Source organism: Tachyglossus aculeatus, chromosome 22, assembly GCF_015852505.1.
Source record: "Tachyglossus aculeatus isolate mTacAcu1 chromosome 22, mTacAcu1.pri, whole genome shotgun sequence".
Classification (NCBI taxonomy): domain Eukaryota; kingdom Metazoa; phylum Chordata; class Mammalia; order Monotremata; family Tachyglossidae; genus Tachyglossus; species Tachyglossus aculeatus.
The window spans coordinates 47,488,450-47,632,628 of record NC_052087.1 but is presented as its reverse complement, the minus strand read 5'-3'; the positions used below and the strand labels follow the sequence as shown (position 1 = coordinate 47,632,628).

Genomic DNA, 144,179 nt, shown 5'->3' with positions numbered 1-144,179 from the left:
GGACGTCGGGAAGTTTGTCCGCCAGCGGGCGCTGTAGCGCGGAGCGGGGACGTCGGGAGGTTTGTCCGCCAGCGGGCGCTGTAGCGCGGAGCGGGGACGTCGGGAGGTTTGTCCGCCAGCGGGCGCTGTAGCGCGGAGCGGGGACGTCGGGAGGTTTGTCCGCCAGCGGGCGCTGTAGCGCGGAGCGGGAACGTCGGGAAGTTTGTCCGCCAGCGGGCGCTGTAGCGCGGAGCGGGAACGTCGGGAAGTTTGTCCGCCAGCGGGCGCTGTAGCGCGGAGCGGGGCACGTCGGGAGGTTTGTCCGCCAGCGGGCGCTGTAGCGCGGAGCGGGGACGTCGGGAGGTTTGTCCGCCAGCGGGCGCTGTAGCGCGGAGCGGGAACGTCGGGAAGTTTGTCCGCCAGCGGGCGCTGTAGCGCGGAGCGGGGACGTCGGGAAGTTTGTCCGCCAGCGGGCGCTGTAGCGCGGAGCGGGGACGTCGGGAGGTTTGTCCGCCAGCGGGCGCTGTAGCGCGGAGCGGGGACGTCGGGAAGTTTGTCCGCCAGCGGGCGCTGTAGCGCGGAGCGGGAACGTCAGGAAATTTGTCCGCCAGCGGGCGCTGTAGCGCGGAGCGGGGACGTCAGGAGGTTTGTCCACCAGCGGGCGCTGTAGCGCGGAGCGGGAACGTCAGGAAGTTTGTCCACCAGCGGGCGCTGTAGCGCGGAGCGGGGACGTCGGGAAGTTTGTCCGCCAGCGGGCGCTGTAGCGCGGAGCGGGAACGTCGGGAAGTTTGTCCGCCAGCGGGCGCTGTAGCGCGGAGCGGGGACGTCGGGAAGTTTGTCCGCCAGCGGGCGCTGTAGCGCGGAGCGGGAACGTCAGGAAGTTTGCCTAGCGGCGGGCGCCGTAGCGCGGAGCGGAAGTGGGAACGTCAAGAAGTTTGACCGCCGGCGGGCGCCGTAGCGCGCAGCGCGAATGGGAATATTAGGAAGTTTGTCCGCCGGCGGGCGCCGTAGCGCGCAGCGGGAACGGGAATGTCAGGAAGTTTGTCCTCCGGCGGGCGCCGTAGGGCGGAGTGACCCTACCCGGAAGTTTGGGAGAGTGGCGGAACCGGCGGCCCCCGATGGAGTTCGATGGCGACACCGTCCGCGGGCTGCTCGGAAAAGTAAGAGGAAAGATCACGATCATCAATCAATCAATCAATCAATCGTATTTATTGAGCGCTTACTGTGTGCAGAGCACTGGACTAAGCGCTTGGGAAGTACAAGTTGGCAACATCTAGAGACGGTCCCTACCCAACAGTGGGCTCACAGTCTAGAAGGGGGAGACAGAGAACAAAACCAAACATATTAACAAAATAAAATAAATAATCAATCAATCAATCAATCAATCGTATTTATTGAGCGCTTACTATGTGCAGAGCACTGTACTGTAAATAGAATAGATATGTACAAGCAAAATAAATAGAGTAATAAATATGTACAAACATATATCCATATATGCAGGTGCTGTGGGGAATAATCAGTCAATCAATCAATCGTATTTATTGAGCGCTTACTATGTGCAGAGCACTGTACTGTAAATAGAATAGATATGTACAAGCAAAATAAATAGAGTAATAAATATGTACAAACATATATCCATATATACAGGTGCTGTGGGGAATAATCAATCAATCAATCGTATTTATTGAGCGCTTACTATGTGCAGAGCACTGTACTAAGCGCTTGGGAAGTACAAACTGGCAACAACTAGAGACGGTCCCTACCCAGCAGTGGGCTCCCAGTCTAAAAGGGGGAGACGGAGAACAAAACCAAACGTACCAACAAAATAAAATAAGTAGGATAGAAATGTACGAGTAAAATAAATAAATAAATAGAGTAATAAATATGTCAGAGTAATCAGAGTAATCAGAATAATAGTTTTTGTTAAGCGCTTAGAGAAGCAGCGTGGCTCAGTGGAAAGAGCCCGGGCTTTAGAGTCAGAGGTCGTGGGTTCAAATCCCGCCTCCGCCACTTGCCAGCTGGGTGACTTTGGGCAAGTCGCTTCCCTTCTCTGGGCCTCAGTGACCTCATCTGGAAAACGGGGATTATCCACTTCATTCATTCATTCGATCGTATTTATTGATCCTTCCCCTTCCTTCCTCTCCCCCTCGCCCCCCTCTCCATCCCCCCCATCTTACCTCCTTCCCTTCCCCACAGCACCTGGATATATGTATATATGGTTGTACATATTCATTACTCTATTTATTCATTTATTTACTTATTTTACTTGTACATTTCTATCCTATTTATTTTATTTTGTTGGTATGTTTGGTTCTGTTCTCTGTCTCCCCCTTTTAGACTGGGAGCCCACTGTTGGGTGGGGACTGTCTCTAGATGTTGCCAACTTGGACTTCCCAAGCGCTTAGTCCAGTGCTCTGCACACAGTAAGCGCTCAATAAATACGATTGATTGATTGATTGAGCGCTTACTGTGTGCGGAGCACTGGGCTAAGCACTTGGGAAGTGCAAGTTGGCAACATAGAGAATCAATCAATCAGTCGTATTTATTGAGCACTTACTGTGTGCAGAGCACTGGACTAAGCGCTTGGGAAGTCCAAGTTGGCAATATAGAGAATCAATCAATCGTATTTATTGAGTGTTTACCGTATGCAGAGCACTGGACTAAGCGCTTGGGAAGTCCAAGTTGGCAACATAGAGAATAAATCAATTAGTCAATCGTATTTATTGAGCGCTTACTGTGTGCAGAGCACTGGACTAAGCGCTTGGGAAGGACAAGATGGCAACATATAGAGACGGTCCCCACCCAACAGCGGGCTCATAGTCATTCATTCATTCAATTCAGTCGTATTTATTGAGCGCTTACTGTGTGCAGAGCACTGGACTAAGCACTTGGGAAGTACAAGTCGGCAACATCTAGAGACGGTCCCTACCCAACAGCGGGCTCACAGTCTAGAAGGGGGAGACACAGAACACAACAAAACATATTAACAAAGTAAAGTAAATAGAATAAATATGTACAAATAAAGTAAATGAATAGAATAATAAATCTGTACAAACATATATACCTTTTAGACTGTGGGTCTAAAAGGTATATATGTTGGGTAGGGGCCATCTCTATATGCTGCCAACTTGTACTTCCCAAGCGCTTAGTACAGTGCTCTATACACAGTAAGTGCTCAATAAATACGATTGATTGATTTAATCTCCATTTTCCAGGTGAGGGAACTGAAGCACAGAGAAGTGAAGTGACTTGCCTAAAGTCACACAGTTGACAAGCGGCAGAGTCGGCATTCGAACCCATGACCTCTGACTCCCAAGCCCGGGCTCTTTCCACTGAGCACCATGCTAATAATGGTGTTTGTTCAGCGCTTACTATGTGCCAAGCACTGTTCTAAGCACTTGGGGGGGATACAAGGTGATCAGGTTGTCCCACGTGGGGCCCACAGTCTTTAATCTCCATTTTACAGATGAGGGAACTGAGGCCCAGAGAAGTCAAGTGACTTGCCCACGGTCACACAGCTGACAAGTGGCAGAGCTGGGATTAGAACTCACAACCTCTGACTCCCAAACCCGGACTCTTACCACTAAGCCACGCTGCTTCTCGTGGTATTGGTATTGGTATGGTATTTTTTGAGCGCTTATTGTGTGCAGAGCACTGCACTAAGCGTCTGGGAGAGTACAGTAATTATAATAATAATAATAATGGTATTTGTTAAGCGCTTACTATGTGCCAAGCACTGTTCTAAGCGCTGGGGGGGATACAGGGTAATCAGATTGTGCCCCGTGGGGCTCACGGTCGTCATCCCCATTTTACAGGTGAGGAAACTGAGTCACAGAGAAGTGACTTGCCCAAAGTCACACAGCTGACGGAATGGGGATTTGAACCCATGACCTCTGACTCCAGTAAATCCAATTGGACCATGAGCCCCATTTTCTTTTTCTTTATGATGCTACTGATGCCTGTTTACGTGTTATGGTGTCTGCCTCTTCTAGACTGTGAGCCCGTTGTGGGCAGGGATTGTGGCTATTTCATCATCATCAATCGTATTTATTGAGCACTTACTGTGTGCAGAGCACTGTACTAAGCGCTTGGGAAATCCAATCAGCAACACATAGAGACGGTCCCTACCCAACAGTGGGCTCACAGTCTAAAAGGGGGAGACAGAGAACAAAACCAAACATACTAACAAAATAAAATAGATAGAATAGATAGGTACAAGTAAAATAAATAAATAAATAAATAGAGTAATCATCATCATCAATCGTATTTATTGAGCGCTTACTATGTGCAGAGCACTGTACTAAGCGCTTGGGAAGTACAAATTGGCAACATATAGAGACGGTCCCTACCCAACAGTGGGCTCACAGTCTAAAAGGGGGAGACAGAGAACGAAACCAAACATACTAACAAAATAAAATAAATAGAATAGATATGTACAAGTAAAATAAATAAATAAATAGAGTAATAAATATGTGCAAACGTATATACATATATACAGGTGCTGTGGGGAAGAGAAGGAGGTAAGATGGGGGAGATGGAGAGGGGGACGAGGCTATTTGTTGCCGAATTGCACTTCCCAAGCGTTTAGTCCAGTGCTCTGCACACCGTAAGCGCTCAATAAATACGACTGAATGAATGAACGAATAATAGGTATTTTCATTATGATTGCATTTTCTTCTCCCTGGATGTATTCTGCTTTGGTGGGTGGTGGTATCGTACAGCCCGTGGGTGCTCAGTAAATGTTTGTTGAGGATATCGAGGGCGGCAACTCTTTTCTAATTCGATACCATCATTTTCCTTTGTTTCCAGTATAAATTCAGAGATCTGACCATGGAAGAACTGAAGAACGTAAATACGGCCTACCCAAATTTCAAATTCTCCATGGACACCTATGGTAAGGGCCTCCCCTGTTAATTTGGGTGGAATTTTTAAAGTGATTTTATTTTTGACGGTATTTGTTAAACACTTACCACGTGCCAGGCACTGTACTAAGCGCCGGGATAGATAAGAGAATCAGATCAGACATGGTCTACGTCCCCGTAGGGCTCAGAGTCCGTAAAACCCCCACTTTGTGGATGAGGGTAACTGAGTTCCAGAAAAATGAAGTTAAACTATTAGAGTGGATGATTTATTTTGAGCGCAGGGATCATGTCTACTTGCTCTGTTTTACTCTCCCAAGTGTGCGGTACAGTGTGGCAGAGAACATGTCTACCATTCCTTTTATATTATTATATTATATTATATTATATTATATTATATTATATTATATTATATATTATATATCATTATATTATATTTTGTATTGTATTATATCATATTACATTATATTATATTGCATTATATTATATATCATTATATTATATTTTGTATTGTATTGTATTATATCATATTACATTATATTATATTGCATTATATTATATTATATATCATTATATTATATTTTGTATTGTATTGTATTATATCATATTACATTATATTATATTCCATTATATTATATTATATATCATTATATTATATTTTGTATTGTATTATATTGTATCATATTACATTATATTATATTGCATTATATTATATTATATGATAATAATAGTAATGATGGCATTTATTAAGCGCTTACTATGTGCAAAGCACTGTTCTAAGCGCTGGGGAGGTGACAAGGTGATCAGGCTGTCCCACGGGGGGCTCACAGTCTTCATCCCCATTTTACAGATGAGGTAACTGAGGCCCAGAGAAGTTAAGCGACTTGCCCAAAGTCACACAGCTGGCAATTGGCAGAGCCGGGATTTGAACCCATGACCTCTGACTCCAAAGCCCGGGCTCTTTCCCACCGAGCCACACTGCTTCTCTATATCATAGAGAATATAATATATCATATTATATCATATCATATTACATTATATTATGTTATATTGCACTCTCCCAAGTGCTTAGTACACTGTTCTGCACACACAGTGAGTACTCAATAAATACGATTGATTGATTGCACACAGCGGCGGTATGGTGAGGCGCTCACTATGTGTCAAGCAGCGAAATAAACCCTGGGGTTGACGCAAGCCGAACGCAGGCTCCCTGTCCCTCGTCAGGCTCACAGTCTGAGAGAGAGGGAGGACTGGTTTTAACGGGCCCGTTCTGCAGATGAGGAAACTGAGGCACAGCGAAGTGACATTCCCAAGGACACACAGCAGATCAGGGGCGGAGTGGGATTAGAACCCAGGACCCCTGCCCCCCCACAGGCCCGGGTTCTTTTCTTTAAGCCACGTGGCTGAGCTTGGGCTCTATCAGGACCGTCAGCAGAGGCCCAGAGAGGTTAAGTGACTTGCCCAAGGCCACCCAGCAGACAAGTGGAGGAACCGGGATTAGAACCCACGACTTCTGAATCCCAAGATGCTTCCCAGAGATGGAGAGGGAAGGAGGGAGAGTTTCTAGGCGGGTCGGTCCTCAGCTCGTTGTGCCTCCGGGAGGAGGGAGACGGAAAACGGGGGACGAGGAGAGGGAGCAGGAGGAAAAAGGAGGAGGGAGAAGAGGGAGAGGGAAAGAAAAGCCCGTTGTGGGCAGGGATTATCTCTCTTTGTTGCTGAATTGTCCTTTCCAAGCGCTTAGTACAGTGCTCTGCGCACCGTAAGCGCTCAATAAATGCAATTAAATGAATGAATGGAGTGCCGGGATCTTTCCGACCGTGTAGTCGGCAGGCCACCGGAACGGTTGCGTCGAAGCGACTGGGAAAGGCCAGGGACTCGGGATTGTACTTCCCAATCGCTTAGTACAGTGCTCTGCACACCGTAAGCGCTCAATAAATACAATTCAATGAATGAATGGAGTGTCGGGATCTTTCCGACCGTGTAGTCGGCAGGCCGCCGGAATGGTTGCGTTGAAGCGACTGGGAAAGGCCAGGGACTGGGGACTGTACTTCCCAAGCGCTTAGTCCAGTGCTGTGCACACTGTAAGCGCTCAATAAATGCAGTTAAATGAATGAATGGAGTGCCGGGATCTTTCCGACCGTGTAGTCGGCAGGCTGCCGGGACGGTTGTGTCGAAGCGACTGGGAAAGGCCAGGGACTGGGGACTGTACTTCCCAAGCGCTTAGTCCAGTGTTCTGCACATCGTAAGCGCTCAATAAATACAATTAAATGAATTATTGGAGTGCTGGGATCTTTCCGACCGCGTAGTCGGCAGGCCGCCGGAAAGGTTGTGTCGAAGCGACTGGGAAAGGCCAGGGACTAGGGACTGTACTTCCCAAGCGCTTAGTCCAGTGCTCTGCACACCGTAAGCGCTCAATAAATACAATTCAATGAATGAATGGAGTGTCGGGATCTTTCCGACCGTGTAGTCGGCAGGCCGCCGGAACGGTTGCGTCGAAGCGACTGGGAAAGGCCAGGGACTGGGGACTGTACTTCCCAAGCGCTTAGTCCAGTGCTCTGCACACCATAAGCGCTCAATAAATGCAGTTAAATGAATGAATGGAGTGCCGGGATCTTTCCGACCGTGTAGTCGGCAGGCCGCCGGAATGGTTACGTCGAAGTGACTGGGAAAGGCCAGGGACTTGGGACTGTACTTCCCAAGCGCTTAGTACAGTGCCCTGCACACCGTAAGTGCTCAATAAATACAATTCAATGAATGAATGGAGTGCCGGGATCTTTCCGACCGTGTAGTCGGCAGGCCGCCGGAACGGTTGCGTCGAAGCGACTGGGAGAGGCCAGGGACTCGGGACTGTTTTTCCCAAGCGCTTAGTCCAGTGCTCTGCACACCGTAAGCACTCAATAAATTCATTCATTCATTCAGTCGTATTTATTGAGCGCTTACTGCGTGCAGAGCACTGGACTAAGCGCTTGGCAAGTACAAGTTGGCAACACACAGAGACGGTCCCTACCCAACAGCGGGCTCACAGACTAGAAGGGGGAGACAGATGACAAAACAGAACATATTAACAAAGTAAAACAGAATAAATATGTACAAGTAAAATAAATACAATTAAATGAATGAATGGAGTGCCGGGATCTTTCCGACCGTGTAGTCGGCAGGCCACCGGAACGGTTGCGTCGAAGCAACAGGGAAAGGCAAGGGACTGGGGACTGTACTTCCCAAGCGCTTAGTCCAGTGCTCTGCACACAGTAAGCGCTCAATAAATACGATTGAATGAATGAATGAATGGCTGGCCGCGTTAAGAGTTAACTGCTCTGACGACTGTGCCCTCTCAGTTGTCAACAAGTTGTTGCCACCTTGTACTTCCCAAGCGCTTAGTCCAGTGCTCTGCACACAGTAAGCGCTCAATAAATGCGATTGATTGATTGATTGCTTCTCTAACCATCTGTCTCCTCTGAAATCATGGTTTTGCCTACGTTTAGCTTTCCTCATCAGCAGAAAATCTGACACATTTTTAAATCACTTCATTCCTCTGGGCCTCAGTTCCTTCATCTGTCAAATGGAGGTTCAATACCTGTTGTCCCTCCTCCTTAAACTGTGAACCCTCCTTCTTCTCCCCCTCCTCCCCCTCACCTTACCTCCTTCCCCTCCCCACACCACCTGTATATATGTATATACATGTTTATTACTCTATTTATTTTACTTGTACATATTTATTCCATTTATTTTATTTTGTTAATATGTTTTGTTTTGTTGTCTGTGTCCCCCTTCTAGCCTGTTAGCCCACTGTTGGGTAGGGACTGTCTCTAGATGTTGCCAACTTGGACTTCCCAAGCGCTTAGTCCAGTGCTCTGCACACAGTAAGCGCTCAGTAAATGTGATTGAATGAATGAATGAATGAATGAATGAGTGAATGAATGAATGAACAGGGACTCTTGATTTCACTGATTCAGGACCAGGGTAGACAGGGGCAGGACCTAGTGAAGCCCGTTCCCCCGCCCCACAGAAGATTAGTCATCCCCTTCTCGGTGTGGGATGGGGAAACTGAGGGAAACCGTCTACCCTTCCTACATCCTCCTTTACCCTTCAAGATCCTGGAAGTTTCCCATTCCACAGCTTCCAGAAGCGGCTCTCCGGCTGTTTGAAGCATCCAGGGAAGGACAACTGAGGGCCAAAAAAGACAGCAATAATAATAACATTTGTGGATTTGTATAGCGCTTACTATGTGCCAGGCATTATACTAAGCGCTGGGGTAGATACAAGCTAATCAGGTTGGACATAGTCTCTGTCTCACATGGGGCTCACAGTCTCAATCCCCATTTTCCAGATGAGATAACTGAGGCCCAGAGAAGTGAAGCGACTTGCCCAAGGTCACCCAGCAGGCAAGTGGCCGAGCTGGGATTAGAGCCCACGTCCTCAGAGTCCCCAGCCCGCGCCCTTGTCACTAAGGCCGTGCTGCTTCTCTAATAGTAATAATAATAACGATGGTGTTTGTTAAGCGCTTACTATGTGCCAAGCACTGGTCTAAGCGCTGGGGTAGATACGAGGTAATCAGGTTGTCCCACGTGGCACTTACAGTCTTCATCCCCATTTTACAGATGAGGGGAACTGAGGCCCAGAGAAGTAAAGTTATGTTGCCAGTTTGTACTTCCCAAGCGCTTAGTACAGTGCTCTGCACATAGTAAGCGCTCAATAAATACGATTGATGATGATGATAAAGTGACAAAGTCACACAGTTGACAGAGAAGCAGCGTGGCTCAGCGGAAAGAGCCCGGGCTTTGGAGTCAGAGGTCATGGGTTCAAATCCCGGCTCCACCACTTATCAGCTGGGTGACTTTGGGCAAGTCACTTCACTTCTCTGGGCCTCAGTGACCTCATCTGGAAAATGGTGATGAAGACTGTGAGCCCCCCCCCCATGGGACAACCTGATCACCTTGTTAACCTCCCCAGCGCTTAGAACAGTGCTTGGCATGTAGTAAGTGCTTAATAAATGCCATCATTATTATTATTATTATTTTTCCAGACACCCTGAAGCTCTTGTGATGACTCATCTTTTAGACTGTGAGCCCACTGTTGGGTAGGGACTGTCTCTATATGTTGCCAGTTTGTACTTCCCAAGCGCTTAGTCCAGTGCTCTGCACATAGTAAGCGCTCAATAAATACGATTGATGATGATGATTTTCAATAGATTTGCATCTCTTGCTTCTGCTGAATATCAAAAATATGGAATATGCCTGGTGAGCTGAAAACGAGGCAGGTTTTCCGAACAAAGCACCAAGCAAGCAGACTGTCACAGGGTAGGGCCACGGCGACCTTGGACGCTAACTGTCGCTCTCTAAGCAGGCGTAATTACAGTCCAACTAATCTTGGTGTCTTGCATCATCATCATCAGTCGTATTTATTGAGCGCTTACTGTGTGCAGAGCACTGGACTAAGCGCTTGGGAAGTACAAGTTGGCAACATATAGAGATGGTCCCTACCCAACAGTGGGCTCACAGTCTTGCATGACCTGGAAGGGAAATGCGTTCCCAGACAGCTTGGTCTTAGAGGCTCCTTCATTCCGTCATATTTATTGAGCGCTTACTGTGTGCAGAGCACTGTACTAAGCGCCTGGGAAGTACAAGTCGGCAACGTATAGAGACGGTCCCTACCCAACAACGGGTTCACAGTCTAGAGCTCCAGTGACAATGTGTGGATCCGAAAAACAGTGGGCCGTGAAAAAACAGGATAGAAGGGACATCGATTCTTTTGAAATGTGGTGTTGGAGAAGGCTTTGGCGGATACCACGGACGGCCCGAAAGACAAACAAATGGATTTTAGAGCACATTAAACCAAAGTGGCCTTTGGAAAGCCAAATGACTCGACTTAAGTTAGCATATTTTGGACACATCACCAGAAGGATTAATTCTCTATTAATGCTAGGAAATGTCCAGGGAAAGCGTGGAGTGATAATAATAATGATGATAGTATTTGTTTAGTAAATGATGATAGTGAATTGGGGTGAAGAAGACTGTGAGACCCAGGTGGGACAACCTGATCTCTTTCAGCGCTTAGAACAGTGCTTTGCACATAGTTAGCGCTTAATAAATGCCATTATCATTATTATTATTATTGTTATTGTTAAGCAGTTACTATGTGCCAAGCGGCAGACCAGCAGCTGGATGGATAGAGACCATAATGATAACGGAAGAACTGTTGGAAAAGTTGGGGATTATGGCAGAGGACGGGACGTTCTGGAGAAAGTATATCCACGGAGTCGCTGTGAATCGGACTCCGATGGCAGTAATAATAATAAGTCTGGGAAGGCCTCTTGTAGGAGATATGCTTTTAGTAAGGCTTTGAAGCGGGGGAGAGTAATTGTCCGTGGGATTTGAGGAGGGACGGCGTTCCAGGCCGGAGGCCGGGGGTCGGCGGCCGGACCGAGGCCCAGTGAGAAGGTGAGCGGCACCAGAGGAGCGAAGTACGAGGGCTTAGAAGGAGAGAAGCAAGCGAGGTAGGAGCGGGCAAATTAATGGAGTGCTCTAAAGCCAATGGTGAGGAGTTTTTGTTTGCTACAGAGGTGGGTGGGCAACCACTGGAGATTTTTGAGGAACTCATTCGTTCATTCATTCATTCATTCAGTCGTATTTATTGAGCGCTTACTGTGTGCAGAGCACTGGACTAAGCACTTGGGAAGTCCAGGTCGGCAACATCTAGAGATGGTCCCTACCCAACAGCGGGCTCACAGTCTTGAAGGGGGAGACAGGGAACCAAACCAAACACGTTAACAGAATAAAATAAATAGAATAAATATGTACACATAAAATATATAGAGTAATAAATGCATAGAAACATATATACATGTATACAGGGGCTGTGGGGAGGGGAAGGAGGTAAGGCGGCGGGGGGATGAAGAGGGGGAGATCAAACCAAAGACAAAATTTAGGCTCCAGGCCCGGATCTGGCCGAATTGAGGCATTTTATTTGCTTGGCCCTGCCTTGTTCTCCTCATTAACTCTGAGGCGTGGGCGGATACCCCTTCCTCGTCCCCGGCCCGTTCAGGGTCAGCAGCTGTGGACATCAACATTCATTAATTCAATCATATTTATTATTAATAATAATAATAATAATGATGGCATTTATTAAGCACTTACTATTCTAAGCGCCACAGTTCTAAGCGCCGGTGAGGTTACAAGGTGATCAGGTTGTCCCACGGGGGGCTCACAGTCTTCATCCCCATTTTACAGATGAGGTAACTGAGGCTCAGACAAGTGAAGTGACTTGCCCAAAGTCACACAGCTGACAATCGGCGGAGCCGGGATTTGAACCCCTGACCTCTGACTCCAAAGCCTGGGCTCTTTCCACTGAGCCACACTGCTTCCCCTTTATTGAGCGCTTACTGTGTGCAGAGCACTGTACTACTACGACTAGTACTACTACTTTCCCCCTCGTCCCCCTCTCCATCCCCCCATCTTACCTCCTTCCCTTCCCCACAACACCTGTATATATGTATATATGGTTGTACATATTTATTACTCTATTACTCTATTTATTTTACTTGTACATATCTATCCTATTTATTTTATTTTGTTGGTATGTTTGGTTTTGTTCTCTGTCTCCCCCTTTTAGACTGTGAGCCCACTGTTGGGTAGGGACTGTCTCTATGTGTTGCCAATTTGTACTTCCCAAGCGCTTAGTACAGTGCTCTGCACATAGTAAGCGCTCAATAAATACGATTGATGATGATGATGACTACTACTACTACTACTAATAATAATGGCATTTGTTAAGCGCTTACTATGTGCAAAGCACTGTTCTAAGCGCTGGGGGGATACAAGGTGATCAGGTTGTCCCATGTGGGGCTCACAGTCTTAATCCCCATTTTACAGATGAGGTCACTGAGGCTCAGAGAAGTTAAGTGACTTGCCCAGTGTCACACAGCAGACAGGTGGCGAAGCTGGGATACGAACCCATGACCTCTGACTCCAAAGCCTGGGCTCTTTCCACTGAGCCACGCTGCTTCCCTTTTATTGAGCGCTTACTGTGTGCAGAGCACTGTACTAAGCACTTAGCATTGAACTAAACGCTTATCAGCAGCACCCGCGGACCGAGGGAGAGCGGCGTACCTGCCCTGCCCGCTTGGAGCTAAGGGTGGCTTGGCCAAACGAGATATGGCGTCACGGGATCCGATCCCCATTTTACAGATTAGGAAACAGAGGCTCAGAGAGGTTAGGAATGTGACTGTGTACTGTTGTTTTGTACTCTCCCAAGTACAGGGCTCTGCACACAGTAAGCGCTCAATAAGTACGAATGAATGAATGACTTGCTACTCCAGGGGAAATTCTGGAAGGTTTGGAGAAAGTAAATCAAAAATGTCCTCTCTCTAACCCTGTTTCAAACTGGCTCCCTCATTCTTCATTCATTCAATCATATTTATTGAGCATTTACCGTGTGCAGAGCACTGTACTAAGCGCTTGGGAAGTACAAGTCAGAGAAGCAGTGTGGCTCAGTAGGAAAGAGCCCGGGCTTTGCAGTCAGAGGTCATGGGTTCAAATCCCGGCTCCGCCAATTGTCAGCTGTGTGACTTTGGGCAAGTCACTTCACTTCTCTGTGCCTCAGTTACCTCATCTGTAAAATGGGGATTGAGACTGTGAGCCCCATGAGGGACAACCTGATAATCTTGTAGCCTCCCCAGCGCTTAGAACAGTGCTTTGCACATAGTAAGCGCTTAATAAATGCCATTATTATTATTACAAGTCGGCAACATATAGAGACGGCCCCTACCCAACAACGGGCTCACAGTCTAGAAGGGGGAGACAGACAACAAAACAAAACATGGAGACAGGTGTTAAAATCGTCAGAACAAATAGAATTAAAGCTGTATCAGTAATCCATTATCGTGACCTGTGGAACTAATGCTGCCCAATTAAATAATAATAATAATGAAGATGGTATTTGTTAAGCGCTTACTATGTGCAAAGCACTGTTCTAAGCGCTGGGGGGGATACAAGGTGATCAGGTTGTCCCACGTGGGGCTCAAAGTGGAAAGGAGCATGGGCTTTGGAGCCAGAGGTCATGGGTTCGAATCCCAGCTCCGCCACATGTCTGCTGTGTGACCTTGGGCAAGTCACTTCACTTCTCGGAGCCTCAGTTCCCTCATCTGTAAAATGGGGATTAAGACTGTGAGCCCCACGTGGGACAGCCTGATCACCTTGTATCCCCCTCAGCGCTTAGAACAGTGCTTTGCACGTAGTAAGTGCTTAGCAAATGCCATCATCATTATTATTATTATTCATCCCCATTTTACAGATGAGGGAACTGAGGCACAGAAAAGTTGCGACTTGCCCACAGTCACGCAGCTGACGATTGGCGGAGCCGGGATTTGAACCCATGACCTCTGACTCCAAAGCCCGGGCTCTTTCCACCGAGCCACGCTGCTTCTTATAAAATAAATTGAAATTAAAGTTTAAAGAAGCAGCGTAGCCTCGTGGATAGAGCCCGGGAGTTGGGAGGACCCGGGTTCTAATCCCTGCTCTGCCTCTTGCCTGCTGTGTGTCCTGGGCAACTCACTTCACTCTCTGGGCTTCAGTTAACTCACCTGGAAAATGGGGATTAAGACTGTGAGCCCCATGTGGGACGGGGACTGTGTCCAACCTGATTAGCTTCCATCTGCCCCAGCGCTTAGCACAGTGCCTGGCACCTAGTAGGTGCTTAACAGATACCATTAAAAACCAAAAGTTCAGGGGAACAGTACATTTTAACATGGATACTCAAAACCTAGGATGGGAAAACTGATTGGCCAAGGAAAAACTCAATCAATCAAGCGTATTGAGTGCTTACTGCGTGTGCAGAGCATTGTACTAAGCGCTTGGGAAAGTGCAATATAACAGTATACCAGCGTTGGCAAGCACATTCCCTGCCCTCAGTGAGCTGCCAGTCTAAGAGGAAGCATTGAGCAACTGGTTCTTGGGTACAAGAGGAAATAGCATCATCATCATCAATCGTATTTATTGAGCGCTTCCTATGTGCAGAGCACTGTACTAAATATAATATTCTTCGTAAAGAGGAGGGAGGGAGGAAACATCAATCTTTTTTAAGGAGGAAGTACTTTGATGTGGAACTTTTCTTGTTGTAAATAATGGCCTATTTTTGATTTCAGTGTTCAAAGACAGCTCCCAAAAAGATCTGCTGAATTTTACTGGCACTATTCCCGTGAAATATCAGGGTAAGTTTGTCACCGGAATGGATGGGACTTTTCTGGACTGATTAGGGGATACCTAATAATAATAATAATGGCATTTATTAAGCGCTTACTATGTACATATTTATTCTATTTATTTTATTTTGTTAATATGTTTTGTTCTCTGTCTCCCCCTTCTAGACTGTGAGCCCACTGTTGGGTAGGGACCGTCTCTATATGTGGCCAACTTGTACGTCCCAAGCGCTTAGTACAGTGCTTTGCACACAGTAAGCGCTCAATAAATACGATTGAATGAATGAATGAATGCAAAGCACTATTCTAAGCGCTGGGGAGGAGACAAGGTGATCAAGTTGTCCCCCGGGGGCCTCAGAGTCTTCATCCCCATTTTACAGATGAGGGAACTGAGGGCCAGAGAAGTGAAGTGACTTGGCCAAAGTCACCCAGCTGACAAGTGGCGGAGCCGGGATTAGAACCCATGACCTCTGACTCCAAAGCCCGGGCTTTTTTCCACTGAGCTACGCTCCTTCTCTACGAGCCCTGGCTGTAGAACTGTTAGCCAAGTAAATAGACCTTTTAATAAACTGTTAGAAACCGGGAATATTAAATGGAGAAGCAGCATGGTCTAGTGGAAAGAGCCCAAGCCTGGGATTCAGAGGACCTGGGTCTTAATCCTGGCTCCTCCATTTGTCTGCTGGGTGACTTCGGGCAAGTCACTTCACTTCTCTGGGCCTCAGTTTCCTCACCTCTAAAATGGGGATGATGACTTTGAGCTCAGTGTGAAACATGGACTGTGCCCAACCTGATTGCTTCGTATTTACCCCAGCGCTTAGAACAATGACTGGCACACAGTCAGTGCTTAACAAGTACCATGAAAAGAAAGGAGGATTTAATCTTCATTTTACAGATGAGGTAGCCGGAACACAGAGAAGTTAAGTTTTGGGTTTTTTTTTTTTATTTGTTGAACCCTTACTATGTGCCAGGCACTATTCTAAGCACTTGGTAATAATAATAATACTATTATTATTATTATTTTTAAAGTGCTTACCATGTGCCAAGCACCGTTCTAAGCGCTGGGGTAGATACAACGTAATCAGTTTGAACAAATCCCTGTCCCACGTGGGGCTCACAGTCTCAATCTCTCTATATGTTGCCATCTTGTACTTCCCAAGCACTTAATACAGTGCTCTGCACACAGTAAGCGCTCAATAAATACGATTGATTGATTTTACAGATGAGGTAGCTGGAACACAGAAGTTAAGTTTTGGGGGGTTTTTTTGGATTTGTTGAGCTCTTACTATGTGCCAGGCACTATTCTAAGCACTTGGTAATAATAATAATACTATTATTATTATTTTTAAAGTGCTTACTATGTGCCAAGCACCGTTCTAAGCGCTGGGGGAGATACAGCGTAATCAGGTTGAACAAATCCCTGTCCCACGTGGGGCTCACAGTCTCAATCCCCATTTTACAGATGAGGTAGCTGGAACACAGAGAAGTTAAGTTTTGCGGGTTTTTTTTTTAATTTATTGAGCCCTTACTATGTGCCAGGCACTATTCTAAGCACTTGGTAATAATAATAATACCATTATTATTATTTTTAAAGTGCTTACCATGTGTCAAGCACCGTTCTAAGCGCTGGGGTAGATACAACGTAATCAGGTTGAACAAATCCCTGTCCCACGTGGGGCTCACAGTCTCAATCTCTCTATATGTTGCCATCTTGTACTTCCCAAGCGCTTAGTACAGTGCTCTGCACACAGTAAGCGCTCAATAAATACGATTGATTGATTTTACAGATGAGGTAGCTGGAACACAGAGAAGTTAAGTTTCGGGGGTTTTTTTGGATTTGTTGAGCTCTTACTATGTGCCAGGCACTATTCTAAGCACTTGGTAATAATAATAATACTATTATTATTATTTTTAAAGTGCTTACTATGTGCCAAGCACCGTTCTAAGCGCTGGGGTAGATACAGCGTAATCAGGTTGAACAAATCCCTGTCCCACGTGGGGCTCACAGTCTCAATCCCCATTTTACAGATGAGGTAGCTGGAACACAGAGAAGTTAAGTTTTGCGGGTTTTTTTTTTAATTTATTGAGCCCTTACTATGTGCCAGGCACTATTCTAAGCACTTGGTAATAATAATAATACCATTATTATTATTTTTAAAGTGCTTACCATGTGTCAAGCACCGTTCTAAGCGCTGGGGTAGATACAACGTAATCAGGTTGAACAAATCCCTGTCCCACGTGGGGCTCACAAGTCTCAATCCCCATTTTACAGATGAGGTAGCTGGAACACAGAGAAGTTAAGTTTTGGGTTTTTTTAAAAATTTGTTGAGCCCTTACTATGTGCCAGGCACTATTCTAAGCACTGGGTAATAATACTAATTCTATTATAATTATTTTTATAGTGCTTACTATGTGCCAAGCACCGTTCTAAGCGCTGGGGTAGATACAACATAATCAGGTTGAACAAATCCCTGTCCCACGTGGGGCTCACACGTCTCAATCCCCATTTTACAGATGAGGTAGCTGGAACATAGAGAAGTTAAGTTTGGGGTTTTTTTTTTTTAATTTGTTGAGCCCTTACTATGTGCCAGGCACTATTCTAAGCACTGGGTAATAGTAATAATGTCATTATTACTATTTTTAAAGTGCTGACTATGTGCCAAGCATCACTGGGGAAGATACAACGTAATCAGGTTGAACAAATCCCTGTCCCACATGAGGCTCACAGCCTCCCCATTTTATAGATGAGGTAACTGAGGCCCAGAGAAGTGAAGTGACTTGCCCACGGTCACACAAGCAGGCAAGTGGCGGAGGCTGAATTAGACCCCAGGCTCTTTCCACTCCATCACGCCGCCTTCCTGTCTGTTAATTATATTGTTTCCGACTCCCCTACTAGACTGCAAACTTCTAAGGCTGGGATCGCGCCTTCTAACTCCTCCGCACTCTCCTGAGCACTTAGTACAGTGCTCTGCACAGGCACTGTGTAATTACTATTGTTTGATGGACAGCCTGATTTTTTTGTTTTTTTAATCACTGGAGGTCTTTTGAGTTACACAAAGTTTCCAGTCTTTGGAAACTAGTCTGTAGGAAGTAGTAAAAATGAACTGATAATACGCTTTTTGGTCATCATCATCATCAGTCGTATTTATTGAGCGCTTACTGTGTGCAGAGCACTGTACTAAGCGCTTGGGAAGTACAAATTGGCAACATATAGAGACAGTCCCTACCCAACAGTGGGGTCACAGTCTAAAAGGGGAGAGTGGTCAGAGTGTGTCTCGTTATAGGCAGGGACTGGTTCTGCTAATTCTGTTGTACTTATCCTAAGCGCTTAGTGTAGTGCTCTGCACATAGTAAGTGCTCATTCATTCGATAGTATTTATTAAGCGCTTACACTGTGCAGAGCACTGTACTAAGCGCTTGGAAAGTGCAATTCAACAACAGAGACAATCCCTGCCCACAACGGGCTCACAGTCTAGATGGGGGAAGGCAGGTGTCAAAACAGTTAAACAGGCATCAGTATTAATAAATAGAATTGTAGATCTATGCACATCATTAATGTAAATAAATGGAATTATAGATATGTACATATATGCACAAGTGCTGTGGGATGGGGAGGGGGAGTAGAGAAGCAGCGTGGCTCCGTGGAAAGAGCCCGGGCTTTGGAGCCAGAGGTCATGGGTTCAAATCCCGGCTCTGCCAGTTGTCAGCTGTGTGACTTTGGGCAAGTCACTTATCTGTGCCTCAGTTACCTCATCTGTAAAACGGGGATGAAGACTGTGAGCCCCATGTGGAACAACCTGATCACCTTGTATCCTTCCCAGCGCTTAGAACAGTGCTTTGAACATAGTAAGCGCTTAATAAATGCCATCATTATCATTATTATTATTAGAGCAGAGAGAGCGAGTTGGGGTGACGGGGAGGGAAGGGGGAGCTGAGGAAAAGGGGGGCTTAATTTGGGATAAATACCATTGATTGATTGGCTCACTGTGAGCCCACTGTTGGGTAGGGACTGTCTCTATATGTTGCCAACTTGGACTTCCCAAGCGCTTAGTACAGTGCTCTGCACACAGTAAGCGCTCAATAAATACGATTGATGATGATGATGATGGGCAGGGAATGCATCTGTTATACTGTTAAATTGTGCTCTCCCAAGCACTTAGTACAGCTCTCTGCACGCAATCAGTGCTCAATAAATACGATTGACTGGCTGGCAGTGAGCCAGCTTTGTTTGCCGGATACAGATCTTTTCGCTATAAAGCATTTTTTGAGTGAATGGAATGGGGGGGCTAGCAAGCATATCCACTCTGAGTGGTGGATTCATTCATTCATTAAATCGTATTTATTGAGCGCTTACTCTGTGCAGAGCACTGTACTAAGTGCTTGGGCAGTACAAGTCGGCAACATATAGAGACGGTCCCTACCCAACAACGGGCTCACAGTCTAGAACGGGGAGGAGGGGGTATATGAACTCATCCTGGTCCCGGACTCTCGATCACCTTTTTTTTTTTTTACCCCCAAAATAAAACCAAACCAAAGAAAACTAAGTTTAACAGTTTTGCAAGGTATTTGCATATCGGGTCCCGTCTCTCCTTTGTGGTTAGTAAATATTTTTCTAAGCGAAGGCTGCTTTTAAAAGGGCAGCCAGTAGTATAACACATGTTTCTTTATGCTTTGAAGAACTCTTAATATCCGTCTCCTGCTGTAAGCTAAGATTGTAAGCTCACTGTGGGCAGGGATCCGTCAACTCTGTTTTATTGTACCCTCCCAAGCACTTATAGGGTGCTCAGCACACAGTAAGCGCTCAATAAATACCATTGTGTGATTGAAGGATTAGCAGCGTGGCTCAGTGGAAAGAGCCCAGGCTTTGGAGTCAGAGGTCATGGGTTCAAATTCCCGCTCCGCCACTTGTCAGCTGTGTGACTTTGGGCAAAGCACTTCACTTCTCTGGGCCTCAGTTCCCTCATCTGGAAAATGGGGATTAAAACTGGGAGCCCCCCGTGGGACAACCTGATCACCTTGTAACCTCCCCAGTGCTCAGAACAGTGCTTTGCACATAGTAAGCGCTTAATAAATGTCATTATCATTGTTATTATTAGATTTTATTTTGTCTCAACCAGGTAACACGTATAACATGCCGATTCGTTTTTGGATTTTGGATTCTCACCCTTTTGCTCCCCCCATTTGCTTCTTGAAGCCAACTCCAAACATGGGAATCTCCGTGGGGAAGCATGTCGATGCTCAGGGCAGAATATACCTGCCTTACCTTCAAAACTGGAGTCACGTAAGAGCTGTTTGCTTTTAAATTAACGTTATTTCCTCCCGACGGGGCGGAGGCTACGAAGGAGCGATTTTCTTTAGTCTTCAAGGTGCCTTCACGGAAGTCGTCGCAGATGGGAGTGATTGGAAGCGAAAGAGGGGAGAGATGGGTGTTAGTTCCATGAACTGGAATTGGGAAGCAGTGTGGCTCAGTAGATAGAGCCCGGGCCTTGAAATAGTAAGCGCTCAATAAATACGATTGATTGATTGATTCATTCATTCAGTCATATTTATTGAGCGCTTACTGTGTGCAGAACACTGTTCTAAGCGCTTGGAAAGTACAGTTCGGCAACAGATAGAGACGGTCCCTACACAACAACGGGCTCACAGTCTAGAAGGGGGAGATAATCAATCAATCAATCAATCAGTCGTATTTATTGAGCGCTTACTGTGTGCAGAGCACTGGACTAAGCGCTTGGGAAGTCCAAGTTGGCAACATATAGAGACGGTCCCTACCCAGCAGTGGGCTCACAGTCTAAAAGACAACACGACAAGGCTCCCCCACTTGTCTGCTGGGCAACTCTCTTCACTTTTCTGTGCCTTATTTACCTCATCTGTATTTATTTATTTATATTAATGTCGCTCTCCCCCCCAGACTGTAAGATCACTGTGGGCAGGGAATATCTGTTTTACTGGCATACTATACTCTTCCAAGCACTTAATAGAGTAGTCTGCACACAGGAAGAGCTCAATAAATACGACTGACTGTGTGCAGAGCACTTGGTCAGAGGGGTTGGGAAAGTACAAAAGCAATAATAATAATAATAATAATTTTGGTACATATTTTATTAAGCACTTAGTGTGTTGCAAGCACTGTCCTAAGTGCTGGGGGTGATACGAGTTAATCAGGTTTAACAAAGTCCCTATCCCTCCTGAGGCTCACACTCTTATCCCACTGTTGGGTAGGGACCGTCTCTATGTGTTGCCAACTTGTACTTCCCAAGCGCTTAGTACAGTGCTCTGCACACAGTAAGCGCTCAATAAATACGATTGATTGATTGATTATCCTCACAGTCTTATCCCAGACTGAGCCCCCTCCTTCCTCTCCCCCTTCCCATCCCCCCCACCCTACCTCCTTCCCCTCCCCACAGCAGCTGTATATATGTTTGTACAGATTTATTACTCTATTTTCCTTGGACATATTTACTATTCTGTTTATTTTATTTTGTTAATGATGTGCATCTAGCTTTACTTCTATTTATTCTGATGACTTGGCACCTGTTCACATGTTTTGTTTTGTTGTCTGCCTCTTCCCCTTCTAGACTGTGAGCCCGTTGTTGGGTAGGGACCGTCTCTATATGCTGCCAACTTGTACTTCCCAAGCGCTTAGTCCAGTGCTCTGCACACAGTAAGCGCTCAATAAATACGATTGAATGAATGCATCCGTAAAATGGGGTTCAAGATTGGGAGCCCCGTGTGAGACGTGAACTGTGTCCAACCTTTCCCTTCTCCTTCCCTCCTCCTTCCCCATCTCCTTCCCTCCTCCTTTCCCTTCTCCTTCCCGACACTACTCATTCATTCAGTCGTATTTATTGAGCGCTCACTGTGTGCAGAGCACTGCCCGAAGCGCTTGGGAATTTTTATTTCCCAATATAGGAGATATTTATTTTATTTGGACATATTTATTCTATTTATTTTATTTTGTTTAGGTGTTTTGTCTTGTCTGTCTCCCCCTTCTAGACTGTGAGCCCGCTGTTGGGTAGGGACCGTCTCAAGATGTTGCCAACTTGCACTTCCCAAGCGCTTGGTACAGTGCTCTGCACACAGTAAGCGCTCAATAAATATGATTGAATGAATGAATGAATACGATTGACTGATTCCCCCTTCTAGACTGTGAGCCCGCTGTTGGGTAGGGACCGTCTCTGGATGTTGCCGACTTGTACTTCCCAAGCGCTTAGTACAGTGCTCTGCTCACAGTAAGCGCTCAATAAATACGATTGAATGAATGAACCTGATTAGCGTGTATCTACCCCAGAGTTTTGGCACCGAGTAGGCGCTTAACAAATATCACTTTTTAAGAAAAAAGAGGATTAAGGATTGCAAATTCTTGAAACAGTTTCTTATGACTGATGGTAAATTGATATCAGTGAAGGTTCTTGAGCCGGTGGTCATTATCCTGGTCAAATGGTATTTATGAAGTGATGAAAAGAAAATCATTTGCACTCAGAACCCCAACAGTGCTTCTCTTCAATTATTTTTTTTAGTGGTATTTGTTAAGTGCCAACTATGTGCCAGGCACTGTACTGAGCAAGGGGGTAGATACAGTATAATCAGATTGGACCCAATCCACATCTTTCATGGGGCTCCTGGTCCGAATTCCCGTTTTGCAGCTGAGGGAACTGAGGCACAGAGAAGGGAAGTGACTTGCCCAAAGTCACCCAGCTGGCAAGTGGCAAAGCCGGGATTAATAATAATAATAATAATAATAATAATAATAATGGCATTTATTAAGCGCTTACTATGTGCAAAGCACTGTTCTAAGCGCTGGGGAGGTTACAAGGTGATCAGGTTGTCCCACGTGGGGCTCACAGTCTTCATCCCCATTTTCCAGATGAGGGAACTGAGGCCCAGAGAAGGGAAGTGACTTGCCCAAAGTCACACAGCTGGCAAGTGGCAGAGCCGGGATTAATAATAATAATAATAATGATGATGGCATTTATTAAGTGCTTACTATGTGCAAAGCACTGTTCTAAGCGCTGGGGAGGTTACAAGGTGATCAGGTTGTCCCACGTGGGGCTCACAGTCTTCATCCCCATTTTACAGATGAGGGAACTGAGGCCCAGAGAAGGGAAGTGACTTGCCCAAAGTCACACAGCTGGCAAGTGGCAGAGCCGGGATTAATAATAATAATAATGATGATGGCATTTATTAAGTACTTACTATGTGCAAAGCACTGTTCTAAGCGCTGGGGAGGTTACAAGGTGATCAGGTTGTCCCACGTGGGGCTCACAGTCTTCATCCCCAGTTTACAGATGCGGGAACTGAGGCCCAGAGAAGGGAAGTGACTTGTCCAAAGTCACACAGCTGGCAAGTGGCAGAGCCGGGATTAATAATAATAATAATAATGATGATGGCATTTATTAAGTACTTACTATGTGCAAAGCACTGTTTTAAGCGCTGGGGAGGTTACAAGGTGATCAGGTTGTCCCACGTGGGGCTCACAGTCGTCATCCCCATTTTACAGATGAGGGAACTGAGGCCCAGAGAAGTGAAGTGACTTGCCCAAAGTCACCCAGCTGACAAGTGGCGAAGCCGGGATTAGAACCCATGACCTGTGGCTCCTAAGCCCGGGCTCTTTCCACTGAGCCACGCTGCTTCCCTGCTTCTTTAATATCTAAGGTTTTTAGAAATGTATAGAATGGTAGGATTCCAGTTTTGGGGTCTGTCCAGCATGATTTAAAGCGCCAGTTAACTCCGCAGAAGAAGCCGGTGAAATTGCCAGCGTCCAGAGATGGTAACAAGTCTCTCCTTTGGTGTGTGTGTGTGTGTGTGTGTGTGTGTGTGTGTGTGTGTGTGTGTGTTTTAGAGAAGCTCAGTGGAAAGAGCCCGGGCTTTGGAGTCAGAGGTCATGGGTTCGAATCCCGGCTCCGCCACTTGTCAGCTGGGTGACTTTGGACAGGTCACTTCACTTCTCTGGGCCTCAGTGACCTCATCTGGAAAATGGGGATGAAGACTGTGAGCCCCCTGTGGGACAACCTGATCACCTTGTATCCCCACCAGCGCTTAGAACAGTGCCAGCTTGTACGTCCCAAGCGCTTGGTACAGCGCTCCGCACACAGTAAGCACTCAATAAATACGATTGAATGAATGAATGAATGCTTGGCACATAGAAAGCGCTTAATAAATGCCATTATTAAATTAAATTATGTGTGTGTTCCTCTAGCCGAAATCCGTCCTCCTTGGATTAATCAGTGAAATGATCGCCAAGTTTCAGGAAGAACTCCCCCTCTATTCCGCGACGCCATCGAGTGAGGGTCAGCGGGCAGAATTGCTGGCTTATATTGCCAAGATTACTCAAGGTTTGTGTGTTTGCAGAAGGGCAGTTTGGGTTGTTCTCCAAGAATTCCCAACCTTTTTTCCCGTTCGGAGGCGTCTACTGGACCTCCCTTCCCTCACTCACTCCCTTCTTCCCCCGCATCCCGTTTATCTTTGTCTATCTCTGTTTCACTCAGCTTTCTTTCCTGCTCCCTCTTCCCCTTTCCTGTCCTATACCCGCCAATATAGGTAACCTTCCCATTTAATCAATCAATCAATCGTATTTATTGAGCGCTTACTGTGTGCAGAGCACTGTACTAAGCGCTTGGGAAGCACAAGTTGGCAACAGTGGGCTCACAGTCTAGTCCAGTGCCAAGCACACAGTAAGTGCTTAACGAACACCACAATTATTATTACTATTCAATGGAAAGAGCCCGGGCTTGGGAGTCAGAGGTCATGGGTTCAAATCCCTGCTCCGCCTCTTGTTAGCTGTGTGACTTTGGGCAAGTCACTTAACTTCTCTGTGCCTCAGTTCCTTCATCTGTAAAATGTGGATTGTGACTGTGAGCCCCACGTGGGACAACCTCGTTTACCTTGTATCCCCCCCAGCGCTTAGAACAGTGCTTGGCACATAGTAAGCGCTTAACAAATGCTATCATTATCATTATTATAATAAAGAGGGAGGGAGTTTCGGGCCACAAGCCCTGAGAAGCCATGTAGCCTAGTGGAAAGAGTCTGAGCCTGGGAGGGTTCAGGGGGCTCACAGTCTAGAAGGGGGAGACAGAGAACAAAACCAAACATACTAACAAAATAAAATAAGTAGAATAGATAGGTACAAGTAAAATAAATAAATAAATAGAGTAATAAATACGTGCAGACATATATGCATATATACAGGATATATATATATATATATATATATATACATATATAAGACTTTTTGTGTTTTTGTTTAAAAAATAAAAAAGGCACCATGACTCTTAGAGAAACAGCGTGGCTCAGTGGCAAGAGCCCGGACTGGGGAATCAGAAGTCGCGGGTTCTAATCCCGGCCCTGCCACTTGTCAGCTGTGTGACTCTGGGCAAGTCACTTCACTTCTCTGAGCCTCAGTTACCTCATCTGTAAAATGAGGATAAAGACTGTGAGCCCCATGTGGGACAACCTGATCACCTTGTATCCCCCCCCCCCCAGCGCTTAGAACAGTGCTTTGCACATAGTAAGCGCTTAACAAATGCCATTATTATTATTATTATTATTATTGTTTTGGCTTTATAAATCATTAGAGGAGGTGCTCAGTAAATGCTGATGATCAGGAGCCGAGTGGCCTAGTGGTTAGAGCACAGGCTTGGGGGTCAGAAGGACCCGCGTCCTAATTCCACTCCATCGGTGGTCTGCTGTGTGACCTTGGGCCCGTCACTTAACTTCTCTGTGCCTCCACTTCCTCATCTGTAAAATGGGGATTAAGACTGTGAGCCCCAGGTAGGACGTTGCCTGGATCCAACCTGATTATCTTGTGTCTATCCCAGCGCTTAGTACAGCGCCTGGCACATAGTAAGTGCTTAATAAATACATTTAAAAAAAAAGAAGATGAAGGTGCTGGGGGGAGTGGGGGCCACCTTCTGCCCTCTTCCTCCCTTTCATGGAGGACTTTTTCTCCTCATGTTGGTGACTGGAAAGTGGGTTTGGCCTTCTGGTGTCCATGCTTATCCCCGTGGCTCCTCTTTTTCCAGGTGTATCAGACGTCAATTCGAAGAGCAGGGAAAATGAGGAGAAAAAAATCAACAAAATCACCGTGGTCGGAGGCGGGGAGCTGGGTATAGCCTGCGTGCTAGCGATTTCCGCAAAGGTTTGTGATTTTAGTAAAATCGCCGTTAATGTCGTCTTCAAGAGTGTTCCTTTCTCTGTGGAAAACTCCCGGAGCGTTTTATTCGGATTCTGATGTGTGACGGGCAGAATAAATAAGTGGTTTCACATGGCTTTGAGTCATCACCTCTTTCTCCCTTAAAATATTCTTAAGTAAATTGGTCAAATTTACTATCGTCAGTGATGGTGCTTCAGAATTACACAGACGTGGAATATGCTTCAAAATAGCAATTTGAGTAAAGTTTATAGTTGGAAGGAAAAACCCAAGTTGACGTCAGATGTAGACAAGTGGGTTATTTTGGTGTCTTTTTTTAGTCAGTGCGGATTTTCATTAATATGGCAATTGACTGCATCGTAGCCCCCTCGGTACTTTTTTCCCTGCAGCCTGTCAAAAATTGGTATTTCTGAAACCGCTTCATTTCTGGATCATTATTCATTCATTCAGTCTTATTTATTGAGCACCTACTGTGTTCGGAGCACTGTAATAATAAATAATTATTACTATTGTATTTGTTAAGTGCTTACTATATGCCAGGCACTGTACTAAGCACCGGGGTGGATACAAGCAATCGGACTGGACGGAGCCCCTTGTCCCACATGGGGCTCACAGTCTTATTCCCCATTTTACAGATGAGGTAACTGAGGGACAGAGAAGTGAACTGACTCATCTAAGGTCACACAGCAGACAATAATAATAATAATAATGACATTTATTAAGTGCTTACTATGTACAAAGCGCTGTTCTAAGCACTGGGGAGGTTACAAGGTGATCAGGTTGTCCCAAGTGGGGCTCACAGTCTTAATCCCCATTTTACAGATGAGGTTACTGAGGCACAGAGAAGTGAACTGACTCATCTGAGGTCACACAGCAGACAAGTGGCAAATTATCTGTAATTTATTTTATATTATTGTCTGTTTCCTCCCCTCTAGTCTGTAACAGCTCCTTGTGAGCAGGGAAAGTCTGTGTTTATTGTTGTATCGTCCTCTCCCAAGTGCGTAGTACAGTGCTCTGCATACAGGAAATGATTTATTAAGCGCTTACTATGTGCAAAGCGCTGTTCTAAGTGCTGGGGAAGTTACAAGGTGATCAGGTTGTCCCACGTGGGGCTCACAGTCTTAATCCCCATTTTACAGATGAGGCAACTGAGGCACAGAGAAGGGAACTGACTCATCTGAGGTCACACAGCAGACAAGTGGCAAATTATCTGTAATTTATTTATTTTATATTATTGTCTATTTCCTCCCCTCTAGTCTGTAAGCTCCTTGTGAGCAGGGAAAGTCTGTGTTTATTGTTGTATCATCCTCTCTCAAGTGTGTAGTACAGTGCTCTGCATACAGGAAACAATTTATTAAGCGCTTACTTTGTGCAAAGCGCTGTTCTAAGCGCTGGGGAAGTTACAAGGTGATCAGGTTGTCCCACGGGGGGCTCACAGTCTTAATCCCCATTTTACAGATGAGGCAACTGAGGCACAGAGAAAGGAACTGACTCGTCTAAGGTCACACAGCAGACAATAATAATAATAATGACATTTATTAAGCGCTTACTCTGCAAAGCGCTGTTCTAAGCACTGGAGAGGTTACAAGGTGATCAGGTTGTCCCACGTGGGGCTCACAATCTTAATCCCCATTTTACAGATGAGGTTACTGAGGCCAGAGAAGGGAACTGACTCATCTGAGGTCACACAGCAGACAAGTGGCAAATTATCTGTAATTTATTTATTTTATATTATTGTCTATTTCCTCCCCTCTAGTCTGTAAGCTCATTGTGAGCAGGGAAAGTGTGTGTTTATTGTTGTATCGTCCTCTCCCAAGTGTGTAGTACAGTGCTCTGCATACAGGAAACGCTCAGTAAATATGATCAGATGAATAAACAATAAACGGGCACATTGCCCACAGTGAGCTCATGGTCTAGTGGGGGAGACAGACATTAATATAAATAGATGGATATGGGCAGAAGTGCTGCGGGGCTGGGAGGGGAAATCATCAATCGTATTTATTGAGCGCTTACTGCGTGCAGAGCACTGTACTAAGCACTTGGGAAGTACAAATTGGCAACATATAGAGACAGTCCCTACCCAACAGTGGGCTCCCAGTCTAAAAATGAAGGAAGGAAGCAAGTCAGGGTGACACAGAAGGGAGTGGGAGAAGAGGAAACGGGGGGCTTCGTCGGGGAAGGCCCCTTGGAGGAGATGATGATGATGATGATGGCGGCATTTGTTAAGCGCTTACTACGTGCAAAGCACTGTTCTAAGCGCTGGGGAGGATACAAGGTGATCAGTTTGTCCCCCGTGGGGCTCACAGTCTTCATCCCCATTTTACAGATGAGGGAACTGAGGCCCAGAGAAGTTAAGTGACGTGCCCTCAGTAAGGCTTTAAAGGCGAGGAGAGTCATTACTCCTTTTTGTCTTTGAAAATCTTAGCCTTGGTCTCTCTGAGGTTTTGACGGCTGCAGTCTGCTCTTTGAGAAGCCTCGTGGCTTAACGGAAAAAGCCCGGGCCCCTTAATAATAATAATAATAATAATGATGGTATTTGTTAAGCACTTACTATGTGCGAAGCACTGTTCTAAGCGCTGGGAGGGATACAAGGTGATCAGGTTGTCCCACTTGGGGCTCACAGTCTTAATCCCCATTTCCCAGGTGAGGGAACCGAGGCCCAGAGAAGTGAAGTGACTTGCCCAAGGTCACACAGCTGACAAGCGGTGGAGCCGGGATTCGACCCCATGGCCTCTGATTCCCAAGCCCGCGCTCTTTCCACTGAGCCACGCTGCTTCTGACAATAATAATAATGGCATTTATTTAGCACTTACTATGTTCTAAGCACTGGGGAGGTTACAAGGTGATCAGCTTGTCCCACGGGGGGCTCACAGTCAATCCCCATTCTACAGGTGAGGTAAACGGAGGCACAGAGAAGTGAAGTGGCTGGCCCAAAGTCACACAGCTGAGAGTTGGCAGAGCTGGGATTTGAACCCATGACCTCTGACTCCAAAGCCCGCCCTCTTCCTATAGGGACAAGGCTACAGATCTGGCTCTCTCCGAGGCCCTGAGGTGAACACTGTCCAGATTGCAGTTTTCAATCAATCAATCAATCAATCGTATTTATTGAGCGCTTACTGTGTGCAGAGCACTGTACTAAGCGCTTGGGAAGTACAAGTCGGCAACACGTAGAGACAGTCCCTACCCAACAGCGGGCTCACAGTCGAGAGTGTGAGGCCTCAGAATGGTCAGCCGGTCCTAGCCATCAGCCCCTTGGTAATAACGATGGCATTTGTTAAGCGCTTACTATGTGCAAAGCACTGTTCTAAGCGCTGGGGGGGATACAAGGTGATCAGGTTGTCCCATGTGGGGCTCACAGTCTTCATCCCCATTTTACAGATGAGGGAACTGAGGCCCAGAGAAGAGAGGTGACTTGCCCAAAGTCACCCAGCTGACAATTGGCGGAGCCGGGATTTGAACCCGTGACCTCTGACTCCAAAGCCCGGGCTCTTTGTACTGAGCCACGCTGCTTCTCGTCTGTACACCAGGGCTTAGAACAGGGCTTGGCACATAGTAATAATAATAATAATTGGCATTTGCTAAGCACTTACTATGTGCTGAGCCGTATTGTAAGCGCAGGGGGGGATGCAAGGTGATCAGGTTGTCCCATGTGGGGCTCACAGTCTTCATCCCCATTTTACAGATGAGGGAACTGAGGCCCAGAGAAGTGAAGTGACTTGCCCAAAGTCACCCAGCTGACAATTGGCGGAGCCGGGATTTGAACCCCTGACCTCTGACTCCAAAGCCCGGGCTCTTTCTACTGAGCCACGCTGCTTCTCGTGTCTACACCAGGGCTTAGAACAGGGCTTGGCACTTAGTAATAATAATAATAGTTGGCATTTGTTAAGCACTTACTATGTGCCGAGCCCTGTTCTAAGCGCTGGGGGGGATACAAGGTGATCAGGTTGTCCCACGGGGGGCTCACAGTCTTCATCCCCATATTACAGATGAGGAAACTGAGGCCCAGAGAAGTGAAGTGACTTGCCCAAAGTCACCCAGCTGACAATTGGCGGAGCCGGGATTTGAACCCCTGACCTCTGACTCCAAAGCCCGGGCTCTTTCCACTGAGCCACGCTGCTTCTCGTCTCTACACCAGGGCTTAGAACAGGGCTTGGCACATAGTAATGATAATAATACTTGGCATTTGTTAAGCACTTACTATGTGCCGAGCCCTGTTCTAAGCGCTGGGGGGGATACAAGGTGATCAGATTGTCCCATGTGGGGCTCACAGCCTTCATCCCCATTTTACAGATGAGGGAACTGAGGCCCAGGGAAGGGAAGTGACTTGCCCAAAGTCACCCAGCTGACAATTGGCGGAGCCGGGATTTGAACCCATGACCTCTGACTCCAAAGCCCGGGCTCTTTGTACTGAGCCACGCTGCTTCTCGTCTCTACACCAGGGCTTAGAACAGGGCTTGGCACATCATCATCATCAATCGTATTTATTGAGCGCTTACTATGTGCAGAGCACTGTACTAAGCACTTGGGAAGTACAAATTGGCAGCATATAGAGACAGTCCCTACCCAACAGCGGGCTCACAGTCTAAAATAGTAATAATAAAAATACTTGGCATTTGTTAAACACTTACTATGTGCCGAGCCCTGTTCTAAGCGCTGGGGGGGGATACAAGGTGATCAGGTTGTCCCACGGGGGGCTCACAGTCTTCATCCCCATTTTACAGATGAGGAAACTGAGGCCCAGAGAAGTGAAGTGACTTGCCCAACGTCACCCAGCTGACAGCTGGCAGAGCTGGGATTAAAATTCATGAGCTCTGGCTCCCAAGCCTGAGCTCTTTCTACTGAGCCACACTGCTTCTCTCTGTAGCTCCACGTCACTCAGGGATCAGGCCTCCGTCATAATAATAATATTAATGATGGTATTTGTTAAGCGCTTACCATGTGCCAGGCACTGTACTAAGTGCTGGAATCTGGTTGGACACAGTCCCTGTCCCTCACAATAACAATAATAATAATAATAATAACGATGATGGCATTTGTTAAGCGCTTACTACGTGTAAAGCACTGTTCTAAGCGCTGGGGGGGATGCAAGGTGATCAGGTTGTCCCACGTGGGGATCACAGTCTTCACCCCCATTTTACATCATCATCATCATGATCAATCGTATTTATTGAGCGCTTACTGTGTGCAGAGCACTGTACTAAGCGCTAGATGAGGTAACTGAGGCGCAGAGAAGTTAAGTGACTTGCCCAAGACAAGAGCTCATAGTCTTCACATGGGGCTCATAGTCTCAATCCCCATTTTACAAATAATAATGATGGCATTTGTTAAGCGCTTACTATGTGCAAAGCACTTTTCTAAGCGCTGGGGAGGTTACAAGGTGATCAGGTTGCCCCAAGGGGGGTTTACAGTCTTTATCCCCATTTTACACATGAGGTAACTGAGGCCCAGAGAAGTGAAGTGACTTGCCCCAAGTCACCCAGCTGACAGTTGCCGGGGCCGGGATTTGAACCCACGACCTCTGACTCCAAAGCCCGGGCTCTTTCCACTGAGCCACGCTGCAGATGAGGTAACTGAGGCCCAGGGAAGTGAAGCGACTTGCCCAAGGTCTCACAACAGACAAGTGGCAGAGCCAGAAGTAGAACCCATGACCTACCGACCTCCTCCAGGAGGCCTTCCCAGACTGAGCCCCTTCCTTCCTCTCCCCCTCGTCCCCCTCTCCATCCCCTCATCTTACCTCCTTCCCTTCCCCACAGCACCTGTATATATGTATATATGTTTGTACATATTTATTACTCTATTTATTTATTTTACTTGTACCTATCTATTCTATTTATTTTATTTTGTTAGTATGTTTGGTTTTGTTGTCTGTCTCCCCCTTTTAGACTGTGAGCCCACTGTTGGGTAGGGACCGTCTCTATATGTTGCCAACTTGTACTTCCCAAGCGCTTAGTACAGTGCTCTGCACACGGTAAGCACTCAATAAATGCGATTGATTGATTGATTGAAAGAGACAGCAAAACAAAACATGAAGACAGGTGTCAAAATCGTCAGAACAAATAGAATTACAGCAATGTGCACATCATTAACAAAATAAATAGACTAGCAGCGTGGCTCAGTGGAAAGAGCCCGGGCTTTGGAGTCAGAGGTCATGGGTTCAAATCCCAGCTCTGCCACTTAGATGTGTGACTTTGGACGAGTAACTTCACATCTCTGTGCCTCAGTTCCCTCCTCTGGAAAATGGGGATGAAGACCGTGAGCCCCCCGTGGGACAACCTGATCACCTTGTAACCTCCCCAGCGCTTAGAGCAGTGCTTTGCACATAGTAAGCGCTTAATAAATGCCATCATTATTATTATTATTACTCTTGTCAGCCTGTGAGGAAACTGCAGTGATTCTGGAGCGGGTTTTTTGTGTGTGTGTTTGTTTTTTCTCCCAGGGTAAACGGTGCGTGTTCTGCTGCCGTCCTGAGAATTTCTTTTTCTGTCCAGGGTGTTGCGGACAAGGTGGTCCTTTTGGACCTCTCCGACGGCGGAATTAAAGGAGGAACCATGGACTTAGACATTTTTGGTTTACCGAATGTGGAGATCAGCAAAGGTCTGATGGGTTCTGCCCTAGGGGGACTTGTCCCGGCGGGTTTTCTTTGTTTTACAAGCTACTCCTGCCTGCATTTGGCTTTAATTTGTGGTGATAATAATACTAATAACATTTGTCAAGCACCTACCATGTGCCAACCACCGTACTGAGCGCTGGGGTACATTCAGAGAAGCAGCGTGGCTCAGTGGAAAGAGCCCGGGCTTTGGAGTCCGAGGTCATCAATCAATCAATCAATCAGTCGTATTTATTGAGCGCTTACTGTGTGCAGAGCACTGGACTAAGCGCTTGGGAACTACAAGTTGGCAACATATAGAGACGATCCCTACCCAGCGGTGGGCTCACAGTCTAGAATGTGTTCAAATCCCATGAACATGGGAACATTTGAACATGGGTTCAAATCCCGGCTCCGCCACTTGTCAGCTGCGTGGCTTTGGGCAAGTCACTTCACTTCTCTGGGCCTCAGTTCTCTCATCTGTAAAATGGGGATTGAGGCTGTGAGCCCACCGTGGGACAACCTCATCACCTTGTAACCTCCCCAGCGCTTAGAACAGTGATTTGCACGTAGTAAGTGCCTAATAAATGCTATCATTATTATTATTATTATTACTCAAGATCATCTAGTCGTCTAGACTGTGAGCCCACTGTTGGGTAGGGACCGTCTCTAGATGTTGCCAACTTGTACTTCCCAAGCGCTTAGTACAGTGCTCTGCACACAGTAAGCGCTCAATAAATACGATTGATGATATACCTTCGCACATGTTCTAAGAGACCGAGGCTCAGCTTCCATTTTTGATGGGAGACTTAATTCATCATCGTCGTCATCATAATTTCTTTAGTCCCGGCTCCGCCACTTGTCCGCTGTGTGACCCTGGGCAAGTCGCCTCACTGCTCTGGGCCTCAGTTACCTCATCTGTAAAATGGGGATTAAGACTGTGAGCCCCCAGTGGGACAGGGACTGGGTCCAACCTGATTAGCTGGTATCTACCCCGGCGCTTAGTACAGTGCCTGGCATGCAGAAAGTGCTTAACAAACACCAAAATAAAACCCCCCAAAAAACGAACAAAAAATATTTAATTTTTTCATCACTGACATCACTAATTCATTCAATCGTATTTATGGAGCGCTTACCGTGTGCGGAGCACTGCATAATTGACATCACTGCCATAGATTGAAATCGCATAGCCCTCTTTTCCTATTGTGTGATGTGACCTATTTCTAGTCTCTTTCAACCCTGTAAGCTCACCGTGGGCAGGGAATGTGTCTGCTTACCGTTGCACTGTACTCTCCGAAGGGCTTAATACAGTGCCCTGCACCCAGTAAGCGCTCAATAAATACGATCGTACGAACGCTTCTGAGCCAGTTGGCCTGGCCATGAATATTGTGTCTTTGTAGGCCCAATTCTGTGCGTATTGTATTAAGGGACAGGTAGCCATTCACAAAACGGGGGGGAAAAGAGAAAGCCCAAGCAAAGTTTCTTGGCCTCTTGGCCAAATTATGCCCCGATAACTCTAGAAGTCCTTGACCCTACTGAACGCTTGGTTTATTTTGCTACCGGAGAAGAAGCGCCTCGTAGATATCAGCCAAACGCAGCGGATCCCCCTTTGTAAGCCTGCTGAAACCCGTCCTCGGCGAAATGTATGGCGAAGCTCCCGGCCGTAGGTGATGACGTCCACACGCGATTCAGTCCTGCTCCGTGACCTCCGACCATTTCTGTTTCGTCCCTCAGATCCTGCCGCCTCGGCCCATTCGCAAGTGGTGGTCCTCACGGTGAACTCGTTAGGGGATTCTCAGTCCTACCTCGACGCGATCCAGGCCAATGTGGATCTGTTCAGAGGACTGGTCCCTGCCCTGGCCAACTTCAGCCAACAAAGCGTCCTGCTGGTCGCTTCTCAGCCGGGTAAAAGGCCGATTCCCGTCCGATTTTTTATTATTATTATCATCATCATCATCAATCGTATTTATTGAGCGCTTACTATGTGCAGAGCACTGTACTAAGCGCTTGGGAAGTACAAATTGGCAACATATAGAGACAGTCCCTACCCAACAGTGGGCTCACAGTCTAAAAGGGGGAGACAGAGAACAAAACCAAACATACTAACAAAATAAAATAAATAGAATAGATATGGACAAGTAAAATAAATAGAGTAATAAATATGTACAAACATATATACATATATACAGGTGCTGTGGGGAAGGGAAGGAGGTAAGATGGGGGGGATGGAGAGGGGGACGAGGGGGGAGAGGAAGGAAGGGGCTCAGTCTGGGAAGGCCTCCTGGAGGAGGTGAGCTCTCAGCAGGGCCTTGAAGGGAGGAAGAGAGCGAGCTTGGCGGATGGGCAGAGGGAGGGCATTCCAGGCCCGGGGGATGACGTGGGCCGGGGGTCGATGGTGGGACAGGCGAGAGCGAGGTACGGTGAGGAGATCAGCGGATTATTATTAGCAGCAATAATAATGGTGTAATGGTGTTAAGTGCTTGCTATGTGCCAGGCACTGTTCTAAGCGCTCGAGTTAGATAAAAGATAATCGGGTTCGTTCATTCATTCATTCAGTCGTATTTATTGAGCGCTTACTGTGTGCAGGGCACAGGTTGGCAACATCTAGAGACGGTCTCTACCCAACGACGGGCTCACAGCCTAGAAGGGGGAGACAGACAGCGAAACAAAACGTGTGGACAGGTGTCATCAGAATAAATAGAAGTAAAGCTAGATGCGCATCATTAACTAAATAAATGTTATGTTGCCAACTTGTACTTTCGAAGCGCTTACTACAGTGCTCTGCACACAGTAAGCACTCAATACGATTGAATGAATGAAAATAAATAGAATAGTAAATATGTACAAGTAAAATAGAGCAGTAAATCTGTACAAACATATATACAGGTGCTGTGAGGAGGGGAAGGAGGTAGGGTGGGGGGGGATGGGGAGGAGGAGAGGGAAAAGGGGGCTCAGTTTGGGAAGGCCTCCTGGAGGAGGTGAGCTCTCAGTAGGGCTTTGAAGGGAGGAAGAGAGCTAGCTGGGCGGATGTGCGGAGGGAGGGCGCGGAGGACGTGGAGTTGGAACAGCAGCTCCGTTTCTGGAATTTCACCTGCCCATTTCTACTTTGCCCCCATCAGTGGAAATCATGGCTTATGTGGCTTGGAAACTGAGCTCATTTCCCGAAAACCAAGTGATCGGAATTGGATGCAATCTGGATTCGGAGCGGTTCCAATACATCGTTGCCAACGTCTTGAAAGCGCAGGCCCCAGGGAAGGGCGTGTGGATCATTGGCGAACAGGGGAACGACAAAGGTAACAGGTGGTTGAGCCTCTCCCCTTCCCCCGTCCGTCGTGCTTTCTCCACCGGCCAGCCCGGTCTGCGAAGACGGTCGGATCCCGTTCGGCAGATGCTGTGGAAGCGAAAGCGGTTTTCCAATCAATCAATCAATCAATCAATCAATCGTATTTATTGAGCGCTTACTGTGTGCAGAGCACAGTACTAAGCGCTTGGGAAGTACAAGTTGGCAACATCTGGAGACGGTCCCTACCCAACAGTGGGCTCACAGTCTAAAAGGGGGAGAAGAGAACAAAACCAAACATACTAACGAAATAAATAAATGGAAAAATATGGAACGGTTCACGAATTTCCAACTTCATTGCCGCTTTGCCCAGGCCTAGATGGAAGCGCTGAACCCTTACGACCCCTTTGTTCTTTTTCACTCGTTCTTTCATTCGGTCGTATTTATTGAGCGCTTACTATGTGCAGAGCACCACACTAAGTGCTTGGAAAGTACAATTCAGCAAAAGGGACAATCCCTGCCCTCACCGGGTTTATAGTATAGAAGGGGAGGAGACAGACATCAAAACAAGTAAACTGGCATCGATATAAATGAATAGAATTATAGATATGTACGTATAATAATAATAATGACATTTATTGAGCGCTTAAATAGATACATTCCCTGCCCACAACGACCATACAGTCTAGATGATTTCTAAGCAATATCATGGTGCAGTAGAGGAACAGCCTGGCCCCACTCTGAGTTAAGAAAGACGGAGACAGCTAACTGATCTGTCACACTAAGGAGGTTACCTGATAGATGCTACTTAACCAATGGTATTTAATAATGATAATAATAATGATGGCATTTATTAAGCGCTTACTATGTGCAAAGCACTGTTCTAATCAGAATACTGACATTTATTAAGCGCTTACTATGTGCAAAGCACTGTTCCAAGCGCTGGGGAGGTTACAAGGTGGTCAGGTTGTCCCATGGGGGGCTCACAGTCTTCATCCCCATTTTACAGATAAGGTAACTGAGGCCCAGAGAAGGGACGTGACTTGCCCAAAGTCACACAGTTGACAATTGGCGGAGCCGGGATTTGAACCCAGGACCTCTGACTCCAAAGCCCGGGCTCTTTCCACTGAGCCACACCGCTTCTCATTTCATTCATTCATTCAGTCGTATTTATTGAGCGCTTACTGTGTGCAGAGCACTGGACTAAGCGCTTGGGAAGTACAAGTTGGCAACATAGAGAGACGGTCCCTACCCAACAGCGGGCTCCCAGTCTAGAAGGGGGAGACAGACAACAAAACAACACATATTAATGACATAAAATAAATAGAATAGTAAATATGTACAAGCAAAATAAATAGAGTAATAAATCTGTCCAAACATATATACAGGGGCTGTGGGGAGGGGAAGGAGGTAGGGAAGGGGGGATGGGGAGGGGGAGAGGAAGGAGGGGGCTCAGTCTGGGAAGGCCTCCTGGAGGAGGTGAGCTCTCAGTAGGGCTTAGTCGTATTTATTGAGCGCTTACTATGTGCAGAATTGCCTGCTGGGTGACCCTGGGCCAGTCACTTCACTTCTCTGGACCTCAGTTCAGCGTCGTCTCAAGTCAGCATTGCCCTGACTTGCTCCCTGTATTCATCCCCACTCCCAGCCCCACAGCACTTCTGTACATTTCTGTCATTTATTTCTTTCTATTAATGTCCGTCTCCTCCTCTAGACTATAAGTTCATTGTGGACAGGGAGTTTGCCTGTTTAGTGTTACATTTTGCACTCCCAAGCGCTTAGCACAGTGCTCTGCGCACAGGAAGGGCTCAATAAATATGACTGACTTACTGATTCAGTCACCTCTTGGGTAAAATGGGGATTAAGACTGTGAGCCCCATGTGGGACGGGGACTACGTCCAACCTGAGTAACTTTTGTCTACCCCAGCACTTAGTATAATGCTTGGAACATAGTAAGAGCGTAGCAAATACCATATAATAATAATAATAATTGTGGTATTTGTTAATCAATCAATCATATTTATTGAGCGCTTGCTGTGTGCAGAGCACTGGACTAAGCGCTTGGGAAGTCCAAGTTGGCAACATATAGAGACAGTCCCTACCCAACAGTGGGCTCACAGTCGAAAAGGGGGAGACAGAGAACAAAACCAAACATACTAACAAAATAAAATAAATAGAATAGATATGGACAAGTAAAATAAATAAATAAATAAATAGAGTAATCAATATGTACAAACATCTATACATATATACAGGTGCTGTGGGGAAGGGAAGGAGGTAAGAAGGGGGGGATGGAGAGGGGGACGAGGGGGAGAGAGAGTTAAGCGCTTACTATGTGCTACGCTCTGGGGTAGGTGCAAGATATGTATAGATGTTTGTACGTATTTATTACTCTATTTTACTTGTACATATTTATTCTATTTATTTTATTTTGTTAATACGTTTTGCTTTGTTGTCTATCTCCCCCTTCTAGACTGTGAGCCCGCTGTTGGGTAGGGACCGTCTCTAGATGTTGCCAACTTGGACTTCCCAAGCGCTTAGTCCAGCGCTCAGTAAATACGATTGAATGAATCACCAGGCTCCAGGTGAGGCCCACTGTTCCAAGTAGTGGGGAGAACAAGTATTGAAGCCCCATTTTGCAGATGAGGGAACTGAGGCCCAGAGAAGTGAGGTGACTTGCCCAAGGTGACACAGCAGGTAAGTGGCGGAGTTGGGATTAGAACCCAGCTCCGCTGACTCCCACACTCATTCTCCTTCTACTAGGCCATGCTGCTTCTTTTAAATCCTGTATATATGTTTGTACATATTTATTACTCCATTTATTTTACTTGTACATATTTATTCTATTTATTTTATTTTGTTAATGTGTTTTGCTGTGTTGTCTGTCTCCCCCTTCTAGACTGTGAGCCCGCTGTTGGGTAGGGACGGTCTCTAGATGTTGCCAACCTGGACTTTCCAAGCGCTTAGTACAGTGCTCTGCGCACAGTAAGCGCTCAATAAATACGACTGAATGAATGAATGAATCACCAGGCTCCAGGTGAGGCCCACAGTTCTAAGTAGTGGGGAGAGCAAGTATTGAAGCCCCATTTTGCAGATGAGGGAACTGAGGTCCAGAGAAGTGAGGTGACTTGCCCAAGGTGACACAGCAGGTAAGTGGTGGAGTCGGGATTCGAACCCAGCTCCTCTGACTCCCACGCTCATTCTCTTTCCACTAGGCCATGCTGCTTCTCTTAAGTGCTCTGCACACAGTAAGCGCTCAATAAATACGATTGAATGAATGAATGAAATCCTGTATATATGTATATATGTTTGTACATATTTATTACTCTATTTTACTTGTACATATTCTATGTATTTTATTTTGTTTGTAAGTTTTGTTTTGTTGTCTCTCTCCCCCTTTTAGACTGTGAGCCCGCTGTTGGGTAGGGACCGTCTCTATATGCTGCCGACTTGGGCTTCCCAAGCGCTTAGTACACACAGTAAGCGCTCAATAAATACGATTGAATGAATGAATGAAATCCTGCTATCAAAGCTCTTTCCTTATTGTGAACGAGAGGCCTCGGTATAATCACAGATATGTTTCATTTCCTTCCTAGTGCCAGCCTGGGGTGGCCCTGAAGAAATCCTGCCTAATAGCTCCCAGGTGCAGTTAGCCAACAGGTAATGCTGAGATAATAATATCATCATCATCAATCGTATTTATTGAGCGCTTACTATGTGCAGAGCACTGTACTAAGCACTTGGGAAGTACAAATTGGCAACATATAGAGACAGTCCCTACCCAACAGTGGGCTCACAGTCTAAAAGGGGGAGACAGAGAACAAAACCAAACATACTAACAAAATAAAATAAATAGAATAGATATGTACAAATAAAATAATAATAATAATAATGGCATTTATTAAGCGCTTACTATGTACAAAGCACTGTTCTAAGTACTGGGGAGGTTACAAGGTGATCAGGTTGTCCCACGGGGGACTGACTGTCAATCCCCATTTTACAGGTGAGGTAACTGAGGCGCAGAGAATTGAAGCGACTCACCCAAAGTCACCCAGCTGACAAGTGGCGGAGCCAGGATTTGAACCCGTGACCTCTGACTCCAAAGCTCGGGCTCTTTCCACCGAGCCACGCTGCTTCTCTGTATGATGATGATGATGGCATTTGTTAAGCGCTTACTATGTGCAAAGCACTGTTCTAAGCGCTGGGGAGGATACAAGGCGATCAGGTTGTCCCATGTATAGTGATGGGAAAGTCATGGGAAGTGTAGGATTTGGGTGGGAAGATAAGTTCTCTTTTGGACACGGTTAGTTTGAGGGGTTGGCAGGAAATCCAAGTAGCGATGTCCTGAAGGTGGGAGGAAATATGAGACTGCAGGGGAGGGAGATGATGGAGATTTGGGAATCATCAGCGGAGAGGTGGTAATTAAAGGAATCCGCGGTGGAAGGTCTCAGGAACCAGTCACGGAAGTTCTCCGAGACCTTCTGAGAGAAGAAAATGTTTGGCAGAATTCCCGGGAAGTCCACACCCTTTGAACCATCCAGCTGATTTCCCAGATGTATTCTCCCTGGAAGTTCACGCACTTGAAGAAAGCCCGCTTATCTCTCAATTCCGCCTGGGTCGCTAATACAGGCCAAAAATATTTAGGTCCCCATTGGCCCGGAGGAGCGAAAGAACTAGAAAAACAAAAAACGAGGTGCCGTATTTAAGCGCTTAGTACAGTGCTCCGCACAGTATAAGTGCTCGGTAAATGAGAAGCAGCGTGGCTCACTGGAAAGAGCCCGGGCTTTGGCGTCGGAGTTCATGGGTTCAAATCGCGGCTCCACCATTGTCAGCTGTGTGGCTTTGGGCAAGTCGCTTCACTTCTCTGGGCCTCAGTGACCTCATCTGTAAAATGGGGGTTACGACTTTGAGCCCCCCGTGGGACAACCTGATCACCTTGTAACCTCCCCAGCGCTTAGAACAGTGCTTTGCACATAGTAAGCACTTAATAAATGTAATTATTATTATTATTAGAACAGTGCTTTGCACATAGTAAGTGCTTAATAAATGCCATCATTATTATTATTATTATTATGAAATACCATTGGTTAAGTAGCATCTATCTGATAACCTCCTTAGTGTGACAGATCAGTTAGCTGTCTCCGTCTTTCTTAACTCAGAGTGGGGCCAGGCTGTTCCTCTACTGCACCATGATATTGCTTAGAAATCATCGAGACTGTATGCTCGTTGTGGGCAGGGAATGTGTCTATAATAATAATAATAATAATGGGATTTGTTAAGCGCTTACTATGTGCAAAGCACTGTTCTAAGCGCTGGCGGGGCATACAAGGTGATCAGGTTGTCCCACGTGGGGCTCACAGTCTTCATCCCCATTTGACAGATGAGGTAACTGAGGCACAGAGAAGTGAAGTGAGTTGCCCAAAGTCACACAGCTGACAATTGGTGGAGCCAGGATTTGAACCCATGACCTCTGACTCCAAAGCCCGGGCTCTTTCCACTGAACCACGCTGCTTCTCATAGCCACGCTGCTTCTCATCTATTATGAATGTATCTATTTATAATAGTAATAATAGTAATAATAATGGCATTTGTTAAGCACTTACTATGTGCAAAGCACTGTTCTAAGCGTTGGGGGGGGGCATACAAGGTGATCAGGTTGTCCCACGGGGGGCTCACAGTCTTAATCCCCATTTGGCAGATGAGGTCACTGAGGCCCAGAGAAGTGAAGTGACTTGCCCAAAGTCACACAGCCGACAAGTGGCGGAGGCGGGATTAGAACCCGTGACCTCTGGCTCCCAAGCCCGAGCTCTTTCCACTGAGCCACGCTGCTTCTTATTTATTGTTATATTGTACTCTCTCAAGAGATTTTCAGTGCCAAAGAGCAGTAAGTGGGCAATCTTTTAGACTGTGAGCCCACTGTTGGGTAGGGACCATCTCTATATGTTGCCAACTTGTACTTCCCAAGCGCTTAGTACAGTGCTCTGCACACAGTAAGCGCTCAATAAATACGATTGATTGATTAAGGATTCAATAAATTCAATGGAACGAACGAATGACCGTAACTTCTGCGTAGAACGAATGTCTCGAAAAGATCCGAGTCTCATTTTCTCATTTTTCTCTCCCCCGCTTCTTGAAATTCAGAGCCGTGGAAATACTGTCGACCAAAGGTCAACGATCCTGGTCTGTGGGGCTGTCGGTAGCGGACCTGACCGATAGCATCGTGAACAATAAGAGAAAAGTTCATTCTGTGTCCATTCTCGCTAAGGTAAAACCTCTCCTTTTCTCTGACTGTAATCAGTTTTTTCATTCAGCGTCGACGTCATTTTTCATTCATTCACTCAATCAATCGCATTTATTGAGCGCTTACTGTGTGCAGAGCACTGTACTAAGCGCTTGGGAAGTACAAGTCGGCAACATCTAGAGACGGTCCCTACCCAACAGTGGGCTCACAGTCTAGAAGGGGGAGACAGACAACAGAACAAAACATATTAACCAAATAAAATAAATAGAATAAATACGTACGCAGGGGGAGACAGACAACAAAATGTATTAACAAAATAAAATAAATAGAATAAATATGTACAAATAAAATCTATAAATAGAGTAATAAATCCGTACAAACATATATACAGGTGCTGTGGGGAAGGGAACATCTAGAGACGGTCCCTACCCAACAGCGGGCTCACAGTCTAGAAGGGGGAGACAGACAACAGAACAAAACATATTAACCAAATAAAATAAATAGAATAAATATGTACGAAGGGGGAGGCAGACAACAAAACATATTAACAAAATAAAATAAATAGAATAAATATGTACAAATAAAATCAATAAATAGAGTAATAAATCCTTACAAACATATATACAGGTGCTGTGGGGAAGGGAATATCTAGAGACGGTCCCTACCCAACAGCGGGCTCACAGTCTAGAAGGGGGAGACAGACAACAAAACAAAACATATTAACAAAATGAAATAGAGTAAAAATGTACAAATAAAATCAATAAATAGACTAATAAATCCGTACAAACATATATACATATATACAGGTGCTGTGGGGAAGGGAACATCTAGAGACGGTCCCTACCCAACAGCGGGCTCACAGTCTAGAAGGGGAAGACAGACAACAAAACAAAACATATTAACCTAATAAAATAAATAGAATAAATACGTACGAAGGGGGAGACAGACAACAAAACAAATTAACAAAATAGAATAAATATGTACAAATAAAATCAATAAATAGAGTAATAAATCCTTACAAACATATATACAGGTGCTGTGGGGAAGGGAACATCTAGAGACGGTCCCTACCCAACAGCGGGCTCACAGTCTAGAAGGGTGAGAAAGACAACAAAACATATTAACAAAATGAAATAGAGTAAAAATGTACAAATAAAATCAATAAATAGAGTAATAAATCCGTACAAACATATATACATATATACAGGTGCTGTGGGGAAGGGAACATCTAGAGACGGTCCCTACCCAACAGCGGGCTCACAGTCTAGAAGGGGAAGACAGACAACAAAACAAAACATATTAACCAAATAAAATAGAGTAAATATGTACAAATAAAATCAATAAATAGGGTAATAAATCCGTACAAACATATATACAGGTGCTGTGGGGAGGGGAAGGAGGGGGGAGGAAGGAGTAACAAAATAAAATAAATAGATAAATAAGTACAAATAAAATCAATAAATAGAGTAAAAAATCCGTACAAACATATATACATATATACAGGTGCTGTGGGGAAGGGAACATCTAGAGATGGTCCCTACCCAACAGTGGGCTCACAGTCTAGAAGGGGGAGACAGACAACAAAACAAAACATACTAACAAAATAAAATAAATAGAATAAATACGTACGCAGGGGGAGGCAGACAACAAAACATATTAACAAAATAAAATAAATAGAATAAATATGTACAAATAAAATCAATAAACAGAGTAATAAATCCGTACAAACATCAGCGTGGCTCAGTGGAAAGAGCCCGGATTTTGGAGTCAGAGGTCATGGGTTCAAATCCCTGCTCTGCCAATTGTCATCTGGGTGACCTTGGGCAAGTCACTTCACTTCTCTGGGCCTCAGTTACCTCATCTGCAAAATGGGGATGAAGACTGTGAGCCCCCCGTGGGCCAACCTGATCACCTTGTAACCTCCCCAGCGCTTAGAACAGTGCTTTGCACACAGTAAGCGCTTAATAAATGCCATCATTATTATTATTATATATACATATATACAGGTTCTGTGGGGAAGGGAACATCTAGAGACAGTCCCTACCCAACAGCGGGCTCACAGTCTAGAAGGGGGAGACAGACAACAAAACAAAACATATTAACCGAATAAAATAAATAGAATAAATACGTACGCAGGGGGAGACAGACAACAAAACATATTAACAAAATAAAATAAATAGAATAAATATGTACAAATAAAATCAATAAATAGAGCAATAAATCCTTACAAACATATATACAGGTGCTGTGGGGAAGGGAACATCTAGAGACGGTCCCTACCCAACAGCGGGCTCACAGTCTAGAAGGGGGAGACAAACAGCAAAACGAAACATATTAACAAAATAAAATAGAATAAATACGTACGAAGGAGGAGACAGACAACAAAACATATTAACCTTTAAAATAAATAGAATAAATATGTACAAATAAAATCAATAAATGGAGTAATAAATCCTTACAAACATATATACAGGTGCTGTGGGGAAGGGAACATCTAGAGATGGTCCCTACCCAACAGCGGGCTCACAGTCTAGAAGGGGGAGACAGACAACAAAACAAAACATATTAACCAAATAAAATGAATAGAATAAATATGTACAAATAAAATCAATAGAGTAATAAATCCATACAAACAGATATACATATATACAGGTGCTGTGGGGAAGGGAACATCTAGAGACGGTCCGTACCCAACAGTGGGCTCACAGTCTAGAAGGGGGAGGCAGACAACAAAACTAAACATATTAACCAAATAAAATAAATAGAATAAATATGTACGAAGGGGGAGACAGACAACAAAACATATTAACAAAATAAAATAAACAGAATAAATATGTACAAATAAAATCAATAAATAGAGTAATAAATCTGTACAAACATATATACAGGTGCTGTGGGGAAGGGAACATCTAGAGACGGTCCCTACCCAACAGCGGGCTCACAGTCTAGAATGGGGAGGCAGACAACAAAACAAAACATATTAACCAAATAAAATGAATAGAATAAATATGTATGAAGGGGGAAACAGACAACAAAACATATTAACAAAATAGATTAAATATGTACAAATAAAATCAATAAATAGAGTAATAAATCCGTACAAACATATATACAGGTGCTGTGGGGAGAGGAAGAAGGGGGCTCAGTCTGGGGCTTCTTATTAACTTATTAAGCGATCTTTTTTTCCTCCCTTGCAGGGCTCTTATAACATAAACAGTGAAGTGTTTCTGAGTTTGCCGTGCATCCTGGGGCCCGAGGGGGTGACCAAAGTGATGGAGACAACGCTGAACGATGACCGCCTGCTGAAGAAGCTCCAGGGCAGCGCGGCCTCGCTTCACGATCTCCAGCGGCGGCTGCAAATTTAAGCTTCAAGCCGGCGGCGTGGGGCGTTCGCTTCGTGCAACCGGCGAATCCCTTCCACGGGAAAGGGCCGCCGGGCTGAATTCCCGCTCCGCGGAGTCGGAGAGGCTTCGGTACGGCCCACACGGCTACTCGTCGAGCCTAGGATCCCCCTCAAACAGCACAGATGGTCCCTCAACACTGCTTCCTCAAGAAGCGGGGTTCGGATAGAGGCCAATCATCATCGTCATCATCATCCATCGTATTTATTGAGCGCTTACTGTGTGCAGAGCACTGTACTAAGCGCTTGGGAAGTCCAAGTTGGCAACATATAGAGACAGTCCCTACCCAACAGTGGGCTCACAGTCTAAAATTCCCTCTCGGGAACCAAAATCCATCCCCTGGGTTTCCATCTCGGGCGGGGAAAGCCGGCTTTACAAAACGGACAGCACAGTCTCAACTTGGAGACTATTTTTAAAGTGGCAGGTACTTATCATAATAATAATGGCATTTATTAAGCGCTTGCTATGTGCAAAGCCCTGTTCTAAGCGCTGGGGAGGTTACAAGGTGATCGGGTTGTCCCACGGGGGGCTCACAGTCTTAATCCCCATTTGACAGATGAGGTAACTGAGGCACAGAAAATAATAATAATAATGATGGCATTTATTAAGCGCTTACTATGTGCAAGGCACTGTTCTAAGCGCTGGAGAGGTTATAAGGTGATCGGGTTGTCCCGCGTGGGGCTCACAGTCTTAATCCGCATTTGACAGATGAGGGAACTGAGGCACAGAAAATAATAATAATGATGGCATTTATTAAGCGCTTACTATGTGCAAAGCACTGTTCTAAGCGCTGGGGAGGTTATAAGGTGATCGGGTTGTCCCACGTGGGGCTGACAGTCTTAATCCGCATTTGACAGATGAGGTAACTGAGGCACAGAAAATAATAATAATAATGATGGCATTTATTAAGTGCTTACTATGTGCAAAGCACTGTTCTAAATGCTGGGGAGGTTACAAGGTGATCGGGTTGTCCCACGGGGGGCTCACAGTCTTAATCCGCATTTGACAGATGAGGTAACTGAGGCACAGAAAATAATAATAATAATGATGGCATTTATTAAGTGCTTACTATGTGCAAAGCACTGTTCTCAATGCTGGGGAGGTTACAAGGTGATCGGGTTGTCCCACGGGGGGCTCACAGTCTTAATCCGCATTTGACAGATGAGGTAACTGAGGCACAGAAAATAATAATAATGATGGCATTTATTAAGCGCTTACTATGTGCAAAGCACTGTTCTAAGCGCTGGGGAGGTTATAAGGTGATCGGGTTGTCCCACGTGGGGCTGACAGTCTTAATCCGCATTTGACAGATGAGGTAACTGAGGCACAGAAAATAACAATAATAATGATGGCATTTATTAAGTGCTTATTTGCTCTAAGCGCCGGGAAGGTTACAAGGTGATCAGGTTGTCCCACTTGGGGCTTGCAGTCTTAATCCCCATACTACAGATAATAATAATAATAATAATAATAATGATGGTATTAAGCGCTTACTATGTGCAAAGCCCTGTTCTAAGCGCTGGGGAGGTTACAGGGTGATCAGGTTGTCCCACGGGGGGCTCACAGTCTTAATCCCCATTTGACAGATGAGGTCACTGAGGCACAGAAAATAACAATAATAATGATGGCATTTATTAAGCGCTTATTATGTGCAAAGCACTGCTCTAAGCGCTGGGAAGGTTACAAGGTGATCAGGTTGCCCCACTTGGGGCTTGCAGTCTTAATCCCCTTTCTACAGATAATAATAATAATAATGATGATGGCATTTATTAAGCGCTTACTATGTGCAAAGCACTGCTCTAAGCACTGGGGAGGTTACAAGGTAATCAGGTTGTCCCACGGGGGGCTCACAGTCTTAATCCCCATTTTACAGGTGAGGGAACTGAGGCCCAGAGAAGTGAAGGTGACTTGCCCAAAGTCACACAGCTGACAAGTGGCGGAGCTGGGATTTGAACCCATGACCTCTGACCCCAAAGCCCGGGCTCTTTCCACCGAGCCACGCTGCTTCTCTAATCATCGCCTTATCATCGAGCTTGTTTTAAAATGTTGGTTCATATTGAGAAATAATAATGGCATTTATTAAGCGCTTCCTATGCGTGAAGCAGCGTGGCTCAGTGGAAAGAGCCCGGGCTTTGGAGTCAGGGGTCATGGGTTCGAATCCCGGCTCTGCCAATTGTCAGCTGGATGACTTTGAGCAAGTCACTTAACTTCCCTGTGCCTCAGTTACCTCATCTGGAAAATGGGGATTAAGACTGTGAGCCCCCCCGTGGAACAACCTGATCACCTTGTAATAATAACAATAATGATAGCATTTATTAAGCGCTTACTATGTGCAAAGCACTGTTCTAAGCACTAGGGAGGTTACAAGGTGATCAGGTTGTCCCACGGGTGGGGGGCTCACAGTCTTCATCCCCATTTTACAGATGAGGGAACTGAGGCCCAGAGAAGTGAAGGGACTTGCCCAAAGTCACCCAGCTAATTGGCGGAGCCGGGATTTGAACCCGTGACCTCTGACTCCAAAGCCCCTGCTCTTCCCCACTGAGCCACACTGCTTTGGATTCGAATACGGAATATAATATATACATGGTTATAAAGGTTGTGAGTGCTCAGACCAAACATATGATTCTGAAGATGATTTTCCGCGTTTTAAAAAATGGTATTTTTAGGCCAAGCCTTCCGGGGACCAACTTAACGATTAACTTGACATTAAGGTTGTGTTTGCTCCGACCAAACATATTCCCCTGATGTTTTCAAATTGCCACTTTTGGACGAAAGGCCTTCTTTCTCAGTCGCACCCGGGTTCCAGCCACACCGTTGAAATTTAGCAACTTTTCACAGGAGAGATGGTTCAGACGAGAGAAAAATCACAATTTTTTAAGTGGCTAAAATGAAAGAAAGACTACATTTTTTTTCCCCAGTGGGAAGTCCAAGAGGGGAGATAATGCGTTTGTTAGACGGAGCTCATATTGTCTAAAAATAGAAGCAGCGTGGCCCAGTGGAAAGAGCCCGGGCTTGGGAGTCGGAGGTCCTGGGTTCTAATTCTGGCTCTGCCACTTGTCAGCTGTGTGACCTTGGGCCAGTCACTTAACTTCTCTGTGCCTCAGTTACCTCATCTGTAAAATGGGGATTAAGACTGTGAGCCCCCCCCCACCATGGGACAACCTGATCACCTTGTAACCCCCCCAGCGCTTAGAACAGTGCTTTGCACCTAGTAAGTGCTCAATAAATGCCATTATTATTATTATCAATCAATCAATCGTATTTATTGAGCGCTTACTGTGTGCAGAGCACTGGACTAAGCGCTTGGGAAGTCCAAGTTGGCAACATATAGGGACGGTCCCTACCCAACAGTGGGCTCCCAGTCTAGAAGGGGGAGACAGAGAACAAAACCAAACATATTAACAAAATAAAATAAATAGAATAGATATGTACAAGTAAAATAAATGAATAAATAGAGTAATAAATATGTACAAACATATATACATATATGTTATACGTATGAGAAGCAGCGTGACTCAGTGGAAAGAGCCCGGGCTTTGGAGGCAGAGGTCATGGGTTCAAATCCTGGCTCCGCCACTTGTCAGTTGGGTGACTTTGGGCCAGTCACTTCACTTCTCTGTGCCTCAGTTACCTTACCTGTAAAATGAGGATTAAGACTGTGAGCCCCCCGTGGGACAACCTGATCACCTTGTAACCTCCCCAGTGCTCAGAATTGTGCTTTGCACATAGCAAGCGCTTAATAAATGCCATGATTATTATTATTATTATCAATCGTATTTATTGAGCACTTACTGTGTGCAGAGCACTGTACTAAGCGCTTGGGAAATACAAGTTGGCAACATCTAGGGACGGTCCCTACCCAACAGCGGGCTCACAGTCTAGAAGGGGGAGACAGACAACAAAACAAAACATATTAACAAAATAAAATAAATAGAACAGATATGTACAAGTAAAGTAAATAAATAGAGTAATAAATATGTACAAACATATACACATATATGTTATATGCATGAGAAGCAGCGTGGCTCAGTGGAAAGAGTCCGGGCTTTGGAGGCAGAGGTCATGGGTTCAAATGCCGGCTTCGCCACTTAGCTGTGTGACTTTGGGCAAGTCACTTCACTTCTCTGGGCCTCAGTTCCCTCATCTGTAAAGTGAGGATTGAGACTGTGAGCCCCACGTGGGACAACCTGATCACTTTGTAACCTCCCCAGCGCTTAGAACAGTGCCTTGCACATAGTAAGCGCTTAACAAATGCCATTATTATTATTATTATTATAGAGGCTCTAAGAATAATGAATGAGCGAATGAATCTTACCCCAAAACCACCCCATCTGTGGGACCTCAGGCTTGACACCTTCCAGCCATTCAGTGCTGAAGCTGACAAAAGTAGTCACATGGTAATAATGATGGCATTTGTTAAGTGCTTACTATGTGCAAAGCACTGTTCTAAGCGCTGGGGTGGATACAGGGTGATCAGGTTGTCCCACGGGGGGCTCGCAGTCCTCATCCCCATTTTCCAGATGAGGAAACTGAGGCCCAGAGAAGTGAAGCGACTTGCCCAAAGTCACACAGCTGACAAGTGGCGGAGCTGGGATTCGAACCCGTGACCTCTGACTCCAAAGCCCGGGCTCTTTCCACTGAGCCACGCTGCTTCTCTGTACAGCCACTACATGGCCTAGTGGCTAGAGCCTGGGTGTCAGAAGGTCATGGGTTCTAATCCCGGCTCCCCCGCTTGTCTGCCGTGTGACCTTGGGCAAGTCACTTCACTTCTCTGGGCCTCAGTTCCCTCATCTGGAAAACGGGGATGGAGACTGTGAGCCCCACGTGGGACAGGGGCCGTGTCCAATCCGATTTGCTTGTATCCACGGCAGCGCTTAGTACAGGGCTTGGCACATAGTAAACGCCTAACAAATTTTGCACATAGTAAGCGCTTTATCATCAATCATATTTATTGAGCGCTTACTATGTGCAGAGCACTGTACTAAGCGCTTAATAAATGCCATTATTATTATTAAATACCAAAATTATTATTATAACTGCTGCTCTACTGTGACTTGGCTAATGAAGCGTATCGTTAGGATGGTTAATATAGATTATGTCAGATTTGCCTCAAGCAGGGTAGGGGCCGTCTCTATATGTCGCCAACTTGTACTTCCCAAGCGCTTAGTCCAGTGCTCTGCACACAGTAAGCGCTCAATAAATACAATTGAATGAATGAATGACCCAAGAACGTTTTTATTTTTTAAGGCAGTTTTCTGGGCTCTTCTTGAATACTGTTTAGGGGTATTTTGAGGGACTTTCGGTGCCTTTATCAGTTCCCAGAAGCAATTTTGAAAACTTGCGAGTGTTCGTTAGGACATTCTACATTGACGAGAGATGCAGAATGGGAAAATGACGATTCAAAACTGAAGATTCGGACAATGGAACAGCCCGTTAAACATATATATATAAATATTTCATGCAACGCTAACATAGCTTAAGGAGTTGAAGATGAAAACCAGTCCATAATCTAGCACGTTTATATATGGTCTGATCACAGGGTCCTATCATAAAAAGAATAACAGTAAATATTATCCAGTGGAAAGAGCCCGGGCTTTGGAGTCAGAGGTCATGGGTTCGAGTCCCGACTCCGCGACATGTCTGCTATGTGACCTCGGGCAAGTCACTTCACTTCTCTGAGCCTCAGTTACCTCATCTGGAAAATGGGGATTAAGACTGTGAGCCCTACGTAGGACAACTTGATCACCTTGTATCCCCTCCAGCGCTTAGAACAGTGCTCTGCACATAGTAAGCGCTTAACAAATGCCATCATTAATATTATTATTATCCAGGAAGGCACTACTGTGTACCACTCTCTCACCACCCCTTCATTCAGTTGCCAGAATATAATATTCTTAAAATACAACTCACTTTCTCCATGGCTACAATTCCACCTGTATTTGGGAGTGGTTTTAAAGATGGTGAAATTGATCCGTCATTTTCCCACCTTTGCTAGCGGCCCTAATTTTTTAAATAGCAATAATAATAATAATAATGGCATTTATTAAGCGCTTACTATGTGCAAGGCACTGTTCTAAGCGCTGGAAGGAAGGAAATGTTTTAATATTTTAATATGTTTTAATATTTTGTGGCTTTAAAATTTCCAGGAACTCCTGGAAGAATGCTTTCAAATGTACGCTCTCTGAGAGCAATTGCCTTGATATCTGTACATTTTCGGGTAACACCTAGCATAGTTAGGGCGAAAAATCTTAATAAAATGGATTGCGGTTAAATGGCGAAAGCTTGAATTTTGTCATTTTGTTGTTCAGGAAAAGGGGAAGGGAGTTGTGTTAAATAATGTTTGCCAAATGAGCCAGCTCTAGGACGATTTAACTGGATCACCAGGATGAGTGTGTTTTGAGGAGAGAATTATTCCGAAGAAAATATTGTTTCTGCCCCAAGTCCCAAGGGGAAAGCCTAATGCTAATAATAATAGTAATAATAATAATAATAATAATGGCATTTATTAAGCGCTATGTGCAAAGCACTGTTCTAAGTGCTGGGGAGGTTACAAGGTGATCAGGTTGTCCCACGGGGGGCTCACGGTCTTCGTCCCCATTTGACAGATGAGGGAACTGAGGCCCAGAGAAGTGAAGTGACTTGCCCCAAGTCACCCAGCTGACAATTGGCGGAGCCGGGATTGGAACCCATGACCTCGGACTCCAAAGCCTGGGCTCTTTCTGTTCTAAGCGCTTAGTACAGTGCCCTGCACACGGTAAGTGCTCAATAAATACGATTGACTGATTGATTTCCACTGAGCCACACTGTTAAGTGTCTAACCAACGTAAGAGGTTTGCGTCGTTAGGTGCTTTAAAAAGTGGTATTTAAAAAAGCATTTAAGTGTCCTGTATCTGGTGCTTATTGAAGTAAAGAATAATAAAGTGGCACATACCTGCCCACCAAAAACTTACACTCTAATAGGGCTGGGTTGGGGGACATAGAGACAAACATAAAAATATTTACAGTAAGAGTGGTCAAAATAAACAACTTGAATACACGAATGCTGAAGACTGTAAATAAGTTTTAAAGTGCTAGAGTGTGTTGAAGGGCTAAAGCGTGGCTTAGTGGAAGGAGCCCACTTGGGAGTCAGAGGTCCTGAGTTCTAATCCCAGCTCCGCTTCTTGTCGGCTGTGTGACTTGGGGCACTCTGTGCCTCAGTGACCTCATCTGTAAAATGGGGATGAAGACTGTGAGTCCCAACCTGATTACCTTGTATCTACCCCAGTACATAGAACAGTGCTTGGCACGTAGAAAGCGCTTAGCAAATACCACCATTATTCCAGCGCTTAGAACAGTGCTTTGCACGTAGTAAGCGCTTAACAAATGCCATCATTATTATTGTGATTCATTCATTCAATCGGTATTTATTGAGTGCTTACTGTGTGCAGAGCACTGGACTAAGCGCTTGGGAAATACAAGTTGGCAACATCTAGAGACGGTCCCTACCCAACAGTGAGCTCACAGTCTAGAAGGGGGTGACAGAGAACAAAACATATTAATAAAATAAATAGAATAAATATATACAAGTAAAATAAATAGAGTAATAAATACATACAAACATATATACATTTTACAGATGAGGGAACTGAGGCCCTTCCTTCCTCTTCCCCTCGACCCCCTCTCCATCCCCCACATCTTATCTCCTTCCCTTCCCCACAGCACCTGTATATATGTATATATGTTTGTACATATTTATTACTCTATTTATTTTACTTGTACCTATCTATTCTATTCATTTTATTTTGTTAGTATGTTTGGTTTTGTTCTCTGTCTCCCCCTTCTAGACTGTGAGCCCACTGTTGGGTAGGGACTGTCTCTAAATGTTGCCAGCTTGTACATCCCAAGCGCTTAGTACAGTGCTCTGCACACAGTAAGCGCTCAATAAATACGATTGATTGATTGATTGAGGCACAGAGAAGTGAAGTGACTTGCCCAAGGTCACCCAGCTGACAATTGGCGGAGCCGGGATTTGAACCCCTGACCTCTAACTCCAAAGCCCGGGCTCTTTCCACTGAGCCACGCTGCTTCTCTATGTGTAAAATATGTCTAAAGTACATTTCTAAAACATCTTCAGTGTTCAATAAGCTATAAACAGGCATTATTTATCTAATAGTACCGTTTAGACGGAAAAAAAGCTTCATTTTAAGAATTACTCCATTCAAATCTGAAAGCTCCTGTTCTGTAAAGTGACGGATTAAGAAATCCCATTACTGCGAAATCTTGAATCCTCCTTGCTGTGGGATTGTAGGCTCTCGTGAGGTTGAGAAGCTATTCTTTTAGACTGTGAGCCCACTGTTGGGTAGGGACTGTCTCTATATGTTGCCAATTTGTACTTCCCAAGCGCTTAGTACAGTGCTCTGCACATAGTAAGCGCTCAATAAATACGATTGATGATGATTCTGGTCCTTGGTTCTATAACGGACTGTCTTTCCGGAGTCTTTCTCAGTTCAAATATGTTTGAACTGTTTATGTTTCAGCCTTTCCAAACTGAGCCCCTTCCTTCCTCTCCCCCTCGTCCCCCTCTCCATCTCCCCCATCTTTCCTCCTTCCCTTCCCCACAGCACCTGTATATATGTATATATGTTTGTACATATTTATTACTCTATTTATTTTACTTGTACATATCTATTCTATTTATTTTATTTTGTTAGTATGTTTGGTTTTGTTCTCCGTCCCCCCCTTCTAGACTGTGAGCCCGCTGTTGGGTAGGGACTGTCTCTATGTGTTGCCGACTTGTACTTCCCAAGCGCTTAGTGCAGTGCTCTGCACACAATAAGCGCTCAATAAATACGATTGATTGATTGATTGATTGAAATATATGGCTGTGGCAGTCTGTCAGTAAAGCAGTGATTCCCAGGACGGCGTTATGATCAAGCGCTTAGTGCTTTGCACATAATAAACACTGAACAAATACCATTGTTATCATAATAGATCATAATATATTAATTATATCATACTATATTATACTAATTGTACCATAATAGATTATATTATTGTTAATATATTGGTATTAGTATTTATTGCTGTTATTCATTCATTCATTCAATCGTATTTATTGAGCGCTTACTGTGCGCAGAGCACTGTACTAAGCGCTTGGGAAGTCCCAGTTGGCAACATATAGAGACGGTCCCTACCCAACAGTGGGCTCACAGTCTAGAAAGGGGGAGACAGACAAGAAGACAACATGTAGGTGCTGTTCTAAGCATTCAGAGTGCTGGGAATTAATCAGGGAAAGCTTTTTGGAGGAGCTTTTTTAAAAATTTTAAGTGGTTTTTGTTAACCACTTACTCTGTGCCAGGCTGTAGTAAGCGCTGGGGTAGATTCATTCATTCATTCATTCATTCAATCGTATTTAGTTCATTCGTTCATTCATTCAATCGTATTTATTGAGCGCTTACTGTGTGCAGAGCACTGGACTAAGCGCTTGGGAAGTCCCAAGTTGGCAACATATAGAGACGGTCCCTACCCAACAGCGGACTCACAGTCTAGAAGGGGGAGACAGGAGACAAAACAAAACATATTAACAAAATAAAATAGATAGAATAAATATGTACAAATAAATAGAGTAATAAATACGTACATACATATATACAGGTGCTGTGGGGAGGGGAAGGAGGTAAGGTGGGGGAGATCAATCAATCAATCAATCAATCGTATTTATTGAGCGCTTACTGTGTGCAGAGCACTGGACTAAGCGCTTGGGAAGTACAAGTTGGCAACATATAGAGACAGTCCCTACCCAACAGTCTAGAAGGGGGAGACAGAGAACAACACCATCATCATCATCATCATCAATCGTATTTATTGAGCGCTTACTATGTGCAGAGCACTGTACTAAGCGCTTGGGAAGTACAAGTTGGCAACATCTAGAGTCAGTCCCTACCCAACAGTGGGCTCACAGTCTAAAAGGGGGAGACAGAGAACAAAACCAAACATACTAACAAAATAAAATAAATAGGATAGATATGTACAAGTAAAATAAATAAATAAATAAATAAACAGAGTAATAAATATGTACAAACATATATACATATATACAAACCAAACATATTAACAAAATAAAATAGAATAGATATGTACAAGTAAAATAAATAGAGTAATAAATACGTACACACATATACATATATACAGAGCACTGTGCTAAGCGCTTGGGAAGTCCAAGTCGGCAACATCTAGAGACGGTCCTTACCTGACAGCGGGCTCACAGTCTAAAAGGGGGAGACAGAGAACAAAACCAAACATACTAACAAAATAAAATAAATAGGATAGATATGTACAAGTAAAATAAATAAATAAATAAATAAATAAATAGAGTAATAAATATGTACATATATACATATATACAAACCAAACATATTAACAAAATAAAATAGAATAGATATGTACAAGTAAAATAAATAAATAGAGTAATAAATACGTACAAACATATACATATATACAGAGCACTGTACTAAGCGCTTGGGAAGTCCAAGTCGGCAACATCTAGAGATGGTCCTTACCCGACAGCGGGCTCACAGTCTAAAAGGGGGAGACAGAGAACAAAACCAAACATACTAACAAAATAAATAGGATAGATATGTACAATTAAAATAAATAAATAAATAGAGTAATAAATATGTACAAACATATATACATATATACAAACCAAACATATTAACAAAATAAAATAGAATAGATATGTACAAGTAAAATAAATAAATAGAGTAATAAATACGTACAAACATATACATATATACAGAGCACTGTGCTAAGCGCTTGGGAAGTCCAAGTCGGCAACATCTAGAGATGGTCCTTACCCGACAGCGGGCTCACAGTCTAAAAGGGGGAGACAGAGAACAAAACCAAACATACTAACAAAATAAATAGGATAGATATGTACAATTAAAATAAATAAATAAATAGAGTAATAAATATGTACAAACATATATACATATATACAAACCAAACATATTAACAAAATAAAATAGAATAGATATGTACAAGTAAAATAAATAAATAGAGTAATAAATACGTACAAACATATACATATATACAGAGCACTGTGCTAAGCGCTTGGGAAGTCCAAGTCGGCAACATCTAGAGATGGTCCTTACCCGACAGCGGGCTCACAGTCTAAAAGGGGGAGACAGAGAACAAAACCAAACATACTAACAAAATAAAATAAATAGGATAGATATGTACAAGTAAAATAAATAAATAAATAGAGTAATAAATATGTACAAACATATATACATATATACAAACCAAACATATTAACAAAATAAAATAGAATAGATATGTACAAGTAAAATAAATAGAGTAATAAATACGTACAAACATATACATATATACAGAGCACTGTACTAAGCGCTTGGGAAGTCCAAGTCGGCAACATCTAGAGACGGTCCCTACCCGACAGCGGGCTCACAGTCTAAAAGGGGGAGACAGAGAACAAAACCAAACATACTAACAAAATAAAATAAATAGGATAGATATGTACAAGTAAAATAAATAAATAAATAAATAGAGTAATAAATATGCACAAACATATATACATATATACAAACCAAACATATTAACAAAATAAAATAGAATAGATATGTACAAGTAAAATAAATAAATGGAGTAATAAATACGTACAAACATATACATATATACAGAGCACTGTGCTAAGCACTTGGGAAGTCCAAGTCGACAACATCTAGAGACGGTCCCTACCCGACAGCGGGCTCACAGTCTAAAAGGGGGAGACAGAGAACAAAACCAAACATACTAACAAAATAAAATAAATAGGATAGATATGTACAAGTAAAATAAATAGAGTAATAAATATGGACAAACATATATACATATTTACAAACCAAACATATTAACAAAATAAAATAGAATAGATATATACAAGTAAAATAAATAGAGTAATAAATACGTACAAACATATACATATATACAGAGCACTGTACTAAGCGCTTGGGAAGTCCAAGTCGGCAACATCTAGAGACGGTCCTTACCCGACAGCGGGCTTACAGTCGAGAAGTAGATACAAGCTAATCAGTCTGGACAAAGCCCACATGGGGCTCGCAATTAATCCCCTCTTACAGATGGGGAAACTGAGACACGGATAAGTGAAGTGCCTTGCCCAGATTCACACGGCAGACACAGGGCGGAGCAGGATTAGAACCCAGTTCCTTCTGACTTCTAGGCCTGTGGTCTATTCACTAGGCCGCATTGCTTCTCGGGTTTTAAATTGCATTGAAATGTGGGGAAGGAGGGAGGGAATTCTAAACCAGGGAATAGCTGGAGCCAAGAGATGCGGGCGGGAAAGAGCCCAGGAAAACCCAGCAAGAAGCAGCGTGGCTCAGTGGAAAGAGCCCGGGCTTTGGAGTCAAAGGTCCTGGGTTCAAATCCCGGCTCCGCCAGTTGTCAGCCGGGTGACTTTGGGCCAGTCACTTCACTTCTCTGGGCCTCAGTTCCCTCATCTGTAAAATGGGGATTAAGACTGTGAGCCCCACGTGGGACAACCTGATCACCTTGTAATCTCCCCAGCGCTTAGAACGGTGCTTTGCACATAGTAAGCGCTTAATAAAATTCTAATGTTTAAAAGTTCTAATATATATATAATATAATATATAAAAGTTCTAATATTACTATTAGAAGGTCAGCGGAAAGAAGGCGGCAAGTGAGGAGGGCAAGAAGGTCGGTTGGGGCCAGAGGGTGGAGAGGCAAATTTCTTGGCTCCTAGCTCCTCATCTGTAAAATGGGTACAGTGCTGCCATATCGGATTTATTCTGGTATTTGTTAAGTGCTTTTTTTGAATCAATCGTATTTATTGAGCGCTTACTGTGTGCAGAGCACTGTACTAAGCGCTTATGTTGGATGTTAGAGAGAATGTCAGCGGGAAAGCAGGATATTTCGAAGGAACGGATTTGTTCCCCGTTAGGAAGGATGTTAACGGGTACGCGCAAATATTTGCAAGTAACAGATTTGTGGCGCCTTAGAAAGATGTTAGCAGGTACGCCCAAATGTTTCCAAGTAACAAATTAGTTGCACATTAGATTTGCAAGTAACAAATTAGTTGCACATTAGATTTGCAAGTAACAAATTAGTTGCACATTAGATTTGCAAGTAACAAATTAGTTGCACATTAGATCAGATGTTAACAGGTAAGTACCGATATTTCCAAGATACAAATTTGCTTCACGTTAGAAAGGACGTTAACAGGTAAGCACAAATATTTGCAAGTAACAGCAGTGTGGGAGACTTGTACTTCCCAGGCGCTTAGTACAGTGCTCTGCACACAGTAAGCGCTCAGGCTATAATTCTATTTGTTCTGACAATTTTGACACCTGTTTACATGTTTTGTTGGGGACCTTCTTTATATGTTGCCGACTTGTACTTCCCAAGCGCTTAGTCCAGTGCTCTGCACACAGTAAGCGCTCAATAAATAGGAGTGAATGAATGAATCTGACCCAATAGGGTTGTCGTGAGGAACAAATTAAAACATTTTAGAAGCTAACTTGCAGGCTGGAGCTCGGCAAGGTTTCCCTTGGCCTGCCGTGGTATGTTGTTAGGGAGCGAAATCGTTGAAAGAATAAAGGGAAGCCCCGGGAATGATTTTCCAGGGAGATTCATGGTTTAATAATAATTGTGGTATTTGTTAAGGGCTTATTATCTGCCAAGCACTGTGCTAAGCACTGGGATCAATTTAAGCTGATTGGACACAGTCTCTGTGTCACAATCAAATGGTAAGGAAGAACAAGTATTCATTCATTCAATCCTATTTATTCAGCGGAGCACTGAACTAAGCGCTTGGAAGGTACAATTCAGCACTAAAAAGAGACAACCCCTTCCCACAATGGGCTCACAGCCTAAAATCAATCAATCAATCGTATTTATTGAGCGCTTACTGTGTGCAGAGCACTGTACTAAGCACTTGGGAAGTCCAAGTTGGCAACATATAGAGACGGTCCCTACCCGACAGTGGGCTCGGGGGGAGACAGACATCAAAACAAGTAGACAGGCATCAACAGCATCAAAATAAAATTATAGACACATACACCTTCGAACAAGTAGCCAGCCATTAATATAAATAATATGTACCTATATACCTAAGTGGGGGTGGGTGGGCATGCATTCAATCGTATTTACTGAGCGCTGACTGTGGGCAGAGCACTGTACTAAGCGCTTGGGAAGTACAAGTCGGCAACATATTGAGATGGTCCACAACGGGCTCGCAGTCTAGAAGGGGGGAGGCAGACAACAAGACAACATGTAGGCAGGTGTCAAAACCGTCAGGATAAATAGAATTATAGCTAGATGCACATCATTAGCAAAATTAATAGAGTAGTAAATATGTACAAGTAAAATAGAGTAATAAATCTACAAATATATACAAGTGCTGTGGGGAGGGGGAGGAGGTGGGGGGGGATGGGGAGGAGGAGAGGAAAAAGGGGACTCAGTGTGGGACTGGATGACGACACCTGTCCGCGTGTTTTGTTTTGTTGTCTGTCTCCCCCTTCTAGACTGTGAGCCCGTTGTTGGGTAGGGACCGTCTCTAGATGTTGCCAACTTGGACTTCCCAAGCGCTTAGTACAGTACACAGTAAGTGCTCAATAAATACGATTGAATGAATGAATGAATGAAGGCCTCCTGGAGGAGGTGAGCTCTCAGTAGGGCTTTGAAGGGAGGAAGAGAGCTAGTTTGGCGGATGGGCGGAGGGAGGGCATTCCAGGCCAGGGGGAGGATGTGGGCCGGGGGTCGACGGCGGGACAGGCAAGAATGAGGCCCAATCAGTCAATCAATCGTATTGATTGAGCGCTTACTGTGTGCAGAGCACTGGACTGAGCGCTTGGGAAGGCCAAGTTGGCAACATATAGAGACGGTCCCTATCCACCAGTGGGCTCACAGTCTAGAAGGGGGAGACAGAGAACAAAACATATTAACAAAATAAAATAAATAGAATAGATATGTACAAGTAAAATAAATAGAGTAATAAATAATAAATAAATAACTGATAATGGTAAGAATGAGGCCCAGTGAGGAGGTGAGCGGTGGCAGAGGAGCAGAGGGTGCGGGCTGGCTGGAGAAGAAGAGAAGGGAGGGGAGGTAGGAGGGGGCGAGGAGATGGATGGATGGACAGCCTTGAAGTATCTTATCCCCCTTTTTCAAATGAAGTAACTGAGACACAGAGAAGTTAAGTGACTTTCCTGAAATTCATTCATTCATTCAATCGTATTTATTGAGCGCTTACTGTGTGCAGAGCACTGGACTAAGCGCTTGGGAACTACAAGTTGGCGACATGTAGACGGTCCCTATTCATTCATTCATTCAATCGTATTTATTGAGCGCTTACTGTGCAGAGCACTGGACTAAGCGCTTGGGAAGTACAAGTTGGCGACATTTAGAAGGTCCCTATTCATTCATTCATTCAATCGTATTTATTGAGCGCTTACTGTGTGCAGAGCACTGGACTAAGCACTTGGGAAGTACAAGTTGGCAACATACAGAGATGGTCCCTACCCAACATTCATTCATTCATTCAATCGTATTTATTGAGCGCTTACTGTGTGCAGAGCACTGGACTCAGTGCTTGGGAAGTACAAGTTGGCAACATATAGAGACCGTCCCTACCCAACATTCATTCATTCATTCAATCGTATTTATTGAGCGCTTACTGTGTGCAGAGCACTATACTAAGCGCTTGGGAAGTACAAGTTGGTGACATATAGATGGTCCCTATTCATTCATTCATTCATTCATTCAATCGTATTTATTGAGCGCTTACTGTGTGCAGAGCACTGGACTAAGCGCTTGGGAAGTACAAGTTGGTGACATATAGACGTCCCTATTCATTCATTCATTCATTCGTACTTATTGAGCACTTACTGTGTGCAGAGCACTGTACTAAGCACTTGGGAAGTCCAAGTTGGCGACATATAGAGACGGTCCCTATCCAACAGCGGGCTCACAGTCGAGAAGTGACACAGTAGGCACATTGGTGGATCTGGAATTGAGGGGGGAATCTGCCCTCCTTCCTCAAATCCATCAGGCAATGACTCTCCCATCCTTCAAAGCCTTACCGAAGGCCCATCTCCGCCAGGAAGCCTTCCCAGACTAAGCCCCACTTTTCCTCATCTCCCCCTCCCTTCTGCGTCATCCTGACTTGCTCCCTTTGATCTTCCCCCCGCTCCACAGCCCCTATGTATATATATCTGTCATCTTATTTATTTCCAATGATGTCGGTTTATTTGCATTGATGTCTGTCTCCCCCTGCCCCCCCCCCAAGACTGTGAGCTCATCGTGGGCAGGGATTGTCCCTTTATTTCTATACTGTACTTTCCCAAGCGCTTCGTACAGTGCTCTGCACACAGTAAGCGCTCAGTAAATACGATTGAATGACTGGAAACAGTTCCAGGAGGCCTTCCCAGACTGAGCCCCCTCCTTCCTCTTCCCCTCGACCCCTCTCCATCCCCCCCCATCTTACCTCCTTCCCTTCCCCACAGCACCTGTATATATGTATATATGTTTGTACAGATTTATTACTCTATTATTTATTTATTTAATTTACTTGTACATTTCTAGTTATTTTATTTTGTTAGTATGTTTGGTTTTGTTCTCTGTCTCCCCCTTTTAGACTGTGATCCCACTGCTGGGTAGGGACTGTCTCTATATGTTGCCAACTTGTACTTCCCAAGCGCTTAGTCCAGTGCTTTGCACACAGTAAGCGCTCAATAAATACGATTGATTGATTGATCCCCCCGCCCTACTTCCTTCCCCTGCACCTGTATATATGTTTGTGCAGATTTATTATTCTATTTTCCTTGTACATATTTACTATCCTATTTATTTTACTTGGTTAATATGTGTTGTTTTGTTGTCTGTGTCCCCCTTCTCGACTGTGAGCCCGCTGTTGTCCCCCTTTTGGACTGTGAGCCCACTGTTGGGTAGGGACTGTCTCTATATGTTGCCAATTTGTACTTCCCAAGCGCTTAGTACAGTGCTCTGCACATAGTAAGCGCTCAATAAATACGATTGATGATGATGATGTTGGGTAGGGACCGTCCCTATATGTTCCCAACTTGTATTTCCCAAGCACTTAGTCCAGTGCTCCGCACACAGTAAGGGCTCAATAAATCCGATTGAATGAATGACTGAACTTGTCCTTCCCAAGCGCTTAGTCCAGTGCTCTGCACACAGTAAGCGTCCAATAAATGGGATTGAATGATTGAATGTGCTTATAGCTCTAATTCTATCTGTTCTGATGATTTTGACACCTGTCTCCGTGTTTTGTTTTGCTGTCTGTCTCCCCCTTCTAGACGGTGAGCCCGCTCTATATGTTGCCGACTTGTACTTCCCAAGCGCTTAGTACAGTGCTCTGAACACAGTAAGCGCTCAGTAAATACGATTGAATGACTGGAAACAGTTCCAGGAGGCCTTCCCACACTGAACCCCCTCCTTCCTCTCCCCTTCCTCATCTTTCCCGCCCTACCTCCTTCCCCTCCCCACAACACCTGCATATATGACTTTGGGCAAGTCACTTAAATGATAATATAATAATAATAATGATGATATTTGTTAAGCGCTTACTACGTGCAAAGCGCTGTTCTAAGCGCTGGGGAGGTTACAAGGTGATCAGGTTGTCCCATGGTGGGCCTCACAGTTTTAATCCCCATTTTACGGATGAGGTAACTGAGGCCCAGAGAAGTTAAGTTTTTAGACTGTGAGCCCACTGTTGGGTAGGGACTGTCTCTATATGTTGCCAACTTGTGCTTCCCAAGCGCTTAGTACAGTGCTCTGCACACAGTAAGCGCTCAATAAATACGATTGATTGATTGATTGAGTGACTTGCCCAAGGCCACACAGCTGACAGTTGGCGGAGCTGGGATTTGAACCCATGACCTCTGACTCCAAAGCCCAGGCTCTTTCCACTGAGCCACGCTTCTCTGTGCCTCGGTGACCTCATCTGGAAAATGGGGATTAAGATTGTGAGCCCCACATGGGACAACCTGATCACCTTGTATCCTTCCCAGCGCTTAGAACAGTGCTTTGCACATAGTAAGCACTTAACAAATGCCATCATCATCATATGTGGCTCAGTGGAAAGAGCCCGGGCTTTGGAGTCAGAGGTCATGGGTTCAAATCCCGGCTCTGCCAATTGTCAGCTGTGTGACTTTGGGCAAGTCCCTTAACTTCTCTGTGCCTCAGTTACCTCATCTGTAAAATGGGAATTACGACTGTGAGCCCCCCCACCATGGGACAACCTGATCACCTTGTTACCTCCCCAGCGCTTAGAACAATGCTTTGCACATAGTAAGCGCTTAACAAATGCCATTATTATTATTATTATATATCTGTGCAGATTTATTATTCTATTTATTTTACTTGTACATATTTACTATTCTATTTATTTTATTTTGTTAATACATGTTGCTTTGTTGTCTGTGTTCCCCTTCTCGACTGTGAGCCTGCTGTTGGGTAGGGACCGTCCCTATACGTTCCCAGCTTTTATTTCCCAAGCGCTTAGTACAGTGCTCTGCACACAGGAAGTGCTCAATTAACCCGATTGAATGAATGAATGAATGAACTTGTCCTTCCCAAGCGCTTAGTCCAGTGCTCTGCACACAGTAAGTGCTCAATAAATACTTCCCAAGTGCTTAGTACAGTGCTCTGCACGCAGTAAGCGCTCAATAAATACGATTGAAGGAAGGAATAAATCCGATTGAATGAATGAATGAACTTCCCAAGCGCTTAGTCCAGTGCTCTGCACACAGTAAGCGCTCAATAAGTCCGATTGAAAGAATGAACTTCCCAAGCGCTTAGTCCACTGCTCTGCACAGAGTAAGCGCTCAATAAATATGATTCAATGAATGAATGAATGAACTTCCCAAGCGCTTAGTCCAGTGCTCTGCACACAGTAAGCGCTCAATAAATACGATTCAATGAATGAATGAATGAACTTCCCAAGCGCTTAGTCCAGTGCTCTGCGCACAGTAAGCACTCAATAAATACAATTGAATGAATAAACGAACTTCCCAAGCGCTTAATCCACTGCTCTGCACACAGTAAGCGCTCAATAAATCCGATTGAATGAATGAACTTCCCAAGCGCTTAGTCCAGTGCTCTGCACACAGTAAGCCCTCAATAAATCCGATTCAATGAATGAATGAATGAATGAATGAACTTCCCAAGCGCTTAGTCCAGTGCTCTGCACACTGTAAGCGCTCAATAAATGCGATTGAATGAATGAACGAATGAACTTCCCAAGCGCTTAGTCCAGTGCTGTGCACACAGTAAGCGCTCAATAAATACGATTGAATGAATGAATGAATGAACTTCCCAAGCGCTTAGTCCAGTGCTCTGAACACAGTAAGTGCTCAATAAATCCGATTCAATGAATGAATGAATGAATGAACTTCCCAAGCGCTTAGTCCAGTGCTCTGCACACAGTAAGCGCTCAATAAATACGATTGAAAGAATGAATGGATTTCCCAAGCGCTTAGTCCAGTGCTGTGCACACAGTAAGCGCTCAATAAATACGATTGAATGAATGAATGAACTTCCCAAGCGCTTATTCCAGTGCTCTGCACACAGTAAGCGCTCAATAAATCCGATTCAATGAATGAATGAATGAACTTCCCAAGCGCTTAGTCCAGTGCTCTGAACATAGTAAGCGCTCAATAAATACGATTCAATGAATGAATGAATGAACTTCCCAAGCGCTTAGTCCAGTGCTCTGCACACTGTAAGCGCTCAATAAATGCGATTGAATGAATGAACTTCCCAAGCGCTTAGTCCAGTGCTCTGCACACAGTAAGTGCTCAATAAGTACGATTGAAAGAATGAACTTCCCAAGCGCTTAGTCCAGGGCTCTGCACACAGTAAGCGCTCAATAAATACGATTGAATGAATGAATGAACAAAAAAAAAAAGATGAAAAAAAGGTTTCCCCCTGGAGGGAGGCGCTGCCGGTCCCCGGGGCCTCCTGCAGGGGGCGCGCGGGTGCGCCCGGCCGTGCGGGGCCGGAAGTGACGTAAGAAGCGGGCGGGAGCGGAAGGCGGTGCCTTGGCTGCCCTGCCGGTCCCCGGGGTCTCCTGCAGGGGGCGCGCGCGCGCGCGGCCGGAAGTGACGCGCAGGAAGTGGGCGGGAGCGGAAGGCGGCGCCTTGGTCGCCCTGCCGTACGGGGGTGAAGGGAGGCGCCGGGGCTGAGGCGGCCCCTCGTCTCCTCTCCTCACGTCTCCTCAGCCGCGGCCGCCATGGCGGTGCCGGACTCCCAGCTGAAGAAAATGTTGTTCAAGGTGAGCGCCGCGCCGGCTTCCCTCACGTCCTCCCTTCTTCCTCCTCCCCCTTCGAAGCCCAACGGGCGCGCGCCCGCGGGCCCTGTACGTGCGCGCCCCCGCGGGCCCCGTACGTGCGCGCGCCCGTTCTCCTCAGCGCTCGGGCCCTCACTCCGCCCTCAGGGGCCGCCCGGACCTCCATTCATTCATTCAGTCATTCATTCATTCAGTCAGTCGTACTTATTGAGCGCTTACTGTGTGCAGAGCAGTGGACTAAGCGCTTGGGAAGCTCATTCATTCATTCATTCAGTCGGATTTATTGAGCGCTTACTGTGTGCAGAGCAGTGGACTAGACGCTTGGGAAGTTCATTCATTCATTCATTCAATCGGATTTATTGAGCGCTTACTGTGTGCAGAGCAGTCGACTAAGCGCTTGGGAAGCTCATTCATTCATTCAGTCGTATTTACTGAGCGCTTACTGTGTGCAGAGCAGTGGACTAAGCGCTTGGGAAGTTCATTCATTCATTCAGTCCTATTGAGCGCTTACTGTGTGCAGAGCCCTGGGCTAAGCGCTTGGGAAGTTCGTTTATTCATTCATTCATTCAATCGGATTTATGGAGCGCTTACTGTGTGCAGAGCAGTGGACTAGGCGCTTGGGAAATTCGTTTATTCGTTCATTCATTCATTCATTCAATCTTATTTATTGAGCGTTTACTGTGTGCAGAGCAGTGGACTAAGCGCTTGGGAAGCTCATTCATTCATTCAATCCTATTTATTGAGCGCTTACTGTGTGCAGAGCAGTGGACTAAGCGCTTGGGAAGCTCATTCATTCATTCAGTCGTATTTATTGAGCGCTTACTGTGTGCAGAGCAGTGGACTAAGCGCCTGGGAAGTTCATTCATTCATTCAGTCCTATTTATTGAGCGCTTGCTGTGTGCAGAGCAGTGGACTAAGCGCCTGGGAAGTTCATTCATTCATTCAGTCCTATTTATTGAGCGCTTACTGTGTGCAGAGCAGTGGACTAAGCGCTTGGGAAGTTCGTTCATTCATTCATTCAGTCGTACTTATTGAGCGCTTACTGTGTGCAGAGCAGTGGACTAGGCGCTTGGGAAGTTCATTCATTCATTCAGTCGGATTTATTGAGCGCTTATTGTGTGCAGAGCCCTGGACTAAGCGTTTGGGAAATTCATTCATTCTTTCAATCGTATTTATTGAGCGCTTACTGTGTGCAGAGCAGTGGACTACGCGCTAGGGAAGTTCATTCATTCAATCCTATTTATTGAGCGCTTACTGTGTCGGATTTATGGAGCGCTTACTGTGTGCAGAGCAGTGGACTAAGCGCTGGGGAAGTTCATTCATTCAATCGTATTTATTGAGCGCTTACTGTGAGCAGAGCAGTGGACTAAGCGCTAGGGAAGTTCATTCATTCATTCAATCCTATTGAGCGCTTACTGTGTGCAGAGCACTGGGCTAAGCGCTTGGGGAGTTCGTTTATTCATTCATTCAGTCGTATTTATGGAGCGCTTACTGTGTGCAGAGCACTGGACTAAGCGCTTGGGAAGTTCATTCATTCATTCAGTCGGATTTATTGAGCGCTTACTGTTGCAGAGCCCTGGACTAAGCGCTTGGGAAATTCATTCATTGTTTCAGTCGTATTTATTGAGCGCTTACTGTGTGCAGAGCAGTGGACTAAGCGCTTGGGAAGTTCATTCATTCAATCCTATTTATTGAGCGCTTACTGTGTCGGATTTATGGAGCGCTTACTGTGTGCAGAGCAGTGGACTAAGCGCTGGGGAAGTTCATTCATTCATTCAATCGTATTTATTGAGCGCTTACTGTGTGCAGAGCCCTGGACTAAGCGCTTGGGAAATCCATTCATTCTTTCAATCGTATTTATTGAGCGCTTACTGTGTGCAGGGCAGTGGACTAAGCGCTAGGGAAGTTCATTCATTCATTCAATCCTATTGAGCGCTTACTGTGTGCAGAGCACTGGGCTAAGCGCTTGGGGAGTTCGTTTATTCATTCATTCAGTCGTATTTATGGAGCGCTTACTGTGTGCAGAGCACTGGACTAAGCGCTTGGGAAGTTCATTCATTCATTCAGTCGGATTTATTGAGCGCTTACTGTTGCAGAGCCCTGGACTAAGCGCTTGGGAAATTCATTCATTGTTTCAGTCGTATTTATTGAGCGCTTACTGTGTGCAGAGCAGTGGACTAAGCGCTAAGGAAGTTCATTCATTCAATCCTATTTATTGAGCGCTTACTGTGTCGGATTTATGGAGCGCTTACTGTGTGCAGAGCAGTGGACCAAGCACTTGGGAAGTTCGTTTATTCATTCATTCAGTCGTACTTATTGAGCGCTTACTGTGTGCAGAGCAGTGGACTAGGCGCTTGGGAAGTTCATTCATTCATTCAGTCGGATTTATTGAGCGCTTACTGTGTGCAGAGCAGTGGATTCAGCGCTTGGGAAGTTTACTCATTCATTCAGTCGTATTGAGCGCTTACTGTGTGCAGAGCAGTGGAAATGAGCGCTTGGGAAGTTCGTTTATTCATTCATTCAATCATCATCATCATCAATCATATTTATTGAGCGCTTACTGTGTGCAGAGCACTGGACTAGGCGCTTGGGAAGTTCATTCACTCATTCAGCCGTATTTATTGAGCGCTTACTGTGTGCAGAGCACTCGACTAGGCGCTTGGGAAGTTCAAATTGGCAACATATAGAGACAGTCCCTACCCAACAGTGGGCTCACAGTCTGTCACAATCTAAAATTCAATCGTATTTATTGAGCGCTTACTGTGTGCAGAGCACTCGACTAGGCGCTTGGGAAGTTCATTCACTCATTCAATCGTATTTATTGAGCGCTTACTGTTTGCAGAGCACTCGACTAGGCGCTTGGGAAGTTCATTCAGTCGGATTTATTGAGCGCTTACTGTGTGTAGAGCAGTGGACTAAGCGCTTGGGAAATTCGTTCATTCATTCATTCAATCAGATTTATTGAGCGCTTACTGTGTGCAGAGCAGTGGACTAGACGCTTGGGAAGTTCATTTATTCATTCGTTCATTCAATCGTATTGAGCGCTTACTGTGTGCAGAGCACTGGACTAAGCGCGTGGGAAGTTCATTCATTCATTCCGTCGGATTTATTGAGCGCTTACTGGGTGCAGAGCAGTGGACTAGGCGCTTGGAAAGTTCGTTCATTCATTCATTCAATCGGATTTATTGAGCGCTTACTGTGTGCAGAGCAGTGGATTAAGCGCTTGGGAAGTTCATTCATTCATTCATTCAATCCTATTTATTGAGCGCTTACTGTGTGCGGAGCAGTGGATTAAGCTCTTGGGAAGTTCGTCTATTCATTCATTCAGTCGTATTTATTGAGCGCTTACTGTGTGCAGAGCACTCGACTAAGCGCTTGGGAAGTTCATTCAGTCAGTCAGTCGGATTTATTGAGCGCTTACTATATGCAGAGCAGTGGACTAAGCGCTTGGGAAGTTCGTTCATTCATTCATTCAATCGGATTTATTGAGCACTTACTGTGTGCAGAGCAGTGGACTAGACGCTTGGGAAGTTCATTCATTCATTCGTTCATTCAGTCGTATTGAGCGCTTAGTGTGTGCAGAGCACTGGACTAAGCGCTTGGGAACTTCATTCATTCAATCGTATTTATTGAGCGCTTGCTGTGTGCAGAGCAGTGGACTAAGCCTTTGGGAAGTTCATTCATTCATTTTCAGTCGGGTTTATTGAGCGCTTACTGTATGCAGAGCAGTGGACTAAGCGCTTGGGGAATTCATTCATTCATTCAATCGGATTTATTGAGCGTTTACTGTGTGCAGAGCACTCGACTAAGCGCTTGGGAAGTTCATTCAGTCAGTCAGTCGGATTTATTGAGCGCTTACTATATGCAGAGCAGTGGACTAAGCGCTTGGGAACTTCATTCAATCGTATTTATTGAGCGCTTACTGTGTGCAGAGCACTGGACTAGGCGCTTGGGAAATTCGTTCATTCATTCATTCAATCAGATTTATTGAGCGCTTACTGTGTGCTAGAGCAGTGGACTAAGCGCTTGGGAATTTCATTCATTCATTCAATCGTATTGAGCGCTTGCTGTGTGCAGACCACTGGACAAAGCCTTTGGGAAGTTCATTCATTCAGTCGGATTTATTGAGCACTTAGTGTGTGCAGAGCAGTGGACTAAGCGCTTGGGAAATTCGTTCATTCATTCAATCGGATTTATTGAGCGCTTACTGTGTGCAGAGCACTGGACTAAGCACTTGAATAATAATAATAATAATGGTGTTTAAGTGCTTTCTATGTGCCAAACACTGTTTTAAGTGCTGGGGAGGTTACAAGATAATCGAGGTTTTCCCACGGGGGGCTCACAGTCTTAATCCCGGACATTTGACTGATGAGGGAACTGAGGCTCTGAGAATAATAATAATAATAATGGCATTTATTAAGCGCTTACTATGTGCCAAGCACTGTTCTAAGCCCTGAGGAGGTTACAAGGTAATCAAGGTTGTCCCACGGGGGGCTCACAGTCTTCATCCCCATTTGACAGATGAGGGAACTGAGGCACAGAGAATAATAATAATAATAATGGTAATGATGGCATTTATTAAGCGCTTGCTGTGTGCCAAGCACTGGGGGGGTTATAAGGTAATTAAGGTTGTCCCACGGGGGGCTCACAGTCTTAATCCCCATTTTAATAATAATAATAACGGCATTTATTAAGCGCTTACTATGTGCAAAGCACTGTTCTAAGCGCTGGGAAGATTACAAGGTGATCAGGTTGTCCCACGGTGGGGCTCACAGTCTTAATCCCCATTTTAATAATAATAATAATGGCATTTATTAAGTGCTTACTATGTGCAAAGCACTGTTCTAAGCGCTGGGAATGTTACAAGGTGATCAGGTTGTCCCACCGTGGGGCTCACAGTCTTAATCCCCATTTTACAGACGAGGGAACTGAGGCCCAGGGAAGTGAAGGGACTTGCCCAAAGTCACCCAGCTGACAGTTGGCGGAGCTGGGATTTGAACCCATGACCTCTGACTCCAAAGCCCGGGCTTTTCCCACTGAGCCACGCTGCTTCCCTGATCCTGTTCCTCACTGGGCTCACAGTCCAAGTAATCAACCGTATTTTCGGAGCATCTGCTGTGTGCAGAGCACTGTAGTAAGTGCTGCAGAGTACAGTATAAAAATATAACAGACACATTCTTTGCCCACCATGAGTTTACACTCTAGAAGGGGAGACAGACATTGCTATAAATAAATTACCTTATGTAGGTAAGAGCTGTGGGGCTGGGGGGATGAATGAAAGCAACTCTCTTTTAGGCTGTGAGCCCAATGTTGGGTAGGGACTGTCTCTATATGTTGCCAATTTGTACTTCCCAAGCGCTTAGTACAGTGCTCTGCACATAGTAAGCGCTCAGTAAATATGATTGATTGATTGATGGAAAGCAACATGTCAGGGCTACAGGAAAGGGAGTTCATCCAGCGCTTAGAACAGTGCTTTGCACGTAGTAAGCGCTTAGTAAATGCCGTCATTATTCATTCATTCAGTCGTATTTATTGAGTGCTTACTGTGTGCAGAGCACTGTACTAAGGGGAAGAAAAAGAAAAGAGGGCTTAGGCAGGAGAAGTCTCTTGGAGGAGATGTGCCTTCAATAAGGCTTTGAAGTGGGGGACAGTCATTGTCTACTGGTATCCCCAGTTTGCAAGTGAGGAAACTAAAGCCCTGAGATGCCCTCCTTATTCATTCATTCAGTCCTATTTATTGAGCACTTACTGTGTGCAGAGCACTGTACTGAAAGGGGAAGGAAAAGAGGGCTTAGGCAGGAGAAGTCTCTTGGAGGAAATGTGCCTTCAATAAGGCTTTGAAGTGGGGGACAGTCATTGTCTACTGGTATCCCCAATTTGCAAGTGAGAAAACTAAAGCCCTGAGATGCCCTCATTATTCATTCATTCAGTCCTATTTATTGAGCACTTACTGTGTGCAGAGCACTGTACTGAAAGGGGAAGGAAAAGAGGGCTAAGGCAGGAGAAGTCTCTTGGAGGAAATGTGCCTTCAATAAGGCTTTGAAGTGGGGGACAGTCATTGTCTACTGGTATCCCCAGTTTGCAAGTGAGAGAACTAAAGCCCTGAGATGCCCTCATTATTCATTCATTCAGTCCTATTTATTGAGCACTTACTGTGTGCAGAGCACTGTACTAAGGGGAAGGAAAAGAGGGCTAAGGCAGGAGAAGTCTCTTGGAGGAGATGTGCCTTCAGTAAGGCTTTGAAGTTGGGGGGAGTCATTGTCTACTGGTATCCCCAATTTGCAAGTGAGAAAACTAAAGCCCTGAGATGCCATGATTATTCATTCAATTCAGTCGTATTTATTGAGCACTTACTGTGTGCGGAGCACTGTGCTAAGGGTGCGGAGCACTGTGCTAAGGGGAAGAAAAAGAAAAGAGGGCTCAAGCAGGTGAAGTCTCTTGGAGGAGATGTGCCTTCAATAAGGCTTTGAAGTGGGGGACAGTCATTATCTACTGGTATCCCCAGTTTACAAGTGAGAAAACTAAAGCACTGAGATGCCCTCATTATTCATTCATTCAGTCATATTTATTGAGCACTTACTGTGTGGATAGCACTGTATTAAGGGGAAGAAAAAGAAAAGAGGACTTAGGCAGGTGAAGTCTCTTGGAGGAGATGTGCTTTCAATAAGGCTTTGAAGTGGGGGAGAGTCATTGTCTACTGGTATCCCCAGTTTGCAAGTGAGAAAACTAAAGCCCTGAGATGCCCTCGTTATTCATTCATTCAGTGGTATTTATTGAGTGCTCACTGTGTGCAGAGCACTGTACTAAGGGGGAGGAAAAGAGGGCTTAGGCAGGAGAAGTCTCTTGGAGGAGATGTGCCTTCAATAAGGCTTTGAATTGGGGGACAGTCATTGTCTACTGGTATCCCCAGTTTGCAAGTGAGAAAACTAAAGCCCTGAGATGCCTTCCATTATTCATCATTCAGTCATATTTATTGAGCACTTACTGTGTGGGGAGCACTGTACTAAGGGGAAGAAAAAGAAAAGAGGGCTTAGGCAGGTGAAGTCTCTTGGAAGAGATGTGCCTTCAATAAGGCTTTGAAGTGGGGGAGAGTCATTGTCTACTGGTATCCCCAGTTTGCAAGTGAGAAAACTAAAGCCCTGAGATGCCCTCATTATTCATTCATTCAGTCCTATTTATTGAGCACTTACTGTGTGCAGAGCACTGTACTGAGGGGAAGGAAAAGAGGGCTTAGGTAGGAGAAGTGTCTTGGAGGAGATGTGCCTTCAATAAGGCTTTGAAGTGGGGAACAATCATTGTCTACTGGTGTCCCCAGTTTGCAAGTAAGAAAACTAAAGCCATGAGATGCCCTCATTATTCATTCATTCAGTCGTATTTATTGAGCGCTTACTGTGTGCAGAGCACTGTACTAAGGGGAAGAAAAAGAAAAGAGGGCTTAGGCAGGAGAAGTCTTGGTGGAGATGTGCCTTCAATAAGGCTTTGAAGTCGTGGAGAGTCATTGTGTACTTATCCCCAATTTGCAAGTGAGAAAACTAAAGCCCTGAGATGCCCTCATTATTCGTATTTATTGAGCACTTACTGTGTGCAGAGCACTGTACTAAGGGAAGAAAAAGAAAAGAGGGCTTAGGCAGGTGAAGTCTCTTGGAGGAGATGTGCCTTCAATAAGGCTTTGAAATGGGGGAGAGTCATTGTCTACTGGTATCCCCAGTTTGCAAGTGAGAAAACTAAAGCCCTGAGATGCCCTCGTTATTCATTCATTCAGTGGTATTTATTGAGCACTCACTGTGTGCAGTGCACTGTACTAAGGCAAAGGAAAAGAGGGCTTAGGCAGGAGAAGTCTCATGGAGGAGATGTGCCTTCAATAAGGCTTTGAAATGGGGGAGAGTCATTGTCTACTGGTATCCCCAGTTTGCAAGTGAGAAAACTAAAGCCCTGAGATGCCCTCATTATTCATTCATTCAGTCCTATTTATTGAGCGCTTACTGTGTGCTGAGCACTGTACTAAGGGGAAGAAAAAGAAAAGAGGACTTAGGCAGGAGAAGGCTCTTGGAGGAGATGTGCCTTCAATAAGGCTTTGAAGTGGGGAAGAGTCATTGCCTACTGGTATCCCCAGTTTGCAGGTAAGGAAACTAAAGCCCTGAGAAGTATAGTGACTTGCCCAGGATCATTCATTCATTCAGTTGTATTTATTGAGCACTCACTGTGTGCAGAGCACTGGACTAAGCGCTTGGGAAGTACAAGTCGGCAACACACAGAGGCGGTCCCTACCCAACAGCGGGCTCACAGTCTAGAAGATCACACAGCAGGCAAGGTAGCGTGGCTCAGTGGAAAGAGCCCGGGCTTTGGAGTCAGAGGTCATGGGTTCGAATCCCTACTCCACCGCATGTCTGCTGTGTGACCTTGGGCAAAAGTCACTTCACTTCTCTGAGCCTCAGTTACCTCATCGGTAAAATGGGGATTAAGACTGTGAGCCCCACGTGGGACAACTTGATCACCCCATGTGTCCCCCAGCGATTAGAACAGTGCTCTGCACATAGTAAGTGCTTAACAAATGCCATCATTATTATTATTATTTTGTTCATTCAATCGTATTTATTGAGCGCTTACTGTGTGCAGAGCAGTGTACTAAGCGCTTGGGAAGTCAATTTGGCAACATATAGAGACGGTCCCTACCCAACAGTGGGCTCACAGTCTAGAAGCTGGGAGAGCTGGGATTAGAGCCAGGTCCTCTGTCTCCCAGTCCTGTGTTCTTTACTCCAGGCCACGTTACTTCATCATCATCAATCGTATTTATTGAGCGATTACTGTGTGCAGAGCACTGTACTAAGCGCTTGGGAAGTACAATTTGGCAACATATAGAGACAGTCCCTACCCAATAGTGGGCTCACAGTCTAAAAGACTTCCCTAATATTTAGACTGGGAGCCTCTTGTGGGACAGGGGCGATATCTAACCTTATATCTATAGATATATATCTATATATATAACCTGATATCTAACCTGATTATGATTAAGAGATGAGAGCTCACCTCCTCCAGGAGGCCTTCCCAGACTGAGCCCCCTGCTTCCTCTCCCCCTCGTCCCCCTCTCCATCCCCCCTGCCTTACCTCCTTCCCTTCCCCACAGCACCTGTATAGATGTATATACGTTTGTATGTATTTATTACTCTATTTATTTTACTTGTACATATCTATTCTATTTATTTTATTTTGTTAATATGGTTTTGTTCTCTGTCTCCCCCTTCTAGACTGTGAGCCCACTGTTGGGTAGGGATCAATCAATCAATCAATCGTATTTATTGAGCGCTTACTGTGTGCAGAGCACTGTACTAAGCGCTTGGGAAGTACAAGTTGGCATTGTCTCTATATGTTGCCAACTTGTACTTCCCAAGCGCTTAGTACAGTGCTCTGCACACAGTAAGCGCTCAATAAATACGATTGATTGATTTATCTTGCGCTTTTATTCATATTCCTATCTCCCCCTCCAAACTGTAAACCCATTATGAGCAGGGACCGTGCCTGCTAATTCTGTTGCATTGTACTCTCCCAAGCGTGTAGTTCAGTGCTTGGCGCGTAGCGCTTAATAAATGCCATTATCATTATAGTGCTCTGCACACAGTAAGTACTCAGTGCGTGTGTTTAGTGTGATTCATTCATTCAGTCGTATTTATTGAGCGCTTACTGTGTGCAGAGCACTGTACTGAGCACTTGGGAAGTACAAGTTGGCAACATATAGAGGCAGTCCCTACCCAACAGCGGGCTCACAGTCTAGAAGGGGGAGACAGACAACAAAACAAAACATGGAGGCAGGTGTCAAAACGGTCAGAACAAATAGAATTACAGCTATGTGCCCATCTTTAACAAAATAAATAGAATAGCAGCGTGGCTCAGTGGAAAGAGCCCTGGCTTTGGAGTCAGAGGTCATGAGTTCAAATGCCGGCTCCGCCAATTGCCAGCTGGGTGACTTTGGGCAAGTCACTTCACTTCTCTGTCCCTCAGTGACCAAATCTGTGAAATGGGGATGAAGACTGTGAGCCCTCCGTGGGACAACCTCATCACCTTGTAACCTCCCCAGTGCTTAGAACAGTGCTTTGCACATAGTAAGCGCTTAATAAATGCCATCATTATTATTATTATCATTAACAAAATAAATAGAATAGCAGCATGGCTCAGTGGAAAGAGCCCGGGCTTTGGAGTCAGAGGTCATGAGTTCAAATCCCGGCTCCTCCAGTTGCCAGCTGGGTAACTTTGGGCAAGTCACTTCGCTTCTCTGGGCCTCAGTTCCCTCATCTGTAAAATGGGGATGAAGACTGTGAGCCCCCCGTGGGACAACCTGATCACCTTGTAACCTCCCCAGTGCTTGGAACAGTGCTTTGCACCTAGTAAGCGCTTAATAAATGCCATCATTATTAATGATGGCATTTATAAAGCGCTTACTAGGTGCAAAGCACTGTTCTAAGCGCTGGGGGTGTGTGTGGACGGACACGGTAAGCGCTTAACAAATACCAGAATTATTATGTGATTGGTTGATTAGTTGAGCTCTAGGGCCAGTCCAGGGAGCTGTGTGGCCTGTTGGTTGGGGGATGTATTGTATTCTCCCAAGTGTTTAGTACAGTGCTCTGCGTAGAGCAGATGCTCAATAAATAGTAGCGACTGATTGAGCAGAGAAGCCATCATCTGCGCAGCTCCATCGGCCAAGCGGGCTGTTCTGTTCACCATTGCATTTGGGCGTGAAATGAGGGGGGTCTTTGACTTGGGAAATAAGACTGGAACTGAGTTCAAATTTGAGTAGCCGAATCTATCCCGGCCCTTAATAGAGTGCCTGGCATTTAGTAAGTGCTTAATAAATACCATAAAAAAGCCTTTTTTGTCCCAGAGAGGCATGTAGGGTACTGTTATGTTGCCAACTTGTACTTCCCAAGCGCTTAGTACAGTGCTGTGCACACAGTAAACCCTCAATAAATACGATTGAATGAATGAATGAATGTTTCAGGGACTGAAAAATTTGGATGTTAATGCCTGCCCCGCTTCATCCTGCCTTTTTTTAAAATGGTTTTTAAGTGCTCATTATGTACCAGTCACTGCACTAAGGGTTAGGAAAGATACAAGTTAATCAGGTTGGACACACTCCCTGTCCCACATAATAATAATAACAATAATAATAATAGTAATGGCACTTGCTATGTGCTTAGGAAGTTCACTGTTCTAAGCTCTGGGGAGGTTACAAGGTGATCGGGTTGTCCCACGGTGGGGTTTACAGTCTTAATCCCCATTTTACAGATGAGGTAATAACTGAGGCACGGAGAAGTGAAGTGACTTGCCCAAAGTCACACAGCTGACAGTTGGCGGAGCCGGGATTTGAACCCATAACCTCTGACTCCAAAGCCCGGGCTCTTTCCGCTGAGCCACACTGCTTCCCATGAGGCTCACAGTCTCAATCCCCATTTTACAGAGGAGGTAACTGAGGCCCAGAGAAGTGAAGTGACTTGCCTAAGGTCACACAGCAGGCAAATGGTGGTGCCGGGATTAGAACCCAGTTCCTTCTGATTTCCAGGCCCGGGCTGTGTTTGCTAGGCTACACTGCTTCCCTTCAGGGCCTGTGCATTTCAGCCTTGTCTGTCTTATTTTTTCCTCTTCACAGTTGAAACTTGGTGGCTAATTACACTCTTTTGGAAAAAATCTGCCACTCAGCCTTTGCTTTGGGGTTAAAAAGGTGTTCCCTGTAATCAATCAATCAATCATATTTATTGAGTGCTTACTGTGTGCCGAGCACTGTACTAAGCGCTTGGGAAGTACAAGTTGGCAAAATATAGAGACAGTCCCTACCCAACAGTGGGCTCACAGTCTAGAAGGGGGAGACAGACAACAAAACAAAACATATAAACCAAATAAAATAAATAGAATAGATATGAACAAGTAAAATAAATAAATAAATAGAGTAATAAATATGTACAAACATATACGTATATACAGGTGCTGTGGGGAAGGGAAGGAGGTAAGGGGGGGATGGAGGGGGGGAAATTCATTCATTCATTTAATTTATTCATTCATTCATTTAATTCATTCATTCAGTCGTATTCATTGAGCTGTTACTGTGTGCAGAGCACTGTACTAAGCGCTTGGGAAGTCCAAGTCGGCAGCATCTAGAGACGGTCCCCACCCAACAACGTGCTCACAGTCTAGAAGGGGGGAGACAGACAACAAAACAAAGCATGGAGACAGGTGTCAAAATCGTCAGAACAAATAGAATTATAGCTCTATGCACATCATTAACAAAATAAATAGAATAGTAAATATGTACAAGTAAAATAAATAGAGTAATAAATCCGTACAAATATATGCAAGTCCTCTTTACCACAAGACAACTGTGGAACTGAAAGTAGTTACACTTCACTAATTGAGGGGCATTTTTCTTCCCCGTTTCCTTTTTTTTAATGGCATTTATTAAGCGCTTACTATGTGCAAAGCACTGATCTAAGCGCTGGGGCGGTTACAAGGTGATCAGGTTGTCCCTCGTGGGGCTCACGGTCTTAATCCCCATTTTACAGATGAGGTAATAACTGAGGCACGGAGAAGGGAAGTGACTTCCCCAAAGTCACCCAGCTGACAATTGGCGGAGCTGGGATTTGAACCCAGGACCTCTGACTCCAAAGCCCAGGCTCTTTCCTATTGAGCCACGCTGCTTCCTTGTGACTATGAATCAGTTGGTGCTATTTTTTGAGCACTTATTATTGTGTGCAGAGCCCTGTAGTAAGCATTTGGGTGAGTACAATTTAAACACAGTGGATTAATTTTTTTTTTGATGGCATTTATTAAGCGCTTACTATGTGCAAAGCACTGTTCTAAGCGCTGGGGAGGTTACAAGGTGATCAGGTTGCCCCACGGGGGGCTCACAGTCTTCACCCCCATTTTCCAGATGAGGGAACTGAGGCCCAGAGAAGTGAAGTGACTTGCCCAAAGTCACCCAGCTGACAATTGGCGGAGCCGGGATTTGAACCCATGACCTCGGACTCCAAAGCCCGGGCTCTTTTCCACTGAGCTACGCTGCTTCTCAGCGTTAATGGAGAGGCAGTGTGGCATAATGGATAGAGCGCAGACCTGGCATTCAGAAAGACCTGGGTTCTAGTCAGTGCTAATCTAATCAGAACAGTGCTTTGCACATAGTAAGCGCTTAACAAATACAAACATTGTTATTATTATTATTATTAATAATAATAATAATAATCCTGGCTCCACCTCTTGTCAGCTCTGTGTGACCTTGGATAAGTCCCTTCGCTTCTCTGGGCCTTCAGTTACCTCACCTGTAAAATGAGGATTAAGACCGTGAGCCCCATGTGGGACATGGACTGTGTCCAACCTGATTCAGTTGTACGGCTCTCAGCGCTTAATACAGTGCCTGGGACATAGCGCTTAACAAATACCATTTAAAAAAATAAAAGTGGGCTGGCCCAATTCCTGTACACAGGGTGCTTACACAGATGATTCTGGTAACTAGTAAACTTTTCCTTCGAGAAGTGCAAAATGCAGCAAACAGTGCTTTGCACAGAGCCCGCCGTTGGGTCGGGACCGTCTCTATATGTTGCCAACTTGTACTTCCCAAGCGCTTAGTACAGTGCTCTGCACACAGTAAGCGCTCCATAAATACGATTGATTGATTGATCGATAGTAAGCACTTAACCACCACCATTATCATCACTAACCTGAAATTCTCCGTAAATTTTGTTTTTCAGTATAAATACCGAGACCTAACCTTGCGTGAAATTGTCAATGTTATCACTCTCTACAAAGACCTCAAACCTCTATTGGATGCATACGGTAAGTCGTGCGCTGGAAAACCTCTCTGGTTTTCTGATGGTTTTTATTTCCCCCCCCGTTTTCGGTATTTGCACAATCCCTGCTTGAACCCGGAAACATCGACATGGAGATTCCCCGGCCCTTTAAAGAAATGAAATGGAGCCGTATTGAAAACATTCATTATATCATCAATCGTATTTATCATCAATCGTATTTATTGAGCGCTTACTGTGTGCAGAGCACTGTACTAAGCGCTTATAGGGAAGCTCACCCTCGTGTGGACTTTGTGTTTACTGTTTCGGCCCGCTCGAAGGAAACCATTGACCTTTCTGCCAAATCCAACGGCCTCCACTCCATCCTAATCCTCCTCGGCCTCTTCGACACTGTGGACCACCCGCCTTCTCCCGGGAACGCTATCCAACCTTGGCCTCGTTGATATTGTTCTCTTGGTTCTCCTCCTATCTCTCTGGCTGCTCATCTGGAAAATGGGGATGAATCAATCAACCAATCAATCCATCGTATTTATTGAGCGCTTACTGTGTGCAGAGCACTGGACTAAGCGCTTGGGAAGTCCACGTTGGCAACATCTAGAGACGGTCGAACGCTATCCAACCTTGGCCTCATTGATATTGTTCTCTTGGTTCTCCTCCTATCTCTCTGGCTGCTCATCTGGAAAATGGGGATGAATCAATCAATCAATCCATCGTATTTATTGAGCGCTTACTGTGTGCAGAGCACTGCACTAAGCGCTTGGGAAGTCCATGTTGGCAACGTCTAGAGATGGTCCCTACCCAACAGCGGGCTCACAGTCTAGAAGGGGGAGACAGACAACAAAACTAAACATATAATCCAAATAAAATAAATAGAATAAGTATGTACATCCCACCTCACCAGGGCTATGAGAGTTGCACCGTGAGAGAGACAAATACGGAAACACTTGCAGCACGGGGAATTCGCCACACCTGGGAAATATCCAGACAGAAAGAATCGACCAGTTCGAGAAGTGCGGGATAAAAACCGGCAGACAAACGGCTCCCAAAGGATGATGATGATGATGGCATTTGTTCAGCGCTTACTATGTGCAAAGCACTGTTCTAAGCGCTGGGAAGGATACAAGGTGATCAGGTTGTCCCACGTGGGGCTCACAATCTTAATCCCCATTTTCCAGATGAGGTCACTGAGGCACAGAGAAGCGTGGCTCAGTGGAAGGAGCCTGGGCTTTGGAGTCAGAGGTCGTGGGTTCAAATCCCAGCTCCGCCAACTGTCACCCTGGTGGCTTTGGGCAAGTCACAACTTCTCTGGGCCTCAGTTACCTCATCTGCAAAATGGGGATTAAGACTGTGAGCCCCCCACGGGACAACCTGATCACCTTGTAACCTCCCCAGCGCTTAGAACAGCGCCTTGCACATAGTAAGCACTTAACAAATACCATTATTATTATTATATTATTATTAAGTGACTTGCCCAAAGTCACACAGCTGAGAAGTGGCGGAGCCGGGATTAGAACCCGGGTCCTCTGATTCCCTTCCCCATACTCTTTCTGCTCAACCATGCCACTTCTTTACGCACCTCGCTCGACTGTACGCACCCGAACAACAACAATGGAAAGCAATAACAATAAAAAAAACCCCAATAATAGTAATAATAACGATGGCATTTGTTAAGCACTTACTCTGTGCAAAGACTGTGAGCCCCCCGTGGGACAACCTGATCGCCTTGTATCCTCGCCAGCTCTTAGAACAGTGCTTTGCACATAGTAAGCGCTTAACAAATGCCATCATCATCATTCTCAGTCTCTTTCCTGGGCACCCTCTCTCCCTCCCACCTGCTAACTTTGGTGGGGGGTCCCTCAAGGCTCAGTTCTGGCTCCCCGTCTATTCTCCATCGACACCCACTCTCTTGGAGAATTCATTCAATCCCCTGATTTCATTCATTCATTCATTCAGTTGTATTTATTGAGCACTTACTGTGTGCAGAACACTGTACTAAGCGCTTGGGAAGTACAAATCGACAGCATATATTTTATTTTGTTAGTATGTTTGGTTTTGTTCTCTGTCTCCCCCTTTTAGACTGTGAGCCCACTGTTGGGTAGGGACTGTCTCTATGTGTTGCCAACTTGGACTTCCCAAGCGCTTAGTACAGTGCTCTGCACACAGTAAGCGCTCAATAAATACGATTGATGATGATGATATAGAGATGGTCCCTACCCAACAACAGGCTCACAGTCTAGAAGGGGGAGACAGACAACAAAACAAAACAAATAGACAGGTGTCAATGCCATCAGAATAAATAGAATTATAGCTATATACACATCATTAACAAAATAGAGTAATAAATATGTATAAATATGCACAGGTGCTCTGGGGAGGGCGGCGATGGGGAGGAAGAGGAGAGGAAAAGGGTGAGGTTCAGTCTGGGAAGGCCTCCTGGAGGAGGTGAGCTCTCAGTAGGACTTTTACCGCCCCCCGCCACCCGCCTTACCTCCTTCCCCTCCCCACCGCACCTGTATATATGTTTGCACATATTTATTACTCTGTCATCATCATCATCATCAATCGTATTTATTGAGCGCTTACTATGTGCAGAGCACTGTACTAAGTGCTTGGGAAGTACAAATTGGCAACATAGACTATTTATTTGACTTGTACATATTTATTCTGTTTTACTTAGTTAATATGCTCCGTTTTGTCGTCTGTCTCCCCCTTCTAGACTGGGAGCCGGCTGTTGGGTAGGGACCGTCTCTGTGTGTTGCCAACTTGTATTTCCCAAGCGCTTAGTACAGTGTTCTGCACACAGTAAGCGCTCAATAAATACGATTGAATGAATGAATGAATCCCTCGTCTTCCCCCCTTTTCTGGGGAGGTCTCAGATCTTGGGCCGTCTGGTCTTCTGCCTTTGACTCCTTTCCCTCAGCTCGTTCGATCACTAGTCCAGTGCTCTGCACACAGTAAGCGCTTAATAAATACGATTGAATGACTGTATATACGTTTGTACGGATTTATTACTCTATTGGTACATATTCTATTTATTTTATTTTGTTAATATGCTCTGTCTTGTTGTCTGTCTCCCCCTTTCTAGACTGTGAGCCCACTGTTGGGTAGGGGCTGTCTCTACATGTTGCCAACTTGGACTTCCCAAGCGCTTAGTGCAGTGCTGTGCACACAGTAAGCGATCAATAAATACAATTGATTGGTTGATTGATTGGCTCAACAAAATGGATTCCCCCCCCCCCCCGAGAAGGAAACCTTCTCAAAGGCAAAGATAAGCGCCCAGCCACGTTTTCCGAAAAGTGAATATGTAACAGCATGTTCCTTTCCTTTCAGTTTTTAACGACGGCAATTCCAGGGAGCTAATGAGCCTCACGGGAACAATCCCTGTGTCTTACAGAGGTAAACCTTCATTACTGCTTTTTTTATTTTCTATTTTTATTATTTTTAGACTGTGAACCCACTGTTGGGGAGGGCCCGTCTCTATAAGTTGCCAACTAGTACTTCCCAAGCGCTTAGTGCAGCGCTCTGCACACAGTAAGCGCTCAATAAATATGATTGATTGATTGATTATTGTCCTGTGTTTTGGGTGTCTGCCTTGTAAACTGTAAAATATCTGCCTGAACAAAATGGGGTTGGGTCTTTGGGAACTTGCACCATATTGATTTTCCTAGTATTGGAAATGAGTGGCACCTTCCGATCACTCAACTGTGGGTGTTTGGGAAATAGCTGGGAAGGATTTGTGTGTTTGGAAAAGAGCTGTGCCACATATCTACTTTGGAGTCAGAGGTCATGGGTTCAAATCCCAGCTCCACCAATTGTCAGCTGGGTGACTTTGGGCAAGTCACTTCCCTTCTCTGGGCCTCAGTTCCCTCATCTGTAAAATGGGGATTAAGAATGTAGCCCTCCGTGGGACAACCTGATCACCTTGTATCCCCCTGGCGCTTAGAACAGTGCTTTGCACATAGTAAGTGCTTAACAAATACCATCATTATCATCATTATTATTATTATTATCTGTAGAATGGGGATTAAGACTGCGAGCCCCAAGTGGGACAACCTGATCACCTTGTAACCTTCCCAGCGCTTAGAGCAGTGCTTTGCACATAGTAAGTGCTTAATAAATGCCATCATTATTTTCTGTGCTCAGTGACCTCATCTGTAAAATGCGGATGAAGACTGTGAGCCCCACGTGGGACAACCTGATCACCTTGTAACCTCCCCAGCGCTTAAAACAGTGCTTTGCACATAGTAAGCTCTTAATAAATGCCGTCATTATTATTATTATTTTCTGTGCCTCAGTTACCTCATCTGTCAAATGGGGATTAAGACTGTGAGCCCCACGTGGGACAACACAATCACCTTATAACCTCCCCAGCGCTTAGAACAGTGCTTTGCACATAGTAAGCGCTTAATAAATGTCATCATCATTATTATTATTATCTGCTGTGTGTGACCATGGCAAGTCACTTTACTTCTCTAGGCCTCAGTTACCTCCTGTGTAAAATGGGGATTAAGATTCTGAGTCCTACGTGGGGCAGGGGCCGAGTCCCAACTTGTACTTCCCAAGTGCTTAGTCCAGTGCTCTGCACACAGTAAGCGCTCAATAAATACGATTGATTGGTTGATTGACGGGCAGGAGAACTGAAGCCCAGAGAACTGAAGGGACTTGCCCAAGGTCACACAGCAGAGAAGAGGCAGAGCTGGAATTAGAACCCAGGTCTTCTGATTCTCCCCCCCCGCCCCCCATCTTACCTCCTTCCCTTCCCCACAGCACCTGTATATATGTATATATGTTTGTACATTTTTATTACTCTATTTATTTTACTTGTACATATCTATTCTATTTATTTTATTTTGTTAGTATGTTTGGTTTTGTTCTCTGTCTCCCCCTTTTAGACTGTGAGCCCGCTGTTGGGTAGGGACTGTCTCTATATGTTGCCAACTTGTAGTTCCCAAGCGCTTAGTCCAGTGCTCTGCACGCAGTAAGCGCTCAATAAATACGATTTATTGATTTAATCTGCCCGTATAATTATTTGGAGATAACATCCACTTATGAGCTTCAGGGTGTCTCTTTTTGGCTTACTTTAATCTTCTACTGAGTCACATGTAATTCTTCTAAAATCCTTCCTGCAAATGCAAGCGTGGCCCAGTGGAAAGAGCCCGGGCTTTGGAGTCAGAGGTCATGGGTTCAAATCCCGGCTCTGCCAGTTGTCAGCTGTGTGACTTTGGGCCAGTCACTTCACTTCTCTGGGCCTCAGTTCCCTCATCTGTAAAATGGGGATGAAGACTGTGAGCCCCCCGTGGGACAACCTGATCACCTTGTAACCTCCCCAGCGCTTAGAACAGTGCTTTGCACGTAGAAAGCGCTTAATAAATGCCATCATTATTATTATTATGCCGATAGTGTGTTTTGGCCATTCTTGCGATATTTCCTGGGTGTGTGGTGTGATAGAAAACGGACACTGTCAGTCTCAGTTGAAGCATCGTGCGCTACTTAATAATAATAATAATAATGATGGCATTTATTAAGCGCTTACTATGTGCAAAGCACTGTTCTAAGCGCTGGGGAGTTTACAAGGTGATCAGGTTGTCCCACGTGGGGCCTACAGTCTTAATCCCCATTTTCCAGATGAGGGAACTGAGGCCCAGAGAAGTGAAGCGACTTGCCCAAAGTCACCCAGCTGACAAGTGGCGGAGCTGGGATTTGAACCCATGACCTCTGACTCCAAAGCCCGCGCTCTTTCCACTGAGCCACGCTGCTTCTCTGCTTCTAGTGCTTTGCGCATAGTAAGAGCTTAGCAAATCAATCAATCGTATTTATTGAGCGCTTACTATGTGCAGAGCACTGTGCTAAGCACTTGGGAAGTACAAATTGGCAACACATAGAGACAGTCCCTACCCAACAGTGGGCTCACAGTCTAAAAGAATGCCATCCGTTATTATTACTTCGGAACCCACTTCGAACTTACCTTTTTCAGCGCTGGGAAAAATCGGGATGTTATGATCTGATTGAAAGTATTGTCAAAGTCACTTCGAGAGAGCAGTTTTTAAGATGTTGGGTCAAAAGAAAAGCGAAACAGGGGCATGTCTGATCTTTTTTCCTTTTTTCTCGAAAGGTAACACGTACAACATTCCCATCTGCCTGTGGCTTCTGGATAGTTACCCGTACAATCCCCCTATCTGTTTTGTTAAGCCCACCAGTTCAATGACTATTAAAACTGGAAAGCACGTGGATGCGAACGGCAAGATCTATCTCCCTTACCTACACGAGTGGAAGCATGTAAGTAGACTTTTTTTTTTAAAAAAAAAAGCAACACATTGTGAGTTTGTGAGGTTTTCATTCCTTTATTTGAGTTTTTTTTCAATTTTATATCAAGGAAAGCTCTTCGGCAGCTGATTCAATCCCGTGAACCACTTTTTAGGCTGGTTTCCCTTCCCTAGATTATAGAGCTAAAGTTTCCTTAGCGTCACTGCTTCTCCTGTCCTTTACCTATCAATCAATCAATTGTATTTATTGAGCGCTTACTGTGTGCAGAGCACTGTACTAAGCGCTTGGGAAGGCCAAGTTGGCAACATACAGAGACGGTCCCTGCCCAACAGTGGGCTCACAGTCTAGAAGGGGGAGACAGGCAAGCGTTTAGTACAGTGCTCTGCACACAGTAAGCGCTCAATAAATACGATTGATGATGACAGAGAACAAAACAAAACATATTTAACATATTAACATATTATCCTTTGCCAGTTTCGCCACTAGATTGTAAGCTCCTTGAGGGCAAGGATCATGGCTGTTCATTCAATCGTATTGAGCGCTTACTGTGTGCAGATCACTGTACTAAGCGCTTGGGAAGTACAAGCTGTTACCCCTTTGCAACCTCTCGGGCATTTTTGTGCTCTTCTGAGAATAAGCGCCCAACAAATATTATTGAATTTCCTTTCAAGTAGCCCTCACCCCTTTGTATATAGAGAAGCAGCGTGGCTCAGTGGAAAGAGCCCGGGCTTTGGAGTCAGAGGTCAGGGGTTCGAATCCCGGCTCCGTCCCATGCCTGCTGTGTGGCCTTGGGCAAGTCACCTAACTTCTCTGAGCCTCAGTTCCCTCATCTGTAAAATGGGGATTAAGACCGTGAGTCCCCCGTGGGACAACCTGATCACCTTGTAACCTCCCCAGCGCTTAGAACGGGGCCCAAGGTCACCCAGCAGACTAGTGGCAGAGGCAGCATTAGAACCCATGACCTTCTAACCCCCAGGCCCCGGCTCCATCCACTAGGCTTCCCCGCTTAATTTGCTCAATTTCTCCCGCTCAGTTTCTGCCTTCATTTCCCTTCCCTTCAGCCTCAGTCCGACTTGCTGGGATTGATCCAGGTGATGATCGTGGTGTTCGGGGATGAGCCTCCGGTCTTCTCTCGGCCGACGGTCTCGGCTTCGTACCCGCCCTACCAGGCGACGGGACCACCAAATAGTGAGTGATGGAAAGCGTCTCGCGGCGTCTAGCGCGTAGGCGGCGGGTCTGGGGGAGCAGTGCGTCGAAACCTCGTTTTCGTTGGAAAGGCCGTCCTGGTTTGGGGGAAACCGATCCGGCGGCGGGGTGTTCAGCGGACGCTCCCGTGTGCGTTTAGCATCAGGATTGTCGAGTGCTATTAAGGGCCTAAAAAAAGCACCGTATTAGGCTGGAGATTGATTCGGGCCAGTGTTTTGTCTGACGGGGACAACAGAGGATGCTGGGAGTCAGGGTTGGGGTCCCTTTTTTGTTTTGGATGGCATTTATTAAGCACTTACTATGTGCAAAGCACTGTTCTAAGCGCTGGGGAGGTTACAGGGTGATCAGGTTGTCCCACGCGGAGCTCACAGTCTTAATCCCCATTTTACAGATGAGGTCACTGGCACAGAAAATAATAATAATAATAATGATGGCGTTTATTAAGCACTTACTATGTGCAAAGCACTGCTCTAAGCGCTGGGGAGGTTACAAGGTGATGAGGTTGTCCCACGGGGGGCTCACAGTCTTCATCCACATTTTACAGATGAGGGAACTAGCACAGAAAATAATAATAATAATGATGGCATTTATTAAGCGCTTACTATGTGCAAAGCACTGCTCTAAGCGCTGGGGAGGTTACAAGGTGATCAGGTTGTCCCACGGGGGGCTCACAGTCTTAATCCACAGTTTGCAGATGAGGGAACTGGAACAGAAAATAATAATAATAATAATAATAATGATGGCGTTTATTAAGCACTTACTATGTGCAAAGCACTGCTCTAAGTGCTGGGAAGGTTACAAGGTGATCAGGTTGTCACATGGGGGGCTCACAGTCCTAATCCGCATTTTACAGATGAGGGAACTGGCACAGAAAATAATAATAATAATGGCATTTATTAAGCGCTTACTATGTGCAAAGCACTGTTCCAAGTGCTGGGGAGGTTACAAGGTGATCAGGTTGCCCCACGGGGGGCTCACAGTCCTAATCCGCATTTTACAGATGAGGGAACTGGCACAGAAAATAATAATAATAATGATGGCATTTATTAAGCACCTACTATGTGCAAAGCACTGTTCTAAGTGCTGGGGAGGTTACAGGGTGATCAGGTTGTCCCACGGGGGGCTCACAGTCTTCATCCCCATTCGACAGATGAGGGAACTGAGGCCCAGAGAAGTGAAGTGACTGGCCCAAAGTCACCCAGCTGACAGTTGGCAGAGCCGGGATTCGAACCCACAACCTCCGACTCCAAAGCCCGGGCGCTTTCCACTGAGCCCCGCCGCTTCTCATGTCTCTTCTAGATGTCCTTGACATCTAGCCTTCTGACGATGATGGATCCCCCTAGCCTCAGACACCCCTTGGAGTAGCCTAAGCGCTTAAATAATTATGGTACTTGTTAAGCTCTTACTACAGCGTGGCTCAGTGGAAAGTGGATGGGCTTGGGAGGCAGAGTTCATGGGTTCGAATCCCGGCTCCGCCGCTTCATTCATTCATTCAGTCGTATTTGAATTTGTCAGCTGTGTGACTTTGGGCAAGTCAGTTCACTTCCCTGTGTCTCAGTTAACTCATCTGTAAAATGGGGATTAAAACTGTGAGCCCCCCGTGGGACAACCTGATCACCTTGTATCCTCCCCAGCGCTCAGAACAGTGCTTTGCATGGAGTAAGCGCTTAACAAATACCATCATTATTATTATTATTATTATTATTGGGTTTTTTTATTGTTATTGCTTTCCATTGTTGCTGTTTGGGTGTGTACAGTCGAGCGAGGTGCGTAAAGAAGTGGCACGGTTGAGCAGAAAGAGTATGGGGCAGGGAATCAGAGGACCTGGGTTCTAATCCCAGCTCCGCCACTTCTCAGCTGTGTGACTTTGGGCAAGTCACTTAATGATAATATAATAATGATAATGGTGATATTTGTTAAGCGCTTACTATTTGCAAAGTACTGTTCTAAGCGCTGGGGAGGTTACAAGGTGATCAGGTTGTCCCATGGGGGGGCCTCACAGCTTTAATCACCATTTTACAGATGAGGTAACTGAGGCCCAGAGAAGTGAAGTGACTTGCCCAGAGCCACACAGCTGACAGTTGGATTTGAACCCATGACCTCTGATTCCAAAGCCCAGGCTCTTTCCACTGAGCCACGCTTCTCTGTGCCTCAGTGACCTCATCTGGAAAATGGGGATTAAGATTGTGAGCCCCACATGGGACAACCTGATCACCTTGTATCCTTCCCAGCGCTTAGAACAGCGCTTTGCACATAGTAAGCGCTGAACAAATGCCAACAATTGCCCTCATCGTCATCATCAGGTTGTCCCATGGGGGGGTGCTCACAGTTTTAATCCCCATTTTCCAGATGAGGTAACTGAGGCCCAGAGAAGTGAACTGACTTGCCCAAAGCCACACGGCTGACAGTTGGCGGAGCTGGGATTTAAACCCATGACCTCTGACTCCAAAGCCCAGGCTCTTTCCACTGAGCCACGCTTCTCCGTGCCTCAGTGACCTCATCTGGATAATGGGGATTAAGATTGTGAGCGCCACGTGGGACAACCTGATCACCTTGTTTCCTTCCCAGTGCTTTGCACATAGTAAGCGCTGAACAAATGCCATCATCATCATCATCCTTTGGGAGCCGTTTGTCTGCCGGTTTTTATCCCGCACTTCTCGAACCGGTCGATTCTTTCTGTCTGGAAATTTCCCCGGTGTGGCGAATTCCCCGTGCTGCAAGTGTTTCCGTATTTGTCTCTCTCACGGTGCAACTCTCATAGCCCTGGTGAGGTGGGATTTACATATTTATTCTATTTATTTTATTGGGTTTATATATTTAGTTTTGTTGTCCGTCTCCCCCTTCTAGACTGTGAGCCCGCTGTTGGGTAGGGACCGTCTCTCTACGTTGCCAACGTGGACTTCCCAAGCGCTTAGTCCAGTGCTCTGCACACAGTAAGCGCTCAATAAATAGGATGGATTGATTGATTGATGTGGTGAGCAGCAATTCCCCGGTTACCGTGTCCCCGCCTTCCACCCTGCTGCCTTTCGGCCCGCGTCTCTTCCAAACGGCCGAGCCTTGATGGCGGAATGAATTCTAGAGCGACGTCTTCTAGACTGTGAGCCCACTGTCGGGTAGGGACCGTCTCTATATGTTGCCACCTTCGACTTCCCAAGCGCTTAGTACAGTGCTCTGCGCACAGGAAGCGCTCAATAAATACGACAGATTGAGTTCGGTCAGCGCCGCTCTGTACGCGCATCTCCGTCCACGGTCTCTCCGCTCGCTCTCCAAGCCCTCCGCGGAGCAGTAAGAAGCAGTGTGGCTCAGTGGAAAGAGCCCGGGCTTGGGAGTCAGAGGTCGTGGGTTCAAATCCCGGCTCTGCGAATTGTCAGCTGTGTGACTTCGGGCAAGTCACTTCACTTCTCTGGGCCTCAGTTACCTCATCTGTAAAATGGAGATTAAGACTGTGAGCCTCCCATGGGACAGCCTGATCACCTTGTAACCTCCTCAGCACTTAGAACAGTGCTTTGAACATAGTAAGCACTTAATAAATGCCGTTATTATTATTATTATTATTATTATTACTATTAAGAAGCATGGATTAGCTGATAGAGCTTGGGCCCGGGAGTCAGTAGGACCTGGATTCTAATCCTGGCCCTGCCATATATCTACCAGAGAAGCAGCGTGGCTCAGTGGAAAGAGCCCAGGATTTGGATTCAGAGGTCATGGGTTCAAATTCTGGCTCCGCCAGTTGTCAGCTGTGTGACTTTGGGCGAGTCACTTCACTTCTCTGGGCCACAGTTCCCTCATCTGGAAAATGGGGATTAAGACTGTGAGCCTCCCGTGGGGCAACCTGATCATCTTGTAACCTCCCCAGCACTTAGAACAGTGCTTTGCACATAATAAGCGCTTTATAAATGCCATTATTATTATTATTAAGCAGCATGGCTTAGCTGATAGAGCCCCGGCCCAGGAGTCAGTAGGACCTGGATTCTAATCCCGGCCCTGCCGCATACCTGCTGTGTGACCTTGGGCAAGTCACTTCACTTCTCTGTGCCTCAGTTCCCTCATCTGGAAAATGGGGATTAAGACTGTGAGCCTCCCGTGGGGCAACCTGATCATCTTGTAACCTCCCCAGCACTTAGAAGAGTGCTTTGCACATAAGTGCTTAATAAATGCTATTATTATTATTATTATTATTATTATTATTATTATTATCATTATGCAGCGTGGTTTAGCTGATAGAGCCCAGGCCCAGGAGTCAGTAGGACCTGGATTCTAATCCCGGCCCTGCCACATATCTGCTGTGTGACCTTGGGCAAGTCACTTCACCTCTCTGTGCCTCAGTTCCCTCATCTGGAAAATGGGGATTAAGACTGTGAGCTTCCCATGGGACAACCTGATCATCTTGTAACCTCCCCAGCACTTAGAACAGTGCTTTGCATATAATAAGCGCTTAATAAATGCTGTTATTATTATTATTATTATTACGCAGCGTGGCTTAGCTGATAGAGCCCGGGCCCAGGAGTCAATAGAACCTGGATTCTAGTCCCGGCCCTGCCACATATCTGCCAGAGAAGCAGCGTGGCTCAGTGGAAAGAGCCCGGGCTTGGGAGTCAGAGGTCATGGGTTCAAATCCTGGCTCCGCCAATTGTCAGCTGTGTGACTTTGGGCAAGTCACTTCACCTCTCTGTGCTTCAGTTCCCTCATCTGTAAAATGGGGATTAAGACTGTGAGCCTCCCATGGGACAACCTGATCACCTTGTAACCTCCTCAGCACTTAGAACAGTGCTTTGCACATAGTAAGCGCTTAATAAATGCCATTATTATTATTATTATTATTATTAATAAGAAACGTGGCTTAGCTGATAGAGCCCGGGCCCAGGAGTCAGTAGGACCTGGATTCTAATCCCGGCCCTGCCACATATCTGCTGTGTGACCTTGGGCAAGTCACTTCACTTCTCTGGGTCTGTTACCTCATCTGGAAAATGGGGATTAAAAGCATGAGCCCCTGGTGGGATTGGGGCTGTGTCCAACTGCTTAACTTGTATCTACCCCAGTGCTTAGAACAGTGCTCGGCACATAGTAAGCGCTTAATACAGTGCTCTGCACACAGTAAGCGCTCAATAAATACAATTGAATGAATAAACCAGTACCATTACTATTTGTAGTATTAGTATTATCATCATTATCGTTATTATCGAGGCTCCGCCTCTCCCTTTCATTCATTCATTCATTCAGTCAGTCATATTTATTGGGTGCTTACTGTGTGCAGAGCACTGTACTAAGCGCTTGGGAAGTACAAGTTGGCAACATATAGAGACGGTCCCTACCCAACAGTGGGCTCACAGTCTAGAAGGGGGAGACAGACAACAAAATGAAATGTGGACATTTTGTACATATTTATTCTATTTATTTTATTTTGTCAATATGTTTTGTTTTGTACAAATTTATTGAGCGCTTACTGTGTGCAGAGCACTGTACTAAGCGCTTGGGAAGTACAAGTGGGCAACACACAGGGACGGCCCCTACCCAACAGCGGGCTCACAGTCTAGAAGGGGGAGGCAGACGACAAAACGGAACATATTAACAAAGTAAAACAGAATAAATATGTACCAGTCAAATAAATAGAGTAATAAATATGTGCAAACATATATGCAGGTGCGGTGGGGAGGGGAAGGAGGTAAGGCGGGTGGGGGGGGGCGGTAAAAGTCCTACTGAGAGCTCACCTCCTCCAGGAGGCCTTCCCAGACTGAGCCTCCCCCTTTTCCTCTCCTCTTCCTCCCCATCGCCGCCCTCCCCAGAGCACTTGTGCATATTTATACATATTTATTACTCTATTTTGTTAATGATGTGTGTATATAGCTATAATTCTATCAAAGCAAATCGATGAGACCGCTCTGACAGCCCGCCGGGGCTTCCTCAACAGCGACATTTCTTCCAAACCGAAGTGGGAAAAATCTATAAGTGATCTGTAGACGTGCCCCTTCCGCTCAGCACGGGAGGGTCTGAGAAAGATCTGGACAAGAGAAGCAGCGTGGCTCGGTGGAAAGAGCCCCGGCTTTGGAGTCAGAGGTCATGGGTTCGAATTCCGACTCCGCCACGTGTCTGCTGTGTGACCTTGGGCAACACTTCTCTGAGCCTCAGTCATCTCGCCTGCAAAATGGAGATTAAGACTGTGAGCCCCACGGGGGACATCTCGATCACCCTGTGTGTGTCCCCAGCGCTTAGAACAGTGCTTTGCACGTAGTAAGCGCTTAACAGATGCCATCATTGGCATTATTACTATTATCTGCAAGACCTGAGGCAGAACGCTTTCTCGTGGGCATGAGTCAGTTGGCCCCGTCTAAGCAGGGCTTCGTTTCTTTATAGAACAAAGTATACTATCAGAATAAATAGAATTATAGCTATATACACATCATCTTGGTACAGTGGTCTGCACACAGTAAGCGCTCAATAAATACAATTGAATGAATTGAATGAATGAATTAACAAAATAGAGTAATAAATATGTATAAATATACACAAGTGCTCTGGGGAGGGTGGCGATGGGGAGGAAGAGGAGAGGAGAAGGGGGAGGCTCAGTCTGGGAAGGCCTCCTGGAGGAGGTGAGCTCTCAGTAGGACTTTTACCGCCCCCCCCCCACCTGCCTTACCTCCTTCCCCTCCCCACTGCACCTGTTTATATGTTTGCACATATTACTCTATTTATTTGACTTGTACATATTTATTCTGTTTTAATCAATCAATCAATCAATCGTATTTATTGAGCGCTTACTATGTGCAGAGCACTGTACTAAGCGCTTTGTCACCTGTCTCCCCCTTCTAGACTGTGAGCCCACTGTTGGGTAGGGACCATCTCTGCGTGTTGCCAACTTGTCCTTCCCAAGCGCTTAGTCCAGTGCTCTACACACAGTAAGCGCTCAATAAATACGATTGATCGATTGTTGGGTAGGGACCGTCTCTGTGTGTTGCCAACTTGGACTTCCCAAGCGCTTCATACAGTGCTCTGCACACAGTAAGCGCTCAATAAATGCGATTGAATGAACGAATGAATCCTGACTCTGGGGGGTTCAGTATACGTAATCGTGGGTCTTTGGGTCTTTCCCGAGCAAGACAAGGTGATCCATTTGTTGACTCCGTGTCAGAGGCTTGAATGTAACACTTTCTTCTAGACTGTGAGCCCGCTGTTGGGTAGGGACCGTCTCTAGATGTTGCCAACCTGGACTTCCCAAGCGCTTAGTACAGTGCTGTGCACACAGTAAGCGCTCAGTAAATACGATTGGTTGGTGGAGACCACATCGGTTGGAAACCAATGTAGAATAATAACTCTCGTCTTTGCTCACCTCCTGTGGACCGGCCCACGGCTTGCCCGCTGCCATCCTTTTCCGGGCCATTAACGACGCCTTCGCGGGTACGGGCGACTCTCCCCCGAAGACCCTTTTGGCGTTTCGACAGATAGGATGATGGCGGTTGAGGGGTCGGGGGGATGAGGGATGGGAGCTGGGGGTCAGGGGAGAAACAATTGTCAAAAAACTGGCCTTGGGGGAAGGAGGGGAAAGAGCAGGGAAGGTTTGAGGTGGGAGAGGGAGTGGAAAATCACCCGGGAAAATGGAAACATCCCGTTTGCTCCTGTGACAAAAGTCAGCGACCCTCTTGAGGAACCTCTCTGGCGCAGTATAAATACATTCAACAATCGGTGGTGTTTATTGAGCACTTACTGGGTGCAGAGCACTGTACTAAGCGCTTGGGAGAGGACAATATAACAGAGGTGATAGATATGTTCCTCACCCGTGAGGAGTTTACAGTCTCCAGTAGCTCTGTTACCCTGAGTGCGTTCACAACTCTGGAGAATCTCCAGAGGAGAAACTTGTCGTGGGCAGGGATTGTGTCTTGTGATACTTGTACACATCTATTCTATTTATTTTATTTTGTTAGTATGTTTGGTTTTGTCCCCTTTTAGACTGTGAGCCCACTGTTGGGTAGGGACCGTCTCTATATGTTGCCAACTTATACTTCCCAAGCGCTTAGTACAGTGCTCTGCACACAGTAAGCGCTCAATAAATACGATTGATGATGATGATGATGATGATTGTGTCTGCCATCTCTGTATTAGACGGTCCCGAGCATTGAGTACAGGGTTCTGCACCTAGTCAGCGCTCAGTAAATACCACTGAATGAATTTGGGTAAAATAAGGTGTGCTTTCGTGGTTCGCATTGTTAGAATAATAATAATGGCATTTATTAAGCACTATGTGCGAAGCAATCAATCAGTCGTATTTATTGAGCACTTACTGGGTGCAGAGCACTGTACTAAGCGCCTGGGAGAGGACAATATAACAGAGTTGATATGTTCCTCACCCGTGAGGAGTTTACAGTCTCCAGTAGCTCTGTTAACCCTGAGTGCGTTCACAGCTCTGGAGAATCTCCAGACGAGAAACTTGTCGTGGGCAGGGATTGGGTCTTGTGATACTTGTACACATCTATTCTATTTATTTTATTTTGTTAGTGTGTTTGGTACTTCCCAAGCGCTTAGTACGGTGCTCTGCACACAGTTAGCGCTCAATAAATACGATTGATGATGATGATGATGATGATTGTGTCTGCCATCTCCGTATTAGACGGTCCCGAGCATTGAGTACAGAGTTCTGCACCTAGTCAGCGCTCAATAAATACCACTGAATGAATTTGGGTAAAATAAAGGTGTGCTTTCGTGGTTCACATTGTTAGAATAATAATAATCAATCAGTCAATCAATCGTATTTATTGAGCGCTTACTGTGTGCAGAGCACTGTACTAAGCGCTTGGGAAGTACAAGCTGGCAACATATAGAGGCAGTCCCTACCCAAGCGCTCAATAAATACCACTGAATGAATTTTGGTAAAACAAGGTGTGCTGTCGTGGTTCACATTGTTAGAATAATAATAATGGCATTTATTAAGCACTGTGTGCAAAGCAATCAATCAGTCATATTTATTGAGCGCTTACTGGGTGCAGAGCACTATACTAAGCGCCTGGGAGAGGGCAATATAACAGAGTTGATATGTTCCTCACCCGTGAGGAGTTTACAGTCTCCAGTAGCTCTGTTACCCTGAGTGCGTTCACAACTCTGGAGAATCTCCAGACGGGAAACTTGTCGTGAGCAGGGATTGTGTCTTGTGATACTTGTACACATCTATTCTATTTATTTTATTTTGTTAGTATGTTTGGATTTGTTTTCTGTCTCCCCCTTTTAGACTGTGAGCCCACTGTTGGGTAGGGACTGTCTCTATATGTTGCCAACTTGTACTTCCCAAGCGCTTAGTACAGTGCTCTGCACACAGTAAGCGCTCAATAAATACGATTGATGATGATGATGATGATGATTGTCTGCCATCTCTGTATTAGACTCTCCCGAGCATTGAGTACAGGGATCTGCACCTAGTCAGCGCTCAATAAATACCACTGAATGAATTTTGGTAAAATAAGGTGTGCTTTCGTGGTTCACATTGTTATAATAATAATAATGGCATTTATTAAGCACTGTGCAAAGCAATCGTATTTATTGAGCGCTTACTGTGTGCAGAGCACTGGACTAAGCGCTTGGGAAGTCCAAGTTGGCAACTTATAGAGACGGTCCCTACCCAACAGTGGGCTCACAGTCTAGAAGGGGGAGACAGAGAACAGGACAAAACATATTAACAAAATAAAATAAATCATCATCATCATCAATCGTATTTATTGAGCGCTTACTATGTGCAGAGCACTGTACTAAGCACTTGGGAAGTACAAATTGGCAACATATAGAGACAGTCCCTACCCAACAGTGGGCTCACAGTCTAAAAGGGGGGAGACAGAGATGAAAATGGCACCGTTCTAAGCGCTGGGGAGGAATTTTGGTAAAACAAGGTGTGCTTTCGTGGTTCACATTGTTATAGTAATAATAACGGCATTTATTAAGCACTATGTGCAAAGCAATCAATCAGTCGTATTTATTGAGCACTTACTGTGTGCAGAGCACTGGACTAAGCGCTTGGGAAGTCCAAGTCGGCAACTTATAGAGACGGTCCCTACCCAACAGCAGGCTCACAGTCTAGAAGGGGGAGACGGACCACAAAACAAAACATTTGAGGAAAATAAAATAAATAGCACCATTCTAAGCGCTGGGGAGGTTACAATCAATCAATCATATTTATTGAGCGCTTACTGTGTGCAGAGTACTGTACTAAGCGCTTGGGAAGTACAAGTTAGCAACATATAGAGACAGTCCCTACCCAACAGTGGGCTCACAGTCCACTGGTTACAAGGTGATCAGGTTGTCCCACTGGGGGCTCACAGCCTTAATCCCCATTTTACAGATGAGGTAACTGAGGCCCAGAGAAGGGAGGTGACTTGGCCAAAGTCACCCAGCTGACAATCGGCGGAGCCGGGATTTGAGCCCGTGACCTCTGACTCCAAAGCCCGGGCTCTTTCCACTGAGCCACACTGCTTCTCTTCTACCATCGTTAGGGTAAAATGGGTTCAAAGTTGCGGCATTTTGACTTGAGGTTCAGATCTCGGGATCTAATTGCGGGTTAAGGCCGCGCACCGACCGGCTGTGAACGTGTGATGGAAAGACGGTTGTGGGTCCCTGCCTGTCCTTAGCATCTGGAGCTGGCGTGGCCGACAGTGAGACGTTGTCCTTGTGTGTCACCGATATGATGATGATGGTATTTGCTAAGCGCTTACTATGTGCAAAGCCCTGTTCTAAGCGCGGGGGAGGATACAAGGGAATCAGGTTGTCCCACGGGGGGTCTCACAGTCTTCATCCCCATTTGACAGATGAGGGAACTGAGGCCCAGAGAAGTGAATCAATCAATCAATCGTATTTATTGAGCGCTTACTGTGTGCAGAGCACTGTACTGAGCGCTTGGGAAGTACAAACTGGCAACATATAGAGACGGTCCCTACCCAACAGCGGGCTCAGCGCCTGGCGCAAAGTGAGGGCTTAATACCATTAAAAAAAAAAAACCAACCCGCTTGGTAGAGTATCTGCTTTTAGCTGGGAACTGCAGATGATGACATTCAAGCGCTTAGTACAGTGCTGTGCACCCAGTAAGCGCTCAATAAATACGATTGAATGAATGACATCACATGGTGACAGCTCTGTATTCTCCCTAGACCGTGAGCTCGCTGTGGGCAGAGAGTGCGTCTGCTGCGTCGTACCCTCCCAAGTGCTTAGCACAGTGCTTTGTTCACATTAAGCGCTCAATAAATACAAACGAATGAATGACTGAGTTGTCACATTAAGTGCTTTGTTCACATTAAGCGCTCAATAAATACGAATGAATGACTGAGTTAAGAAGTCACATTAAGTGCTTTGTTCACATTAAGCGCTCAATAAATACGAACGAATGAATGACTGAGTTAAGAAGTGCTATTAAGTGCTTTGTTCACATTAAGCGCTCAATAAATACGAACGAATGAATGACTGAGTTAAGAAGTCCCATTAAGTGCTTTGTTCACATTAAGCGCTCAATAAATATGAATGAATGAATGACTGAGTTAAGTTACATTAAGTGCTTTGTTCACATTAAGCGCTCAATAAATATGAATGAATGAATGAATTAATTAATAAGTCCCGTTAAGTGCTTTGTTCACATTAAGCGCTCAATAAATACGAACGAATGAATGACTGAGTTGTTACATTAAGTGCTTTGTTCACATTAAGTGCTCAATAAATATGAATGAATGAATGAATTAATTAATAAGTCACGTTAAGTGCTTTGTTCACATTAAGCGCTCAATAAATACGAACGAATGAATGACTGAGTTAAGAAGTCACATTAAGTGCTTTGTTCACATTAAGCACTCAATAAATACGAAGGAATGAATGACTGAGTTAATAAATCCCATTAAGTGCTTTGTTCACATTAAGTGCTCAATAAATACGAATGAATGACTGAGTTAAGAAGTCCCATTAAGTGCTTTGTTCACATTAAGCACTCAATAAATACGAAGGAATGAATGACTGAGTTAATAAATCCCATTAAGTGCTTTGTTCACATTAAGCGCTCAATAAATACGAATGAATGAATGTGTTAATAAGTCACATTAAGTGCTCAATAAATACCAATGAATGAGTGAGTTAAGAAGAGCTCGGTAAATATGATTGAATGAATGACATTCTTCTGCATCACTTTTTTTTATGTTTGGTTATTTCAGTGATGCTATGTAGATGGACCAAACAACCAGGTTTTGGGGAGAGAGTTTTTTTTTTTTTAGATTGGGTGCTTAGGGAATTCTTAGGGATCTGGGGCAGAACGTCTCTAGGGGAAAGATTAGGCAGGAGGAAGAGTTCATTATTTTCTAGTCCTGGGCGGTTTAATAATAATAATAATAATAATAATAATAATAATGGCATTTATTAAGCGCTTACTATGTGCACAGCACTGTTCTAAGCAGTGGGGAGGTTACAAGGTGTTCAAGTTGTCCCACGTGGGACTCAGTCTTCTTCCCCATTTTGCAGATGAGGTAACTGGGGCCCAGAGACTTTAAGTGACTTGCCTGAAGTCACACAGCTGACAATTGGCAGAGCAGGGATTTGAACCCATGACCTCTGACTCCAAAGCCTGGGCTCTTTCCACTGAGCCACGCCGCTTCTCTGAGCCGCGATAATAATGATAGCATTTATTAAGCGCTCACTATGTGCAAAGCACCGTTCTAAGCACTGGGGAAGTTACAGGGTGATTAGGTTGTCCCACAGGGGGCTCACAGTCTTAATCCCCATTTTACAGATGAAGGAACTGAGGCCCAGAGAAGTTAAAAGTGACTTTCCCAAAGTCACCCAGCTGACAGTTGGCGGAGTCGGAATTTGAACCCAGGACCTCTGACTCCAAAGCCCGGGCTCTTTCTCCTGAGCCACGCTGCTTAGTTTAGACCAAAGTTTCCTCCCAGCTCCCCGGCCCGAACCAGGATCAACCAGGACACGGTGCCCGGATCCGGATGGGCAGTGCCCGGGGATTGGCACCGAAAGGTGGTGGAGGGACTTGTAATTCCCATTTGGGACTAGCCTGAGTCCTGTCTGTTTAACTTCCCGGTTGCGGTAGCCTCCTCCCTCTGTCCAATGTCTCGTTTGCCCGGCCGTCCCTATATGTTGCCAACTTGTCCTTCCCAAGCGCTTAGTACAGTGCTCTGCGCACAGTAAGCGCTCAATAAATACGGTTGAATGAATGAATGTATGTCTGTACGAAGTCTTGATCCCCATTTTACAGATGAGGGAGCTGAGGCGCAGAGAAGCGACTTGCCCAAAGTCACACAGCTAAGTGGCAGGGCCGGAATTCGAACCCATGACCTCTTGACTTCAAGGCCCGTGCTCATTTATTTATTTTACTTGTACATATCTATTCTATTTATCTTATTTTGTTAGTATGTTTGGTTATGTTCTCTGTCTCCCCCCTTTCAGACTGTGAGCCCGCTGTTGGGTAGGGACTGTCTCTATATGTTGCCAACTTGTAGTTCCCAAGCGCTTAGTACAGTGCTCTGCACATAGTAAGCGCTCAATAAATACGATTGATGATTGATGATGAGCCATGCTGCTTCAGCTGGGTAACTTTGGCCAAGTCACTTCCCTTCTCCAGGCCTCAGTGACCTCATCTGTCAAATGGGGATGGAGACTGTGAGCCCCCCGTGGGACAACCTGCGTGGCTCAGTGGAAAGAGCCTGGGCTTTGGAGTCAGAGGTCGTGGGTTCAAATCCTGGCTCCGCCACTTGTCAGCTGGGTGACTTTGGGCAAGTCACTTCGCTTCCCTGTGCCTTAGTGACCCCATCTGTAAAGTGGGGATGAAGACTGTGAGCCCCACGTGGGACAACCTGATCACCTTGTAACCTCCCCAGTACTTAGAACAGTGCTTTGCACATAGTAAGCGCTTAATAAATGCTGTCATTATTATTATTATTACTATATTTTATTTGTACATATTTATTCTATTTATTTTATTTTGTTAATCTGTTTTGTTGTCTGTCTCCCCTTTCTAGACTGTGAGCCCGCTGTTGGGTAGGGACCGTCTCTATATATTGCCAACTTGTACTTCCCAAGCGCTTAGTCCAGTGCTCTGCGCACAGTAAAGCACTCAACAAATACGATTGAATGAATGAATGAATATATGTATATATGTTTGTACGTCTTTACTATATTTTGTTTGTACATATCTATTCTATTTATTTTGTTAATACGTTTTGTTGTCTGTCTGCCCCTTCTAGACTGTGAGCCCGCTGTTGGGTAGGGACCGTCCCTAGATGTTGCCGACTTGGGCTTCCCAAGCGCTTAGCCCAGTGCTCTGCACACAGTAAGCGCTCAATGAATACAAATGAATGAATGAATGAATGAATGAAATCACGCTCGAACTGCGCCCCAGCAGCAAATGCCAACGTATTGAAAAGTGTAAAAAAAACCCTTGTTTCTAGCTTCCTACATGCCGGGGATGCCGAGCGGAATCTCTCCCTACCCACCGGGACACCCGCCCAACCCAAGGTAAGGAAAATTCGTCTTTTCCATTTTGGCGGGGGAGGAAATCCCGCCGCCGATCCCATTAGGAATCAAAGCGCTGGTGGCCGGAGGGGCGTTAAGATAAGGGGCGGGGGTTGGGATATGATCGCTGGGACTAGACTAACCCTTGGGCGATGGTGGGAAATTTGGTTTTCCCCTTCTGCAAACAGGAAAATCAGGGTCAAGGCCCTTGAAGATGATAAATCGCAGTGGAGAGGCAGAGCGATTATGGTCGCCGTGGGCTGCTCCTCTTTGAGACTGAGCCTGCCTTCCTATGGGCTGGGGTTCCCGTTCAGAGGCGAGATTGAGCCCCCTTTTTCCTCTCCTCAATCAATCAATCAATCGTATTTATTGAGCGCTTAACTGTGTGCAAGAGCACTGGACTAAGCGCTTGGGAAGTACAAGTCGGCAACACATAGAGACGGTCCCTACCCAACAGCGGGCTCACAGTCTAGAAGGGGGAGACAGACAACAAAACCAAGCATACTGACAAAATAGAATAGATATGTACAAGTAAGATAGAGTAATAAATATGTTCAAACATACATACATATATATCCTCCTCCCCATCCCCCCCCGCCCTACCTCCTTCCCCTCCCCACAGCACCTGTATATAATAATAATAATGATGATGATGACATTTATTAAGCGCTTACTATGGGCGCAGCCCTGGGGACGTTACAAGGAGATCAGGTTGTCCCCCGGGGGGCTCACAGTCTTCATCCCCATTTTCCAGATGAGGGAGCTGAGGCCCAGAGAAGTGAAGTGACCTGCCCAAAGTCACACAGCTGGCAGTTGGCGGAGCGGGGATTCGAACCCATGACCCCCGACTCCAAAGCCCGGGCTCTTTCCACTGAGCCACGCTGCTTCTCTGTGTTTGTACAGATTTATCACTCTATTTAACTTGTACATATTTACTGTTCTATTAATTTTGTTACTGATGTGCATCTAGCTTTGATTCCGCCTGTTCTGACGACTTGACACCCGTCCACGTATTTTGTTTTGTCGTCCGTCTCCCCCTTCTAGCCTGTGAGCCCGCTTGTTGGGTAGGGACCGTCTCTCCGTGTTGCCGACTTGGACTTCCCAAGCGCTCAGTCCAGTGCTCTGCACACAGTCAGCGCTCAATCAGTCAATCAAGGGGGAGACAGAGGACAAAACCAAACATACTAACAAAATAAAATAAAAAGAGTAGATATGTACAGGCAAAATAAATAAAGTAATAAATATGTACAAACATATATGCATATAGGAGCCCGCTGTCGGGTAGGGCCCGTCTCTAGGTGTTGCCGACTTGTACTTCCCAAGCGCTCAGTCCAGTGCTCTGCACACAGTAAGCGCTCAATAAATGCGATTGAATGAATGAGCAAACACCATTAAAAAGCAAAAAAATGCCCTCCCCGGCAGCTACTGGACCGCGATGGACCTGTATATATGTTTGTACATATTTGTTACTCTATTTATTCATGTATTTATTTTACTTGTACATATCTATTCTATTTATTTTATTTTGTTAGTATGTTTGTTTTTGTTCTCCGTCTCCCCCTTTCAGACTGTGAGCCCGCTGTTGGGTAGGGACCGTCTCTAGATGTTGCCAACTTGGACTTCCCAAGCGCTTAGTCCAGTGCCCTGCACCCAGTTAAGCGCTCAATCAATGCGATTGGCGACGATGGACCCGGGCCCTCTTTCTGATTCCGCTCTCCTCGCTAATCGTCGCCCAGCCCCGGAGGAGCGGAGAGCGGGGGGTGGGCAGGGGAGGTAGGTGTTCCCTATCCCCAGAGGAAGCGCTCAGTCAATCCCCCTTGGTGGGTTTGGCCCTGGCATTCCGCACCGCTGGTACCACCGGGATTATTCGGATTATTCGGCCCCAAGGCGGTAGGAGATGCCATTTCAAGACGCAGCGGGCTGTAGTGCGTAGAGCCCGGGCCTGGGCATCAGAAGGACCTGAATTCTAGTGCCGACTCCGCCACATTTCATTCATTCAGTCGCATTTATTCTATTTAAGCCATTAATTAATTAATAAATAATATTAATAAATATCAATATAATAATATAGTATAATATAACAGTATTGTATTATATATAACAGCACATTATTATAATATATAACATTATAATATAATATCATAGCATTAATATTAAGTAAATAATTTTAATTCTGTTTTAATATTATTATATTATAATGATAATATATAATGGCATGATATCATATATGATATTATATTATTATGATATATAGTAATATCTGGCTTTATGATATAATATAATGTTAATATCAATGAGTAAATAATTTTAATTCTGTTTTAATATTCTTAAAATGATATGTAATATAATGGTATGATATTATATGTAATATTATATTATAGTATATAATAATATATAACATGATACATACTATTAATATTAATAAGTAAATAATTTTAATTCTGTTTTAATATTATTATATTATAATGATAATACAATATATAATATAATGGTGTGGTGTTATATGTGATATTATATTATTATAATATATAATAATGTATGGTGTTATGATATAATATAATGTTAATATCAATAAGTAAATGATTTTAATTCTGTTTTAATATTCTTATATTATAATAATATGATATATAATATAATGGTATGATATTTTATGTGATATGTTATTATAGTATATAATGATATATAACATTATGATATCATACTCTTGATATTGATAAGTAAATGATTTTAATTCTGTTTCAATATTATTATATTATAATGATAATACAATATATAATGACATGATATCATATATGATATCATATTATTATAATATATGGCATTATGATATAATATTATAATGTTAATATCAATAAGTAAATAATTTTAATTCTGTTTAAATATTCTTATATTATAATAATATGATATATGATGGTATGATATTATATGTAATATTATACTATTATAGTATATAATAATATATAACATGATATAACATGCTATTGATATTAATAAGCAAATAATTTTAATTCTGTTTTGATATTATTATATTATAATGATAATATAATATATGATATAATGGTGTGATTTTATATATGATATTATATTATTATAATATATAATAATATATCGCGTTATGATATAATATAATGTTGATATCAATAAGTAAATGATTTTAATTCTGTTTTAATATTCTTATATTATAATAATATGATATATAATATAATGGTATGATATTATATGTAATATTATATTATTATAGTATATAATAATATATAACATCATGATATAATATTATGCTATTAATATTAATAAGTAAATAATTTTAATTCTGTTCGTTCTGACGACTTCGACACCTGTCTGCGTGTTTTGTTGTCTGTCTCCCCCTTCTAGCCTGTGAGCCCATTGTTGGGTAGGGACCGTCTCAATAATAATAAAGGCATTTATTAAGCACTTACTATGTGCAAAGCACTGTTCTAAACGCTGGGGAGGTTACAAGGTGATCAGGTTGTCCCACGGGGGGCTCACAGTCTTCATCCCCATTTTCCAGATGAGGGAACTGAGGCCCAGAGAAGTGAAGTGACTTACCCACAGTCACACAGCTGACAGTTGGCGGAGCCAGGATTCGTTCATTCATTCAATCATATTGAGCGCTTACTGTGTGCAGAGCACTGTACTAAGCGCTTGGGAAGTACAAGTTGGCAACGTATAGAGACGGTCCCTACCCAACAGCGGGCTCACGGTCTAGAAGGGGGAGACAGACAACAAAACATATTAACAAAATAAAATAAATAAAATAGGTCTGTACAAGTAAAATAAATACATAAATAGAGTAATAAATATGTACAAACATATATACATTCATTCAATCATTTATTGAGCGCTATATCTAGAAAGGGGGAGACAGACAACAAGACAGAACATATTAACAAAATAAAATTAATAGAATATGTACAAATAAAATAGAGTAATAAATCCATACAAACATATATACATTCATTCAGTCATATTTATTGAGCGCTTACTGTGTGCAGAGCAGTGGACTAGTGATCAAACGAGCTGAGGGAAAGGAGTCAAAGGCAGAAGACCGGACGGCCGATGCTGTCGACTTGTACTTCCCAAGCGTGTAGTACAGTGTTCTGCACACAGTAAGCGCTCAGTAAATACGATTGAATGAATGAATGAATTTATTGAGCATTTACTGTGTGCAGAGCACTGTATTAAGCTCTTGGAAAGTACAACTGGGCAACAGCTAGAGACGGTCCCTACCCAACAACGGGCTCACAGTCTAGAAGCAGCCACACGTCTGCTGCGTGACCTTGGGCAAGTCACTTCACTTCTCTGGGCCTCAACGACCTCATCTGTAAAACGGGGTTAGTGGGAACCCCATGTGGGACAGGGACTGTGTCCAACCCGATTTTGGACTTTGAGCCCACTGTTGGGTAGGGACTGTCTCTATATGTTGCCAGCTTGGACTTCCCAAGCGCTTAGTACAGTGCTCTGCACACAGTAAGCGCTCAATAAATACGATTGATTGATGATGATGATTTGCTTGTATCCGCCCCAGCGTTTAGAACAGCGCCCGGCACATAGGAAGCGCCTAACAAGTACCATCCTAATTATTATCATCATCATCAGAGAAGCAGCGTGGCCTAGTGGAAAGAGCACGGTCTTGGGAGCCTGAGGTCATGGGTTTGAATCCCGGCTCTGCCACTTGTCAGCTGGGTGACTTTGGGCAAGTCACTTCACTTCTCTGGGCCTCAGTTCCCTCATCTGTAAAAGGGGGGTGAAGACTGTGAGCCCCACGTGGGACAACCTTGATTCATTCATTCATTCAGTCGTATTTATTGAGCGCTTACTGTGTGCAGAGCACTGTACTAAGCGCTTGGGAAGTACAAGTCGGCAACATATAGAGACGGTCCAGTGTACTGTAGTAACTGTTTGGGAGAGTAGACCGGGGGAAGAGACACAAGTCATGCCCTCCAGGAGTCGACAACCTAATGGGGGAATCTTTATATCACTGATTAACATCAGTGATTAACATCATTTGTTAATGATGTCCCACTGTTGGATAGGGACTGTCTCTATATGTTGCCAGTTTGTACTTCCCAAGCGCTTAGTACAGTGCTCTGCACATAGTAAGCGCTCAATAAATACGATTGATGATGATGTCTGTCTGGCTTTATTTCTATTTATTCTGATGACTTGACACCTGTCCACATGTTTTGTTTTGTTGTCTGTCTCCCCCGCCCTTCTAGGCTGAGCCCATTGTTGGGTGGGGACTGTCTCTATATGTTGCCGACTTGTACTTTTGAAGCGCTCAGTACAGTGCCCTGCACACAGTAAGCGCTCAATAAATGCGATTGAGTGAATGAATAGCAAGCGCTTAACAAATGCCATCATTATTATTATTAGCCCGCTGTTGGGTAGGGACCGTCTCTATATGTTGCCAACTTGTACTTCCCAAGCGCTTAGTACAGCGCTCTGCACACAGTAAGTGCTCAATAAATACAATTGAATGAATGAATAGTAAGCGTGACTGTGAGCCCGCTGTTGGGTAGGGACCGTCTCTATATGTGGCCAACTTCCCAAGCGCTTAGTACAGTGCTCTGCACGCAGTAAGCGCTCAATAAATACGATTGAATGAATGAATAGCAAGCGCTTAACAAACGCCATCATTATTAGTATTAGCCTGCTGTTGGGTAGGGACTGTCTCTATATGTTGCCAACTTGTACTTCCCAAGTGCTTAGTAGAGTGCTCTGCACACAGTAAGCGCTCAATAAATACGATTGAATGAATAGTAAGCGAGACTGTGAGCCTGCTGTTGGGTAGGGACCGTCTCTATATGTGGCTGACTTGTACTTCCCAAGTGCTTAGTACAGTGCTCTGCACGCAGTAAGCACTCAATAAATATGATTGACTGAATAGCAAGTGAGACTGTGAGCCCGCTGTTGGGTAGGGACCGTCTCTATATGTGGCCAACTTGGACTTCCCAAGCACTTAGTACAGTGCTCTGCACGCAGTAAGTGCTCAGTAAATGTGATTGAATGAATAAATGAATGAATAGTAAGCGAGACTGTGAGCCCGCTGTTGGGTAGGGACTGTCTCTATATGTGGCCGACTTGTACTTCCCAAGCGCTTAGTACAGCGCTGTGCACGCAGTAAGCGCTCAATAAATACGACTAAATGAATGAATGAATAGTAAGCGAGACTGAGCCCGCTGTTGGAGGGACCGTCTCTACATGTGGCCAACTTGGACTTCCCAAGCGCTTAGTACAGCACTCTGCACACAGTAAGCGCTCAATAAATGCGATTGACTGAATGAATGAAGAGTAAGCGAGACTGTGAGCCTGCTGTTGGGTAGGGACCGTCTCTAAATGTGGCCGACTTGGACTTCCCAAGCGCTTAGTACAATGCTGTACGCACAGTAAGCGCTCAATAAATATATGATTGAATGAATGAATGAATATTAAGCGAGACTGTGAGCCTGCTGTTGGGTAGGGACTGTCTCTATATGTGGCCGGCTTGGACTTCCCAAGCGCTTACTACAGCGCTCTGCACACAGTAAGTGCTCAATAAATACGATTGAATGAATGAATAGTAAGCGAGACTGTGAGCCTGCTGTTGGGTAGGGACCGTCTCTATATGTGGCCGACTTGGACTTCCCAAGCGCTTACTACAGCGCTCTGCACACAGTAAGCGCTCAATAAATACGATTGAATGAATGAATAGTAAGCGAGACTGTGAGCCCGCTGTTGGGTAGGGACCGTCCCTATGTGTGGCCAACCTGGACTTCCCAAGCGCTTAGTCCAGCGCTCTGCACGCAGTAAGCGCTCAATAAATGCGATTGAATGAATGAACAAATGAACAAACATTGTCATTAGCATCGCTAACGTGGTTTCCCCGTGGTGACGCTTCTGTGTGTTTCTCTGCGCAGCGGCTATCCGGCCTACCCCTACCCACCGGGCCCTCAGTATCCCGCCACGACCAGCACCCAGCACTACCCCGCCCAGCCCCCCGGGACCACCATAGGTGAGTAAAACCCTTCCCGCCCCTCCCTGGTCGGCGGTCTCGGGATCCGGAGCCGGAATCGAGGGGGTCGGCCGGGCGCGGTTAAGGCGGCGAGGGAACGGGGCCGTGCCCTCTCCTCGGCGGCGGGCCGCCGCGCCCCTTTGCCCTTGACGTGAGTCGAGTGAGGAAGCCCGGGGTTTGGCCGGTCGAGGGGGAGAGGCCAGGAGGAACGGCTTTAATCCCCATTTTCCAGACGAGGTAACTGAGGCCCAGAGTAGTGAAGTGACTTGCCCAAAGCCACACAGCTGACAGCTGATTTGAACCCATGACCTCTGACTCCAAAGCCCGGGCTCTTTCCGCTGAGCCACGCTGCTTCTCTGGGCCTCGGTGACCTCATCTGGAAAATGGGGATTAAGATTGTGAGCCCCGCGTGGGACAACCCGATCACCTTGTACCCTTCCCAGCGCTTAGAACAGTGCTTGGCACATAGTAAGCGCTTAACAGATGCCATCATCAACGGTGGAAGGAAGCGACTTCTCCGGGCCGCCCCTCGGCCCCCGACCGTGGCCACTTGGCCGGCCGGAGAAATGGCTCTGAAATGCCATTGTTAGACTTTTAGACTGTGAGCCCACTGTTAGGTAGGGACCGTCTCTATATGTTGCCAACTTGGACTACCCAAGCGCTTAGTACAGTGCTCTGCACACAGTAAGCGCTCAATAAATACGATTGATTGATTGATTGTTCCTCCCGGGTGAATCACCTCTTCCTGCTGCCTTTAAGTCACCCCTTTTGTCTGCCTCATGGAACGGCCCCTCTCTTCAGTCGATTGTTTGCATCAGTGCTTAGAACAGTGCTTTGCATTAATTAATAATAATACTAATAGTAATAATGGCACTTATTAAGTGCTTACTATGTGCAAAGCACTGTTCTAAGCGCTGGGGAGGTAACAAGGTGATCAGGTTGTCCCACGTGGGGGCTCACAGTGCCTCATGGAACGGCCCCTCCCTTCAGTCGATCGTTTGCATCAGTGATTAGAACAGTGCTTTGCGTTAATAATAATAATAATAATAATAGTAATGATGGCATTTATTAAGCGCTTACTATGTGCAAAGCACTGTTCTAAGCGCTGGGGAGGTAACAAGGTGATCAGGTTGTCCCACGTGGGGGCTCACAGTGCCTCAGGGAACGGCCCCTCCCTTCAGTCGGACGTTTGCATCAGTGCTTAGAACAGTGCTTTGCAATAATAATAATAATAATAATAATAATAATGGCATTTATTAAGCGCTTACTATGTGCAAAGCACTGTTCTAAGCGCTGGGGAGGTAACATGGTGATCAGGTTGTCCCACCTGGGGGCTCACAGTGCCTCATTGAACGGCCCCTCCCTTCATTCGATCGTTTGCATCAGCGCTTAGAACAGTGCTGTGCATTAATAATAACAATAATAATAATGGCACTTATTAAGCGCTTACTATGTGCAAAGCACTATTCTAAGCGCTGGGGAGGTAACAAGGTGATCAGGTTGTCCCACGGGGGTGCTCACAGTGCCTCAGGGAACGGCCCCTCCCTTCAGTCGGTCGTTTGCATCAGCGCTTAGAACAGTGCTGTGCATTAATAATAATAATAATAATAATGGCATTTATTAAGTGCTTACTATCATCATCAATCGTATTTATTGAGCGCTTACTATGTGCAGAGCACTGTACTAAGCGCTTGGGAAGTACTAATTGGCAACATATAGAGACAGTCCCTACCTAGCAGTGGGCTCACAGTCTAAAAGGGGGAGACAGAGAACAAAACCAAACATACTAACAAAATAAATAGGATAGATATGTGCAAATAAAAAAAGTAAATAGAGTAATAAATATGTACAAACATATATACAGGATATACATATATACAGGATATGTATATACTATGTGCAAAGCACTGTTCTAAGCGCTGGGGAGGATACAGGGTGATCAGGTTGTCCCACGGGGGGCTCACAGTCTTCATCCCCATTTTCCCGATGAGGGAACCGAGGCCCAGAGAGGTGAAGTGGCTTGCCCTAGGTCACCCAGCTGACAATTGGCAGAGCCGGGACTCGAACCTGTGACCTCGGACCCCAAAGCCCGGGCTCTGTCCACCGAGCCACGCTTCTTCTCTACTAAATGCCTCTCTACTAAATGCCATTATTATTATTATTATTACTATTATTATTGTTGTTCTGTAATGGTGGCTGGAGGTCCAGTTCCTCCTGTTGTAGCGGCGTGGTCTGTTTCCCCCTGGATACATCGCCGTGGATTTTGGGGGAGGGCCGGACCAGACCCCCACGCCGCAAGTTTTTCCCCGGAAAAGCTCCCCTCCTACACACATCATCGGCTTTCGCCAGGGCCGCCTCCAAGTCTTTAGCATCCGCGTCTCCCGGGGATCCGGGGCTTTCCGGGTTGTCTTTCCGGGGGAGGCGTCACCGTCCGGTCATCACCAGTCGTATTTTTTGAGCGCTTACTGCGTGCAGAGCACTGTACTAAGCGCTTAGTCCGGTCGCCGCTGTTCGTCCCTGTCGATAAGTTTTCTTCAAACATTCCCCCCACCGCCTTCCTCCCCACAGCACCTGTATATATGTATAGATGTCTGTACGGATTTATTACACCATTTATTTTATTTGTGCATGGTTATTCGATTAATTTTACTTTGCTGATGCGTTTGGTTGTCTGTCTCCCCCTTCTAGACTGTGAGCCCACTGTCGGGTAGGGACCGTCTCTGTATGGACTTCCCAAGCGCTTAGCACAGTGCTCTGCACACAGGAAGCGCTCAATAAATACGACTGAATGAATGAATGAGTGAAAGATAAGCTGAGTAACCTCGACCTCTGTTCTGGTCACTGTCTCTCTGTTGAGCCCATAGGGAGGAGAAGGCCAGGAACGATGTCGAGAATACAACTTGGACTTCCCAAGCGCTTAGTACAGTGCTCTGCACACAGTAAGCGCTCAGTAAATACGATTGATGATGATGATGTACGGATTTATTACCCCATTTATTTTATTTGTGCACGTTTAATCGATTAATTTTATTTTGCTGATGCGTTTGGTTGTCTGTCTCCCCCTTCTAGACTGTGAGCCCGCTGTCGGGTAGGGGACCGTCTCTGTATGGACTTCCCAAGCGCTTAGGACAGTGCTCTGCACACAGGAAGGGCTCAATAAATACGACTGAATGAATGAATGGGTGAAAGATAAGCTGGCTAACCTCGACCTCGGTTCAGGTCACTGTCTCTCTGTTGAGCCCGTAGGGAGGAGAAGGCCAGGAACGATGTCGAGAATACAACTTGGACTTCCCAAGTGCTTAGTCCAGTGCTCTGCACACAGTAAGCGCTCAATAAATACGATTGATGATGATCAGTGTATTCTTTCCAAGGGTCCAATGATCTGTTTGCCCAAAGGAAGTGCTTGTACATATTTATTACTCTATTAATTGATTTATTTTACTTGCACATATCTATTCTATTTATTTTATTTTGCTAGTATGTTTGGCTTTGTTCTCTGTCTCCCCCCTTCTAGACTGTGAGCCCACTGTTGGGTAGGGACCGTCTCTAGATGTTGCCAACTTGGACTTCCCAAGCGCTTAGTCCAGTGCTCTGCACACAGGAAGCGCTCAATAAATACGATTGATTGATTGGGGGAGTGGCCATTCATTCGATCAAACTGAGCGCTTACCGTGTGCAAATGACTGCACTAAGCGCTTGGGAGAGTACAGTATAACAGCAGTAGGCGTGATTGATTGATTGGGGGAGTGGCCATTCATTCGCTCAAACTGAGCGCTTACCGTGTGCAAATGACTGTACTAAGCGCTTGGGAGAGTACAGTATAACAGCAGTAAGCGTGATTGATTGATTGATTGGGGGAGTGGCCATTCATTCACTCAAACTGAGCGCTTACCGTGTGCAAATGACTGTACTAAGTACAGTATAACAGCAGTAAGCGCTCAATAAATACGATTGATTGAACAGCAGCCACCCCGACGCCTCAGGGGGAAAGGTTTTGGATCAGTTGGCGGGAAGCCCGGACGTTGACTACCGGGGGGCCGGGGGAGAGACCCCTCCGACCGGGACTGTGGTCCGATTCATCGGCCGCCGAGCTGGAGGAGGGAGACGGTTGTAGGGGGCAGGAATAGTCCTTGCTCAGGGACGGGCGGCGAAGCACTCGGATCGCTTGGAAGCGAGGGTCGGGAGAGGGAACGTTCCCTAGACGGCTCCGGGAATCGCATCCGGGGGAGGGCTAGTCACGTCGTTCGAGGGGTGGTCGCGGGCACCGTCCGTTTGTAACGCGCTTCGATGCTAGAGTACTTTCAGCACGGGTAATCATCATCATCAATCGTATTTATTATCCCCTCCTCGTGATGAATTAACACGCTTTGTAAATACCGTAACATCTCTGGACTTGCCACGGCTCTTCCTTTCCCGCGTACTTCCCGGAGGTTGTGCGGTGCAGAGCAAGTGTCTCTGAAACTGACCGGAGTAAGGGAAAACATGTGGGAGCGGGATTCGGACATTAGGTGACGTTATCCTAAAGCGGCGAGGCTCCAGGTTGGCCCTGTGAATCGTGATTCTGTCCTAGACCCTGGCAGTATCCGGGTTTAACAAAAATGAAACCAGTCGTTTGACTCATCAGGTTTACGGGCCGCGAGGCTCGACGGGTCAGAGAGGAGAAGCCTCTGTCCCGGAAGGCGCTCCGAGCCATCACCTTGTATCCTTCCCGGCGCTTAGAACAGCGCTTTGCACGTAGTAAGCGCTTAACAAATGCCGTCATCATCATCATCAGCCCGTGTCCGGGGACAGGAAGGCGTCTTTCGGTGCTCACGTGGCATGAGCGGCTGCCGGTCTTGGATGTAGTAGTCTCTCGCTGCTCGAAGATGAAGTTGAGAACGGTCGGAGACACCGCAGACCTTGCCCGGGGCGGGGGCCTTGGGAACTGACGTGGATCCTGGCCTTCGATGGCCGGCGAGGGAATCGTTCGGAGCAGCCGGGCGGAGCCAAGCGACGCAAGAGAACGGCTGGAAATCTGGAGGTTCAACGTCCGAGTCGTCCGTTCCCCGCCGGGATCCCGGGGCCCGGCGGCCGTGTCCTTGGAGCGCGACTCGGGCGTCGTCCGGGCGGTATTCCCGGCCTGTCCCTCTGGTCCGGTCGGCGAACGTGACAATGACGCTGGTGGATTTAGAAGCAGCGTGGCCCGGCGGAAAGAGGTCGGGCCTGGGAGACGGAAGGACCGGGGTCCTCATCCCAGCTCCGCCACTTGACTACCGGGTAACCTTCGTCGCTTCGCCGGGCCTCAGTTCAATATCCTTCTAGACCGTGAGCCCGCTGTTGGGTCGGGACCATTGGCGGAGCTGGGATTTGAACCCATGACCTCTGACTCCAAAGCCCAGGCTCTTTCCACTGAGCCACACTTCTCTGTGCCTCGGTGACCTCATCTGGAAAATGGGGATTGAGATTGTGAGCCCCACACGGGACAGCCTGATCACCTTGTATCCTTCCCAGCGCTTAGAACAGTGCTTTGCACATAGTAAGCGCTTAACAAATGCCATCATCATCATCATCATCCTTTGGGAGCCGTTTGTCCGCCGGTTTTTATCCCACACCTCTCGAACCGGTCGATTCTTTCTGTCTGGATATTTCCCAGGTGTGGCGAATTCCCCGTGCTGCAAGTGTTTCCGTATTTGTCTCTCTCACGGTGCAACTCTCATAGCCCTGGTGAGGTGGGATGTACATATTTATTCTATTTATTTTATTGGGTTTATATGTTTACTTTGGTTGTCTGTCTCCCCCTTCTAGACTGTGAGCCCGCCGTTGGGTAGGGACCGTCTCTCTACGTTGCCAACGTGGACTTCCCAAGCGCTTAGTACAGTGCTCTGCACACAGTATGCGCTCAATAATTATGATGGATTGATTGACCGTCTCTATATGTTGCCGACTTGTACTTCCCAAGCGCTTAGTCCAGTGCTCTGCACACAGTAAGCGCTCAATAAATACGACTGAATGAATCTGGAAGATGGGGATGAAGACTGTGAGCCCCGTGTGGGCCAGGGACCGCGTCCCGCCTGGTTAGCTTGTATCTGCCCCGGCGCTTAGTACAGTGCCCGGTACATAGTAAGCGCTTAACAGATACCATAAAAAAAAGGCGCTGGGGAGAGATATCGGGGGAGGGCGACGGATTTGTGATCTCCAAACTCGTCTCTTCCCTAAAATGATGGCAGAGTGTGTGCGCTTATGAAAACCACCTCCTTGCTTCCCCTCGGAAGATGGGCCAAAAAGAAAGCGGAATTTGGATTTCTTTCCTTTTTCTTTTATTTCCCCGGTCCCTAGACTGTGAGCCCGCTGTTGGGTAGGGGCCGTCTCCCTATGTTGCCAACTTGTACTTCCCAAGCGCTTAGCACACAGTAAGCGCTCAATAAATACGATTGAATGAATGAATGAATGAACAAATGCAGACCTCCTTTTTTTTCCATCAGAAGGGAAGGAAGGTAAAGTTTTCCCCATCCCCCGGATGGAACCCAGTCTGCATCTCGCATCCCGAGAGAGCCTCTTGGGAGTAGACCACGAACCTTTCCAGCCTGGGCCGCCTCTAAAACCGGGCTCTCTCCCAGCAGAGCGGCCCGACCGCCGGGCGGTTGTGAAGGACGCGTCCCGGGGAAAGCATTAACTCTTGTTTGTGTTCTCTTAATAGCAGATGGCCGAAGAAGGCAGAAGCAGGTATGGATTTGTGGTCATTCGTATGTTTTCTGGGCAGAAAAGCGGGCCCTCAAGAGAAGCTTTGGGCCCCAGCTGGGCATTCGAGTGGAGGATGCCAAGCTTCACTGGCTAGGCAAAAGTGGCATGATGTGGGATCAGTTGATTCCCACCCTGATTCAGTCCCGGCGGCGCCTGCCGGACCCCGACGTGCTGGTGGTCCACCTGGGCGGCAACGACCTGGGGGCCACCCGGTTGCTGGACATCATCATCCGCATGAAGAAGGATTTCGGCTTCATCAAGCAGATGTTCAAGCACGTGGTCCCCGTGTGGTCCAACATCATCCCCCGCAAGGCCTGGAACCAGGAGAAGCCCCAGAAGGTCATGGATAAGTGTCGGAAGAAGGTGAACGGGGAAGTGGGCAGCTTCCTGAAGCTGCTGGGAGGTTGCGTGGTCAAGCACGAGTCCCTGGTCCCCGAGTCGCCGGGCCTGTTCCACCTGGACGGCGTCCTCCTGTCGGAGAGCGGCACCGACGTCTTCAACCTGGACCTGCTCAGCGTCTTGGAGACTCTGATCTGACTCGGGGGACCCGGCGGGGGCCCGCGGCTCGACGGGGCACCTCTCCGGACCGACGCGGGGGCCGGGGAGAGGGCCCGGGTGGGGCGGGGGGGGTCCCGTCGCTGAGCGATGCCCGTCCCCGGGGCGGGGGGACGTTCCGCTGCCCAACAGGACCCGTTTGATACCCCATTTTGTACCCGGAGTCTTGCTTGTAATTTATTGAAATAGATGCTGTCAGATAGGTTAGGTCTCTGGGTTTGACTCTCCCCCCGCCCCCCGCCCTTATTTTCTTCTTTAATTCGTCGTGTTCGAAACAGCTGGGCAAAGAAACGATTTGCTTCTGGAAATGCCGTCTTTAAGAGCCTCTCCCTCTCTGACACTAAAAATGGGTCGTCTGTTCCCTTTCCGGAGGATGGGCTTCGGGGGGGCGGATTTTCCCTTCCTGTTTCTAACGTAACTGAAATTAGTATTCTTTTGTTTTGAGGGATTTTGTGCCCTTTGTTGGATGTGCATTTGATGTACAATCTCCCCCCGCCCCCCCACCCCAACGGGATCAACATTGGAGGTAGGAACTTGGGTGAGAGGATAGTGATACCCGGTAGTTTTGCACATTTTGTTTTTGGTCAGGAGCTTTAAGTTCTTCTTCTTTTTTTATCATGATTATTGGTGGGAAGAGGTTGGGTTGTTGGAGCTGAGTTGGTTTACCAAAAAATGTGTGTATGCATATATATGCAAATATATGTGTATATATTCAAACCCTTCCCCGTGTAATTAGGCCCTAAATTTCTTTTTAGTTGTCTCTAGCACCGCAGACCGTGCTAGTCTTTGTGATCTCGTACAAATAAAACTGCCTCATTTACCCACCGCCCCCCGGCAGTGTTTTGATTTATGCTTTTCACGGGGAAAGTTTTTCTGTTTTTATTTTTGGGCGGGGAAGGGTGGGGGGGAAGCAGATCCAACTTTTTCACTACATGGAAAAAAAAATCACATCACACGATCTTAACCGCTCGCGGAATTGGCGCTGGGCCAACCGGAATCACCGAACTGTATACTTTGAATGTACTAAAGGTTGCAACCCAATAAAACGGATTCCAAAAAGTAACTGAGACCGCTCAGCAGATGAAGAGTCCGTCCGTCCGGGGGAACTCCCATCGTGAAATAAGCGGTTTATTACATCACATTGATTCAAATGGTGGCCCGGGGTGGGGGGGAATGGTTAAAGGCGGCCGACACGCACCCTTGTGAAAACGGCTTCAGGAGCTTGGCCGGTCTAGTCCGCGTCCTCCTTACCGAGGAGCGGGAGGGAAGGGTGCTCGTCTGTTTTTCCCCCTCGTGCTTTTATTAATGTTAATAACGATGGCGTTGGTTAAGCGCTTACCGGGTGCCAAGCACTGAGCGCCGAAGGATTTGCGCCCTGTTGCGTCCGTTCTGCGTCCGGGATCCCAGAAAAATGATCCAGAGGATGGAGGAGCACCGTACGTGCCGTCTCTCCTGGAGGTCCCAACCCGCGGCGCCCGGCTCGGGCAAGTGAGAAGAGTGGCACGCAAAGCGAAGCTTCTTCTGCACCGGGCGGCCTTAACGACGGACCCGACCCCCTCGGACGGAGGGCGTGGGGAGGAGGCCGAGCCCACCGGACTCTCCCTCGGGGGTCGGCCTGCCTCCCCTTTCCCCGCTTCAAAAAAGCGTCGGGTTTGGGGGGGCCGCCCACCGGCGAAGAGATCGGCGCGTCCGGAAGCTCGACACGGGGGCCGGGGGCGACCGGAGTCCTGCGGTGCCGCGGAAGCCTGGCTTGACGTCTCCCGACGGACGGGGGTTGGCGGAGACGAGGCTCGAGGCCGAGGATGCCCGCGTCGTCCGAGCCGGGGACCGAATGAAGTTCCGCCACGACCGTCTCCGGAAAGAAACGGTCTTCCCACGTCACGGCTTTCGTTTTCCCGAGGAGAAGCGTGTGGCGCCGGGCATTTTGGAGGAAGGCGTCCCACGAGATGGGCCCGGGGTTCGATCGGGGGCCCAACGGCCTCGTTGAAGACAGACGAGCGCGGGGCCAACGTCCGTGCCAACGCTAAGGAGATGGGGCTGTACCAGAATTGAGGTCAATGGATCGTATCCATCTGGTGACTGCCATTCCGTGTTTATAGTCCTGTCTGTTTCCCCCTTCTAGACTGTAAGCTCCTTAAGGGCAGGGAACGGGTCTGCCGATTCGACTGTAGTAGTCTCCCGAGCACTTAGTTCAGCAGGCAGGAAGCGCTCGATGAATAGCGGCGGTCGACCAGAAAGAGGATGTTGTGTCTCCGGGAGACAGTGTAGCCTGATGGAAAGAACGCGGGTCTCCGGGTCAGGAGAGCCGGAGCTTGGTCCCAGCTTCACCCTGAACTTCTCTGGGCCTCTCTTTCTCTTAATAATAATAATAATGGTATTTATTAATTAATAATTATAATAATAATGGCATTTACTAAGCACTTATTATGTGCAAATCACTGTTCTAAGCGCTGGGGAGGTTACAAGGTGATCAGGTTGTCCCCCGGGGGGCTCACAGTCTTAACCCCCATTTTACAGATGAGGCAACCGAGGCCCAGAGAAGCCAAGTGACTCGCCCAAAGTCACCCAGCTGACAACTGGCGGAGCCGGGATTTGAACCCACGACCTCCGGCTCCGAAGCCCGTGCCCTTTCCGCCGAGCCACGCTGCCTCTCTTCCGTGTGAGCCCGTCGTTGGGCGGGGATTATCTTTCTCTGTTGCCGAATTATCCTTTCCAAGCGCTTAGTACAGCGCTCTGCACGCAGGAAGCGCGCAATAAATAGGAATGAATGAATGGGGATGAGGTGCCTGTTGGAGTGGGAGCCCCGTGTGGGACAGAGGCTGCGTCTGCTCCGACTATGTTTTCTTCCCTAGTGCTCCGGCCCCGGGGGAAGCGTTTAATAAATACGTACCGTAGGTGTTGAGCGATGTGAATAGTTACTTTTTGCTTTCCCAAGAGGCCGTCCCTGACTAAGCCCTCGTTTCCTCTTCTTCCACTTCCTTCTGCTTCACTCCGATCCGCTCCCTCTATTCATCCCTCCCTCGGCCCCAGAGCACTTAGGTCCCTATCCGTGATTTATTCCGTTATATTGACAGTGCCTTGCACGCGGTGAGCGCCCAATAAATAGGATTGATCGATTGGTGAAAGGTGGTGAACGGAAGGTGTTTTGGACTCGTCCGGTGATGGTCTTCCTTGGCATCCTTGGGTCTTAAGGAGCTTTGGAGTCCGTCTAGACTGTAAGCCCGCTGTTGGGTAGGGACCGGCTCTAGATGTTGCCATCCTGGACTTCCCAAGCGCTTAGTCATACGACTGAATGAATGAGTAGTGTCGGGAAGGAGAAAGGAAAGGAGATGGGAAGGGAGGAGGGAAGGAGATGGGAAGGGAGGAGGGAAGGAGAAGGGAAAGGTTGGACACAGTTCACGTCTCACACGGGGCTCCCAGTCTTGAACCCCATTTTACAGATCCATTCATTCAGTCGTATTTACTGAGCGCTTACTGTGTGCAGAGCACTGGACTAAGCGCTTGGGAAGTCCGCGTTGGCAGCATATAGAGGCGGTGGGCACGTCACTTCTCTGGGCCTCAGTTACCTCGACTGTAAAATGGGGATGAAGACCGTGAGCCCCCTGTGGGGCAACCCGATCACCTCGTAACCTCCCCAGGGCTTAGAACAGTGAAAGGCACATAGTAAGCGCTTAATAAATGCCATCATTAGTATTATTATTTGTTCATTCATTCAGTCGTATTTATTGAGCACTTACTATGTGCAGAGCACTGTACTAAGTGCTTAAGCTTAGTAAGCTTTGTTAAGCACTTGCTATGTTCCAGCGCTTAGAACAGTGCTCTGGCACATAGTAAGCGCTTAGCAAATGCCATCATTGCTATGTGCCGAGCACCGTTCAAAGCACAGGGGTAGATACAAGGTGATCAGGTTGTCCCACGGGGGGCTCGCAGTCTTAATCCCCCTTTTACAGATGAGGGAACTGAGGCCCGGAGAAGTAAAGCGACTTGCCCAAAGTCACCCAGCTGACAGGTGGTGGAGTCGGGATTCGAACCCACGACCTCCGACTCCCAAGCCCAGGCTCTTTCTGCTGCTTCCCCAGCAGCACTTTTAGTGAGCGCTTACCGTGTGCAGAACATGAACTAAGCACTTGGGAGAGGACAGAACAGTAGAGAGGTAACAATAATAATAATAATAATAATAATGGCATTTATTAAGCGCTTACTATATGTAAAGCACTGTTCTAAGCGCTTCTTTTATTGCTTTTTTTATTTTCTATTTTTATTATTTTTAGACTGTGAACCCACTGTTGGGTAGGGCCTGTCTCTATATGTTGCCAACTTGTACTTCCCAAGCGCTTAGTCCAGTGCTCTGCACACAGTAAGCGCTCAATAAATACGATTGATTGAATAGATGTGATCCACACTCTCAAGGAGTTTACAGTCTAGTGCGACAAAAACTCACCACTGGCTTTTAAGCAGTCATTCATTCAATTCATTCAGTCGTATTGAGCGCTTACTGTGTGCAGAGCACTGTATTCAGTGCTTGGGAAGTAGAAGTTGACAACTCTCCAAGCGCTTAGTACAGTGCTCTGCACACAGTAAGCGCTCAATAAATACGATTGAATGAATGAATGAGTGAATCTAGAGACGGTCCCTACCCAACAGCGGGCTCGCAGTCTAGAAGGGGGAGACAGGGAACAAAACGTATTCACAAGATAAAATAAATAGAATAGTGAATCTGTACAAGTCAAATAGAGTAATAAATCTGTACAAACATATATACAGGTGCTGTGGGGAGGGGAAGGGGGGATGGGGAGAGGAAGCGCTTAATAAATGCCATCGTTATTATTATTATTATTATCACCTTGCCCCCTCCTACCTCACCCGACTCGTCTCCTGCTACAACCAGCCTGCAAATTTTGCTCCTCTAATGCTAATGATTTTAGACTGTGAGCCCACTGTTGGGTAGGGACCGTCTCTATATGTTGCCAGCTTGTACTTCCCAAGCGCTTAGTCCAGTGCTCTGCACACAGTAAGCGCTCAATAAATACGATGGATGGATTGATTGATTGAACCGCCTCACTTGATCTCGTCCATCTCGCCACTAACCCCTCGCCTGCATCCTGCCTCTGGCCTGGAACTCCCTCCCTCCCTCAAATCTGACAGACAATGACTTCCCCCCCCATGCTTCATATTAAGCACTTAATAAATGCCATCATTATTATTAGTAGTAGTAGTATATTTTATTTGTACATATTTATTCTATTTACTTTATTTTGTTAATATGTTTTGTTCTCTGTCTCCCCCTTCTAGACTGTGGGTCTGCTGTTGGGTAGGGACCGTCTCTAGATGTTGCCAACTTGGACTTCCCAAGCGCTTAGTACAGTGCTCTGCGCACAGTAAGCGCTCAACAAATACGATTGAATGAATGAATGAACAAATACGATTGAATGAATGAATGAATGCTTCAAAGCCTTATCTGTCTCCCCCTTCTAGACTGTGAGCCCGCTGTTGGGCAGGGACTGTCTCTATCTGTTGCCAACTTGTACTTCCCAAGCGCTTAGTCCAGTGCTCTGCGCACAGTAAGCGCTCAACAAATACGATTGAATGAATGAATGAACAAATACGATTGAATGAATGAATGAATGATTCAAAGCCTTATCTGTCTGTCTCCCCCTTCTAGACTGTGAGCCCACTGTTGGGCAGGGACCGTCTCTATATGTTGCCAACATGGACTTCCCAAGCGCTTAGTCCAGTGTTCTGCACACAGTAAACGCTCAATAATTACGATGGATTGATTAATTGATTGATGTGGTGAGCAGCAATTCCCCGGTTACCGTGTCCCCGCCCTCCACCCTGCTGCCTTTCGGCCCGCGTCTCTTCCAAACGGCCGAGCCTTGACGGCGGAATGAATTCTAGAGCGACGTCTTCTAGACTGTGAGCCCACTGTTGGGTAGGGACCGTCTCTATATGTTGCCAGCTTGTCCTTCCCAAGTGCTTAGTACAGTGCTCTGCACACAGTAAGCGCTCAATAAATACGATTGATTATCGCCTCAGTTCCCTCATCTGTAAAATGGGGATTAAAACTGGGAGCCCCCCGGTGGGCCAACCTTATCACCTTGTAACCTCCCCAGCGCTTAGAACGGTGCTTTGCACATAGTAGGCGCTTAATAAATGCCATTATTATTATTATTACATGTCCCCCATGGGGCTCAGTCTCCATTTTACAGGCGAAGAAACTGAAGTCCAGAGACGTGATGGTATTTGTTAAGCGCTTAACAAGTACCATCATTATTATTATTATTATTGAAGGCACATCCCCTCCAAGAGGCCTTTCCTCTTCTCCCACTCCCTTCCGCAGGGGAAGCAGCGGGGCTCAGTGGAAAGAGCGAGGGCTTGGGAGTCGGAGGTCATGGGTTCGAATCCCGGCCCCGCCACTTATCAGCTGTGTGACCTTGGGCAAGCCACTTCTCTGTGCCTCAGTTACCTCAGCTGTAAAATGGGGATGAAGACTGGGAGCCCCAAGTGGGACAACGTGATCACCTTGTAGCCCCCCCCCAGCACTTAGAACAGTGCTTGGCACATAGTAAGCGCTTAACAAATACCACCATTATTATTATTCCTCGTCACCCTGACTTGCTCCTTTTTGTTCATCCTCCCTCCCGGCCCCTCAGCACTTTTGTCCACATCTGTCATGGATTTATTTAATGCCTGCATCCCCCCTTACCCCCCGTCTAGACTGTGAGCCCGCTCTTGGGTAGGGACTGTCTCTATATGTTGCCAATTTGTACTTCCCAGGCGCTCAGTACAGTGCTCTGCTCATAGTAAGTGCTCAATAAATACGATTGATGATGATGTAAGCACGTGATGGGCAGAAACTTGTCTGCTGATTGTCGTAGCCCGCCGAACACTTCGTGCGACGACGCTGTGCGTGCGGTACGTGCTCAGTAAATGCAATCGGATGGATGGATAGATGGATGACTGTGAGCTCGGTCTGCTTGGCGACCTTGGCGGGCCCCTTCTCTTTCCTGTGCCTCAGTTCCCTCAACTGTAATAATAATAATAATAATAATAATGACATTTATTAAGCGCTTACTATGTGCAAAGCACTGTTCTAAGCGCTGTAAAATGGACATTAAGACTGTGGGACAGGGACTGCGTCCAACCCAGTTACGTTGTACCGCTTAATACGATGCCCAGCACATAGCTACCAATCAATCAATCAATCAATCAATCGTATTTATTGTGCGCTTACTGTTTGCAGAGCACTGTACTAAGCGCTTGGGAAGTCCAAGTTGGCAACATATAGAGATGGTCCCGACCCAGCAGCGGGCTTACAGTCTAAAAGGGGGAGACAGAGAACAAAACCAAACATACTAATAAAATAAACAGAATAGGTATGTACAAGTAAAATGAATAAATAAATAGAGTAATATGATTAATAACAAATACGATTGAATGAATGAATGAATAGTAAGCGCTTAAATGCGGCAATTTTTTTTTTTTTTTTACTATCGAGTGTACAGCACTGTACCAAATTCAGGGGAGGAGATTGAAACTGTTGGTTAAAATAAGGTTTAGAGATTATCTGCCTCCCCCTCCTAGACTGTGAGCCCACTGTTGGGTAGGGACCGTCTCTAGATGTTGCCCGCTTGGACTTCCCAAGCGCTTAGTACAGTGCTCTGCACACAGTAAGCGCTCAATAAATACGATTGATTGATTGATTGATTAATACAGTGCTCTGCACACAGTAAGCGCTCAATAAATGCGACTGATGGATTGGATTTCGCTCACAGTGCTCGTGGCGGCTTTTACGGTGATTACGAAGCAGAGAAGCAGCAGCGTGATGTCGTGGATTGACCGCGGGCCTAGGAGTTGAAAGGTCTTGGGTTCTAATCTAATCCCCTCAGTTCCCTCATCTGCAAAATGGGGATTAAAACTGTGAGCCCCACGGTGGGACAACCTGATCGCCTTGTAACATCCCCGGCGCTTAGAACAGTGCTTTGCAAATACAAATACCATCATTGTTATTATTATTATTAATAGTGGCTTGGCTCCCCCACTTGTGCGCTGTGTGACCTCGGGCAGGTCTCTGTGCCTCAGTTACCCCATCTGTAAAATGGGGACTGACTGTAAGCCCCACGAGGGACAGGGGCTGTGTCCAACCCGGTTTGTTTGGATCCATCCCAGAGCCTCCACATCGTTGCGTATCCAAACCACTTGAGTTTCTCCCTTATGGCCTCTAAGGATTGCCTTAGTTTCCCCAGCCAGTTGCGTCCAGCGAGTGTCCGTGACGAGGTCCAAAACTCTGTTCCGATCTTGAGTTCAACACCTGGATTCCTTTGGACGCTTCGCAGTCGGAGGGACGTTTCCGAAACGACGGTCTCCGGGTTTCTGTCGCGCACGTTTGTTTCTGGAAAGGTTGCTTCGGCCGCGGAAATTTTCGCGTTCGGTCCTGGTCCGGAAAATCTCTCGGGAACTTCGTCTTCCGTGGGCTCCGGGGTCGCCTAGATGGTGACTCTGGCTGATTTTTAGAGCGAGGAGGGTTGGTGGTTTTCAGAGAAATCCCCCGAGTCCTTTGAAAGAACAGAGCGAAATAAATCCCCGTATCAGTGGGGTGGATGGGATGGGGCGGCCAATAATAATAATAATATCAGTGGAATTTATTGAGCACCTCCAGAGCGCAAAGCACCGCCTTAGAGTACAACAGCACAGTTGGCACTATTCTTGACCTCGACGGGCCCACAACCTAATGGAGTAACCAAAACTAAAATTTGAATAATAATAATAATGGTGGCATTTATTAAGCGCTTACTATGTGCAAAGCACCGTTCTAAGCGCTGGGGAGGTTCCAAGGTGATCAGGCTGTCCCACGGGGGGCTCACAGTCTTAATCCCCATTTTCCAGAGGAGGGAACTGAGGCCCAGAGAAGTGAAGTGACTTGCCCACAGTCACCCAGCTGACAGTTGGCAGAGCCGGGATTTGAACCCACGACCTCTGACTCCAAAGCCCGGGCTCTTTCCAGCGAGCCACGCTGGAATAATGCCTCGCATTTGCAGAGATTTGAAATTTTAGGTTTTTCTTTTAAATGATATTAAGCGTTCGCCATGTGCCGGGCACTGAAATTAGCGCCGGGCGGATGTCAGGTTGGACAGTCCGTGTCCCACGTTTAATCCCCATTTTACGGATGAGGTAACTGAGGCACAGAGAACCGAAGTGACTCGCCCAAAGTCACACAGTAGGGAAGTGGTGGAGCCGGGTCTAGGCCGCGCTGTTTCCGGAGCACTTTTTATTTTCCCAAAGCGCTTTGACATCCTTCTTTATTCTCACCGCACCATCTAGGTGAGGGGATTGAAGCCCAGAGAGGTTGTCCGGCGGCGGTATTTGTTGAGCGCTTACTGTGTACCTCTGTACTGAGCACTTGGGAGAGTCCAATACAGCAGCATCACTAGGCCCGATCCCTCCCCTCGAGGAGTTTACAGTCTAGGGACGCGCTCAGAGTCACCTTGCCGGGGCAGCTGGCGCTGGAACTCTAGTTTCTTGGCTTCCGGACCCTTGCGGCCTCCCCAAGGTGTTTGCTAGTCCGTCAGTCGTACGTATTGAGCGCCTACTATGTGCAGAGTGCTGTGCTAAGCACTTGGGCTCTGCGCACAGTAAGCGCTCAATAAATACGGTTGAATGAATGAATATATGTTTGTACGACGTCTTGATCCCCATTTTACAGATGAGGGAGCTGAGGCACAGAGAAGTGACTTAAAGTCACCCAGCTAAGTGGCAGGGCCGGGATTCGAACCCATGACCTCTTGGCTCCAAAGCCCGGGCTCAGCCCGCTGAGCCACGCTGCTTCAGCTGGGTGACTTCGGGCAAGTCACTTCCCTCCTGTAGGCCTCAGTGACCTCATCTGTCAAATGGGGATGGAGACCGTGAGCCCCCCGTGGGACGACCTGCGTGGCTCAGTGGAAAGAGCCCGGGCTTTGGAGTCAGGGGTCGTGGGTTCAAATCCTGGCTCCGCCGCTTGTCGGCTGGGTGACTTTGGGCAAGTCGCTTCACTTCTCTGGGCCTCAGTGACCTCATCTGTAAAGTGGGGATGAAGACTGGGAGCCCCCCGTGGGACAACCTGATCACCTTGTAACCTCCCCAGCGCTTAGAACAGTGCTTTGCACAGAGTAAGCGCTTAATAAATGCCCTCATTATTATTATTATTATTGGGAGAGCACAGCAGAACAACAGACACATCCCCTGCCCACAAGAAGTTTACGGTCTAGGATTGGACTGTGGGTGTTCTTCATTCAGCCGTATTTATTGAGCGCTTACTGTGTGCAGAGCACTGTACTAAGCGCTTGGGAAGTAGAAGTTGGCAACACACAGAGACGGTCCCTACCCAACAGCGGGCTCACAGTCTAGAAGGGGGAGACAGACGACAAAGCAGAACATATTAACAAAGTAAAATAGAATAAATATGTACGAGTAAAATAGAGTAATATGTGCAAACATATATACGGGTGGCATTTATTAAGCGCTTTCTATGTGCAAAGCACTGTTCTAAGCGCTGGGGAGGTTACAAGGTGATCAGGTTGTCCCACGGGGGGCTCACAGTCTTCATCCCCATTTTACAGATGAGGGAACTGAGGCCCAGAGAAGTGAAGTGACTTCTTAGTTTGGACGCGTCTCTCTTCCTCCCCCAATCAATCGCTGGGAGAAGCAGTGCGGCCTGCCGGAAGGAGCCCGGGCCTGGGAGTAGAGGACCCGAGTTCAAATCCTGCCTCTGCTATTTGTCTGCCATGTGGCCCTGGGTAAATCACTCCTCTGGGATTGTTACCTCGTCTGTAAAATGGAGATTAAGATTGTGAGCGTCACGCGGGACGTGGACTGTGTCCAACCTAACCTGTATCTACCCCGGCGTGTAGTACAGTGCCTGGCACATAGTAAGCGCTTAAAAAATGCTATTTAAGAAAGAAAAAACAAGGCCAGGGGCCTCGGAGTCGGAAGGACCTGGGTTCTAATCCTGGCTCTGCCACTTGTCTGTTGTAAACCCAGTGTGGGACTTGATTATTTTATATCTACCCCAATGCTTAGTACAGCCCTTGCCACATTGGAAACATCGGGGAAGCAGCGTGGCGCAGTGGAAAGAGCACGGTCTTTGGAGTCAGAGGTCATGGGTCATGGGTTCAAATCCCAGCTCCACCACTTGTCAGCTGTGTGACTTTGGGTAAGTCACTTCACTTCTCTGTGCCTCAGTTCCCTCATCTGTAAAAATGGGGATTAAGACCGTGAGCCCCCCGTGGGACAACCTGATCACCTTGTAAACTCCCCAGCACTTAGAACAGTGCTTTGCACATAGTAAGCGCTTAATAAATGCCATCATTATTATTATTATTATTATTAAAATAATTCCACAGTCATCCTTATCGTTACTGTTGCCAATAATAATAATCCGAGTATTTATTGAGCTGTTACCCTGTAACAGGTATCGAATCCCCATTTTACAGGTGAGGAAACTGAGGCATAGAGAAGCGGAGGGACTTGCCCGGAGTCCCACAGCAGATAAATGGCGGAGCCGGGATTAGAACACAGGTCCTCCGACTCCCGGGCTGGGGCTCTTTCTGCTTCCCAGGGCTGCTGGTTTGTGATCTTGCTGCTTTTTTGGAGCCCTTTAATAAAAATAATAATAATAATAATAATAATAATAATAGTGACCTTTATTAAGCGCTTACTATGTGCAAGGCACTGTTCTAAGTGCTGAGGAGGTTACAAGGTGATTAGGTTGTCCCACCTAGTTCTCACAGTCTTAATCCCCATTTTCCAGACGAGGGAACTGAGGCCCAGAGAAGTGAAGTGACTTGCCCAAAGTCACCCAGCCGACAATTGGCAGAGCCGGGATTTGAACCCACGCCCTCTGACTCCAAAGCCCGGGCTCTTTCCACTGAGCCACGCTGCTTCTCTAAGCTCTAATTGTCAGCTGGGTGACTTTGGGAGTCACCTCACTTCTCTGGGCCTCAGTGACCTCATCTGGAAAATGGGGATTAATAATAATAATGGCATTTATTAAGCGCTTACTATGTGCAATGCACTATTCTCAGCATCTAAGTCACTTCACTTCTCTGTGCCTCAGTTCCCTCATCTGGAAAATGGGAATTAAGACTGTGAATCTCCCTTCTCTCCTTCAGAACAGTGCTTTGCACGTAGTAAGCGCTTAATAAATGCCATCATTCTAGGCGCTGATTAAGACTGTGAGCCCCCCGTGGGACAACCTGATCACCTTGTACCCTCCCCGGCGCTTAGAACAGTGCTTTGCACATTGTAAGCGCTTAATAAATGTCATTATTATTATTATTAGCCATGTCCCCCCCCCACTGGCCTATTGGAGAGGATAACGTGGCTCAGTGGAAAGAGCCCGGGCTTTGGAGTCAGAGATCATGGGTTCAAATCCTGGCTCCACCAACTCAGCTGTGTGACTTTGGGCAAGTCACTTCTCTGGGCCTCAGTGACCTCATCTGTGAAATGGGGATGAAAGCCGTGAGCCCCCTGTGGGACCACCTGATCACCTTGTAACCTCCCCCAGCGCTTAGAACAGTGCTTTGCACATAATAAGCTGAGCCCCAGACTGAGCCCCTTCCTTCGTCTCCCCCTCGTCCCCCTCTCCATCCCCCCATCTTACCTCCTTCCCTTCCCCACAGCACCTGGATATATGGATATATGTCTGTACATATTTATTACTCTATTTATTTTACTTGTACATATCTATCCTATTTATTTTATTTTGTTGGTATGTTTGGTTTTGTTCTCTGTCTCCCCCTTCTAGACTGTGAGCCCACTGTTGGGTAGGGACTGTCTCTGTGTGTTGCCAGTTTGTACTTCCCAAGCGCTCAGTACAGTGCTCTGCACATAGTGAGCGCTCAATAAATACGATTGACGATAAGCGCTTAACAAACGCCATCATTATTAAAAAAAGACACACAGTTGGAGGTTTGGGACCGACACGCTGCCTTGGGGAAGGAAGACCGTGTTTTCTGTCTGCCAGTGGGAGTTGGAATGGGGAGGCCGCCCAGTTGGAACTGACCCGAGGGCAACTGGGAAAGTAGGATGTGGGTGGGAGAGGCCGGAGGGAGAGATAATAATAATAACAATAATAATAATAATAATAATAATAATAATGTTGGCATTTGTTAAGTGCTTACTATATGCAAAGCACTGTTCTAAGCGGACTGAAGGTTTCGGAAGGAAAGATGGGGGAGAGGGGAAGGCAGCCTGTATTTACCCCAGCGCTTAGAACAGGGTTTGACGCACAGTAAGCGTTTAACAAATAGCATAAAAAAAGCAGCGGCAGTTGGGCAGCGGGAGGAAGCGGCAGTGGAAGTGATGAGGGCCGCGCCGGGGCGTCGGATCGTGGATTGCGTCGGAGCGGTCCCCGCTGCCGAAAAGCCGAGAATTGGGGAAGAGGAGGCTCCCGAGGCGCGTGAGTCTCCATCCGTTTTCCCCCGATTATCCTGCCGGCTCATTCATTCATTCAGTCGTATTTATTGAGCGCTTCCTGTGTGCAGAGCACTGTACAGTCAATCAGTCAGTCGTATTTATTGAGCGCTTACTGTGTGCAGAGTGCTGTACTAAGCGCTTGGGAAGTCCAAGTTGGCAGCATAGACGGTCCCTACCCAACAGTGGGCTCCCAGTCTAGAAGGGGGAGACAGAGAACAAAACAAACCATATTAACAAAATGAAATAAATACAATAAATATCATCATCATCATCATCAATCATATTTATTGAGCTCTTACTGTGTGCAGAGCACTGTACTAAGCGCTTGGGAAGTACAAATTGGCAACATCTAGAGACAGTCCCTACCCAACAGTGGCTCACAGTCTAAAAGGGGGAGACAGAGAACAAAACCAAACATACTAACAAAATAAAATAAATAGAATAGATATGTACAAGTAAAATAAATAGAGTAATAAGTATGTACAAACATATATACATATATACAGGTGCTGTGGGGAAGGGAAGGAGGTAAGATGGGGGGGATGGAGAGGGGGACGAGGGGGAGAGGAAAGAAGCGCTCAGTCTGGGAAGGCCTCCTGGAGGAGGTGAGCTCTCAGCAGGGCCTTGAAGGGAGGAAGAGAGCTATGTACAAGTCAAATAGAGTAATAAATCCGTGCAAACATATCTACAGGGGCTGTGGGGAGGGGAAGGAGGTAAGACAGGAGATGGGGAGGAGGAGGAGGGGGCTTAGTCAGGGAAGGCCTCTTGGAGGAGGTGGGCTCTCAGTAGGGCCTTGAAGGGAGGAAGAGAGCTATGTACAAGTCAAATAGAGTAATAAATCCGTGCAAACATATCTACAGGGGCTGTGGGGAGGGGAAGGAGGTATGGCAGGGGAGATGGGGAGGAGGAGGAGGGGGCTTAGTCAGGGAAGGCCTCTTGGAGGAGGTGGGCTCTCAGTAGGGCCTTGAAGGGAGGAAGAGAGCTATGTACAAGTCAAATAGAGTAATAAATCCGTACAAACATATCTACAGGGGCTGTGGGGAGGGGAAGGAGGTATGGCAGGGGAGATGGGGAGGAGGAGGGGGGGGCTTAGTCAGGGAAGGCCTCTTGGAGGAGGTGGGCTCTCAGTAGGGCTTTGAAGGGGGAGGAAGAGAGGTAGCTTGGCGGATGGGCAGAGGGAGGCCATTCCGGGCCACGGGGAGGACGTGGGCAGGGGGTCGACGGCGGGACGGGCGAGAACGAGGCCTAACGGTGAGGAGATTAGTGGCGGAGGAGCGGAGGGTGCGGGCTGGGCTGGAGAAGGACAGAAGGGAGGGGAGGGAGGAGGGGGCCAGGGGATGGATGGATGGACTGCCTTGGTTGGGGTTTTACGAGTGTCGGGTGCTGGAAACTTTTTTAGACTGTGAGCCCACTGTTGGGTAGGGACCGTCTCTCTATGTTGCCAAGTTGTACTTCCCAAGCGCTTAGTCCAGTGCTCTGCACACGGTAAGAGCTCAATAAATACGATTGATTGATTGATTGATTGGAAACGTGGAAAGCTGCCGCCTTGGGGAAGGTCCTTTTCTCAGGGGTCGGTTAGACGGGTGCTTGCAAAGACCCCCAAGGCAGCAGGCGGCCCGGTCAGGACCGACGGCAAGAGGGAGTGCAGAAAGGGGAAAAGTGCTCAGCCGCCGCCGCCTCACGCTTTCCCCTCAATCAGTCAATCAATCGTATTTATTGAACGCTTACTGTGTGCGGAGCACTGGACTAAGCGCTTGGGAAGTACAAGTTGGTGACTATATAGAGAGACGGTCCCTACCCAGCAGTGGGCTCACAGTCTAAAAGGGGGAGACAGAGAACAAAACCAAACATGTTAACGAAATAAAATAAATAGAATAGATATGTCCCCTCAAGGCAGAAGCCCCCACAGCTACAGCCCGCAAAGGAGGCCGATCCCTGGAGCCCCACCCACTGTTGGGTAGGGACCGTCTCTATATGTTGCCAACTTGTACTTCCCAAGCGCTTAGTCCAGTGCTCTGCACATAGTAAGCGCTCAATAAATACGATTGATGATGACCAGCTGCTTGGTCGACCCAGGGCAGCAAGCTGGGATCTGGAGTGCCCAGGCGGGTCGCCGAAAGGGACTCTGCTTTCCTCTTTTGTCTTTACTCCGAAAACGTTCAGGCCATGTTTCCCCGCTCCTCGAGTGATTATATATATTAAATATTAATCCCCATTTTACAGATGAGGTAACTGAGGGATTAAGATTGTGAGCCCCACAGTGTGACAACCTGATCACCTTGTATCCTCCCCAGCGCTTAGTGCAGTGCTTTGCACATAGTAAGCGCTTAACAAATGCCATTATTATTATTATTATTATTATTATTATTATTAGGCGAAACGCTCTTCCACAAACAGCCCGCAGTTAACGGTGGGCAGCGGATCGGGTAAGCGTCTGCGCGTCAGCCGGCCACGGTCCTTTTGAGAAAAGCTGGACATCAGGATAGATTCCGTGCCCAACAGAGCGGGTCCATCTTCCGTTACACCGATGGGATGACTGCCGTCTAGGCCGAGTACCGCTTAGGCTGTCCTTTCCCGTCTCCGTTTTTCCCGCCGCCGGATTTCCCGGTGAATCCACACCCGGATCCCGGTCCGGGTGACGGCAGTAGAAGAATTTTGCGTCAGCGGTGGGGAACGTCCTCGGCGGGGGGGAACGTTTACTGTGTACGTGCGGCCGTTTACAGATAGCCCGCCCTGAATCTAACGGGGTCTAGTGAAAGGAAGAGGTGGGCCCCTCCTGGGGCGAGTCTGAACATAGAGGTAATAATAATAATAATAATAATGATGATAATGATGATGATGATGATGATGATGATGATGATAATAATAATAATTAATGGCCCCTGAATCTAACGGGGCCTAGTGAAAGGAAGAGGTGGGCCCCTCCTGGGGCAAGTCTGAACATAGAGGTAATAATAATGATAATAATAATAATAAATGGCATTTATTAAGCACTTACTGTGTGCAAAGCACTATACTAAGCACTGGGGAGGTTACAAGGGGATCAGGTTGTCCCACGGGGAGCTCACAGTTTTAATCCTCATTTTACAGATGAGGTCACTGAAGCCCAGAGAATAATAACAATGATGGCATTTATTAAGCGCTTACTATGTGCCAAGCACTGTTCTAAGCACTGGGGAGGTTACAAGGTGATCAGGTTGTCCCACGGGGAGCTCACAGGTTTAATCCTCATTTTTCAGATGAGGCCACTGAGGCCCAGAGGAGTGAAGCGACTTGCCCAAAGTCACCCAGCTGACAATTGGCGGAGCCGGGATTCGAACCCACAACTCTGACTCCAAAGCCCGGGCTCTTTCCACTGAGCCACGCTGCTTCTCTGCACAGGTACACAGAAGCGACGTGGCCTAGTGGGTAGAGCGTGGCCCTGGGAGCCGGAAGGACCTGGGTTCTAATCCCGACTCGGCCACTTGTCTGCGTGACCTTGGGCGAGTCGCTTCATTTTTCCGTGCCTCAGCCACCTCATCTGTAAAATGGGGATTAAGGCTGTGAGCCCTATGGGGTACAGGGACCGTGTCCACTCGGATTAGCTTGCATTGCTTGGAACAGTGCTTTGCACGTAGTAAGCGCTTAATAAATGCCGTCATTATTATTATTATTACTACTCTTGTTTGTACATATTTATTCTATTTATTTTATTTTGTTAATATGCTTTGTTTTGTCGCCTGTCTCCCCCTTCTAGACTGTGAGCCCGCTGTTGGGTAGGGACCGTCTCTAGATGTTGCCAACTTGTACTTCCCAAGCGCTTAGTACAGTGCTCTGCACACAGTAAGCGCTCAATAAATACGATTGAATGAATGAATGAATGAATGAATGAATCTACCCTAGTGCTTAGAACAGTGTTTGGCACCTAGTAAGTGCTTAAGGGGAGGCAGCGGGGCTCAGTGGAAAGAGCTCGGGCTTTGGAGTCAGAGGTCATGGGTTCAAATTCCGGCTCCATCAATTGTCCGCTGTGTGACTTTGGGCAAGTCATTTCACTTCTACGGGCCTCAGTTACCTCATCTGTAAAATGGGGATTAAGACTGTGAGCCCCCCCCATGGGACAACCTGATCACCTTGTAACCTCCCCAGCGCTTAGGACAGTGCTTTGCACATAGTAAGCGCTTAATAAATGCCATCTTTATTATTATTATTATTAAAGATTACCACAATTATTACTATACTATTACTAATTACTAGTAATCATTACTAAATTATTACTATTTTTAGACTGCGAGCCCACTGTTGGGTAGGGACCGTCTCTATATGTTGCCAACTTGTACTTCCCAAGCGCTTAGTCCAGTGCTCTGCACACAGTAAGCGCTCCATAAATACGATTGATGATGATGACTATTCTTTGGCCTCTCCTCGCCTGCGAGTGGCTGGCCGAACTCAAAAGCGAGTGTGACGCAGCGAGGTGGTGGAGAGCATCGGACAATCCCCTTTTAGACTGTGAGCCCACTGTTGGGTAGGGACCGTCTCTATATGTTGCCAATTTGGACTTCCCAAGCGCTTAGTACAGTGCTCTGCACATAGTAAGCGCTCAATAAATACGATTGATGATGATGATGATGATGATCCGGACTTAGTGGCCACCGCAGCCTTGGTCAAGCGGGAGGTGGTTCCGACGGGGTGAGAAGTCTTTCCGAGTCGGAGCGTAAATTGGGGAACGTCCTTGGCGTTCTGAATCTAACGGGGTCTAGTGAAAGGAAGAGGTGGGCCCATCCTGGGGCGAGTCCGAACATAGAGGTAATAATAATAATAATAATAATAATAATAATAATAATAATAATAATAATAATAATAATAATAATGGCATTTATTAAGCGCTTACTATGTGCAAAGCACTATACTGAGCACTGGGGAGGTTACAAGGTGATCAGGTTGTCCCACGGGGAGCTCACCGTTGTAATCCCCATTTTCCAGATGAGGTCACTGAGGCCCAGAGAAGTGAAGTTTATTCGATTAATTTTATTTTGCTGATGCGCTTCGTTGTCCGTCTCCCCCTTCTAGGCTGTGAGCCCGCTGTCGGGTAGGGACCGTCTCTGCATGGACTTCCCAAGCGCTTAGCACAGTGCTCTGCACACAGGAAGCGCTCAATAAATACGACAATGAATGAATGAAAGATAAGCTGGCTAACCTCGACCTCGGTTCAGGTCACTGGCTCTCTGTTGAGCCAGTAGGGAGGAGAAGGCCAGGAACGATGTGGAGAATACAACTTGGACTTCCCAGGCGCTTAGTCCAGTGCTCTGCACACAGTAAGCGCTCCATAAATACGATTGATGATGATGATGATGATGAGGTGACTTTCCCGGACCGGGACGGGCTGGCCCATTTCCCGAGGGAATTCCGAAAGAGCCGCCTCGGGCTTGGGGCACAACGTGCGGCGTGTCCCGGCCGACTCCTCTTTCCGTCTCGGAGGCGGGGGCGGTGGGGCCGCTCCCCGCTCCCCGCTCCGCTTTCCCCCCCGACGGTCTCCTGTTGGGTTGGGCAGGGCCGGCCAGGGACGGCACCATCAGCGAGGACACCATCCGCGCCTCCCTCATCTCCGCCGTCAGCGACAAGCTCAGGTGGCGGATGAAGGAGGAGATGGACCGGGCCCAGGCGGAGCTCAACGCCCTGAAGCGCACCGAGGAGGACCTGAAGAAAGGCTACCAGAAGCTGGGCGACATGGTCACGCGTTTGGACCAGGAAGTGGTGAGCGAGCGCCCGCAAAATCCGTCTGGGCCCCTTTTCCCGGGGGGAGCCGAGCGCTGGGGCTCCCACGGGTGATTTCCGGGAACACCCGGGCCCTGCCCGGGAGAGATGGCTCTGCTATCTATCTATCTATCTATCTATCTATCTATCATCTATCTATCTATCATCATCTATCTATCTCTATCTATGTATCTATCATCTATCAATCTATCTATCTATCATCTATCATCTATCTATCATCATCTGTCTATCTCTATCTATCATCTCTATATCTATCTATCTATCATCTATCAATCTATCTATCTATCTATCATCTATCTATCTATCATCATCTATCTATCTCTGTCTATCATCTCTATATCTATCTATCATCTATCAAGCTCTATCTATCATCTATCTATCATCTATCAAGCTCTATCTATCATCTATCTCTATCTATCTATCATCTATCTATCCATCCATCCGTCCATCCATCCATCCATCCATCCATCCATCTAGCTATCCATTCATTCATTCATTTACTTATTTATTTATCTATTCATTTATTTATTCATTTACTTATTTATTTATCTATTTATTTATTTATTTAACTTGTACGTATCTATTCTATTTATTTTATTGTGTTAGTATGTTTGGTTTTGTTTTCTGTCTCCCCCTTTTAGACTGCGAGCCCACTGTTGGGACTGTCTCGATATGTTGCCAACTTGTACTTCCCAAGCGCTTAATACAGGGCTCTGCACACAGTAAGCGCTCAATAAATAGGATTGATTGATTGATTGATTGCTCCGACCCAGCGAGTCCCTTCGCCGGGAACCCGGAGCGGGGCCCCCAGCCTCCTGGATGGGCCAACTTGCACTTCCCAAGCGCTTAGTACAGTGCTCTGCATACAGTAAGCGCTCAATAAATACGATTGATTGATTGATTGATTGATTGATTGATTGACCGGCCCCGGGGGTCCCGGCCACCCTGCTACCCGCCGCCTGGGGCTTGCAACGCCCTGCCCGCTCTGCGGGCAGAATCGTGGGAGATGGACCCAAATCCGGACAAGGAAATCCAACATTAGCTGCGAGGGTGGGCTGGGGGAGCCGGAGCGGCTTGGGAAGATGGGCCGGGAGTGGGAGATGATAGATGGACTGGGATGGATGGGTCAGTCAATCAGTGGTATTTATTGAGTGCCTTCTATGGGCCGAGCACTGTACTAAGCGCGTGGAAGAGCACAATACCGCAGAATTAGCAGTCACCTCCCCTGCCCACGACGAGCATACAGTCTAGAGGATGGGCGGCAAACGTGTCTGCTAATTGTGTCGTACTCTCCGACGCACTTGATACATGTTCAGATACCATTGATGATGGGACGGACAGGCTGGGATGGATGGATTAGATCGACTGATGGATCGGATTGGCTGGGGAAGGAGGGCAGGCTTCCTTTCAGTAGAGCCGGGGGGCGGTGGCCCATTTGTTGAGCGCTTACAGCGGGCGGAGCACTGTACTGAGCGCCGCGGAGAGTCCGGTCCGTCGGAGTCGGTAGACGGCGGGCTCCCTGGCTACGGCGCGCTTCCCGGGAAGAGGTGACTCACGTCCGTGGCTCAGCCCTCCGCCGTCCTCCGCCCGCCGCAGGTGGAAGTCGATAAAAACATCGAACTCCTGAAGAGGAAGGACGAGGAGCTGAGCTGCGCCCTGGAGAAGATGGAGAACCAGTCGGAGACCAACGACATCGACGAGGTCATCGTCCCCACGGCCCCGCTCTACAAGCAGATCCTCAACCTGTACGCCGAGGAGAACGCCATCGAGGACACCATCTTCTACCTGGGGGAGGCCCTGAGGCGGGGGGTCATCGACCTGGACGTCTTCCTCAAGGTGGGTGTGTTATGTTGTGTATCTCGCCCCTCCGCCCCCCCCCCCCCCCCCAATTCAGTCATTCAGTCGTATCTATTGAGCGCTTACTGTGTGCAGAGCGCTGGACTGAGCGCTTGGGAAGTCCACGTCGGCAACATCTAGAGACGGTCCCTACCCAACGGCGGGCTCACAGTCTAGAAGGGGGAGACGGACAACAAAACAATCAATCAATCATATTTATTGAGCGCTTACTGTGTGCAGAGCACTGGACTAAGCACTTGGGAAGTCCAAGTTGGCAACATATAGAGACGGTCCCTACCCAACAGTGGGCTCACAGTCTAAGCAGCGTGGCTCAGTGGAAAGAGCCCGGGCTCTGGAGTCAGGGATCATGGGTTCAAATTCCGCCTCTGCCAGTTGCCAGCTGGGTGACTTTGGGCAAGTCGCTTCACTTCTCTGGGCCTCAATTCCCTCATCTGGAAAATGGGGATGAAGACTGTGAGCCCCCCGTGGGACCACCTGATCTCCTTGTAACCTCTCCAGCACTTAGAACGGGACTGTGAGAAGTGGCGTGGCTCAGTGGAAAGAGCCCGGGCTTTGGAGTCAGGGGTCAGGGGTTCGAATTCCGGCTCTGCAAATTGTCAGCTGGGTGACTTTGGGCCAGTCACTTCACTTCTCTGGGCCTCAGTTACTTCATCTGTAAAATGGGGATTAAGACTGTGAGCCCCCCGTGGGACAACCTGATCACCTTGTAACCTCCCCGGCGCTTAGAACGGTGCTTTGCACATAGTGCTTTGCACAGTCTTTTAGACTGTGAGCCCACTGTTGGATAGGGACTGTCTCTATACATTGCCAACTTGTACTTCCCAAGCGCTTAGTACAGTGCTCTGCACACAGTAAGTGCTCAATAAATATGATTGATAGTAAGCGCTTAATAAATGCCATTATTATTATTAATAGTAAAACAAAACATATTAACAAAATAAAATAAGTAGAATAAATATGTACGAATATAATACCGGGCCTGGACTATTCATCTTGCCCGGGGGGCTCAGACTAGAGCCTGGAGTGGGTCCGCCACCTCGCCCAGCCCACCGTTGTGCCACCTTCACCCTTGCCAGGATCTGCCCCAGGCGGAGGGGGGCTTCTGCTGCTGAGGGGGTTGCTTTTTTATTTTTTAATGCTACTTATTAAGGGTATTTGCTTACTGTGTGTCAAATGCTGCCAAACACGGGGGTAGATATAAGCGAATCAGGCTGCATATGGGGCTACAAGGCGGCAACATAGAGAGATGGTCCCTACCCAACAATGGGCTCACAGTCTAGAAGGGGGAGACAGACAACAAAACATTATTATTATTATTATTATTATTAGGGAAGGAGAATAGGCATGAATCCTCTTTTTCTAGAAAAAAAAAATTGAAGCACTGAGATGTTTAAGGGGTTTTTACCCCAGGGTGGCAAAACTAGCTCACAGCGGAGCTAGGATTAGAGCCCCAGTTTCCCGCCACCCAGTCTGAACTCCAAAGAAGCTCCCCCATCCTTGTTCCCCAGAGGTTTAATAATAATAATAATAATAATAAATCATTCATTTATTCATTCAGTCGTATTTATTGAGCGCTGACTGTGTGCAGAGCACTGTACTAAGCGCTTGGGAAGTACAAGTCGGCAACATATAGAGACGGTCCCTACCCAACAATGGGCTCACGGTCTAGAAGGGGGAGACAGACAACAAACATTATTATTATTATTATTATTATTATTATGGGGGAAGGAGAATGGGCATGAATCCTCTTTTTCTAGAAAAAAAAAATTGAAGCACTGAGAAGTTTAAGGGGTTTTTACCCCAGAGTGGCAAAACTAGCTCACAGCGGAGCTAGGATTAGAACCCCAGTTTCCCGCCACCCAGTCTGAACTCCAAAGAAGCTCCCCCATCCTTGTTCCCCAGAGGTTTAATAATAATAATAATAATAATAATAATAATGGCACTTGTTAAGCGCTTACTACGTGCCCAGCACCGTTCCAAGCGCTGTTGATCCGCCGGGGAAGATCCAGCGTGGCTCAGTGGAAAGAGCCCGGGCTTTGGATTCAGAGGTCATGGGTTCCAATCCCGGCTCCGCCAATTGTCAGCCGTGTGACTTTGGGCAAGTCACTTCACTTCTCTGGGCCTCGGTTCCCTCATCTGTAAGATGGGAATTAAGACTGTGAGCCCCCCGTGGGACAACCTGATCACCTTGTTACCTCCCCAGTGCTTGGCACATAGTAAGCGCTTAACAAATGCCATCATTATTATTATTATCTCCTTGAGCCGGGGGTGGCTCCGGCCTCGTCCTGGGCCTCGTGTCGCGCTCAGGCGTGTGCGTCCTGACCCCCCTACCTTGTTTCGGGTGTCTCTGTTCCTAGCACGTGCGCCTGCTGTCCCGCAAACAGTTCCAACTGAGGGCACTGATGCAGAAGGCCAGGAAGACGGCGGGCCTCAGCGATCTCTACTGACGCCGCTCCGACCAGCGGCCCGCCGGCCTCGGCCAAACCCGTCTTCTCTTCTCCTCCTCTCTCTCTCCCTCCGACTCCGACAGTAGGTGCCCGGCCTAAGTTATTGCATTTCATCACTCCAGTGGAAAATATTTTGAATGGGTAATATATTTTCTCTGTTTCTCTTGGTAAGGACCGGCTTTTATTAATGCACTTTCTATCCCCTGTAAACCTTTGTGCTGGCTGTTGGATGGACGATGCGGAATAAAAGAACTCATTGCGTACTTTTCCCCCCTCGTCTGGGCTGCTTCTCCACGGGAGGTGGATCTTTGGTCCAATAAGGTCCGTAACGTCCAGCACACTCGGAGCGGGTCTCCAGCCGCCCACCCGAATGGGCCGCTTCCCCGCCCTGGGCCAGTAGAATCGGGATGGGGCAACGACTGGCCCTGGTCCACTTCGCAACTAGGGCCAAGGGGAAGGTTTTTTTGTCCCTTAAGTATATTTGTTAAGCACTTACTACGGGCCAGGCCCTCTTCTCAGCACTGGGGCATTCATTCATTCATTCAGTCGTATTTATTGAGCGCTTACTGTGTGCAGAGCACTGTACGAAGCACTTGGGAAGTTGGCAACATATGGAGACGGTCCCTACCCAACAGCGGGCTCACAGTCTAGAAGGGGGAGACAGACAACAAAGCAAAACATATTAACAAAATAAAATAAATAGAATAAATATGTACAAATAAGAGTAGTAAATACGTACAAACATATATACATCTATTCATTCATTCAATCGTATTTATTGAGCACTTACTGTGTGCAGAGCACTGTACAAAGCGCTTGGGAAGTCCAAGTTGGCAACATCTAGAGACAGTCCCTACCCAACAGCGGGCTCACAGTCTAGAAGATGCAAACCCAGTCCATGTCCACATGGACAGACTTAATCCCCATTTTAGAGATGAGATAACTGAGGCCCAGAGAAGCAACTTGCCCCACAGTCCCACAGCAAAGTGGCTGAATTTTGTATGAATTTATTACTCTATTTATTTTATTTGTGCATATTTATTCTATTTATTTATTTTATTTGTGCATATTTATTCTATTTATTTTATTTTGTTAATATGTTTTGTTTTGTTGTCTGTCTCTGCCTTCTAGACTTTGAGCCCGCTGTTGGATAGGGACCGTCCCTATATGTTGCCAACTTGTCCTTCCCAAGCGCTTAGTACAGTGCTCTGCACACAGTAAGCGCTCAATAAATACGATTGAATGAATGAATTTGGCTGAGAGTCCCCAGAGGCTACAAGGCTCATCAATCAATCGTATATATTGAGCGCTTACTGTGTGCAGAGCACCGTACTAAGCGCTTGATAATAATTGGCATTTGTTAAGCGCTTACGATGTGCAAAGCACTGTTCTAAGCGCTAGGGAGGATACAGGGTGATCAGGTTGTCCCACGTGGGGCTCACAGTCTTAATCCCCATTTTACAGATGAGGTAACTGAGGCCCAGAGAAGTTGTGACTTGCCCAAGATCACACAGCAGACGTGGCGGAGTAGGGATTCGAACCCATGACCTCTGACTCCAAAGCCCGGGCTCTTTCCACTGAGCCACGCTGCTTCCTAATATGATGTAACCCTCATTTGACTTCTCTGTGCCTCAGTTACCTCATCTGTAAAATGGGGATTAAGGCTGTGCGTCCCATGCGGGACAGGGACGGGGTCCAACCTGATTTACCTGTACCCACCCCAGCGCTTAGTAATAATAATAATAACAATGATGGCATTTATTAAGCACTTACTATATGCAAAGCACTGTTCTAAGCGCTGGGGGGGATAATAATAATAATAATAATAATGTTGGTATTTGTTAAGCGCTTACTATGTGCAAAGCACTGTTCTAAGCGCTGGGGGGAACACAAGGAGATGAGGTTGTCCCATGTGGGGCTCACAGTCTTAATCCCCATTTTACAGATGAGGGAACTGAGGCACAGAGAAGTGAAGTGACTTGCCCAAGGTCACACAGCAGACATGTGGGGGAGGTGGGATTTGAACCCATGACCGCTGCCTCCCAAGCCTGCGCTCTTTCCACTGAGCCACGCAAGGTGATCAGGTTGTCCCACGGGGGGCTCACAGTCTTAATCCCTATTTTCCAGATGAGGGAACTGAGGCCCAGAGAAGTGAAGTGACCTGCCCAGAGTCACCCAGCTGACAAGCGGCGGAGCCGGGATTTGAACCCACGACCTCTGACTCCAAAGCGCGGGCTCTTTCTACTGAGCCGCGCTGCTTCTCTCAGGTTCCGCAGAACATTTTATTCTTGCATCTTCTCAGTGGTTTCTTCTTTGTATTTGCCCTTCTCCTTGCCAACCTGGCGAGATTCGGCTTTGCGTTCAAGGGTCTTTTTGCCATCTTTGTCCGGTTTTATCCTCGCGATAACCACCTTGCTGGGGTGGATGCCCACGTACGGCGCCTGACGCGTAGTAAGTGCTTAAATACCACAATTATTATTATTATTGTTATTATAAGAGAATTATTGTAACAAGAGAAGCAGCGTGGCTCAGTGGAAAGAGCAGGGCTTTGGAGTCAGGGGTCATGGGTTCAAATCCCTGCTCCGCCAATTGTCAGCCGTGTGACTCTGGGCAAGTCACTTCACTTCTCTCTGCCTCAGTTCCCTCATCTGTAAAATGGGGATTAAGACTGCGAGCCCCCACGTGGGACACCCTGATCACCTAGAACAGTGCTTTGCACGTAGTAAGTGCTTCACAAATACCATCATTATTATTATTATTATTATGTTCCCGATCCACTTCTTAGTTAGAACCTGATCCTCTTCCCCTAGAGAAGCAGCATGGCTCGGTGGAAAGAGCCTGGGCTCTGGAGTCAGAGGGCATGGGTTCAAATCCCGGCTCCGCCAATTAGCTGTGTTACTTTGGGCAAGTCACTTCTCTGTGCCTCAGTTACCTCATCTGTCAAATGGGAATGAAGACTGTGAGCCCCCCGTGGGACAACCTGATCACCTTGTAACCTCCCCAGCGCTTAGAACGGTACTTTGCACAGAGTAAGCGCTTAATAAATGCCATTATTATTATTACAGCTGGGTTTTGTTTGGCTTGGCACTGCAGGAAGCAGCGTCAACTCGAGGGAAAAACCGGTCTTTGGCCCAATCCCCCTGGGGAGCTGCTTGCGGAGGCTGTTTCCCTTGTGGCAGTGTGGCCCACCACGTAGACCACAGGCCCGGGAGGCAGAAGGACCTGGGTTCTAATCCTGACCGCGCCACTTGTCTGCTGTGTGATCGTGGGGCAAGTCACTTGACTTCGCTGTGCTGCAGTTCCCGCATCCGGAAAACGGGGATTGAGGCCGGGAGCTGCACGTGGGACAGGGACTGTGTCCAACCCGATTAGCTTACATCTACCTTAGCCTGGCCCAAAGTAAAAGTGAATAATAAATACCCCCCGAAAAAGCCCGTAAAGCCGTCCTCGTGTTCTCACACATAAACTGTCAGAGAATGACCCCGGAGGCTTTTGGCTTAGAATAACAGTGATAATTGCGGTATTTGAGTGCTTACTATGTGCCAGGCTAAGCATAGGGGTGGATACAAGGAAACTGGATTGGAAACAGTCCCTGTCCCCCCCCCCGAGGGCTCACGGTCTTAATCCCCATTTGCCAGATGAGGTAACTGAGGCCCAGTGAAGTGACTTGCCTAAGGCCACACAGCAGACAGGTGACAGAGAAGCAGACAGACAGAGAAGCAGCGTGGCTCAGTGGAAAGAGCACGGGCTTCGGAGTCAGAGGTCATGGGTTCAAATCCTGGCTCCGCCAGCTGTGTGACTTTGGGCAAGTCACTTCACTTCTCTGGGCCTCAGTTACCTCATCTGTCAAATGGGGATGAAGACGGTGAGCCGCCTGTGGGACAAACTGATCGCCTTGTAACCTCCCCAGCGCTTAGAACAGTGCTTGGCACATAGTAAGCGCTTAATAAATGCCATTATTATAAGTGGCAGAGCAGGGATTAGAACCCCTGATCTTCCACGGCCCGTGCTCCGTCCCCTACGCCGTCGTACCGTTTCCTTGGACACCCGAGACTCTGTTAAACCCTCTCTGTACTTGCTAAGCGTCAATTGGGGTCTGCGACAGAAAGCCCGGCCCCGTCTTGGCCTCGTGATTGAAAGGACGGGCCTGCTTACGTGACCAAGGTTAGAGCTGAAGGCAAGAGAAAGGAAAGGGGGTAATGAGGATAAGTCCTTTCCCCCGGCTTCCCCGGGACTTTAGAACGAGCAGCAACCCGGAAAAAGTGCTCCAGGCTGAGGCTGGCTGAGACAACTGCTTCTGCCGTCGGAAGACGGAAAATCCTGAAGGACTTCTCCTACCCCACCCTTGATGGATGGTGGGGCATTTGACATTGATTCCCCAGGTCCTCATCCGTCTCAGCAGAGAAGTCTCATCGCTGTCCCCGCTGATACAACTAAGACCTCAGAGCTGAGCAAACCTGGGGGATTCAGGAACCGATGGACTGAATTTCCAGAACTGGGAATTCTTAGCAAATACACAATACAGCCAAAGTGACTATACTTTGCTACTGAAGATCATTTAAGACCCTCCTGGACACATTTTGCTCATCCTCATCAGTCTCATCGCCGTCCCTGCTGATACAACTAGGACCTCAGAGCTGAGCAAACCTGGGGGATTCAGG

General features: G+C 46.4%; 2 protein-coding genes across 6 annotated transcripts; both read left to right on the top strand.

The window, feature by feature from the left end:
• The first annotated feature begins 295 nt into the window (after nt 1-295).
• On the top strand, nt 296-45,918 carry UEVLD (UEV and lactate/malate dehyrogenase domains). 2 transcript variants are annotated; one of them, XM_038764511.1, is made up of 12 exons: nt 296-1,139; nt 4,789-4,873; nt 14,977-15,042; nt 20,145-20,308; nt 24,227-24,362; nt 26,049-26,164; nt 32,665-32,770; nt 34,497-34,667; nt 35,882-36,055; nt 39,636-39,699; nt 42,181-42,304; nt 45,478-45,918. In XM_038764511.1, the coding sequence occupies exons 1-12, from the start codon at nt 1,098-1,100 to the stop codon at nt 45,643-45,645; spliced, it is 1,416 nt and encodes a 471-aa protein (XP_038620439.1). In that variant the 5' UTR covers nt 296-1,097; the 3' UTR covers nt 45,646-45,918. The 2 variants fall into 2 exon arrangements, with proteins under 2 accessions (XP_038620439.1, XP_038620440.1); XM_038764512.1 differs by lacking the exons at nt 296-1,139; nt 4,789-4,873; nt 20,145-20,308 and having other exon boundaries at nt 15,022-15,042.
• A 19,917-nt stretch (nt 45,919-65,835) lies between these two features.
• On the top strand, nt 65,836-139,786 carry TSG101 (tumor susceptibility 101). Of its 4 annotated transcripts, XM_038764808.1 has the most exons (10): nt 65,836-65,989; nt 79,732-79,816; nt 83,119-83,184; nt 85,901-86,064; nt 87,114-87,240; nt 101,661-101,727; nt 108,642-108,736; nt 134,991-135,193; nt 136,811-137,050; nt 139,429-139,786. In XM_038764808.1, exons 1-10 carry the CDS (start codon nt 65,948-65,950, stop codon nt 139,516-139,518), a joined length of 1,179 nt encoding a protein of 392 aa, XP_038620736.1. In that variant the 5' UTR covers nt 65,836-65,947; the 3' UTR covers nt 139,519-139,786. The 4 variants fall into 4 exon arrangements, with proteins under 4 accessions (XP_038620736.1, XP_038620737.1, XP_038620735.1 ...); XM_038764809.1 differs by lacking the exons at nt 101,661-101,727; nt 108,642-108,736; XM_038764807.1 differs by lacking the exons at nt 134,991-135,193; nt 136,811-137,050; nt 139,429-139,786 and adding an exon at nt 115,416-116,053.
• Nucleotides 139,787-144,179: the final 4,393 nt, after the last annotated feature.

Coding starts and splice junctions, on each gene's coding strand:
- TSG101 (XM_038764806.1), top strand. CDS start 65,948: ATGGCGGTGCCGGACTCCCAGCTGAAGAAAATGTTGTTCAAG. Junction 87,241..101,660: donor GGCGACGGGACCACCAAATA/GTGAGTGATGGA, acceptor CCTTGTTTCTAG/CTTCCTACATGCCGGGGATG. Junction 108,737..115,412: donor GCCCCCCGGGACCACCATAG/GTGAGTAAAACC, acceptor TTCTCTTAATAG/CAGATGGCCGAAGAAGGCAG.
- UEVLD (XM_038764511.1), top strand. CDS start 1,098: ATGGAGTTCGATGGCGACACCGTCCGCGGGCTGCTCGGAAAA. Junction 26,165..32,664: donor TGCTAGCGATTTCCGCAAAG/GTTTGTGATTTT, acceptor TTTTCTGTCCAG/GGTGTTGCGGACAAGGTGGT. Junction 34,668..35,881: donor GCTGGTCGCTTCTCAGCCGG/GTAAAAGGCCGA, acceptor TGCCCCCATCAG/TGGAAATCATGGCTTATGTG.